The sequence below is a fragment of the Crinia signifera genome, chromosome 9 (assembly GCF_055691185.1).
Source record: "Crinia signifera chromosome 9, ASM5569118v1, whole genome shotgun sequence".
Taxonomy (NCBI): domain Eukaryota; kingdom Metazoa; phylum Chordata; class Amphibia; order Anura; family Myobatrachidae; genus Crinia; species Crinia signifera.
Window position 1 is genome coordinate 71,886,854 of NC_139225.1, and position 144,179 is coordinate 72,031,032.

A 144,179-nucleotide genomic window follows, 5' to 3' on the forward strand; every position below is an offset into this window, starting at 1 on the left:
CATGCTGGGGGTGTGCTCCCTCTCAGGTCAGTGGACCTGCAGCAGGGATCAGTTTGGTTCCTTAAAGGCCCCCATACACTATACGATTTTGGGACGATTTCATCCGATTTCGTCACTTTGGGCCGATAACCGGATGAAATCGCCCCAAAATCGCAGGTGTGTGATCTATGATCCGATGCGCGGTCCCGTGCGCATCGGACCGGATCAGGGAGGTCGGACGGTCAGCACATAAGATCATCCGACCTCCCTGTATGCTATGCATATGCCTGCCCACCTGTCAGGCATATGCATGCAGACACCGGGGGCCGGGGGAGCACGGCGGGCAGACACACTGACCTGGCCGGGCATGCTGTGATAACAAATAGCAGCGCTGCCGCTGCGGGACGGGACGCACAGTTTTTAAAATACCTGTCAAATGACCAGCCGTTCTGTGATTGGCTGAGAGCTCTCTCAGCCAATCACAGAACGGCTGGTCATTTGACAGGTATTTTGAAAATCTAATAGCCGCCACTGTGCGTCCCGTCCCACAGTGGCAGCGCTGCTATTTGTGATCACAACATGCCGGCCAGGTCAGCATCACTCGCCGCACCCGGCACCCGCCGGGAACTCATTTGTGAGCCGCCGCCGCCCGCCCCCACTACTGCCGCTGCCCGCCCCAACTACTGCCGCCGCCCGCCCCCACTACTGCCGCTGCCCGCCCCAACTACTGCCGCTGCCCGCCCCAACTACTGCCGCTGCCCGCCCTGCAGCTCCCCATTTGTTTTACATGTGATAAATCGCAAGCGATTTATCACATGTAAAAACTGGCTCATCAAGTGCCAAATTGTATGTGAGCCTCCCGGGGAGCTGCCGGGCGGCTCACAGGAGAATTGGGTCCGACTTGTCCTAAGGACAAGTCGGCCTAATGTATGGGGGCCTTTAGAGACCTGCAACTGTCCCTTCTCCCCTCATCGCAGGGAAGCTGTTAAGCCCAAACAGCAACCCGAAAATAATAGAGTAAAGTAAACTGAAGAAAAACTCTCCAATATATTGAGACCTCAGTATCCCATATGAATGATAGTGAAAAGAATAAACCACTTTTGTATATATCCACATTATGTGCAACTCAAAATCATGGGTGACATTTAATAGGATGAGAGATTCATAAAGTGATAGATTTTGTAAGAAATCTCCAGGGTTTTTTTAAAGCGGCAATCATTCACACTGCAAAACCAGTTCGCTTTTTAAGTGTAAATGATTGTCGCTTTAAAAAACTGGAGATTTCTCACCAAATCTCTCACTTTCTGAATCGCTCATCCTATTAAATGTCATCCCATGTCTTGTTAATCATTAGTTCCATTTGTGTGTTGGCATCAGCTGACCAAAATGTGTCAGTGAGAAGCTTGTAATGCTGGGTACACACTAGGATGACAGATTGGGATGCACCAATTAATTTGATTGTTAAGTACATACACAACTGAGTGGGCATTTATATGTGTAAGTCCACTTGTGATATCAACCGCTTGTGGCCTCTGAAATACGTGTACAGGAGGTCGGCTAACCGCCTGTATACACAGAACAATGCACTAATATATCTGCAAGGCCGATACAATATGTCCGTGATTGTCCAGAGACATATCACTGGTACACCCCTACTGACATGCATGCCAATGATATATTGGCTGTTCAACTGAATGGCTGATAGATCGGACACTGGGGGTTATTCTGGTTGATTCGCAGCCCACCAAACCCCACCCGGCGAATGAACGCTCATACGCCCCCCCCCTTCGCAGCGCGGGTTCGCCCGCACAGGCTGCGATTGAAAGCTTAGCATAAACATCCATTCGTATGTCGCGGGTAACCTCGCCGACCATCGGAAGTTGTGGAAGGTACACACATATAAAAGTGACTTCCATATGTGTGCACGCTGGGTCGGATGTGTAGTGTTCATTCTAGCACCAGCTATCTTTGAAAACCCATGCAGTTCCTCTTCCCTGCCTGGAGTGTCGCTGTCTGCTGTAGTGCTTCTAGCACAGTGTGGTTTGTATATCAGCACTGATATGCAAACCAGACCTGTGCTAGAAACACCACAGCAGACAGCGACACCCCAGGCAGGGAACAGGAACTGCATGGGTATTTAAAGATAGCGGGTGCTAGAATGAACACCAATGTGGGCGGGCAGCTAACATCTGGTGATGTCAGCTGCCAGCCCCCCGTACCCATGTCACTGCCTCATTAGCATGCGAATGCCCAGCGTTCTCATGGGAACGCCCATGAGCAATGGGGCAGCCTGGCGCCCCCGCCCTTCTCCACCCCCGCACGTTGTCTAGGGTGCGTCTAGGGTGCGTGCACCCGGCGAACCGAAAGTTTGCCATGGGTGCACGCACCCTACGTCTGCACATGCACAGATGCACAACATCGGATGCATGGAGGACCGAAGGAATAAGAGTAACCCCCACTGTGTGCCCAGCTTTACACAGTGTGATGCAGTCATTCATGGCTCTACAGCAGTGGTTTCCAAACTTGATCCTCGAGTACCCCAAAAGTGCACATTTTCTGTCATCCAGCAGGTGCACAGGTGCACTCATTATTCACCAACATTCAAAAAAATCTACAGTTGGAATTAATTATTTATCTTGTGATTCTGTGTGGAGACATGGAAAACGTGAACTTTTAGGGGTACTTGAGAACCAGGGTTGGGAACCACTGTTCTACAGTACTTTTGAAGCAGCATAGACTATTTTTCCAACAAAACCACTGGAAAATTGTTTCTCCACTGCTTAATGCCATTTATCAAAAGGATTAATGGGAGGGATGCATTACACATTGCATTTTAAGTAGGTAACGCCGTCTATAATTGGTGTCACCTAAGCTCTGGAAACTTTGACCCAATGCATACAAGGATTGGACAAACTTTGACAGAATTGTTGTATTCTCTGGATTTTACCCATTTTTAAAACCCGGGTCCACCAACCCGACATTCTGACCCGGGTTTTACCTGGGTCAAAGCCGGGTTGCTGGGCAGTCTGAATGGCCCGTTCAGTGCCATGGAGGCGGTAGCAGCGTCACTTCAGTGCTGCCTCTGCCCCCGCATGATGCACTGCTGCTCCGCCCCAGATGACATCAGCGACCCGGCAATAAGCCAGGTCTCTGACAGCCACCGCTAGCGCAAATACCCATGTCCAAATCCTGGCGGTGACCCAGCATTTGCGATCTGAAAGGGGTATATGGGGCCCATTTCTAAATAGTTGCATCTGCGATATATATATATATATATATCATACTTGCCTACCTGACCCTCTCCATGAGGGAGAAAATGCTCTGTTCTTGGACTTCCCTGGTAATGTATGATTGCCATCACCTGTGGTGAAACACCTTTCTTCTCAATCAACTATCTCCCCACAGGTGATGGCAATCATGCATTACCACGGAAGTCCAGGAACAGAGCATTTTCTCCCTCCTGGAGAGGGTCAGGTAGGCAAGTATGATATATATATATATATATATATATATATATATATATATATATATATATATATATACCCTGCAATCGTAGGCATGCGCACAGTGGGTGCCGGGAGTGCACAGGCACCTCCGCATGATTGCAGCAAGGTCCGACATCACAGAATACCATTTTTTTCCAGGAGCCGGCTGCAGTGACAGACATGTGAGGACCCTGGCTGCCTGTAGGGGGAGCTGAAGTGCACAGAGCAGACATGTGAAATGTGCTGCAGGTGAGCTGGAACAGTATGTTATACACAGTATGAGCAGGCTATGACTTTGTTTTAGAGGGGGAGGGGGATGGTACAAAACGTTGTAATTATATTGGCCTAACAATGATGGCTGCTTTTTTATGTTATGTCATAAAGGTGTGTGTTTATCAGCTTTTTGTAAGTATACGGTGTGTGTGCATAGGGGGGCTGTGTATATGTATACTATGGGCGGTATTCAATGAGGCTGATTCGCCAGGTTTTTATGGCGATTTTGTGCTGTAAGGCGAATTTTTGACTAAAACGGTGAATCACCCTATTCAATGACCAGATGGCGAATACATTTCAAGGTTTTTTTCGCCATGATTCACCGAGTAGCAATCGCTATCTTTTTATGGTGAAGTGGAATGTGAACTTTTAAAATAAAGTACCAAACGAGATTTGGGGTTGTCCCCTGGGCTCTCTTGATGTATACAGATATAGCTCCTCAATCAAGATGGAGAATACCGAAAAAGGAAAGAAAGTACAAATAGTGTGATACTGTGACAATCCTTTTACAATGATAAAGCTATACTGGTCCTACTCCGTACCAGAACAATGGGTCTACTAGGAATGTAGACAACTGCGCAAATTGGGGGAGATCACTACTTACAGCCAACTGCTTCCACTTCACTGGACACTTGGTACTCAAATGACAAGATGGGAAACCATCATGGTGCAGTAAAATTTAATAAAAAAGTAGTAAAACATCCAGAGGGTACCCTCTGGGTGTTTTACTACTTTTTTATTAAATTTTACTGCACCATGATGGTTTTCCATCTTGTCATTTGAGTACCAAGTGTCCAGTGAAGTGGAAGCAGTTGGCTGTAAGTAGTGATCTCCCCCAATTTGCGCAGTTGTCTACATTCCTAGTAGACCCATTGTTCTGGTACGGAGTAGGACCAGTATAGCTTTATCATTGTAAAAGGATTGTCACAGTATCACACTATTTGTACTTTATTTCCTTTTTCGGTATTCTCCATCTTGATTGAGGAGCTATATCTGTATACATCAAGAGCGCCCAGGGGACAACCCCAAATCTCGTTTGGTATTGTATGTTGAATTTGTGGAGTGGTGCTCCACATTGGGTTTGTACCTTAGGCTGCTAATCCGTAGCGCATGATATATTGATACAATATCTATTCTCCCATTTTAAAATAAAGTGTTTTGTTTTTTACAATTGGTGTAAAAAAATCAGGAATTTTATTCTGAGGAGGGGCATGCTATTTTTATTCATGTGCTGTAAGCACATGCATATATATTTAATAAAAAAAAAATATATATATAATATATATATATATATATATATATATATTTTACACAGACCAGCCAGCAGGGGGCCGGAGACGAGCCGCTCATTAGATATTCATATATTCACTTCACCCGATTATTACATATGCATGATCGGGTGTAGTGAATATACCCGGTCCCCTGCTGGCACCCCCGGGGGGGCAGCCTGTGCTGCCTGGCACCCGGGGAGCCCACCTCCCCACCACAAACGTTCTGGGGCAGGCAGGGAGACTTCCATCTCCCTGCCTGCCACCGTCCTCAGGCTCTCTGCGGCGTCCGCCGCAGGAGCTCAAATTCGCCGGTCAGGGGCAGCGAGCCCCTGACTCGTTGAATACTGGAGCCGGCGAGGCCCTGGAACGCGGCGGGCAGTGGTGAATGTGCAGCGAATCCTAAACAGGATTCGCTGCACGTCGTCAGTATTCTCATTGAATACTGCCCTATGTGTGTGGGAGGGGGCTCTGTGTATACTACAGTACATTGTGTGTGTGCATGCTGTGCCTGTATGTTTACTATGTCTGTATATATGTGTGGGCTGTGTATATCTGTATACTGTGTGTATGTATGTATATGTATATATATATATATCTTATATATTTTGTGTGCATACTGTAGGGGGGCTATATATATATATATATATATATATACTATGTGTGGGGGGGCTCTGTATGTGTATACTACATCTGTATGTGTGCAGGCTGTGTGTGTATGTGGGTGTGCAAAGGGGGGCTGTGCATATGTATCAGGGTTGCCGACTTTATAATTCTCCTCCCTGGGAGAAGCCCGGAGAGGAGAGTTCCAGCAGCCGCTCAGGGGGCGGGGCTTAAGTGTGACATCACTAAGCCCCGCCATGATGGCAAACTGCCAAATTGACGGATCTACGTGGAGGGGGCGGGGCTAAAATGACGCAATGGTGTCCTTTTAGCTCCGCCCCCTCCTCTGAGACCCGAGGATTGCATTTTAATGCCGCGATCCGGGGTGCAGGGGGGGGGGTCCCCCCTGGATCCGGGAGGGTTGCCCACCCTTTCGGGGGGCCGGGAGGGGGTCCCGATATTCGGGAGACTCCCGGCCATTCCGGGAGAGTCGGCAACCCTGATATGTATACTATGTGTGGGGGGGCTCTATGTGTGTGTGTGTGCGCGCATGCATAGAGGGCTGTGCATATGTATACTATGTGTGGGGGGGCTCTGTATGTATGTGTGTGCATGCATAGTGGGCTGTGTATATGTATACTATGTGTGCGGGCGGGCATTTGCCCCTGGGTACTTGGGTTACAAGTGTCCCAGGCCCGCTGCAACCTCCTTCCCTTTTGAGCCGCTCGCTGGATGCTGCCTGCCGCAGACAAGTAAAGTAGCTCAGTGTGCAGCGTGCAGCATCCGGCCAGCGGCTCAATAGGGAAGGTGGGCATCTTATAAGAAGAGCACCCAGCGCTACCCGGAAGTGCGGATTCCTGGGAGCGCTGGCGTGCAGTGCGCACCCCCAGCAATGAGCATTTAACCACCCCCTTCCCAGGGAGCATGAAACCCATGGTAAGGAGCATGTGACTCCTGGCAAAGAGCATTTCACACCCCTCCCCCCCCATGGCAAAATCTGTAATGGCCATCACAGTCTGAGACATAACATGTAATGGGCATCATGATGTGTGGCGTAACGTATAATGGGAATTACACGTACAACGTGTAATGGGCATTATGGAATGTGGTATACTATGTAATGGCTGTGTGATGTGTAATATGCATAATGGTGTAAATTTTTGGCACGCGCCTTCGAAGTGCACAGTCCCTATTGTCCCTGTTTTACAAAAAAAAATTTAAGCCTTGAGATAATATGGAATGGGCATTACTGTGTGTGGCATGTGTGATGGGCATTATTGTACGTGGCATTATGTCTAATGGGCATTAGTGTGTACATTATGTGTAATAATAGGGGATGATGGACAAGCCTAGTAGGTAGTGATGGACACGCCCCTCCAATGGTGCACCCCCTAAGAAAACAGGCTGCGCACACCTGTGCCTGCAACACAAGTCTCCCATGTAGAAGTTGGATTTCTATTTATTATCAGAGAAGAAAATTACAGGCTATAGAAAACACAGCTTGATGTACGTATGGACACACAGCTTATTTTTTTTTCTACAAACAAGCAGCGACCACCATGCATAATTAAACAACGGTTGCCTACCTGAACCTCTCCTTCAGGGAGAAAATGCTCTGTTCCTGGAATTCCCTGGTGCCATCACCTGTGGGAAACTAGGTATTTAATAAGAAAGGTTTTTCACCACAGATGATGGCAATCATACATTACCAGGGAAGTCCAGGAGCAGAGCATTCTCTCCCTGAAGAAGAGGGTCAGGTAGGCAACCATGAATTAAACGAATAGAGCAATAGATGTAACAGGCGGATACAGTTGGGCGTCATTGACGCAGCACGTTCACCAGCGGCCTAAAAAACAACCCCCTACAACAATTAAGAGACCTGTGAGGATATACAGCAGCCATTGCACACCCCACCCCCACCAGGCTTCATCGCGTTATTAGCCATCAGCATTGTGTGCCGCCGCGGCGCATCCTCCAGCGAGTGATGAGTTTGCGCACTAGCGTCCCCATTATTCCCCCCAGCCACCTCTCACACAAGCTTGCCGCTCCAACAATACGGCGACCCGGAGGGCCACACCCACCAGCAGCTCAGGTCGGCCAATTAGAACCTGATGTGGGTTTGATCCTTTGATTGATGTACTCTTAAACCAATCAAAGTGATTTAGGTGGGGCCTTGCCCGAGCACATCGACCAATAGGACTATGAGAAAGGCTCTGGCCTTGTTGTAGTTTGGTTGTATTCTGTTTCCGCCGGGCAGCAGGTTCCTTTGGTGCGCGGGAGGTCGTGCAGCTGAATCTGAAAAACGCTTGCTGCGTAGCGGACATCAGGCCAGGTAACAGGGTTACGTCTCGGGCCTAGCTGTGTGTGATCCTGGACAGGATTCGGGGGCACCTCCGCTTGTCAGCGTGTGGCTAGCTCGCTCCTGCGGACCTGTTTCTGTGTCCGGGCCTAGATCTGGCATGCAGTGTATGGGGAGGAGAAGGGGGGGCCATTGTGAGGGAAGATGGATGCGGTAGCTGTGTGAATGGATTGCTTTGATTGTGTGTGAAATACTGAGGTCACTTACATCTGAGGCTCGACGGAAGACTTTTATATCGTGTCTGACGAAGATGCTATTGTTTTTTGTTTTTTTTCTTTAAGCCATTTGCGTCCCATCAATATTTTTTATCTATTATGCATATGTGTGTATGATAGATATTTTTATGTATGTATGCACCCCAAATATAATTACGCTATATGCACTCAAGTAGTTTTAGGTGAAAATTGCTGTTACCTTCCACAGATGGTGTGGAATAAAACAAAGGCACTTTAATTCAGTAAAACTTTATTTTTAATGTGTATGTATGTGAAATTGCTGGCAGATTAGAACCACTTGGCCCATCTAATCTGCCCCTTTCAATTATGCCATACTTACCTCTTTTCCGACTCTGCCCCAAAGGCGGCGTATGCATGGGGCAATTTTGGTCTGTTTTCTAAGCGATCTTTCTAGATCGCTAAAAAATCAAGCATGGATCAGCCTGTGTCTATGCCCCATGGTGATGCATATCTACATCACCAGCTTAGATATAAAGCATGTTACATTGGCTGCATGTGCTTAATAAACACTGGTTTAGCACAGATCAATCATCACTGTGTGTGTATAGGGTGATCTGTGCTTACTAGGTTGCTCAACACAGTGAAAGTTAAATCTTAATGTTTACTGAAACCGTAAAGGTGCCCACGCACTAAAAGGATCTGCAATCGTAAGATGTCTACAAATATTAGCCTTCAAATCTTTTGCCTGTCCCGGACAAAAGATTTCAGACAAGCGCACATCTTTACCAAAGATTTTTCTTAAGATCCCGTGTGCGTTCCTATGGATCTTTTGTTAAATCTTCTGATATTTCGTGCAGCACGTAAGATCAAAAGATCCACGGGAGAGCGCATCAGACCGAAATCGGCCAATTTTCGACTGATTATCGGTAAACATTGGACGATATATCGGAAATCGGCCCAAAAAAATCATTCTAGTGTGTGGGCACCTTAAGTTACAATTGTTGGGGTCCCCCCCCCCCCTATGTTATCAAATAATCATAAAATGCTTCAGAGATTTTCACTGTATTTGTTTTTGTAGCTGAAAATGCAGGGGAACAGGGGCTTTAAATCTGAGCAGCAAAACCATGCTCATAGAAAGCCGCAATATAATCAACATCAACAACATCAATATCAACAGCAGCAGCAGTATCATCAATATCAACAGCAAGAATCAGATTCCCCTACCAATGGACAACAAACCAGTCCCAGTAAGTGCTTTATTGAGAAGTCCAGTCCTACAATATATGTGATTGTCAGCAAAAGACCAAACCTATAATCCTTTTGTATGCTGCAAGCAGCATAAGTGCTTCTCCAAACAGTAGTTGTTGTTGTTAAACAAAGCTATAGAGAATATTCGTGTTGATCTCAATTATTTTATGCTGTTTACTACCTAGATGAAGGAGTGGTAATTGATTTAAAGAATTTCCGGAAGCCAGGTGAGAAGACATTCACTCAACGCAGTCGCCTCTTTGTTGGTAATTTGCCCCCCGATGTCACAGAAGAGGAGCTACGTAAAATGTTTGAGAAATTTGGCAAGGCAGGCGAGATCTTTATACACAAAGACAAAGGCTTTGGTTTCATCAGGCTGGTAAGTTGTTTGTGTGTGTGGGGGGGTGTATTTGCAATTGAACAAGGACATGGGTGGTTTACTGTTAAAAAAAAAAACAATTATATATCTTACTGTTACTGTTTATTATCAAATGTGGCATATACAGGGTTTTCATGTATAATTTACTCTAGATGTGCATGGCCAACTGTATTTGACAGCAGTGCGAGATGCTGGCTGATCTAGAAATTATTATTTTTTTAAGGGGCACTTCTTTGCAAGATGGCACCATGCCTTTTAAATGATTGTCCCTTTAAAAAAACCTCAGTTCCACAGCTGAACACTGCGGCTATTACAATTTTAAAACCGTTGGCATATAATACACATTTGTTCATATTATACTATATTGATCTATCCCACCTTTTTTAGTACAGCAGGAAAGTGCCCCAGAAAACTACTTCAATTTAGTGCCATGGTTTCCACAAGGTTCTAGAAACTGGGATTCTGGTCCATGTTGACAGAAGAGTCTCACAAAGTTGCTGCAGATTTGTTTAGTGTAGATCTGTTGTGAATCTTTTACAACATTCCAAAGCTGCTCTATTGGATTGACATCGGACTATAGCTGTGTACACATGCTTAGATTTTTTTCCCTGTTTTCGATTCGATTTTGCTTATAGAAGCAAAATCGAATCCACATCGAACGGTTATTAGGACACTTTCGATCTGCATTCGATTCGATGCGCGCTCCTGTTTTCTCAAAATAGAATAGAAACATCTACTGTGCAGCCAAGGCAATATCGAATGAGTACATTGTGCCTACATTGTGAAATTGAATCGAGTGAAGTACAGATCTAATGCCAAATCGAATGGGATGATCTAATGCCAGATCTAATAGAAAATCGAACATCAAATCTAAGCGTGTGTACAGGGCTTCAGATAGACTAACACAGATATAGTAATATAACGACCAGCTTGAGACGGTGCTTTGTGATGTCGGAAGCCGCTATTAGAAGATGGGTAGACTGACGATAACAGAATGCTTATAGTCGGCAGCAATTTTTATGTTGACAGTTAAACCAGTATCAATTGGCATGCAAGAACCTGCTATGTGCTAATAATTCACACCCATTGCAGCAACACTAGCCTGAAATGTTGACATTGGGTTGGATGTCAACCATAGATCTATGGCTTATGACCATATCTGACCTTACCATCTGCATGTTGCATCAGAAATTGGGTCTGGTGCAGACCATGCAACATGTTACTGTTGATCATTTTCATCATTGAGCAGTTGTATTAACAGTGGCACCTGATCTGTATTTCAGTGTTTCTCAGCCCTGTTCTTGACCTACACAACCTCTTAGGAAGTCTGCAAAAATAAACCTCCCTTATCAAATAAGTTTAATTGTTGACTAGGCTGCCTCAGAAGAGCACCGGTCCTATGAGTGGGCTTTAAGGACATGGCTGCGAACCACTGCCCTAGTGAAGTTTACCAGGGTCTTCAGTGCATGTTGTGGCTTACCTCCCATTTTGTCTTCCACAGGAAACTCGTACCCTGGCAGAAATAGCGAAGTTAGAGCTTGATAATCTTCCTTTGCGAGGAAAACAGCTGCGTGTTCGTTTTGCCTGCCACAGTGCTGCCCTCTCCGTGCGGAACCTTCCCCAGTTTGTCTCTAATGAGTTGTTGGAAGAGGCCTTCTCTATGTTTGGACAGGTTGAAAGAGCTATAGTAATTGTGGATGACCGTGGAAGACCCACAGGCAAAGGAATTGTTGAATTTGCATCTAAACCAGCAGCTCGGAAAGCTCTAGATCGTTGTGCTGATGGGTCTTATCTTCTTACTGCGTGAGTACTTGCTGCTTCAATATACTGACAGACTTTTCCCGTTGACAAACCAGTTACTTACAAAAGAACATTACTAAATTTTATGTAGTTGCTCCCATAGATATGAAAAGATCTTATATTATCCTCCAACCATTGTCAGCAACGAAACACTTAATTATAAGCCATTCATTTATTGGGATTTGCAGCACACGTTCACTTGCCTGCATACTGGGTAACAATGCTGTGGTTTTTTTTTTTTTTTTAGAGCGATGTATTCGCTAATTGCATGTAATTAAATCTCACAACCATGTTCTATTTTCCTTCCATCAATCATTGTGATTTGAAAAACTTTGGTTTGTGTTCATGTTGTACAGATTTCCCCGTCCTATAACTGTGGAACCTATGGAACAGCTCGATGATGAAGAAGGCTTACCAGAGAAGCTTATTTCCAAGTCTCAGTCCTACCATAAGTATGTAATCGATTCCCTACTCGATATCGAAGTACCATAGTATGCTTTTCCTAGTAATTACTGTAAATGTTCAGGTGCTTTGTAACTTAATGTACAATCTTTGTTTAGGGCAGTTAACTCCTTGTTCCCCGCTATTAACTGTATATATCGATACATTGGCTTTATGTATGAAGCTGAATATTATTAATCATTTCTGTTTGGCCTAATGGAAAAATGCCTTCTCCTTTGCTTTCTGTAGGTGTGGTGTGTGGGTTTTTTTTTTTTACGTTCATTTTCTTCACTCAAACTGCCTTCACATTGCTTAATGTACCTATCTAAGTTGCCAAATTGTTACAGGAAGTTGAAGAGCTTAAATAATTATTGGTGTCTGTGTAGTCAATGAGAATGGACAGTGGGGATTAACTACTTTTTTGAGGTCTTGTGAATGATAACTGATAGTATAATCACTTTTGGTTTAAGGGAGCGGGAGCAGTCTCCTCGCTTTGCTCAGCCTGGAAGCTTTGAGTATGAATATGCCATGCGCTGGAAAGCCCTGATTGATATGGAGAAACAGCAGCAGGAACAAGTTGACCGGAACATTAAAGAAGCCCAAGAGAAGATGGAAATAGAGATGGAGGCAGCAAGACATGAGCATCAAGTTATGCTTATGCGGCAAGGTGAGCATATCCAGAAATCTTATAAACAATATCACACCAGCGAGATCTCAAACTTAGAGCGAGGGCTCTAATGTAGTTTGTCACGGACTCTGCATTTCTGAGAAAGCAAACCAGGCACTGGTATTGACCTGGGACCACCTCGTAAAGGCTTTTGGGCTTTCCTGCAGCATTTATAGGTTGCGGCCCTCAGGGTTAAGTCATTGAGAATGTTGGGGTTTAGATGTAGTATATTGGGTACAGACTGTAAATATGTAGTTATGGGACAACCTGAGGAAGACCACTGCGAGATGGAACATAGCACCATAAGAGTGGTGGTCTATCTATAAGCTTAAAAGTACATATAAGGATGGGTTTAACTTACTTGGCATCCAAACCGGTTATAGAGAGAGAAGTCTTAAACACTCAGCTTTTGTCTCAAAAGTGCAAACCATCTGATCGGCCCTTCAAACATTCTGCAGAAATGTATGTCTACCCATGGCGCATTGCTTTAAATAATGGAACCCAGGGAATTTGATGCACCACAAATTCTGTAGGTGGACAAAACTGTATGAGCAGCTGTAAATCGTGCACAATGAGAGTTCATGTTTTATTTTATCAACTGTTCCTACGTTTAACACAACATTTTTCTGCTTACATTGGAGTGTGTTGTTGGACCCTGCACCCCCGGGGTTATCGATTACGTCCTACTGTTTAAGCGCCCATGTCTTGTATGTCCCCGTTCAATATGAATTCCCTTTTTCTAAAGAGACAACAATTCACTAAGAATTATAATTTTAATCGCATGAAATATTTTGCGATTAATCGCACTGATAGGCACATAAGTGCTGCTTACCTAAAATCTTGTTGCCAGGGGTTCCATGCTTGTTGCCAGGTGGGATTGCATGCTTGTTGCCAGGTGGGATTGCATGCTTGTTGCCAAGGGAGATTGCATGCTTGTTGCCAAGGGAGATTGCATGCTTGTTGCCAAGGGAGATTGCATGCTTGTTGCCAAGGGAGATTGCATGCTTGTTGCCAAGGGAGATTGCATGCTTGTTGCCAAGGGAGATTGCATGCTTGTTGCCAAGGGAGATTGCATGCTTTTTGCTATAGTGGGTCTCATGCTTGTTGCCAGGGTTTTGTGCTCCATGCCAGGGGGGTGGTGGGTTGCTTGCTCCATGCCAGGGGGGTGGTGGGTTGCTTGCTCCATGCCAGGGGGGTGGTGGGTAGCTTGCTCCATGCCAGGGGGGTGGTGGGTTGCTTGCTCCATGCCAGGGGGGTGGTGGGTTGCTTGCTCCATGCCAGGGGGGTGGTGGGTTGCTTGCTCCATGCCAGGGGGGTGGTGGGTTGCTTGCTCCATGCCAGGGGGGTGGTGGGTTGCTTGCTCCATGCCAGGGGGGTGGTGGGTTGCTTGCTCCATGCCAGGGGGGTGGTGGGTTGCTTGCTCCATGCCAGGGGGGTGGTGGGTTGCTTGCTCCATGCCAGGGGGGTGGTGGGTTGCTTGCTCCATGCCAGGGGGGTGGTGGGTTGCTTGCTCCATGCCAGGGGGGTGGTGGGTTGCTTGCTCCATGCCAGGGGGGTGGTGGGTTGCTTGCTCCATGCCAGGGGGGTGGTGGGTTGCTTGCTCCATGCCAGGGGGGTGGTGGGTTGCTTGCTCCATGCCAGGGGGGTGGTGGGTTGCTTGCTCCATGCCAGGGGGGTGGTGGGTTGCTTGCTCCATGCCAGGGGGGTGGTGGGTTGCTTGCTCCATGCCAGGGGGGTGGTGGGTTGCTTGCTTCCTGCCAGGGGGGTGGTGGGTTGCTTGCTTCCTGCCAGGGGGGTGGTGGGTTGCTTGCTTCCTGCCAGGGGGGTGGTGGGTTGCTTGCTTCCTGCCAGGGGGGTGGTGGGTTGCTTGCTTCCTGCCAGGGGGGTGGTGGGTTGCTTGCCCCCTTCCTTCCAGGGGGTTGGTGGGTTATTTGCCCAATGCCAGGAGGGTGGTGGTTTTTTTTGCTTCCTTTCAGGGGAAGGGGGTGTTTCCTTGCTCGTTGCCGAGGGGTTGCAGGGTCCACAGCGCTCCCAGAATCCGCACTTCCGGGTAGCGCTGGTCACTCTGCACATCCCTGACAGACGCTAGAGGTAAAGGAGCACCTCTAGCGTCTGTCTCCTTCACAGCGGCGGCCATATTTGGAGGGGCGCAGGGTCTCCGTCAGCATGTGGACAGAGACTCTGCACCTCTGCGGTGAAGACCGGTCCGTTTTCCCCGTGCCCGGCAGCCCCCGTCTCCCAATCCCTGCCATGGCAGCGCCCCAATCTCTGGTGTGTGGGGGCTACCAGCTGAGTGACTTTTTGGGTTTTTCTGCCTATATTAGATATATTATATTAGAACGTTGCAGAGGTTACTGGAAGATCTATTTCTGCCCAGAGCATAATGTTGCTAGTTTCCTTCATTGCTCCATTGTATCTCTCCAGATGGCTATTGTAGGCCATATGTTGAAATCAATTCCCACAAGACCTTCAAACAGTAACGTGCAAGTCTCTAGTTGTGATCTAAAGGCATATTTACTGATCTGAAGTGTTAGAAGTACAACTGTGTTAGAGTACACCTATAACTAGCTTTTTCCTGTTGTGCATGCTAGAACATTATCCAGGTAAAGTTGATTAACACAACAGTGGACTTCAGGAGAGGTGCGGTGTCTGCCCACTGGGGACCTGTTGTGAGACTTAAGGCAGAGCTTGAAGACTGACTGCGATTGAATGAGAAATCTGAGAACTCGTCTGTAGTTCAGTCACGTAACTTAAAGCCAAGGCGAGCGAATTGTCACCCCCCCCCCCCCTTTTCAGGCTATTGCGATAGTTTAAATCTAAAGTACTAAAATCCTAAATGAAAATCTATGCCCCTAGTCCAGAGTTCAAACCATTAGATAAACCTAGAACAATGTTCTTTATCTTCTCAGATCTAATGAGGCGCCAGGACGAGTTGCGCCGATTGGAGGAGTTACACAACCAAGATGTACAGAAACGCAAACAGCTTGAGCTCAGGTAAGGCAGCTGCTTTGAGATAGGTTAAAACTGTTTTAGTTGAGCAACAATTGTAAAGTTTTCCTTTATGTTCTCTTAGACATGAAGAAGAACGTAGGAGGCGTGAGGATGAGACTCGTCGGCAACAGGAGGAGATGATGAGACGTCAGCAGGAGGGCTATAAAAGCAACTACCCTGATACTGTAAGTTAAAATGTTAATGTTTTTATGATAAAGCATGTTGGTGTAGCATGTTGGTATAGTCTTTAACAAATGAAAATGTACTTTTCTGGTCATGATTGCAAACAAACTGCAAAGATGTTCTTCTGGTAATGCAGTGTCTTGTAAGTTTTGTAACATAATTCTATTTCTCAAAATGAGTGGCTACTTCAGCTTTACCTAATAACATAATTACCTGTTATCAGATAGGTGCCTTACTAAGTGAATTCACTATTCAATATTATTTTTTTAACTATAGAGGGAAGCTGACATGAGAATGGCACAGATGGCATTGCCAGGTAATACTTCATTTTAAAAAAAAAATTTTTTATATAATCTATTAAAAGTATAGAATTTTTAAAAAGCTTTGCGTACCTTTTTATATATTCTGTTTATCTGTCCAGGGTCCATGGGAATGAATAACCGTCCATCACTGGGCAGTGCTAATGTCCCTGCTGGAACAGCTCCTCCGGCTGTTCCTGGCGCTATGATGCCGGAAGCAGCTGCAATTGGAATGGTGAGTTGATTTTTGGTTTTATGCTTTGTGGTTTGATTCTGCTTATTCTGAGGTAGCAGTTGTTGACTACTTTTTTTTTTCTTCCCCTCCTCCCCCCTCCTCCCTCCTTTCGCTTATCTGCAGACCCCACCCACAGCTGATCGATTTGGACAGGCCGCCAACATGGAAGCCCTCAGTGCAGCCAATCAACAAGCTTTCCCACGTGGGGCACCAGGGGCTGATTTTGGCCCTAATAAACGTCGCCGATATTAAATTTTCTTAATTTTTTTTTTTTTATCAGGTCATCAGTCACATGAATTTCCCAAGGCTAGTGTGACTGGATTTGTATTGGTAGTGTTCATGTTATAGGGTCATCTCTGGTGCAGGTGGAGACTGGTCCTAAACTTTTAACCACAGTTTGCTGAGGGATTCAGGGGTGGGAGGGGGGAGTATTCTTTATGTGCAGGAAATCTTGTATAATGTGAACATTTCCTAGAAGGATTTGCTGATCATCTGATTTTCCAGGAGAAAAACGTTAACTTTTGGACTGTATCTAAGCTGCAATGTGTAAAAATGCCACTGTGCCTCCCATTCCTGCCTCCTCAGTCCATTACACGGTTTGTCTTTTCATAAGATTGCAACCTTATGGCTGCCCAGAGCTTGAGTGGCGAAGCTCATTTTTATATAGTTTATTTTATTTCTTCTCCTATACTGGACCATACTTTATGTAGTGTTTTTTTGTATATTTTTTATTTTCCACTTTGTGTGGTTGTTACCTGCTGGGATTAATTTTTGTAGTTCAGCTTTCATCACTTCAGTCCCAAGTCCTCCAGTCATGTGTTCTGTTCATCTTCCTCATGGCATCCCACCAACACCAGTGTTGTCTCCTCCTAGCATTGTTGAGAGGACTTGTTTGGTTATTCAGCAATGTGAGATGTGTAAACAATTCATAAATAAATGGGATTTTAAGTATTTGATTTTTATTTTATTTTGTCCCCCACCAGCACATGTTTGGTTTCCTTTTGCTTCTGCATACTTACTTGATAACCCAGAAGTGTAATCTGTAGGAATGTTTGCTGTATTGCTTTTTATTTTTTTTATTGTCATTTAAGAATATGAATTGGATCTCTAGTTGCTGCATACAATTACTGGGTCTGTAAAGTATTTCCGTTATAGTTGCCCCCAAAACAAAATTTGTGTCCTGATAAAAACTACTTTTTTTATTTATTAAATAAATAACCATTCTAAAAAATGTTTTTAACCGAAGTGCTTTTATCTTGAAGGGCTGCCTGGGGAATAGCACTACATTATAGAGATCTGTCAGACCCTATTTGTAGTAAGACGTCCTTCTCACTATATTAAATTTTGATGGGCTTTACCTCTGGAACGTTTATAAGAAAGTGTAAGGAGCACATCTATTGCAGTCACAAAAACAATGTGTGGGTGGTTTGTTTACATATGTGTACCCCCTTTATTTATAAAGCACTGACTTAATTACCCAGTATATTGCAGGGACCATGACAGTGTGTTGTCTACCCCAATGCATGTAACTCTGTCATTTCAGTGGCATTACTTTGTTTCTTCTGCACAGCTTCCCATTTCTTCTGCACAGCTCCACAAACACACACACACACCCCGACCATATAGTATATAAGCACATTAAAGGTTATTAGATCATTTGAATGAATTGGAAACCAGCTAAATAAGGAAACTATATAGTGGCATGCAAGTTATTAATTGGTAATTATTGCCAATAAAAAATGTACACACAGTGATGGTGTTTCGTGATATTATTCCCTAATTGGGAAAGATGAAAGTAGTCCATCCCATATATTGTATAATTGAACTAGAGCAAAAATTATTGTTTTGGGATATAAGGGGGCATTGTGAACTTGAGTCTCATCGGTAGGTAAACCAAATTGTTTAACGCTTGCGAGACATGGCCACGTTATAAACCACCTAGATGTTGTTCATCGTAGATGAAGGGGACAGGACAGGTCTCTTGAACACACTTAAAGAACAGGTACCGGAGTAGCTGTTGGGGCGCCTGTGTGTTATTAGGCCAGCAGCAGCCAAAAAAAGGGATTGTCAGTCCCTATATAGAAACGGGGTATAGATTGCGCTCAATTGATGACAGAAAAAGGGGGGGGGGTGGGTGGTTATGAGTGATGGAAGTGTCCTCCAGACAGTGCAGTGTGGCTTTCTTCAAGTAAGTGGTGGGGGTGGCGTTCGTCCCAATTTTGTTGTAGCCCAGGTAGGTGTTTTAGAGAGGTGGCTTTCCTTCAGTTGGTAGCACTATACCCAGGTTGGTGTAGAATGGCCAATTGTAGTCTGTGTCCCTGTTTTCTGGTCGGTGGTTCTCAGAGGTGGTTGGTAGGTGATGTCTGGAACAGCAGCGTGAGGGGTGAAAGGGGCTGGATGAAGGAAAGCCACCTCTCTAAAGCACCTACCCAGTGGACCACCTACAGCTTCAGATATTCCAAAATTGGGAGGAAATATCTTGCATTTTAATGTTTTATTATCTTGCATTTTAGTGTTTTATATGTATCAATTCTATGTATTAAATTGTTTACCATTTAATACTTACCTTTTTTCTGTAATCAATTGAGCGCAATCTATACCCCATTTCTTACACTTCCACACTTTCATGGCTTCAGAAGTCTTTCACCTTACAATTGGTATAATGGTAACACTAGGGGAATTGTTATACCCTATATAAGATGTTTATTGTGATTGCACCATGTTGCTATATATTTGAATTCCATCCCCATTGGCTAAAAAAAACCCTTCAAGGTTACTGAAGTCTGAGAGATGGGTATCGTGCAGAGTGTTTGGAGAAACTGCATCAAACATTCAAAGGTGTAGCTTTAGTTAACAGGAACCTATCAATTTATGAATGTATTTACTAGATCAGATTATGAACATATGATGTGCCACACCTCCACTTGTCCTTTAGGTTTGATAAATCACTACATTAATGTTGAGTTCAGTAGTTCATGGAACCTTAAAGCATCAGTTAAGGTTTCTTATTGAAAAATTAAGAAAAAAAATGAAGTTATATGTCCTTCTTAGGTTCTGTTATATGGTGAGGGCCAGGATTCACTTGTTTGCCCACATTTTATGTCTGGAAGGCACAAACACAGAATTTGTCTATTACATTGGACATAAACAATTGGAATTGGTCACTGAACATTAGCCCAAGGTTCCTGAGTGCCATGCGCACAGTTGGGGAACCACAAGTTCTCTTCAGAGTCTCACTGTTGGTTGATCTGGAACAATCCAAAAGGAATTGTGTAGGGATTTGCCTTTGGGGGCATTAGATGTATAACATTGTCCACATTTAGTTTGAAAGCGGCGTATAATCCAGGGGTTTCCAAGTGTGGTCTTTACAGCACCTGAATGGTCCAGGTTTTAAATATATCCATTGTTTAGCACAGATGGTTAACAAATGTGCTGAGGCATTAATCAAGTTAACAGTGTTCAAGCATGGATATACTTAAAACCTGTACAATTGGGGGGGGGGTCTTGAGGACTATGTTTAGGAATATTTGTTATAATTCCAATGTCTTCATTGCATGAAAGGCACAGAGTTTATTTAAAACTTTAGCTTGTTTTAAGGACCAGTAATACACCTCTACATTTTGAGTCCTCTGAAAGCCCACAGCTACCCTCCCTACTATAAACTGAATTTTTGTTTAATGTTGGGTCAGGCTTTCGCTCTGAACACTACAGAGACAGCACTGACTAACTGAAATAGTAAACGATCTGGCCACTTAAATCTAAAGGCCATTTCTCACTTCTTATTGTTCTAGATCTCTTACCTGCCTTCGACATGGTTGATCACTCTCTTCTCATACAAACATTACAGTCCCTAGGTCTTCAGAACACATCTTTCTTGGTTCTCATCCTACCTATCTAATTGCTCTTTCAGTGTCGTCGCTCCCCCCCAAATCTGAATTGACACCAACAGTGTTGCTCAGTGTCTGAATGCTTTTCTGACATTTCATTTTGGATGTCATCTCACCACCTCAAACTCAACATTTCCAAAACAGAATTAATTATATTTGCAGCAACCAAGAGTAGTTACCAACCTGATAGCTCTATCATTATTGAGAACACAACAATCAATCCTACTCCACAAGATTGGGTACTTGTTTCCTAGCATGGCGCCAATTGCATCGTATACCATTACACTAAATAAGGTATACGATGTGATATTGTACAATAAAATATCGCATGGCATACGATGCGATCGTATACGATTTTTGATTGTACAAGCACCCTGATGGGTCCTTACAATGTTAAATGGCCACCCATAGTGAACGCTACCCCCAGGATACACGCCAGCCCGAAGCGTGGCGAGCGCAGCGGTGCGCGTCTTCCGACCTTTTCATTACCCCAACTATCCAGGTTGGCTTGGAGTTGATTTTAGATAGTGTGGCGAGCCGGAAGCGTAGCGAGCCCAGCAAGGGGTTGTGGAATACGAGCCCGAAGCGTTCCATGCGAGGGGATATGCAATACAAGTAATCTGTGGGGCTCACCGCGCTACCTAAAATCAACTCCACGCCGACGTGGATAGTGGGGGTATGAAAAGGTCGGAGAACACGTACCGCCGCCCCTCGTGGGCTCGCTGCACTCGCCACGCTTTGGGTTGGTGTTGCCAATGGGGGTGCATTTAACATTAAAAGCACCCATGTGCTTGTACAATTAAAAATTGCATCGCATTGCATGAGATGCAATTGTATAAGATGTAATACAAAAAAAATCGGGGGTGCCGTGCTAGGAAACAAGTACCCAAGATTGCCTAGGGGTTATCCTTGACACTTTATTCCTCACATTCAATCTGTCTCTAAATCGTGTTACATGCAGCTTAAAAAAACACATCCAGGTTCCGAAACTGAAGGACGCCGCAGCAATAGCCTAAAGCTCTGTGTGCTCTCCGGCCTCCAAGCCGCGCTGACTGCTTTATACCTGCGGTAACCCTCACCCAGAACACCGGGCTCTCCCGCGAGCTGCGACTCGGGGACACCAGATCTGACACCCGGATCCCTCTCTTCTACTCGACTCCCCCCTGGGAATGGACAAATTCCTGGCAGCGCCTGCCGCAGAGGACACCCCACGGCACCGCTCATCCAGCCGTCACGCAAGGGACAAGATGGTGCCCATGGCTACTCCACAATCCCAGATCAAAAAACAGCAGCAGACCTCTGGCGAGGGGAAAAAGGGAGGAGACGCCAGGGAGACACTCCTCACCTCACAAACTGTAAGTGCTGATGTTGATTCTGCAATGGATCCTCTGGCTGTTTATTCACCCACCTCAGATACTGCAGTACCCCCTCTGGGACTCCTCCATCACTATCCCAATACCATCATGAAGGCCCCATTACATACTCTGAGATGGTCAAGGCCATCCAGGATACCATCAGTCCTATTATGGAAGCTCATGCGAATAAAGTCACTCAAGCTGTCCAGGACATTAAATCACAGTACAAACAGCTGTCTAAAAGGGTCTCCAGTACCAAACAAATAGTGGGTGGGGTATTCCAGGATGTCACTACACTTAAAGATCAGTCTGCAGCTATGCAGAAAGCACAGTATCAGATGCAGTCTAAGTTGGACGTAGAAATAATCCTAGGGTGGTGGGCCTCCCTGAGATGCTTAAGGGCCCTGCTCTTTTCACCTTTATCCAGTCCATGCTGCCAGACCTATTGGCTGTTTTTTCGGACGAGTGCACTGGAATGATAGTGGAGCGAGCACTCAGAATCGGCCCCCAGAGGTCATCCACAGATGCCTGACCAGTGATATTTCGATGTCTTAACTATATTCACAAGGAGATGCTATGGTCCGCATTGCGGCAAAAATGTGATCTTTCCTGGAATGACTCGAAACTTAATTTTCCAAGACTATTTTCCACGTAGGTGGCTAGTGCACGGAAGGAGTTTGCTCTCCTTTGTTCCTGCCTGGCAAAAAGTAACCGGAAATTTGCTTTACTCTATCCGCCCCGTCTCCGTATCTTCTCTGGGTCTACCTTCAAGGACTTCTCAACTCTGATGGATGCTGAGGCTTACCTGTCAGAGGAGGCTACCAGGGCTACTTCCCCCTCATTATTCACACAGGACCAGCCTGCTTGAAGAAAAAGTTATCCTTGTGGTCGTGGTTCCGATATACTATTTGCTGCACTCTCCTTTCCACTCTGTGTGCTGATTCCCGAGGACTCCCCTTATGTTGATGTTACCCCTCAGACCACTATGTTCTCTGTTCTTTAGATATTTTACCTGATATGCGGGTTTGCAATGTTTTTCATGCTACAATTATAATATGTGCGACTTTGAGCACTATTGGTTGGCATTATTTGAGTTTACACCTTACTGGTGTCTATGTATATCTGCTTGGTGGCCTTGGACCGCTGGCTCGGATCTTTGGGCGCATGCCTAGTCTTGCCACATCTGTCACCAATCAGAAGTTGATATTTAGAAAAGTTGCCGTGAAAGGCAATATGTCTTTAATATTGTTCTCATAGGTTACCCTTATTTCCCTCATGTTTTATCCGTCATGTGTCGGAACCTGTCGAACGTCTATTCATATGTCTAGATCTCTCTTATATATAGTTTTGATTGGACCTCATCCGCCAGAAAATACAGTGAACTCCAGGACCTGTAAGTCACCATGTCTCTTAGTTGATAAATTATCTCACTAAAATTTGGCACATTCAATGTGGGGGGCTTCCATTCCCCTGCTAAATGTAAAAAAATACTTTTCTATATGTCTAAGTTGGGGATTGATATTGCCTTTGTGCAGGAGGCTCATTTGGTTCCTACAGAAGTACTTAAATTGAATACTTTGGTCTGGGTGGTCTTATCAGCCCCGTATAATTCAAAGGGTTAGAGGTCACTTTGGCGCTTCACTGGGTGTTGCTGCCTCACTATACAGGTGGGTAGAATCCCTAACACCCACAGATTATAACAAACAGAGAAAAAGGGGTGTATAGTGGAATGGCGCTACATCTTTATCTGTGAGGGGAAGAATAAAAGGAATACTTGGCTTTGGGGATTATTAGGATCTGAATGATTCCCAGATGGGGTTCCTCCTCGTTTCTTCCCTTGTGCGATTTATGAATAGGGATGAGGGAAATAAAGCTAGTGTCAAGTTGGCATATTAAATAATACAGTTTTTTTAAGACATGATCATTACAATATTAAATGTAGGTCGGATAATCTGTGGCGCACCTAACTCACATCAGGTTAGGTGTTTTCAGACTTATCAAGGTTTCTTTAAGTGGGTATAAGTGATGGCGTACTGGTACTCCCTGTCTTTCTTGTGTGGCTCCTCCTATAAAGGTATCTTTAACATGGACAGTGAAGTTCAATTTAGATAAAATCTCATCTACCCTGGAGCAAAAAGCAACCAATGAACCTGGTCAATCTGGCGGTGAAAAGAACACAGGTCCTCCAAAAATGGATGTTACAATGTTTATTGTCCCTTCTTTGGCTATGGAAAGTCCCCTCTGGCCAACGGGTTTCGGGAATGCGAGTGAGTTAGGTGCGCCACAGATTACCCGACCTACATTTAAGATTGTAATTATCATGTCTTAAAAAACTGTATTATTTAATATGCCAACCTGACACTAGCAATCTTTCTTTCTCCTCCCAGCAGCAGGGGACACTGCAGTCTACACGTGTGGGATAGTGTGGGTGCATTGGAGGAGTCGGCACTTTAAGAAATTTGAATACAGCTGGCTCCTCCCCCAGCAGACTCCAGTCTTAGAAAAAGTGCCCGGAGGAGTCGGACTCCCGGGCTATGTCTCCTAAGGAGATTAGGCTTTTCAGGCTATCTCCCCCGAACTCCAGGGACGCCGGTGACATGTAAGGGCGCTGCGCGCCAGACAGGGGGCGGCCATTAAGCGCGATGGTCGGTGGCAGAGAGAGCTGAGTCGCGGTGGTGACGTCAGCGCACCCTCCAGTATGCCGGCTGTTTGGGGCGGGCTTGGTTTTCGCGCCTCAGCGTAAGAGAGGAGGGCGGAGCTTGCTTCTCTCTCTTATCTCTGAGCTTTGGAGCTGTGAGGTGGTGTTTGCGGTGCTCTCTCTCTGCAGTTGCTGTACAGAACGGGACCTCTGTTACCTGTGCAGCTCAGCGCTCCCCAGCGGACTACAGGGACACTGTAAGTCTTAAGGGGTACATTACACACACAAGAATCGGGGGTTATTAATTGGCTCCTCTTCCCCTGTAACTTGCCAGACTTCAGGGCTACTTTACTGGGTATTTCCCTGCTGTTGGGCTGTATTGGGGGTGTTCTTGTGTGACTGGTGTTGTGTGTCTGTCAGTATTGTTACATTAACTGGGCAGGATGGCAGGAAAAGCAACTTCATCTAAGGCTGCTTTGAAGGTTTATTCCTGCAAGAGCTGTAGGCAGCAATACACACAACATGTTAGAGGGTGTTCCCTCTGTGAGATTTGCTATAAGGCTTCTCAAATTACTGCTGCTCCTGCAGCACCTGGGCAGGCACCTGCTGTTTCCTCAGAGGTGCTGCAATCACTGCTGTCTAATCTGAATGCTGAAATGGCTGCCTCTAGGAAGGATAGAGAGGTGTTTCAGACTCAGCTCTCTAGATTGACATCTGCAGAGCCTGCTTGGGCTCAATCCTTAATTCAGTCAGTGGACTCTTTAAGTCTATGGCAGGTCCTGCTAAGAGACCTTCGGCTGCTGCTGTAACTAAAAGAAAGGCCCTCTCTGTTTTTGGCTGATGATTCAGACCATGAGGATTATATTCTAGAGGAAGGAGAGGTTCTTCCCCCTGTGGAGGATATCCAACCCTTGGATGTAGGGGAGGATGAATCACAGGGTGTGGAGGGGCTTATTAGAGCTGTTAGGTCCACTCTGAAATTAGAGGAGCCTGAGGTTACTCCCCAGGTGTCCATTTTTGGACGCTCTCAAAGACAAGAGTTGTGTTTTCCGGATTCGGAGGAATTAGACTCTCCTCTCCTCTCTATATGGAAGTGTCCGGATAGGAAATTCCAGGTGTCAGCTCGCCTAAGGACACTATATCCTTTCTCTCCTGAATCCAGGACCAAGTGGGAGACTCCTCCCACTCCGGATATCTCGCTATCCAGGTTATCTAAGCGAGCCACGCTGCCTGTCCCCGGGGTGGCCTCTTTGAAGGAGGCGCAGGATAGGCGTTTAGATTGCTCACTAAAGACCATTTATTCCACGGCAGGGGTCCTTTTGCGTCCTGCTTTGGCCTCTGCTTGGGTGGCCAGGGCTATGGAGCAATGGGCTGCTGATCTTGTGGCTGGTCTGGAGCAAAATATGCCTGTGGCAGATTTGTTGCCTATGGCGGAAGGCATCAGGGATGCTTCAACGTACATAGGTGAGGCAGCGGCAGACATTTCGACTCTAGGAGCCAGAATTTCTGCGTCAGCTGTGGTAGCCAGACGGTCGGTCTGGTTGAGGTCATGGCAGGCTGAGGCTGAAATTAAAAAAGCTGTTGAAGCCTTGCCGTTCACAAGGGATATGCTTTTCGGGCCAGAGCTCGATAAACTTATCTCCCAGGCCACGGGGGGTAAGTCTACATTCTTACCTACAGCCGCTCCTCCGCCTAAGAGGCGGTCCCTCACTCAGTCCTTTCGGTCCTTTCGAGGCTCCTCTGCCTTTAGAGGCAGGCCCAGAGGAGGTTTTACGGCCTTTAGAGGCCGCAGAGGTAGAGGGGCGGGAACAGCAGCGGCCGCTGCTGCTCCAGCACGTCGCCAGGAGCCCAAGGCTTCCGACAAGACCGTGGCATGACGGTCTTCCGGCTCTAGTGGGAGAATCCAGGTTGGGCGCTCGTCTGTTGTTGTTCCCTCAGGTTTGGGAGACTCACTGCAGGGACGAGTGGGTCTTGCAAATTATTGCACAGGGATACAGACCTTAATTTTCAGCGCCACCTCCAGTAAGATTCTTTCCAATGGGCCTTCCAAAGCTGGATCAGACAAAAAAGGCCTTACAGGATTCAGTTCAAAAGCTTTTGGACGCTTCTGTAATAATACCGGTGCCAGAACATCAGAGGGGACTGGGGTTTTACTCCAATGTGTTCGTAGTCCCCAAGCCGGACGGCTCCGTAAGGCCTATCCTAAACCTCAAGGATTTAAATCAATACATCTGTTACAACAGGTTCAAGATGGAGTCCATACGGTCCGTGATTGCATCACTGGAACCGGGAGAATACCTTATGTCACTAGACATAAAGGACGCCTATTTGCACGTCCCTATTTGGGAACGTCACCAGAGGTTTCTAAGGTTCGCAATACAGGCTTCTCATTTCCAGTTCAGGGCTCTGCCCTTCGGCCTGTCGTCCGCTCCCAGGGTCTTTACCAAGATCATGGCCTGCATGGTGGCGGTACTCAGGTTACAGGGGATAACGATCATCCCATACCTGGACGATCTCTTGATAAAGGCTTCTTCTCAGGACAAATTGATAGCAGACGCTCTGGCCACATGTTCTTTTCTGGTCCAAAATGGTTGGATCTTGAACTTCGGCAAGTCTCAACTCAATCCAACACAGAGGCTTCAATTTCTGGGCCTTATTTTGGATACGGAGCAGGAGGCGGTATTTCTTCCAATGGACAAGATCGCTGCGCTGCAGTCAAGGGTACGACAGGTCCTAGCTCCCGGCAGAGTTTCGATCCTGTTGTGCACCAAGATGCTGGGGATGATGGTAGCCTCTTTCGAGGCCATCTCGTACGGCAGATATCATACCAGAACGTTCCAATGGAACCTACTGTCACAGTGGTCAGGGTCGCATCTACAGATACACGGGAAGATTACCCTGTCAAGAGCAGCTCGTCAGTCACTTCAATGGTGGCTTCACACTCCCAATTTGCTCCAGGGCCGGAGTTTCAGTCCATGCAGTTGGACGATACTGACCACCGACGCCAGCCTCAGGGGCTGGGGAGCTTTTGTTCTCAACCAGACTTTTCAGGGCCGGTGGTCGGCTCAGGAGGCAAGCCTTCCGATAAATGTCCTGGAACTAAGAGCAATCAGGTTGGCTTTGGGTCAGGCACACAACTTGCTCAGGGGACGTCCGGTAAGAGTCCAGTCGGACAATGCGACTGCGGTCGCATACATAAATCGACAGGGAGGAACCAAAAGTCGTGCGGCCATGCGCGAGGTGCGTCCTATCTTGGAATGGGCCGAGGCGTTTGTCCCTCGATTCTCTGCGGTGTTTCTGCCGGGCGTGGAGAATTGGCAGGCGGATTATTTGAGCAGACAGGACTTCCACCCGGGAGAGTGGGCCCTTCATCCGGAGGTTTTTCATCAGTTGACGGTCCGGTGGGGCATGCCTCAGATGGATTTGATGGCCTCCAGGTTGAATCGGAAGGTACCTCGGTATTGTGCCAGGTCTCGGTGTTAGGATCTCCCGTGCCACGCTGCCTGGCGAGGCACTACGTGGCACTGGCTGGTAGGAGATCTGACCAGGAATGGAGGGCAGCCTCGCCAACCTAACTCCGTTGCTACCAGATGTAATTGGCGTGTGAGTGCAGGATGCTAAGCTTCACCACTAATAGCCGCGTTCGTGGGAGCCCGTTAGTCAGGCTCCCACCTCGATGCCACCTGGTCTTATGTAAATGACAACTCACACGCCAAGGCCAGTGATTAACAAGGGGGACCTCTAACTGACACCTGCTGGCGAGAATACCTACGGGGCTCCCGTAAGAAACCCTAGGAACCTGGTGTAAAACAGTGTCTGGATGGGACCACCCCACGGGTGTAACAATACACAAAAGATGACTCAATATGCTGAATGTAACAATACACAAAGATGACTCAATAAGCTGGACTGTAACAATACATAAAGATGACTCAATAAGCAGGACTGTAACAATACATAAAGATGACTCAATAAGCAGGACTGTAACCATAAACAAGATAACCGCAAGTAAGATGGTACACTTAGCTGGGGCTGAGCGGCAGCGGGCAGGGTGAGGCAAGGAACCAGCTGACGGAAGGATCACGCTGGAAAGTACACCCAGAAAGACCAACCAAGCTCCAGGGACCGGGAACACTCAGGACGCTGGGTCTGAACTATAACCGGCGTCTGAGTGTCCCGGCATCAGGGTTTAAATAGTAGCGCCTCCATAGGAGGACGAGGCTGCGTTGCGGGCTTCCTCTTCCGCCCGGCCGCCTGGCGTCCCGCGTCGCCTAGGCAACTGGGGCGTGCGCTGAGGAAGTGGCCGGGCGTGAGACTCCCGGCCGTACGTGACGTCAGACGGGGGGCGTGTGTCGTTACCGTGACCACGTCCCCTGACGCGGGGACGCCCCCTGACGCGACGACGCCCTGACTGTGACATCACAGCCGGGAGACACCGCGGAGAACCCCCTGCGTCAGCGCTAGAGCCGGCTGCAGGGGTGGCCGCATTACCAGCCGGACCGGAGCGCAGAGAACCCCTTACGTCAGCGTCAGAGCTGACTGCAGGGGTCATAACAGTACCCCCCCCTTGAGGAGGGGTCACCGAACCCTTACCCCCAGGTTTAAATGGAAATTTCTTAAAGAACTCTGCCCTAAGTCTGGGAGCATGAAGAAGTCTGTCCGGAACCCAGGATCTCTCTTCATCCCCGAATCCCTGCCAATGAACAAGAAATTTGAGCTGACCCCGGACAAACTTGGAATCAAGGATCTGTTCCACCAAAAACTCCTTGTGGCCTCTGATAATCACAGGTCTCTTAGACTGTTTCTGATGAAAGAGAGTGGAAACCGGCTTAAAAAGGGAACAATGGAAAACATTATTGATCCTCAATGATCGAGGTAATTGTAACTGAAAGGCTACTGGGTTAACCTGTCTGGTAATGAGAAAGGGTCCGATGAATCTGGGGCCCAACTTATGACTTTTCTGACGTAATTTGATGAATCGGGTTGAGAGAAAGACTTTCTGGCCCACCCTGAATGGGCAGGGTTTCCTGTGTCTGTCATAAAAAACTTTAGAACGGGCCGAAGAAAGATTCAAGGCCCGACGCACCTTCTTCCAAGAATCCCTAAGGACAGTAACTGCCGAGGGAATAGAGAGAGAGGACTTAACCGGAACATCAAAGGAATTGCATTTGGGATGAAAACCGGTGTTACAGAAAAATGGTGAAGTCTTGGTAGACACGTGATAGGAATTATTATAAGAAAATTCAGCTAACGGCACCAAGTCTGCCCAATCAGTCTGACATTTAGCAATAAAGCAGCGTAAATACTGTTCCAAGGCCTGATTAACCCTCTCGGTTTGTCCATTTGACTGAGGGTGGTATCCGGAGGATAAGCTGAGCTGAATACCCAAGTTGGAACAAAATGCCCTCCAAAAACTGGCGACAAACTGGGGTCCCCTGTCCGAGACGATATCTCTGGGGAGACCATGAAGTCTGAAAATATGAGTAATGAAAAGTTGCGCTAATTCTTGAGCCGAGGGAAGTTTGCGCAAAGGTACAAAATGAGCCATTTTACTAAAGCGATCGACCGTAACCCAAATGGTGGAAAAACGGGAAGACAAAGGAAGGTCGACGATAAAATCCATAGAAATGTGTGACCAGGGTCTGTCTGGAATGGATAATGGTAAAAGCTGGCCCATGGGTGCTGATCTGGGAGACTTCTGTCGAGTGCATACGGGACAAATTGAGACGAAACGGGTGACGTCTTGTTTCATGGAGGGCCACCAGACTGCTGTGGACAAACTTTCGAGGGTCTTGGTGATGCCAGGATGGCCCGCCAACTTAGTGGAATGAAAATCCTTAAGAACTAAATCTCGCAGAGCCTTGGGGACAAAGAGTCGGTTCTGAGGAGTCGACTGGGGAGCAGAGGGCTGGAAAGCAAGAACACGGGTAGCCAAATCTTGGGTTAACCCGGCCAAGATAAAAGCTGACGGGATAATGGTCTCATCCCCCAATTCCGGGTCCTGAGAAGACTGGAAACTCCGGGAAAGCGCATCGGCCTTGACGTTCTTAGGACCGGGTCTGAAGGTGATGTTAAATCGAAAACGGGTAAAGAAAAGAGCCCATCTAGCCTGACGAGGGTTGAGTCGTTTGGCTGACTGGATATATGCTAAATTTTTGTGATCTGTGATAACGGTGATCATGTGTTCTGCTCCTTCCAGCCATTGGCGCCATTCTTCAAAGGCCCATTTTATGGCCAGAAGCTCTCTATTACCTACATCGTAATTCTTTTCAGCGGCGGAAAATTTCCGTGAAAAATAGGCACAGGGATGCAGTTTGTTATCCAGACTATAAGTCTGGGAGAGCACGGCTCCCGCCCCAACATCGGAGGCGTCAACTTCCACTAAGAACGGCTTCCGGGGGTCAGGATGGTGAAGAATCGGAGCGGAACAAAAAGCTTTTTTCAACCGTTCAAAGGAGTCAATGGCCTGTGGAGACCAGTCTTGTGGATTTGCTCCCTTGCGAGTGAGTTCCACAATGGGAGCCACGATATCTGAAAATGAACGAATAAATTTACGATAATAGTTAGAGAAACCTAGGAACCTCTGAACAGCCTTGAGGTTAGAGGGACGAGCCCATGACAGGATGGCTTGAACCTTTTTAGGCTCCATGGCAAAACCTTTGGGAGTAATGATATAGCCCAGGAAAGAAACCTGGGAAACTTCAAACTCACATTTTTCTAACTTGGCGTACAGTTGGTTTTCGCGTAATTTTTGGAGAACCATACAGACATGCTGCCTATGTTCGATCAGAGTCTTGGAAAAAATCAAGATATCGTCTAGATACACCACAGCAAAAACTCCTAAAAACGGCCGGAGTACCTCATTAATGAAATCCTGGAAGACAGCCGGAGCATTGGCCAATCCGAAAGGCATAACAAGATATTCGTAGTGGCCAGTATGCGTGTTGAAAGCCGTCTTCCACTCGTCCCCCTGCCTGATTCTTATGAGGTTGTATGCTCCTCTCAAATCGATCTTAGAAAAAACAACGGCTTCCCGAATCTGGTCGAATAACACAGAAATGAGAGGTAGAGGATAAGAATTCTTAATGGTGATCTGATTCAAGGCCCGATAATCAATACAGGGGCGCAAGGACCCGTCCTTCTTTTCAACAAAGAAGAACCCTGCCCCTACCGGAGACTTGGACGGACGGATGAAGCCTTTCTCTAGGCTTTCTTTAATATAATCTTCCATAGCGCGGGACTCAGGAGCGGAGAGAGCATACAAACGCCCTTTAGGTAACCTGGCATTGGGGACGAGATCTATGGTACAATCAAATGGTCGATGGGGAGGCAGTGTTTCTGCTTCTTTCTTAGAAAAAACATCAAGAAAATTGTGATACGAAGAGGGTAAAGAAGACAAAACAGGAGACACCGCCCGTAGAGGGAGAGAGAGACAGCTGTCAGAACATGCTGACCCCCAACGGGTAATCTCTCCCGTAACCCAATCGACATTAGGATTGTGCTTCCTTAGCCAAGGCAGACCCAAAACAAGAGGTGCAACCGGACAATGAAAAACTAAAAAAGAGATTTCCTCGGAATGTAAAGCTCCTATAGACAACCTGAGGGAAGGAGTACGGGAGGAAATACTGCCATTGGATAGTGGTATGCCATCTAACCCACAAACTGCCAAAGACCCCTCAAGGGGGATGGGTTTGAACCCTAAGGATTCAACCAATGTGGCGTCTATAAAATTGCCAGCTGCGCCACAATCCAAGAAGGCAGACACCTCCAGAAACTGCTTCCCAAAGGAGATGGTGGTCTTGATATAAATGGATTCCATGGGGGAAAAACAGGTAAGGCCTAAGTGAACCCCCCCAAGGTTACCTAGGCCCTGTCTTTTCCCACCTTAAGCGGACAACCCACCACACGGTGACCGGACCCCCCACAATAAAGACACAATCCCTTGAGTCTTCTCCGATTCTTTTCGGAAACGGAAAGGCGGGTAGCCCCTAGCTGCATGGGTTCTTCCCCTGAGTGGTCAAAAGAATCTCCCGAAGGAGATGAGGGAAAGATCCCAGACTCTCTCTCTCGCTGACGCTCCCGAAAGCGTCGATCCACCTTGATGGCTAATTGCATCATCTCATCTACAGATGTGGGAGATGGGTAGTGCACCAGTGCATCTTTGAGGCCATCGGACAAGCCAATCCGAAATTGACTGCGTAGAGCTGGGTCATTCCACCCGGAATCAATGGCCCACCTCCTAAACTGTGTGCAATACCCCTCTGCCGTACCATGCCCTTGACGGAGGGCTCGGAGATTGGCCTCAGCTGAAGCAGACCTATCGGGATCATCATATAACAACCCCATGGCTAAAAAAAAAGAACTGACGGAGGAGAGGGCCTCATCTCCTGCAGGGAGCCCAAATGCCCAGGTCTGAGGATCCCCCTGTAGGAGAGAAATGATTATCCCCACCCGCTGGGTCTCTGACCCGGAGGATAATGGACGCAGTTTGAAATATAGTTTACAGGCCTCTCTGAAGTTATAAAAAAGTGAGCGATCTCCAGAGAAGCGATCAGGGAGATCGAGTCTGGGCTCTGGGTGTCTAGATGCTGACAGGACTCCATGTACCTGTTCCTCCTGAGTTTTGACCCGGAGAGTCAGTTTTTGGAGTTCCAGTGTGAGAGTGTGAATCTGGCCCACCAGAGCATGTCCCGTGGCCTGCTGGGAAGGATCCATAATGGACTATGACCCGCGACTGAGGACAAATAAAAATTATTTGGGCCGGTTATAATGTTAGGATCTCCCGTGCCACGCTGCCTGGCGAGGCACTACGTGGCACTGGCTGGTAGGAGATCTGACCAGGAATGGAGGGCAGCCTCGCCAACCTAACTCCGTTGCTACCAGATGTAATTGGCGTGTGAGTGCAGGATGCTAAGCTTCACCACTAATAGCCGCGTTCGTGGGAGCCCGTTAGTCAGGCTCCCACCTCGATGCCACCTGGTCTTATGTAAATGACAACTCACACGCCAAGGCCAGTGATTAACAAGGGGGACCTCTAACTGACACCTGCTGGCGAGAATACCTACGGGGCTCCCGTAAGAAACCCTAGGAACCTGGTGTAAAACAGTGTCTGGATGGGACCACCCCACGGGTGTAACAATACACAAAAGATGACTCAATATGCTGAATGTAACAATACACAAAGATGACTCAATAAGCTGGACTGTAACAATACATAAAGATGACTCAATAAGCAGGACTGTAACAATACATAAAGATGACTCAATAAGCAGGACTGTAACCATAAACAAGATAACCGCAAGTAAGATGGTACACTTAGCTGGGGCTGAGCGGCAGCGGGCAGGGTGAGGCAAGGAACCAGCTGACGGAAGGATCACGCTGGAAAGTACACCCAGAAAGACCAACCAAGCTCCAGGGACCGGGAACACTCAGGACGCTGGGTCTGAACTATAACCGGCGTCTGAGTGTCCCGGCATCAGGGTTTAAATAGTAGCGCCTCCATAGGAGGACGAGGCTGCGTTGCGGGCTTCCTCTTCCGCCCGGCCGCCTGGCGTCCCGCGTCGCCTAGGCAACTGGGGCGTGCGCTGAGGAAGTGGCCGGGCGTGAGACTCCCGGCCGTACGTGACGTCAGACGGGGGGCGTGTGTCGTTACCGTGACCACGTCCCCTGACGCGGGGACGCCCCCTGACGCGACGACGCCCTGACTGTGACATCACAGCCGGGAGACACCGCGGAGAACCCCCTGCGTCAGCGCTAGAGCCGGCTGCAGGGGTGGCCGCATTACCAGCCGGACCGGAGCGCAGAGAACCCCTTACGTCAGCATCAGAGCTGACTGCAGGGGTCATAACACTCGGGATCCGGAAGCTCTTGCGGGGGATGCATTCTCCATCCCATGGGATTTCCAGCTGATATATGCGTTTCCGCCGTTTCCACTCATAGCAAGACTGCTCAAGCGCATAAAAAGAGGGTCCGCTTCAGTAATTCTGATTGCCCCGGACTGGCCGAGACGGGCCTGGTATTCGGACCTCAAGCTTCTTCAGGCGGATGTGCAGTGGCGCCTCCCACTCAGACAGGATCTTCTACAACAAGGACCATTCATCTACCCCGGCTTAGAGTCTCTACGTTTAACGGCGTGGCTGTTGAAGCTGACTTGTTAAGGAGACGTGGAATACCGCAGTCTGTAGTTCCAACTATGCTGAAAGCTAGGAAGGAGGTGACCGCTTCTCATTATCACAGGATTTGGAAATCCTACATAGCCTGGTGCGAAGCTAGATCAGTGCCAAGGGCAGTGTTTCATCTTTCCCGTTTGTTGGAGTTCTTACAATCGGGTTTAGAGAAGGGTCTCAGACTGGCGTCTTTGAAGGTCCAGGTGTCTGCCCTATCGGTGTTTTTTCACTGAAGACTGGCTCTAATTCCAGAGGTACAGACCTTCTTAAAGGGGGTTGTTCGCATACAGTCTACCTTCGTTCCGCCCTCAGAGCCATGGGATTTGGAGTTGGTTCTGAAATTCCTAAGATCTGATACTTTTGAGCCCTTGGACTCGGTGGATCTAAGGTTCTTGACGTGGAAGACGGTCATGTTGATGGCGCTGGCTTCGGCCCGCAGGGTGTCGGAGCTTGGGGCTCTTTCCTGTCGTTCCCCGTTTCTGGTTTTCCACAAGGACAGGGCGGAACTCAGAACTCGCCAGGGTTTCCTTCCGAAGGTGGTTTCTTCGTTCCACGTGAACCAGCCTATTGTGGTTCCAGCCCTTTCGCGAGATATGAAATCCTTGGACGTGGTGCGCGCTCTGCGTATCTACGTTTCCAGAACGACATCGTGGAGAAAGACGGATAGTCTTTTCGTGTTGTATGGAGCAGGAAAGAAGCGTTGGCCGGCGTCCAAGCAGACGCTGGCTCGGTGGTTGTGCCTCACAATCAAGGAGGCCTATGCTAGGGCTAACCAAGTCCTCCCTTCAGGGATTTCCGCCCATTCAACAAGGGCCGTAAGCACATCGTGGGCTGCGGCCAGAGGTGTTTCGCTCACACAGGTTTGTAGGGCGGCCACTTGGGTGGGTGCTAGCACCTTCGCCAAGTTCTATAAGTTTGACAGCTTTGCCAGTGAGGAGGCATCTTTCGGCAGAGCTGTTTTGCAGGATCTCAGCGCTCTCCCTCCCGGGTTTAGTGCTTTGGTACTATCCCACACGTGTAGACTGCAGTGTCCCCTGCTGCTGGGAGGAGAAATAAGGAATTTGGTACTTACCGGTAATTCCCTTTCTCCGAGGCAGCAGGGGACACTGCACGCCCTCCCAGCGCTTTATTCCTGCCATCTTACAAGTTGTTTTACTTTAACATTGAATGTTTGCCGATTGCAAGTTGTGAATTCTTGTTATGAGTTATTCTTGCTAATCTTTCTCTTCTGCGAAGTGTCTCCTCTGTTCCAGGGATCGAGCCCTGGCCCCTATCCTCTCTCGGTCACAGTTTCTAAGACTGGAGTCTGCTGGGGGATAGCGGGGGGAGGAGCCAGCTGTATTCAAATTTCGGTACTTATGAGTTATCCGGGCGCCCGATTTCTAAATCGGGTCGGATCGGGCGCATCGCATCGCATGCGACCATCGGATGCGATGCGATGCGATGCAATGCGATGACCCGATTTTTCCATAGGAATCAATGTTAAAATGGACAGAGTTTCGCTCGCCACGCTTCGGCCTCGGTGGCTCGCTACGCTCGCCACAGGTTTATATCCAACTCCATGCCCACTTGGATAGTAGGGGTATGAAGAGGACCCCTTTTTCCCATTGAATTCCATGTTAAAATGGACTCTGTCCATTTTAACATTGATTCCTATGGAAAAATCGGGTCATCGCATCCGATGGTCGCATGCGATGCGATGCGATATCGCATCGCATCGCATCTGATTGTATGCCTTAACTTAAGGCATACAATCAAAAAATCGGGCGCCCAGATAACTCATAAGTACCCAAATTTCTTAAAGTGCCGACTCCTCCAATGCACCCACACTATCCCACACGTGTAGACTGCAGTGTCCCCTGCTGCCTCGGAGAAAGGGAATTACCGGTAAGTACCAAATTCCTTATTTCCCTCATACCTATTCATAAATCGCACGAGGGAAGAAACAAGGAGGAACCCCATCTGGGAATCATTCAGATCCAGATCATCAGAACAGAGCTAAGTATTCCTTTTATTCTTCCCCCACACAGATAAAGGTTTAGCGCCATTCCACTATACACCCCTTTTTGTCTGTCCATATAATTCAAAGGCTAGAGGGGTAGTTACACTGATTAGGAAGCATATTCCCATTACGACCCACTCCCTTCAGATGGATTCTGAGGGACGTTTTTTTATAGCAGATATAACCATTCACAAGACCCGCTATATCCTAGCTAATGTGTATGCCCCCAACACTAATCAAAGTCAGTTTTTTTATAACCATCGCCACTAAGCTGCTTACTTATGCCCATCAAAAATTGTATTAGCAGGTGACTTCAACCTCACTGCCTTTGACACCCTAGATAGAAATATCACGACTTCAACTAGGCGTTCTGCCCCAAAATATGGCATTAAATATCTCTTAACCCAACTTCACCTGATACACGTGTGGAGGGCATGCCACCTGACTGAGCGGGAGTACACGTGCCTCTCGGCTGCTCATGGCTCTCTTTCTAGGATTGATTATGTGCTTATGTCCTCATCGCTGTTTCCCAGAATTTTGGATTCTGCGCTAGAGCTAATTACCTTGTCAGATCATGGGGTAGGTTGGGTGATGGCAACATTTGTGGATAGGGGACCTACTTGACAGTGGCGCTTCCCATCCCAGCTTATTGACACTCAACACTTCCGCAAAATGCTGGAAGAGTCCTATATGGAGTATAAGCACAACAACTTCCAGGCAGAGGAGGATTCTCCACTCCTGTTTTGGCAGGGCTCCAAGCCTGTGTTGAGGGGTAATATTATTTCAGAATCAGAATCAACTTTATTGGCCATGTATGCTTGCGCACACTAGGAATTTTTTGTGGATTTTACAGTGCAGCATCAACCAGGGAGGGGGGGGGGGGGGACATTACATACATTAAATTGAGACATTATATGCGGGAAACACATGCCCGCCAAGCTGCACAGCGCCTAGGCAGCCATCAGCGGCGCCACTGGTCGTTGCAGCAGCCGGTAGGTAACAATATAAGCAGGGACAGTACAATATCACACAGGGAACATATACCCGCCGAGCTGCACAGCGCCTAGGCAGCCATCAGCGGCACCACTGGTCGTTGCAGCAGCCGGTAGGTAACAATATAAGCAGGGACAGTACAATATCACACAGGGAACATATACCCGCCGAGCTGCACAGCGCCTAGGCAGCCATCAGCGGCGCCACTGGTCATTGCAGCAGCCAGGTAGGTAACAGTGGGGCAGATGTATTAAGCTTTAACAAGAGATAAATCCAAGGGTGATAAGGAGAGATAAACGTCCAGCCAATCACCTGCTAACTGCCATGTTACAGCCTCTGTTTGAAAAAAGTCAGTAAGGAGCTGATTGGCTGGACATTTATCTCTCTTTATCACCCTTGCATTTATCTCTTGTTAAGGCTTAATACATCTGCCCCAGTATGAGCAGGGACAGTACAGTTATCACATAGGGAACAAATACCCGCCAAGCTGCACAGCGCCTAGGCAGCCATCAGCGGCGCCACTGGTCATTGCAGCAGCCAGGTAGGTAACAGTATGAGCAAAGACATTGCAGTTATAGCAGAGATAGCTTACAGTACAGTTATCACACAGGGGACACAAGGTTATATATGGTTGAGTGCACAGATCCTAGGCAGCCATTTGCGGCGCCATTTGCAGTGGTGGGGGAGGGTGGGGAGAGTCATTGAGGCCTGGGTAGAGACAGTGAGGCCTGTGGCTGGAGTTTGGCTCCCGCATCTGCTGGTGATGGGGGTCAGCGGCTGGGGCCTGATCATTTCCAATGAGTCCGGGGGCCTTTGTTGGGGGCCGCGGCTGAGCAGTAGACCAGGGTGTGCAGTAAGCCAGGGTGTGAGACAGGGGGGCCAAGGCTGGGCCTGCAGTAGGCCAGAGAGTGGGACAGGGAGCCAAGGCTAAGCCTGCAGGGAAGGGTGGCTACTGCTGGTGAAACAACCAGGGCAGGGGCCCACCTAGGTGAGGCAGTGGGCCAAGGGTGGGCCTGCAGGGAAGAGAGTGCTCGGGGTCCTCCTCACCGTCCTGACCTGCACCGGGCCCTCCAGGACACTCCCATCCATGTAGAGGGGGAGCTGGAGATGATCTTCCTCCTCCAGTGGTCCCCCCGGGCCGATGGCGATGCTGGAGGCTGCAGTGTTGGCTTCCACTGGCCGGGTGTCACTGCATCCTCTTTGTGGTTGCAGTGCGGCTAGGCCTCTCTGGCAGCCTCTCCTCCAGCGAGCGCTGCATTCTTCCCCTCCTCAGCGCCTCCCCAGCCGGCGAGCAGGCAGGTCCTGTGTCTGCAGGGCTGCTCCGATATGAGCAGCTGATGCCTGCGCCGCCGTGAGGGAGCTCCGTCACGTCATTCAGCTGCCGCACAGCAGGTCCCACAGCCGGTCCGCTGCTCTCCTCATCCCCGGTATGCGGGGAAATCCTCAGCGCACAGCACTCTGTCCCCCTCCTTCCTCCGTTCTCCCCACGCCACGCACTCATCTCCGGGGCCGAGGATGGGAGCCCCGACCTAGGACGGACGGTGCTCACGATTTCTTATACATCCAAACACAAAAAGGAATCCCAACAATTGTATTTAGATGCCCAAACTAGACTGACCTAGGCCTATCAGTCATTTCAAAATTCCCCCACATTGGCTAATAAAACCAGATACAGAGAGCAGAAAATGCTTTTTGATGCTTTGCTGTCCCAGCTAGAATCTGAACTCATGTTTCTATAACAGGCCAGATTCCATAAATACGGCAACAGATTTAGCCGACTTCTGTCTAATTTTCTACATGGTCAACACCCCCCCCCCCCTACTATACAAGCGCTCCAAAAAGTGGACAGCACGGTGGTCTGGACCACAGATAGCTGACACGCTACATGCCTTCTATGAGAAATTGTATTCTCCACCCCTTGTAGATGATCAGCGGAGGGAGTCATTTTGGAAGTCTCTCCCATCCCACGCTAGATGCGGACTCTTCTCGGTCATTACTGACCCCCATAACTGAAGAGGAAGTACTAGCCACGATAAAGACTCTTAAGCTTGGCAAATCCCCAGGGCCTGATGGCCTCTCCAATGAATTCTATAAACTTCTTGCTCCCAAATTAGCTAAGCCCCTGTGTGCCCTTTATAATTCAATACTGCAAGGCACCCCCCTCCCTTATATTTCAATTCGGCTATTCTTAAAATCATCTACAAGGGTAGAGGGGATGGGTAAAATAAGTATTGGGGGGGGGGGGGGAGAGAAAAGACAGAACCATAAAAGCCTAACATGGTTTGTATTTCTCTCTAATCACGTCATCTCAATATCTGTGCCTAGACTGGAGGTACATATAAAATTGGTGGCTGGGCAAATCGAACTTCTCTGCCAGTTTTGAGTATGGCAGTATCGAGCCTCCTGGGTCAAATACATTACGTATGTTAGAAATACCCTTATCTCTCCATCCAAGGACCTCCGTGTTTTCAAGCCCCGGGATAAATTTGGGGGTTTCCCCATAAAGTAGTAAATGGGGAACAAGTGAACCTTCTGTGTAGTGTCTTATTTATCCGTTTCCAAGACCTGTAAGTGTCTCTGAACAGCACAAACCTCCTGATGTGCTTAGGTATCAATTTGAGTGGGGTATGTAATAGGGCAGCTGGGGAGTACGGTTGAAATATCGGTTCCTCCAGTGAGGGGATAGTATACTCAGATCTGGCTGTAAACCAATCTGTGACGTACCTAAAGTGGGCTGCTTGTGTGAATGATTGTATATCAGGCATGCCAAACCCTCAGATTTGTTATGTTTTAGACGATCAAATGGAATACGTGCTCTCTTACCCACCCAGGCAAACTTGAGAAATAATTATTTTAAGTTTTGCAGGTCTATGTTTCTCAACTGCAAAGGCAGCCTGACCAGCTATCCACTGGGAGCTACCCGCACTGCCTTCAGACATCAGCATCATTTGCCCCGTGCTGATATGGTGTGGATGAAACAGCGGCATTAATTCTACAGGCATTAGTGGGAACCCCAGAGACGGTACACAGCCAGCAGCCAGACACAGAGGGACCCGATTCCTGAATGCACACTACTCCGCTACTCCTTAATATAAAGACACATATACCACTAACTTTCACTCATAAGTACTGTGGCTATTTAAAATGGAGAGGAGGCCTATTCAAGGGGAACGGAAGAGAAAAAATGTTTGGAATCACTGGTCTAGTTAATAAAGTAAAAAAAAAACACCTCAAAAGCCAACAATAAATGAGAAGAGTTTACAACATAGGGACTTTCCGATGCATATTTTTTTTAAAGGTTGAAGAGATCTATATTGCAGTGTAAAAATAAAGCAATCAGTATTTTCCCTGCACAGAAACTGAATAAATCACCTAAATCTAAATATATCTGCACATGTTACATCTGCCCCACCTGCGGTGCGCATATGGTTTTGCCCATCTGAGAAGGAATTTGCCTTTATGAGTGAACCAGAATAAGGGCCATTGTGCAGCCCTTTTGGATGTCCTTGATTTGGAACAGGTAGCTCATTACTGTTCTAGTGTGTTTCACTTTCATCCCATCCAGTATCAAGGTACAAACAACTAGAACAATGTTGTTTTGCCTTAGTAATACCAAGGAGTATTTCTCACCACACTATGCTCTCCCCGAGCAGCAACTTATCTCTCTTATAGGCAGTCTGACAGCCAGACAACCTAGCTGCTGCACTCATTAATCACTGACACATTTTAAAGATACACAAATGGAGCTAATTAGCTTACTTGTGATTCTGTGAGGAGACCTGCAAAACATGCACTGTTGGTAGCTCTCGAGGACTAGGGTTGGCTACCCCAGGACTAGTGTTTCACGGCTCTCTTATACCTCCTTAATTGACATACACACCAAAAAACCATAGAAATGGCATGTTAGGTGTCGGTATTTTGACCATGTCGGTATAATGAATGTCGGTATACTGACCGTGTCGGTATTTTGACCGACGTTCAATAGGTGTCGGTATCTTGGCCACACGTACATCAGTAAATCATACTGAACCCCTCCATTCTGAGAGATGCTGTTCCTCTGGTGATTCCTGCATCTGCTTCCTCATTACTGCTGCTATTTTTTGCTAAGATAACCAAGGTTTGCAGCATATTACATGAGGGAGGGAGTGCAGAGTATGAGGTATAGGACGGGAGCAGTATATGGAGGGTATGCCCCGCATATATGGGCTACTATGGAGGGGTATACGGGGTGCATTGTGTATATAGAGGCAGTATATAATGGTGGTGTATGGCAGGGATGCAGTTTAAATCCCGGCGGTCGGGATGCCGGCGTTCAAAATCCCGACGCCGAAATCCCGACACTTTCTCCCCCCGTGGGTGTCCACGACACCCTCGGAGGGAGAATAAATTAGTGTGCAGAGCACAGCGAGGCACCGGGCCCTCTGCGTGGCGAGCGCAGCGAGCCCACAAGGGGGGAGCGATCCACGTCCCCCCCTTGTCGGGAATTCGGGATTCCGGCGTCGGGATTTTGAACGCTGGGATCCCGACCGCCGGCTTTTCATGCCGAATCCGTATTGCATACCTCCCAACATGACCCTCTCCAGGAGGGACACAATGCTCTGTTCCTGGACTTCCCTATTAATTAACGATTACCATCACCTGTACTGAAGCACCTTTCTTATCACTCATCCTCTTTAAAACAGGTGAGGCAATCATCCAGGAACAGAGAATTGTGTCCCTCCTGGAGAGGGTTGTGTTGGGAGGTATGGTATTGTATATAGGGGTACAGTGTACATCGGGTGTGTCTGTGCCCTAAACATAGCTCCTTCAGGCCCCCTCCACTGGCTGCAGGCGACACCGCAAAGGTGAGGAGCAGCATTAGCCTAAACAGGGAGTATGCGGACTGGTTTGGTCAGAGTGCATGGCTGAATGATTACTTCATTGTGGCTCCAACCCTGCTCTACAGCGCCACAATGTGTTTTCTATGTTGTATGTCATATTAATAATACATACATAATAATAAAGTGATATTTTGGGGCCTGAGTTAATTTGATCACTTTTGTGCATATTCACAATCCGTTCGATTATCAAATGACTGCACATGAGTACGGATTGTAGCTCAAGTTTGCATGTCAAAATAGTAACAGAAATAGGGGAAATATCTAATCGCAAACACCTCACTCCTCACTTTTTTATGGACAGAAAGTTGGTGTCCTGGGGTGGAGTGGGGGAGTCAGTTTCTGGGAGAGTCAGAAAAAACAAGCGCGCCCAGGCATTTTAAGGGAGGGTCTGTGACATCAGCGACAGCCTCTATCAGCCTGTCTGCCTGTGGAAGGGTCGAAGGGTCAGACCTATGCACATTGGACCTTATTCTAGTTCACTCTTTCTGGCAAAATCCTTCTTAGATGGACAAAACCATGTGCACTGCAGGGGGCAGATGTTACTTGTGCAGAGAGAATTAGATTTGGGTGGGGTTTTACTTCAAAGTGAAATCTATATTGCAGTGTAAAAATAAAGCAGTCAGTATTTACCCTGCACAGAAACAAAATAACTCACCCAAATCTAATTCTCTCTGCACATTTTACATATTCCCCTCTGCAGTGCACATGGTTTTGACCATCTAAGAAGGATTTCGTAAGACAGAGTGAACTAGAATAAGGCCCATTATCACAGACTGGGAAATTCATTAGATGGTGAGTGAATTGTGTATGGTTCTGCAACAGGAGAGTGGACAGCCATATAGCAATTGGAATGGGATCTTTGGATAAACAGTAACTAGGTCAACAAGCATTAGGTCAACACCACTTGACATGCATGAAGGTTGACATGGCTGAAGGTCGACATGGGGAAGGTCAACAGCCAAAAGTTCGACATGGGGTTTTTCACCTTTTTCCCCCTAATATCAACACAGTCGGCATGAACACTGAAATGTAGCACCGCGTCCACTCGCATAGCTTGCTGCGCTTGCCATGCTTCGGGCACAGTGCCGTGCTAAGGCTTGGCACACTATTTTATTCTCCCACCATACCCTAGTGGATGGCACACATCGGCTAAAAAAAAAGTGAAAGACCCCATGTCGACTTTCCCCATGTTGACCTAACCCATGTCGAACCTTATGCGTGTCAACCTAGTGGTGTTGACCTAGTTACTGGAGACCTAGATCCCATATCAGCAATTTACTTGCAGATTTACACAGGGTGGGTTTTCTTTCTGTCTGGGGCGGCTAACGACTCTCAGTCATCTGCAAAATTGCAGATGTGCGATCAGGTCTTAATTTGGAACTTAATTTGTATTATACCTCTGTTTGTTGTGGTTTGGTGACCCAAGCGAGAGTGTACCTTCCTTTTGTACTTGTTCACACATACCTCCCGGGTGCCGGATGGGATCCCGACTGTTAAAACACCAACAGACGGGTTCCCGACCATCACTGGCTATTCTCCCTCGTGGGGGTCCACGACCCGCATAGAGGGAGAATAGAATAGGTGTTGAGAGTAGCGAGTCACCGTGCCAGCAGCATGGCAAGGGCGAGGGAGAATAGAATAGAGGGAAAATAGAATAGGTGTTGAGAGTAGCGAGCCACCGTGCCCGAAGCAAGGGGCTTTGTTGCGCTCGCCATGCTGTCTGAGTCCGGCCAGTCGGGCTAATGACTGTCAGGATCCTGACTGTCGGAACCCTATACCACACCCTACCTCCCAACATGACCATACTTGCCTACCTGACCATCTCCATGCGGGAGAAAATTCTCTGCTCCTGGACTACCCTGGTAATGTATGATTGCCAGCACCTGTGGTGGAACACCTTTACCTAGCTCTCCACAGGTGAGGGCAATCATACATTACCAGGGAAGTCCAGAAACAGAGCATTTCTCCTGCATTGAGAGGGTCAGGTAGGGCTATTTCACACGCTCTGGCTCCCGCCGGTCGGCGAAAAGCCGTGCCGCACAACTGTAGTTAATAATGGACACAATTGTGTTCATTCACACGGGACGGCCACGGCCAGGCCGTCTGGTTGCAGCCGGATCCCACCACTGGAAGGAACGGCTGCCGGGCTGTGGCCATCCCCACCATTGTAAACGACTGTGTGCGGCACGGCTTCCTGGCCGTGCAGGATTTCGCCGCCCGGCAGGAGCCGGAGCGTATGAAATAGCCCGTAGACAAGTATGAACATGACCCTCACCAGAAGGGACACAATGCTGTTCCTGCACTTTCCTTTTAATGTATGATTGCCATCACCTGTATGACAGGTGTTTCCACACAGGTGATGGTAGTCATAAATTAGGAGGCAAGTCCAGAAACAGGGCATTGTGTCCCTCCTGGAGAGAATAGTGTTGGGAGGTATGTTCAAATGCTGTGGGTACCTGTTTCCACAGCATGCCATACCTCCCAACATTACCCTCTCCAGGGGGGACACAATGCTCGGCTCCTGGACTTTGCTCTTAATCTATGATTACCCTCATCTGTGTTGAACAGGTTAATTGATCAGAAAGGTGCTTCAACACAGGTGATGGAAATCATACATTAAGAGGGAAGTGCAGGAGCAGCGCATTGTGTCCCTCCTGGCATGGATCATGTTGGGAGGTATGGCATGCGCTGTCATGAATCAGTATGAACGTCTTAAGGAACAGTCCTTAAAAATCGTGATTGTTTTATTTAAACAGTCCTGAAATATACTGGTAGGTTAATTGGCTCCTGTCAAAAATGAACCTCACCCTATAGAGTAATCACTTCCCTGGTGTTACGAGTTACTTCTAGTAAAGGTAACAGAATAAAATCTAAAAATGATTCTGGCCATGAAGGATTAAGTGTCCACTGGTTATAAGGCAGTAAACATACATCTTGTTTGTATATGCCTATTCTATATGACCACACTTAATTTGGGAGCCAAATTTTGCTTTAAAAATCCTCAACAGTACCATGCTGATGGGTGTGGTCCCAGAAATACAATGGCTAGCCACACTGCATTAACAGAGGCACCTTCTCAGACCTGCTGAGAGGGAAATCAGGTAGGTAAAAGTCACTGTGTGTGGATAGGAAAACAGCTAAATAGTTAAGGTGCATTTTACAGACTGTTCTAATGTGAGTTGCACAATTGTATGGTAGGGTTATCCAGTCAGCTAATTCCAATCCGACACCTATGACCTACGGTAAGTTGCATATGTCTGATATATTTTGTATAGTGATGTAATCTATGTTTAGTTCCTAATAGTTGATGTGACAACTGTGTTGAACATATTAGGGAGATTTTTCTTCTGAAAAGTAAAAAAATTATAGAAATTGTAACTTGCCCTTAATGTCATAACCTAATGCATAGTGCTGTCTACTCATTGTAATATCAATGCATGTTGTATCTATTACTAACAAAATGTGTGGTGTTGTACAATATTAGCCACTGCTAGCTGACTGGGGGGGGGGGGGGGGGTATTCAGGTCTGATCGCTGCTGTGCGCAACTGTTGCGGCCTGCGATAAGTTAGCTGTCGCCTCAGCAAATGTAAATCCCACCCCTTGCGAGTCTGCGAATGACTTGCAAAATATCGCTGATCATCGTCCAGCTGCAAATCCATTCGCAACTCACTCACCACAAAAGATTTTCCCAGTCTGTTCAAGTGTGCACAGCTCTGCGACAGAGACCGGTTGATCGAGGCCAGATCTGATGTCACACACCCTACCTGATCACGTCCGGGCATGCCTGCGTTTTGCCCTGACACTCCCCAAAAACATCTTGTTACCACCCACAAAATGGCGATTTCCTGTCAAATTTGCGGCTTGCAAATAAAAAAGTTTCTGCTACCCTGACAGCACATGCGCAGTCGTTCGGCTTATGAATTCGGACAGCAGCAATCAGGTCTGCATAACCCTGTATGTATGTGTGTTATGGGTTTACATGTAACTGATGTTGTAAAGGTTGTAGCTCTAAACGGGTCCAGATTATGATGGTTACAGACGGTGTCGGACTGGGGTATAAAGGGCCCATCAGAGAAATGCACTCATAGGGGCCCACCAAGGGCCGTGGTCATGTTCTTTAAGGGGTGTGACCTCCTGACCAAAGAGGTGAGCCTGCCAATGCCTTACCTGTATCCTAAGGTCCTCTTCAGGCTGCACATTCTCTTGAGCCTTGTTTCGTATTCCCATTGTTTCAATTATGCTGCAGACATAGAGGAGGATGACTACAGGCACCGCTATGATCACTGGCTGCACACACACTGTGACTGCAGCAGTTGGCCGGCCGTGCACTGCTACCTTCTCTGCAGCTGTATACCAGCCAGATTGCCACACACACTGCATGGGCTACGCTGCGCCAGGCTTCAGGACTGAGCATAATATAGCATAATTATTACCAGCCCTACTTGCTTCTCTCCCCACTGCTTGTAATAATTAGGTGGGTGAGGTTATGCAGGGGCTGGCTGGCAAATTTCAGTCTGGGGGGGCAAATGGTACTAAATGGCCCATGGATTTTCTAGCAGCCCATTACGCATATCTCTCTTAAGCCCCGTACACACAGCAGAGATATATTGCTCAGTTTCTCCTTTTCATCAGCGACCAGAGATGGTCGCTGATGAAAAGGAACCTAGGCCGGCGGTGCTGCAGAGGTGATCAGCTGGTTAGAATGGGGCTGAAACCGGGAGCGCGCAACCGGCGATTTATCGCCAGGGCACACTCCCATCACTGGCAATATGGTCACCAGCGACCATATTCCCAGAGATTTCAGCCCCTATCGCCCCCGTGTGTACACAGCTTTTCTGTCCTCTCCATAGCTGTCTCATATAGTGGGGTATTCAATCTGTGCCAATATTTCCTGACAGGGGAAATATCAAATATAATGAGTATTTGCAAATCCTGCACGCTGCAAAAATTTACACTATAATGCCAAATACATATAATGCCACACACCGTAATGGCCATTACACATAATGGGCCTTATTCTAGTTCACTCTTTCTGACAAAATCCTTCTTAGATGGACAAAACCATGTGCACTGCAGGTGGGGCAGATATAACGTGCAGAGAGAATAAGATTTGGGTGGGGTTTTTCTTCAAAGTGAGATCTACATTGCAGTGTTAAAATAAAGCAGCCAGTATTTAACCTGCACAGAAACAAAATAACTCACCCAAATCTAATTCTTTCTGCACAATTTACATCAGCCAACCTGCAGTGCACATGGTTTTGTCCATCTTAAGCTGTGTACACACGGTACACTTATCGTAGGCAATACGCTGAGCGACTGTATTGCCAGTGATTGGAGTGTGCACTGGCGATAAATCGCCGGGTGCGCGCTCTCGTTTTCAGTCCCCTTATGGTCGCTGGTCGGAGGAGCATGCTCCTTCGACCAGAAACTTCCCCTGCCTCTTCTCCCGGCTGTGTGTCATTTTCATCAGCGACCATCTCTGGTCGCAGATGAAAATGGGACACTGAGCAATATGATTGCTGAGCAATATATTGCCAGCTATCATATTGCCCTGTGTGTACGCACCTTAAGAAGGATTTTGTCAGAAAGAGTGAACTAGAATAAGGCCCAATGACACATACACCGTAATGCAGGGGTGGCCAAACGTGTCCTCAAGATCTACCAACGGTGTATGTTTTCCAGGCAACCTGTGGTATTATAGTAGGAATGAATGCAGCAGGTTTGAAAATGTGACCGTTAGTATTGACTACAGCTGTGCACCAGCTAGGTAACCTGGAAAACGTGGACCGTTGGTAGATCTTGAGGACTGGTTTGGTCACCCCTGCCGTAATGCATATTACACATAATGACTTCAATCATAATGCCTAGTACATATTGTGCCACTTACCTACAGATGGAGCCCCTGCCATCCTTGGCCAGGACTCGCCAGACCCTCCCCGCTGCCGAGCGCCAGCAGCAGGGGCTTCACTGAACTGGGACGCGCATGCGTCTCACACGCACGCGCGTCCCAGTCTCTCAGCGGGGACGCTGCGTGTCCCTGCCCGTCTCGTCTTCAGGGAGACGAGCAGGGTTAGGGTGGCGACGGTCGGCGGGGGGGGACCGAAGGAAGGCTCCGTTGTCCAGGTTGTCCGTTGTCCGTCTCGTGCACGCGTACCCCCTGGCGTGGCTGGCGTGATGGCGGGGCTGGCGTTAGCAAAGATGAAGCCAGCCCCATCTGAACATACTCTGTCAGAGGTATATTGCTCGATGCCAGGGGATACATGCTTCTTGCGAGCAGTTTCATTTTCGTTGCCATGGGGACTCTACATGCGCATTGCTAGGGGAAATTACATGCTTGTTGCTATGGATGGTTACATGCTAGTTGCCAGGGGGGATTAATTGTATATGCGTGTCAGGGGCAAGGGGGTTCCCATGCTTGTTACCAAGGGGACTTACATGCTAGAACCCTGTTATTCAAGTAATTTACTATGCAGAATGAGTATAGTGGCAGGGGGTCTCAGATGCCCCGGTTCCCCGCTGGGCCAGTCCGAGTCTGGTTACAGAAGTGCAATTCCAGGCCCCCTTAATAAATAGGCCCATAAGAGCAGCAGTGCTCTTCTCTTTTTTTTCTTTCTCTTTTAAAATAAAGAAATAGGCATTTGTCCAGAACTTTTCTCACAGCATAATATATGACGTGAGCAGGGCTTGATGACAAGATTTGTGTTCTGAATTGGGTAGAGCAATGTTTGATATGTGAGAGGTTTATTGTTGTGCAAATGTACAGATATACTTGCAGTAACAGTGACAGAAGCTTCAGTACATACAGCGGAATGTCCGGTCATGTATATTATTTATTTATTAAGTTACTTATATAGCGCAGCATATAATGCAGCAATATGCAGATTAATACATTGTCTCCCCAAACGTCAATGAAGTAATGTTATGCTCAAACTCCGTGACAATGCAAATGTGCAGGTGTCTTGGAGAAGGCCAGGTTGGCTCCTGGAAAATCGTGTGGCTCCAGGCCACCTGGAAGAGTGGCCAAGTTTCCCAGCCAACACCACCTGCCTGCATCCCAATGTAAGTCCACTTGGTAGGTTATTCTTAGTTAACCATATGCATGTTAGTCACTGAATGGCTGCAACAACTTGATTCAATTTATTTTTTATCTTTTACATGGGTGAGCAGAGCTGGGCATCTTATAGATGCCTGCTCTGCCACTCCAACACCCCTGGCACCAATGGCCACAGCACGACGACTGGGTGAGTGACCTCGACTAGGAACCGCCGTAGCCGGGCACCGGGGAAAGGTGACTCCCTGTGCACAGGGAGCCGAGTGCGGCTTGCAGCTCCAGCACGGCGATCACCAGGGATGCCAGCATCTGGGATGCCTGGCAGGGGTACCTGCCACATGGCTGGCGCTGCGGGTGGCCATTTTCCTTGGGGGATCTGTGGTGTGTACAGAAGTGTCGTTCGTGAGTGAACTAGTTCTTTTGAAAGAGCGAATGAAGGGTAGTTCTTCTTGTAGGCCTATTATTATAGGTTTGGTTTCCTTTTCAAATAATGCATTTGCCTGAGCACAGCAGTGCCACACATAGTAGCTTAGAGGAACTGTGCTGACTGACTCATTAGGGTTGTACGAGTCAGTGAACTGCTGAGCTGGATGATTAGTTCATTATGATCTAGTCCAGTAATTTAATAAGTCACTTTTTTCTGCTTTTAAAATATAGTAATTAGATTGGGGCAAAGGCATACTTGCCTACTTTTGAAAACTAATTTCAGGGAGATTATAGTTAGCAGGAGAATTTTGCACAGCGCCCCATTGAGGGGGCGTGTCAGGCTCCACCCAAAGGGTGTGTCTAGTTCCATATAAGGAGAGATTGTGAAAAGAGATTGTGAACGTGGAACCTACAAGCGTGGGTGTGTACTGCTACATCTGAGAGGAATCTTTTAAAATGACTTATATCCAAATGTAGATGAGCCCAAAGCAGTTAGTAAGAGCTACTGGAAATGGCACTGATGATTCAGTGTAAATATCTGTCTCTAATTCCTTTTTTACCCCAAAAATGTAACAGTGTAATGTGGGCTAGGTGAAATGAGGGAGAGAGGGAGATTGCTGCTATTTCAGGAAATCTCATGCATTAGGGTAGGTAAGTATGGGCAAAGGGACATGTTTTAAAAGCAGAAAAAGTCCCATCTTATGCTGGCCACCAGGGCCGGCGCTACCCGCTCAGCACAGCCTGCAAAGCAGGTAGGCGCCGGCCCTGAGAGGCACGCCCTCCCCTCTGACCTACTGCTTCTGCCAAGTACCGTAGCTGTATGGGTCACCTGGCTCCTTCCTTGTCCTCCAAGAGTCCACCGCATGCAGTGATCGTGGAACGGTGTCACCCTCCTGCCTGCACTATATCCTACTCGGCGGCTCCTCAGTCAGACTCAGGCACACTACATAGTGCAGCCTGCAGAGCGCCGAGCCTTGTACACAGAGAGGGAGTGCCGATCAGCTCCCCCTCTGTATCCAAGGCTCGGCGCTCTGAAGTCTGCGGTGCAGTGTGCCTGAGTCTGACTGAGGAGCCCGGAGCCGCCGTGTGCGATACAGTATGTGCAGACAGGAGGGTGACCATGTGCCGCTGTCACTGCATGTGAATGAGGAAGCACAGCGGGTGCAGCAGTGGGTACTGTATGTATGTATGTATGTACATACTCCAAAATAAACGGTATGTACCCCAACAAAGGGGAAGTGATGACAGGAGTCAGGATATCACTTACCCAGGGCAAGAGGGGAACATGGCTAACATAAGGGAAAGTGGGGATTTCACTTTACTGGGTAATGGGAGCAGCACCAACCAAGCAGTAGAGGGGGAGATCGGTAGGCAAATATATACATACATACATGTTATCATGATGTATGTAATATATGTGCTGGATCGATACCCCAGGGATAGCCAGCGCTAAGAGCATTGGCAGGAGGGAATCACCATAAGCCATTATGCACTGTGAAGCCCGCCACTCTGGACTACACAGCGCTGGTAATCCCTAGGGTATCTATCCAGCACATATATTACATACATACAGGGCCGGAGCTACCATTGGGCAGCTTTAGGCAGCTGCCTATGGTGCCGGCAGCTGGGGGCACCTCTTCCGCCCAACATTTAAATTAAGTATATTGGTGGGGGCTACCTCCTTTTTTTTTTTTTTTTGTCTCAGCATTATTCTTGGAAAAAAAATTGGTGCCGCTGCTGCCACAGGTGGGAAGACACTGGCCCTGATGCTGCCACTCACTGCTTAGCGCCGCCCACTCCTCAACAAGCGACGTAGCGGAGACCAGTGCCTCTGCTGCAGTGGCTCTAAGCAGTCAGCATCAGCAGCTGGGACCATTGTCTTCCCACCATCCAGCGGCAGCAGTGCTAGGCAGTCAGTGGCATCAGAAGAAATCAGCACCTCCCCACCTGCATCAGTGGCGGCACCAATAACCAGAGGGTGACAGCAGCTGGAATCAGCCCCTGCTAACCCGGCCAGTGGTAAGATGGTGTTTCTGGTGGTGCAGCAACAGGGTGGTGGCTGCAGGGCCTGGTTAATCAGTGACACTACATGCAGTGTAATGTGACATGCGCTGTCTCAATCATAAGGTATGGGAGAGAGGGCGCAAATTTATAGTTTGCAGGAGGGCGCCCAACACCCTAGCACCGGCCCTGCTGGCCACACATCAGACCAACTTTCCTCCAACATCCAACTAGTTGCTTGGATGGAATAAAAATATGGTACTGTATGGGAGCAAATGACACATCAGAAATGTGCTCACAAACCCAGGAAAAAGGACAAAAACCTTCAGTCATATTGTTTAAATCAAACTCCAAGTACCGTGTCAAAGCAACAGTTTTTGTCCTTTTCCAGATTTTATGGAACTCCCTTCCCTACGCAGTGCGAGAGGCCCCCACTCTAGAATGCGTCAAAAACACAGTCAAAAACACAAATATTGTTTATGAAAATCTTTTCTGTACTTCATTGTTTCTGTACTGTATTACATTCATTCTATCTGTTATGCGTCTTGAGTCCTATTGGAGAAAGCGCACTATATAAATAAAATTATGTCCTATCCCCAGTATTTTTATTGTTAATGGAAAGATTTTGGAAATATGATTTAGACAACTTGTGAAGGGAGGATTGCTGCATTAAGCCCATAGAACAGAGGAACAAATAATTAAAGATTATGGAAACCATACTGTACTGCATATATATGTATTGTATTGTTCGTGTATGCATGTGATGTATAATGGTCTGTATGTCTACAATCTCTCTGAAGCTAGCTGTGCTCTTGCTGCAGGTTGATATGTCACCTGATCAAGGACATCCCACCCACTCCATGCAGGCTCTGATTAACATGACATCTGGAGCGATGGGTAAGTGGCAATTACTTTGTCATCAACATAGCTGGGAAATTGTCACCCAGAGACTACTTCTTTATTGTATTGCCCCCCTATCTAAAGGGTGCCAATTTTGGTTTTGAATCCTCAATGGCCATCTCTACACTGGGGGGTGCAGACCACACCCTGATGCCACCGCAAGAGGCTTCAGTGACATAATGTGCAGCGCAATGCTTCTGTAACTGAGGAGGAGCATCATCTCTGGGAATGCTGCACTGACAAAAATTCCAGGATTCCACACACCTTTTTGGGTATGCCGGCTGAAGGCATCCGAAGGGCATTGCACACAGAGTGGAAATTAAAGATGTGCGCGGATCCCCATGTTTTGGCTTTGCCCAAAATTATTTGCATGGTTTTTGTTCTTGGATTTCATTAAAAAGGATCAATAACAGTAAAAAAACATGTCATTTGTTAATTCATACATTATTAATATAATTAATGTTCATTTATAGTAATTTACAGTGAATTTTAGCATACTATTAAATAAGTTTTAAAATGGTGGTGTAGGGTAAGAAAGAAGAGTAAATGGTGGCCCGGACTCCAAGGTACGAGAATGACCATTAATGCACAGACTCGCCGGAACCCAGCAAAGCAGATTGTGCCTGCAGGGACATACATCTCGCCGATAGCATATATTGCAATGCGATCCTGGGTGATAGATCCCACCCAGGTGATCCTATGGTAAATAGGCCCTCAAGTCATAGAATGACACAACGTTTGCATTAGTAAATGCACTCCTGACTGGAATGGGTGTTTAACATGACTGCAGTTACGATATAGGAGGACATATCTGTTCTAAGCCTTGGACAGTGTTAATGTGGTGATAAAGTACCAACTAATCAGCTGCCATGATACAGGCGGTGAGCTGGCATGGGGAGAGACCTTTTTGGATTGGAGAGTTTCGGCTCCAATAGTTAAACTATTCAATACCTACTTCTCAATTTCTCCTCTTAACACAGTTTGTGCAGTGCCCCCAGATGGGATGGAAAAGGCAAATTCGTATTTCAGCAAAATGGAAAATCTTAGACCACCATGCTTGCCTCTCTCTGTGCATTTCGCGCTCGGGATTTAATGTAATAGGGTCCGGATTGCTGGAGGTCGGAATTTTGTCCGAAAATGGGCGTGTTTTTAAAGCGCCAATCTAGTTTTGCATTGTAAATGATTGCCTCTTTAAAAATATGGTCCTTATCGGATGAAATCCTGGCCTTTGGCAACTTAGACCCAATAACATTTACCCCCGACTCCCCCCCCCCCTCCCCGTCTCCGGTATTAACTTCAAGTTTATTGCTAAATAAAATGTATTTTAAAGACCGATATTGTTAGTAAGGTTACAGGTTATACTTTACTGTAGCTGCAGGCAATGTAACAGAATACTGGTGCAACCCACAGACCAAGGTAGGGGCGGTTTAAGAGAAGATATAACATACAAAATGGTAGTAGATTTATCCAGCGCTATGTATCAATTCCTCCTGAGAAGTCTTCCGTCTCAGTGTATACTCCACATGTAGGGAATATCAAAGGAAATATCTCATAGTGTAACACTGTTAGTTTATTACATACAAGACATTAAAAACATATATTCTTCACTGTCACAACCAGTGAGTACAATGAAGAGACTTTTCAATGTGAAAAGTCTCTTCATTGTACTCACTGGTTGTGACAGTGAAGAATATATGTTTTTAATGTCTTGTATGTAATAAACTAACAGTGTTACACTATGAGATATTTCCTTTGATATTCCCTACATGTGGAGTATACACTGAGACGGAAGACTTCTCAGGAGGAATTGATACATAGCGCTGGATAAATCTACTACCATTTTGTATGTTATATCTGATTGTGGTGGAGGTTTTAAAGGAGAACCTCTTTTGGGTAGTGTGGACTTAACTAGCTGCTGTAGCGCACTTAATCTATCCTGTATATACACTTTTGCTATTTGGGTTTAAGAGAAGAGTGGACCAGTCTTTCCTGACTCCTCTCTGGCAGTGTATTAGATCCTGGCCTTGTGCTAGAGTTTACTGCATGTGCAAATCACCAGGAAAATGGCTGCAGTGCCATTTTCCCTGTGATTTGCTGAAGAAATGCATCAATGCGTGTTGTTACTGATACTGTCACCAATCTTTATCCTACATACTTAAATGTTAAAATGTCAGCTAAGCCTCCTCACAGTACCCTTACATGTGACAGAAAAAGACCACTATGAGAGAATTATGGGAAAAATATATTCAACCTGCTGCTTCAACACTGGATTGAATTATGTCATCAAACACACAAGATATGAGATTTCTTGGAAAATGGCCCTTTACCTGGCCTGATTTTGGTGGTCGGAGTCTGGACTACTCGGTACTCCTCAATTTGGTCTGTCGGAGTTTAGTGAGTAAACAAAAAGTGACCACTCAGAGAAAAATAATAAAATTACTTTTCTGCTGAGAAATTCCCTCTAATTTTCCAAATCTATGGTAGATTACAAATAATTATTGTATATGATCCTGAACTCCCCTCTTCCCAGCAGAGTGAGTATGAGGAAACCTTGGCATTTCCACCTGTTAGTCCAGTCTCTCTGTGGTTAGCCTGCAGTCTTCAGACCAGACTCATCCTGAATGTAGAGAAAAACCTCTACCTCCTACCATAGGAAAGACAACAAAACCCGATAAGCCTTGTAGTATTGATTCTGGATAAAAAGATCTACAGGATAGGTAGACCATCAATAGGTCGACATGCACAAGTTCGACAGTGACTTTTTGGGGAGTAAATCTCAACACCTGAGAACATGAACACCAAATTAGTGTAGCATGTACCCTCGCCATGCTTCGGGTCTGGTGCCTGGCGCACTTCACTATTCCCAATAGGAGTCCACATGGATTGTAAATCATGAAAAACAATGGTCAACCTTTTTTTGTGTCAACCTCTTGTCAATGTCAACCATGTGCATGTTGACTTTTTGTTGTCAACCTATTGACTGCCTGACTAGACACTGTAGATCTTTCAAACCATAGACCCAGGGCTGTTTCTAGAGAATTTAGCTCCCAGGGCGAATAAATAAAAATGCGCCCCCCCCCCCCCCCCCAAATACATAACATGGTATCGAAGAAATTGCATGTGCAGAAATAGGGGGGTGGCTTAATATAAGGGCGTGGTCTAGCAGGAAAACAATTGCCATACATCACACTTTTGCAACCTGCATGACCAGACATTTGGTTACTGCAGGAATTGTCATTGTCCTCCCACACTTAAGTTGGTGGGCTGAAGGCCACACAGTGACCTAGTGCGCCTCACAGATCAAGGCCAAACAATGACCGGTTACTTAAATCATTATACACTGTTTATCCATGATGACAATTACACATTACGCTGCACACTGTGATGCCCATTACACCCCATACTGTGATGCCTATTACACCCCACACTGTGATGCCTATTACACCCCACACTGTGATGCCCATTACACATTATGCCCCACGTGCCGCTGCCGCACAACTGATTCCGTTTACTAATATGCCCCCACAGTGCCACACATATATGCCCCCACAGTGCCACACACATATATGCCCTCAGGGTGCCAGATATGCCCCCCACAGTGCCACACAGCTATGCCCCCCACAGTGCCACACACAGCTATGCCCCCCACAGTGCCACACACAGCTATGCCCCCCACAGTGCCACACACAGCTATGCCCCCCACAGTGCCACACAGCTATGCCCCCCACAGTGCCACACAGCTATGCCCCCCACAGTGCCACACAGCTATGCCCCCCACAGTGCCACACAGCTATGCCCCCCACAGTGCCACACAGCTATGCCCCCCACAGTGCCACACAGCTATGCCCCCCACAGTGCCACACAGCTATGCCCCCCACAGTACCACACAGCTATGCCCCCCATAGTGCCAAATATGCCCCAGAGTGCCACACATATGACCCAAAAGTGCCAGAAGCAGCACAACTCACTGTCTCTGAGTCTCCCCCCGCTGCCATCGCCTCTGCTGCTGCTGCTTCCTTGGGGTGGGGAGCGTATTGCGCCTCTCCCTTCCCCTTCACTGTGTACCTGAGCCGGTGGCCATTCTCGCGGGCTGCCTCCTGATTGGCTGCAGGCCTGCAAACTCTGATTGGTTGACAGCCCAGTGACACAGTGAGCGAGGGGAAAGGAGAGAAGCGCGATGCGTTCTCCTCCCCTGGGAAATCAGCTGTGCCCACTGCCTGTTTGGACAGGGAGAGGAGAAGGAAGGGAGGCGGTGTTGGGGGGAGCTGCCAGGCGCCCCGGCTGTTTAACAGAGACGGACAAGCCGTGTGGCGCCCTGGACTGCTGCACGGCTTGTCCACCTCTAGAAACGTCCCTGCATAGACCATATTATTACTGAAGTCCTTAGCTAATAACTTCGGATTCTCCTACTAGTAATGGGATACGGTCAATAGGTCTACCACAACTAGGTCAACAAGCATTGGATCCAGGCCCGCCACTAGGATTTGCGGAACCTGGGACTGACCTTAGGTCCGCCCCCCCCTCCCCCTCCCGGGTCGCGTCCGCATTCTCTGTCATACATTGGGTGCCTTGCCTGTCTCCTGGCCTGCTCAGCGTACTCCATCGCTCCCTCCGAACTCCGTGGAAAAACCGCAGCCGCCAGCTCTATTTACATTGTACATAGTAGGTGAGGCTGAATAAAGATTTGCGTCCGTCGAGTTCAACCTAGTAGTGTGTCCCACTCTGCCCTGGGCTGCTAGTGCTGCCTGCTAGAAGAATCGCCGTAAGCAGCAGAAACTCTTAGAACTACTAGCACCGTCATGCCCCACGGTATACTCTGCATTATCACTGAGGCTGAGCTGGGGGACCGCCGGGTGGGGGAGGTGTCCAGCAGTGGGTGGTGGCACCGTGTCGCTGTGGGCAGCTGCCCGGGCCCCTCCAGAAGCCGGGGCCCGGGACAGCTGTACCCACAGTGCCCCCCTGTCGGTGGCCCTGATTGGGTCGACACCACTTGGTCGGCATGGGTTTAGGTCGACAGTTCATAAAGTCGACATGGGCAAGGTAGACATGGGGGTTTTCACTGTTTTTTGAGCCTACATGTGCTGACAGGCGGTATTTCATGCCCTACCATCCACTAGGGTGTGGTGGGAGAATAAAATAGTGTGCCGAGCAAAGCGGTGCACTTCAAACGGTGTCCATGTGGACTGTGTCGACATTCGAGTAAAAAAAAACAGTGAAAAACCCCATGTCGACCTTATGCTTGTGTGGACATAAATGTCATGTCGACCTTGACCCATGTCGACCTAGTGGTGTCGACCCAATGCTTGTCGACCTAGTTGTTGTAGACCTAACAACCCACACCCCTAGTAACAACATATCTTTCCTGCCTGTAGGTATAAATAAACATAGTGGGCTGGATGTAGGGGTTTTATTCATCTAAAATGTATCCATTTCAATACATTAAAAAAATTACAACATATCCTCAGCCAGAAAATAAATAAAATCTGTATAAAAAAATAAAATTAACTCCCCTGCTCTGTGAACTAAAAGCCTGCAAAAAGATGAAAAATAATAAAAAAAATGTTTTCACATATTTCTCATATGGGGACTCCTTCATTAATAAAGAATAGCAATCATATAAAACTTCTAGCTGGCCAGAATGGCTGTTTTTTGCCTATTTTTTTTTTTTTTATGGGGAATTTGGTTCATGGCTTGAGGAGAGTTGGAACTCCAGGACCTCATGAATGCCAACATCCCTAAGTTTATCTCTCGCCATATAGAAGTGCACAGGAAACTTGGCTATGATGATGTGCTACCGCAATTTTCAAGATGTGTGCAGTCAGGGGAACCTTAAGAACGGCATCTAAAAAACCCATCCTGGAAATGGCTACTGCAGTATCTACATGTGCCACAAGATGTCATGACTACATAACTTCTAAATTCCATATTAGACGGCAAATAAAATTAAAGTTGGGCTAAAAATATGGCATCTTTTTAGTATAATTTCTGCCCTGTTCTAAAAATCGTTATGTTGTAGTAATTGTTGAAAAGTTTACATTGTAAAAAAATTAGCGCATGAGCAGATCAGTTTTACTCACAAGATATGATAACTTATCAGGTGTGACATATATTTAACAGCCTTGCAGTTACACAAGGAAGGATTGTGCAGTGGCGTAACTACTCATTTTGCGCGCCCCCCCCCCTTTAGGCCGCCGCCTCTATCATCCTCAAAAAGTGTCTGCTGTATGGGGCAGACATTTTTTTTTGAAGGTCAGTGAAGCCTTAGCCTCTGGCTGCGGGTCCCGGCCAAAGATGCCGCAGACAGCAGCAGCGGCGTAACAATAGCCCCACAGACCCACGGCGTCCACACTTTCTCTGCACCTCCCCACTACCACGGGGTCTGCGGTGCTATAGTTATACCACTGGGATTATGTAATACATACTGTTAGGAAAAAAGATCTACAAATATTGAATGTGATGACTGGCTATCTTTATACAGTATTTATTATTTATTTATTAACCGTTTCTTATATAGCGCAGCATATTCCATTGCGCTTTACAAAGGGGACGGTGTTAAAACAAAACAGGGCATTTACAGACAGTCAAAATGTAGGAGGGCCCTGCTCACAAGCTTACAATCTATAGGGAAATAGTCATTGATACATAAGGATAGATACTGTATTCTTTATTGCATCGATTCCACCAGAATGCAAGGTTCTATGACTGGTTCTGGAATTTGATAAGCTTGCCTGAAGAGATGAGTTTTTAGGGAACGCTTATAGGTTTGGAGACTGGAGGAGAGTCTTATTGTGCTTGGGAGGGCATTCCACAGAGTGGGTGCAGGCCGAAGAAAGTCCTGCAGTCGGGAATGGGAGCGAGTAATGAGTGTGGATGAGAGACGCAGATCTTGGGAGGAGCGTAGAGGTCGTGTTGGATGATATTTTGAGTTAAGAGAAGATATGTATGTTGGTGTAGTTTATGGCTTTGTGTGTAAGTAAAAGAATTTTGTATTGAATACGGTAGAATACAGGTAACCAATGAAGTGACTGACAGAGTAGCTTTGCAGACGATGAACGTCTGGCTAGGAAGATTAGCCTTGCAGCTGCATTCACAATGGACTGTAGTGGTGAGAGTCTGTATTGGGGAAGGCCAGTAAGGAGGCTATTGCAATAATCAATGCGTGAGATGATGAGAGCATGGATTAGAGTTTTTGCAGTGTCTTGTGTAAGGTAAGGGCGAATTTTAAATATATTTTTTAGGTGCATGTGGCATGATTTTGAGACAGATTGAATGTCGGGTACAAAGGAAAGTTCTGAGTCAAGGATAACACCTAGGCAGCGAGCTTAAGAAGTAGGAGTGATTGTCATCTTCTCAACAGTGATAGAGATATCAGGTTGGTAACTACTATTTATTGGCGGAAATAAAATTAATTCTGTTTTTGAGATAGTAAGTTTGAGGTGGCGAGATGACATCCAGGATGAAACAGCAGAAAGACATTCAGAGACACGGCTCAATACAGATGGGGACAGGTCCGGGGAGGAAAGGTAGAGCTGAGTATCATCCGCATACAGATGATACTGAAATCCAAAAGAGCTGATTAGTTTGCCAAGAGATGAGGTATAGATTGAGAAAAGCAGGGGACCTAAAACTGAACCCTGAGGTACTCCAACTGAAAGAGGTAGCGAAGAGGAGGTAGAATCAGAGAAACGAACACTAAAGGAGCGGTTAGATAGGTAGGATGAGAATCAAGAGAGGGCTGTGTCTTTAAGACCTATGGATTGTAGTGTTTGTATGAGAAGTGTGTGGTCAACAGTGTCAAAAGCAGCAGAGAGATCTAGAAGAATTAGTAGTGAGTAGTGGCCTTTAGACTTAGCAGTGACCAGATCATTCACAACTTTAGTGACTCTGCAGTACATAATGACTATTAATAATAAAGTGAATTTATTGCCTTATATAGCACTGTTATTCTATACATGTACACTACTATCACTATAAATCCAGAACTGTACAATATTAGTCCTATTCTAAGATGCAACATGACCCGTGTGCCTACCAGACCTTGATGAGTGCACCCCAGTGCTTGGCTCCAGCGGTGAAATGTATATAAACCGAGCGCAAAGGCCCAGCAAGGACGTGATCTGAGACTGGTCCCCGCCACAGCGGTCAGACCCAGCTGTGGCAGTGTGCGTGACTATGAGGGAGTTTTCATTCCGTGCCAGGTGCATATGCAGACCGAGGACACGGGTGTGAGAGCAGCTCTGTCATCCCACTGAAGGCCGCACCCCCTGAGGCCGCCACTAGGCACAAAATATTTGGCTGCCTTCCACCTATTTTAACATTTTAAACAATGGGGGGCTGGGCTAGGAGAGTAATGGGGCCTAGCCTACATAAGGGGAAATTTTGCTGAGCAATGCTAGATTATTCAGCACACATCACTGTCACAACGATGTGCCAGCGATGTGTGCTGTGCGATCTGTCAGGGCCAGTGTTCTCCGGTGAGAATCCTGGCCCTGATCGGCGATTTTAATTAGATTTATCCAGCATGCTGGATATTAATTACAGGGCGATAGTGACGCATGGGGCCACACATTCGCTATTGCTATGGGCCCTACACACGGAGCGATGTAGGGGCATTTTCTAAGCGATCTAGTTAAATCGCTTAGAAAATGCCCTGAAATTGCCCTGCTGTGTCTTAGCTCAGACGCAGAGCTCTGTAAGGCAGCTCTGCATAAACCTAAATCCCTGGCTCTGTCCCACCTCTGATGCAGGATCATCCCCTGTCTGCGACCATACCCCAGCAATTCATAGCCCCCCCCTCTTCGATTCATGCCTCCTGTATCCCACTAAGGGAGGAGTCCAAAGTTTACAAAATTAATTTTCTAGTATCAACTGTTATTTTATGTATAATTTGATAAATGACCCTATAATCAAACTGGGGTTTTACTGACCCGCATTATGTTTCTCGGCTCCTATAGACACACAGAAAGAATGCAGTTTCTACATTAATTTATTTATATGTTTATTTAGTAACCATTTATTTTAAAGTACAGAACATCCCCTTGCACTTTATAACACGCCTCCCTCTGCTGTGCTAAACCTATTTAATATAACCAACAAAACTGTGAACACATAAGTCCAAACCGTTCTGCCATCCTCTCATTGTGTTCCATTTGTATCCTATAGGTGGTGCGGCGTGTGTGTTCAGTGGACAGCCCTTTGACACGGCCAAGGTTAAGATGCAGACTTTCCCATTTATGTATCGAGGTTTTCTGGACTGCATAGTGCGCACATACCACACAGAGGGATTCCGTGGGTTCTATCATGGTACCGTTCCTGCTTTGGTAGCAAATGTATCAGAAAATGCAGTGCTATTTGCGTGTTATGGTTTTTGTCAGAATCTTGTGTCTCACACCCTGGGGCTGCAAGATCCATCACAACTGAGGTGTGTATTAGTGTGTTACTTTACAAGTGTTTTAAAAAATTGCTTTAGTTTTAATAGCTCTGTCTGTGAATGCTTGTATCCTCTTTCACATGTAGTTACCTTGGACTCAGCTGTGGTCAGTGGGATTGGCAGAAGTAACCGTTGCAAAGTGACAGGTGCCTAACCTGATGCAATGCTTCCTTAGGGTACAATATATGGGTGTGACTGTCAGTAGAGGTCTGATGACAGCAGGGCCATCTTAATGGCATTGTGGGCCTTAGGCCAGCAATGCACTGGTGCCCCTACTTAAGTTAAAAAAAAATCATAACTTCCTGCAGAGTCTCCTGCTCTCAGCTATCTAGCAATTAGCATTCTTACAGCCAGTAACTGTTTGGCTGCAGGCTAGTAGAGAATGTTTCCCAGCAGCTCTGATATTGTGTAATTCACAACCAAAGCAGCCGGGCAGCAATCGCTACGAGCCCCGCAAGAAACTCTGGAGGCACCAGCAAACCCCTGCTTGAAGGCCCCTAGAATTGTGGGGCCCTAGGGCGGTTGCCAAGTTAGCTCATGCGTTAAGATGGCCTGGAATTCTGGATGACAGCTCTTTCCCCTACACATGAGAAGAGATTAGAGCTTAGGGAATGAGGTGCTGTGAGTTCTTGTATTGGGTTCTGGTGTGCACTGTCTACCAGACTGATGTCTGCTATATGTTAGGCACCAAACTGGAGTCTCCACTTTTTTTTTTAAACTAGCCACCAGAATGATTGTCTACTGATTACTAGTCAGCAAATTGGAGATCTTTTATACAGTAGTCACCAAGTTGTAGACCTGCTTTGTAGACTTGTCTGCTATAAGCCTGGACTAGGCCTGCATTATAGACTGGTCTGCTATAAGACTGGAGGCCTGCATTATAGACTTGACTGGACTCAACACCTAAAGAGTCAATATACACTTGGTCGAAATTGGCGAAAGGTTGAAACCAGCAAAGGTTAACATGAAAATGGTTGTCACAGGTTTTTCATGTTGTATGTGTGTGGTTTTTTTTTTATCAGAATTGTTCTTATTTCACTATCCAAATGGGCATAGTCAGATTCGGCGATTTCAGTGAGGCAGTATGGGGGCGGGCGGCCAGTTGATCATATGGAGTGGGGCCATGGTTAGCACGATTGCCTCCACGTGGCCATGCCCCCCGTGCAATGCTGATACTTCAGGCATTGCACAGTAACAGCTTTGTGTGCACAGCACAAAGACGCAAACTAAAAAAAAAAAATGATAATGATGAGAGAGGTGTTAAATATTATCATACCTAAAATGAATTCTGTGGAACAAAATCTGGAGTTCTACTATGACTAGAATTGTCCTGACAACGGGTTAATTTTTTTTTAAACCTAGAAACTTTAATTTAACTTTAAGATAATTTTTATTAATCACGTCATAAATTTATTTACATATCATTCAAAACTACAGAATTCAGGAGCTCCACTTCAGTGGCAGGTGGGGATTTGGCCTGGGACATTACACCTGCACTCTCTAAGGCGAGCTCAGGGAGGACAGAAACCACCCGTGGAGCAAAAGGGCCAAGTTATAGTGTGTTTTGTGTAATTGCTGCCATTTTGGAGGTGGTTTGTCTTGTACCTGCATTCAAGGTAGTTTATGAGTAACTGCGGCATTGAGCAGCTTTGGCATTCAATCTAAAATGAACCCTTTGAGTGCCAACATATCTGTGAGAGATGTGCAATATATCAGCTTAAAATGCCAGCGTCACTCACATTTGTTATATACATTGAAAAATTTTAAAAATATATATATATCCTATGTAAAGTAAATGTTACAGATCATTATGATGAATAAAAATGTTTGCTTGGCAATTGTCACACCTATTTTGACAAATTCACTTGGCACTCAAAGGGTTAAGTATACAGAATAATGGCCTTTAGCATACACTCAGTATGTTCATTTATGGGATCCCTTCCTGTATGATTGACATAAATAATGGATGTATTTTCTATTCTACCACTTCAGTCTTTATCCCCTTATACGTCCCACTAGAGATTACCACAAGGCCACTGCGGGTTCCTTGGCTTCCGTCTTCTCCTCCTTAGTCCTTTGTCCAACTGAACTGGTAAAGTGTCGCATGCAGACACAGCATGAAATGCGGGTGTCTGGTCACAAGAATATGCCACATAAAAGGTCAGTGGGTAGTAATGGAGAGTCACATTTAAGGAAAATCCTAATATTTGAATGCTTTAGAAAATCCAATGCACAGGGAAGCAACAATGTGTTGATATATCTGGTGTATTGTTGCTGCTGCTGTATTAGCTGTTTGTAAAGCGGTTAAGACCATGAGGGCAACGGGGTTTAAGTGTATTGTTTAGCATAAAATGAGTGTTACTTAGCTTTGTTCATGTCACTTCCTAACTTTTAGCACACCCTGGTCCATTGTTTGTGATATCCTAAAAACAGAAGGTGTGTCTGGTCTGTTTCGTGGCCTCAGCAGCACGTGGCTGAGGGAGATTCCAGGATACTTCTTCTTTTTTGGTGGTTATGAGCTCAGCTGCAGTATTCTTAATCAAAGTTCCACACATCAACCAGGTGAGGGTGAAGGTCCCTGTGGGCTAAGTTACTTAGGGGGTGATGATTCTGGTTGACTTGCAATATACAGAGTTCGTCACCATCCCAATGTTTTTGGGACTGCACATGGTCTGTTATGCGCATGTGCAGCCCCCCTTTGTGAATGGCTTCAGTAACTTGCATTGTCGCCGTGCCATACGCAAGCATATGGGGCTCATAGGGATGCCCAGCATTTTATGGGAGTTACCATGAAAACGCTGGGCATTCCCATGGGTGTGCGGGCGGGCCAATGCCTGCCGGGGTGAGCAGCTGACGTCCAGGCGCAACCAAATAAAAGTCAGTTTTCACTGACTTCTATTTGTGAAGGCAGGAGAAATCTTTCAATGGTCGCCGACCCTCAAATGATTTCTCCTGCAGCGGAGGCATGCGGGGGGTTGTGTTTTCGTTACACATCCCCTTCAGGCACTTGGTAAGCTGCGATGTTCACAGCTTACCGAACCAACCTCAATCGAGCCCTTACAACAATGTGACCCTTCTATGCTTTGTGCCGTTTGCAGGTGCATTGGTGGTCACAGTGAGTGGTGGTGTGGGCGGAGCCTGTTTCTGGCTCGCAGTGTATCCGGTGGACTCCGTGAAGTCAAGAATCCAGGTTCTGTCTGGCGCATCCTATCCTGAGGGCTTCTTACTCTCCCTGCTGCACATACTGAGGACAGAAGGTCAGAGTCCACATGCATGTGAGCAGGTGTGAAGAGATAACTATGTGTGGTCCTAGGGAATGATACTAGCATTCAATAGTAAGGTTGTGGATACTGTGAATAAAGCACACTGACTCTACAGCAATGCGTAAGGGAGTCAACTGCATTGCATTATTGCAAACTTTATATAAAACCTTGTGGGATATCTAATAATCAGAATAGGGGTTATTTACGATCCCTAAACATTTCCGCAGACTCCTTGTAGAATATTAGACTGTGACAAATGCATAAACATCCTAGCAATGGATGTGTGACCTTGTGTTTGCATGAAAGTTGACACTTAACTAAACCTGAAGTAACGACTCGGAGACTTAGGTTTGGCAGAAAGTGTTAGCTGTATTTATAAAAGCACTTTAAACTAATTAATTCAATTGTAATTAATTAATGGTGGCCAAGAAAGAATGGCTAATTATTTAATCTCCACCCACAACTATCCTACCTAATCAACAAATATCCTAGCAACAAACGGTATCCGCTCAGCCTTCTACATTGACTGCCCACCTATCCGGGTGGTGTTGCTGTCCCCAACCAGGTGATCCAGCAAAGGCCTATAGTCAACGAAGGTGAGTGCACCGAAAAACAACTATATACAAGCAGTCCTCATTTAACGAAGACCTTAGATTAATTAACCTGCTGTTAATTCCCAGCCAAACAGCCAATGCAAAGAAACACCCACATCCAAATACAGGGTAGGGAGGGCAGGAGGGAAAAAGAGGAAGACTCCTCCTCTTCCTGCAGTTAACTCTGCCATCCCTGCATCCTTATTGGATGCTGAGTCACATGCTTCCCTTAGGTAAACACAGCCTGGGATGTTTAACCCACTACATGCCTATTTCAGTCATTCCTTTATTCTTTTTCTAAAGCACAAATTGTGCAGATTTTTATTTTTTGTTAACAGTCCTACATCCAACCCGCAGGGGGTGGTGGACAGTTGAGTCTAAGAAGTTGGGAGGTATGATAATGCATGTCTAACTTTTATAGGGGTATTCAATGCTGTGGGCGAGTGGTGACAGCGAGCAGAGCTTCCTGCTCGCTGTCACCACTCACCTTGACACTATTCAACGCAGACCTCTCATAAGCCAATTTCCCCTCGCTCCATTTTTTGAGCGAGGGGTAATTGGCGTATGTGGCTCCAGAAGCAGTGAGGCTCGCTTAGCCGCGAGTCTCCTGCATTAGCCGCGGGTCTCGCTGTTTTGGGGAATTCTCGCCTTCCTGTGACATCGAGGATTTCCCCGGAACGTTGAATAGAGCGAGCGGCCGGCGCGGGGGTTAAACAGTGAGGATCGCTGGTTTTCTGCAATCCTCGCTGTTTAACCCCCTCGCTGGCCGCTCGCTGCGGCATTGAATACACCCCTTAGTGTCAACCTATTTATCGACTGTCTGAATAAACGTTGTCTGTCAGCTGTCTGGAACCTGCTGTCTTGACATTATCTCCTTCTTATTATACAGGGATCCTCACTCTGTACAGTGGCCTAATGCCCACAGTGATCAGGGCATTTCCCTCCAATGCTGCTCTCTTCCTGGCCTACGAGATGACAAAAAGGACACTAACAGGATGCTCATACACTCAGAGCTGAGAAGCCAGAGCGGCAGGATTTCAAGTACACTCTGACTCTCTTCATACAGCTTATCAAGCTCATCTTGTCCTTGTATACTATAAATGCAGAGTATAAGCCCTGCCGTGGGATCTCTTAGAATACTGCTGCCTCTGTGTCTTCTCCATCACCATTATTTTCATATCTCCAAGAGCATGGTTCATGTAATAAAATATTATATACAGAATACAGTGTGACTTTCTTCTGTGGTATTGAATGGTGACTTCGGGTTCCATCATCTTCGAAATTGTTAATAATTTATAGCGATTTGGGCCGATTTCACCCAATTCCAACAGATCAGAATGGGAAATCGGACCAAATCACATGTTAGACATCGCATCTGATACGAATAGCGACTCCTTGTGCTGCGGATAGGAGTCAGGGGGTCGACCTGCCTGCACGTCTGACATCCAATGCATGCTATATGTCACATGCAGAAGGACCTGGGCTCAAGGGGATCGGATGGCCATACACTGCTGCGAGAAATCTTACTTCTCACTCTCTGCTTTTCACAACAGCCATGTCTGTCTAACCATTTAAGGGGCCCATTTATCAAGCAATATTTGTGGCTAAATCCCCAAAAACATCAGTTTTCGGGGGTTAACCGCACATTTAAAGTAGCACTGAAATGTATTAAATATCTCCGATCCCTGCAGCGCTGCCGGCCGCATCCCCCATAGGTTTCTATGAGGGATGCGAAGCTGCCCGATGTATCAACATCGGGCAGCCCGGCATCGCACCCCTGGGCTATCGCCATTCTGATATGGCGATAGCCCATTGTAGCCTATGGCTACATATCGCACTGCCGCTCAGGTCAGCGGGGTGGTGGGGGGGTCGGCACGTAACCGCGCATGTGCAGACCCCCGGCTCCAGGCATCGCAGGGACGGGCCCTGTCCCTGCGCCTGGCAGATGATACATTAAGGTGGTATGGTCGCATTTTACAATGTGATCCTGGGCGGTAATATTCCGTTTCTTCTCCCTATTTTTGTTTAAATGGAGATTCTTCTGATATGGGGCAGTATGGATGGTGTAATGGTTAGCATTACTGCCTCACAGCACTGAGGTCATGGGTTCTATTCCCACCATGTGTTATATATACGGGGCAGTACGGATGGTGTAATGGTTAGCATTACTGCCTCACAGCACTGAGGTCATGGGGTCGATTCCCACCATGGCCCTAACTGTGCGGAGTTTGTATATTCTCCCCGTACTTGCGTGGGTTTCCTCCGGGTACTCCGGTTTCCTCCCACATTCCCAAAATATACTGGTAGGTTAATTGGCTCCCAAAAAAAATTAACCCTAGAATGTCTGTGTGCGCATGTACATGTGGTAGGAAATCTAGATTGTAAACTCCAATGGAGCAGGGACTGATGTGAATGTTCAAATATTCTCTGTAAAGCGCTGCGGAATCTGTGTGCGCTATAGAAGAAACTGCTAATAAATAAATAAAATATGTTTCCAGCTTTCACTTTTGTTTCTAGCTTTCAGCATTCTGTCGTCCCCTGCATAACCCCCCCCCCCCCCCCTTCCATTCTCCAGATCTTTCCTGTCCTTTCCTAACAGTCTGGCTTGTGTTATCCTGTCTGTCACCTTCCACAGCTGCTGACATTCTTCTTTCCATCTTTGGAGCTGGGCTGGGGCTCATTGACACTAAAAATAGAGCCACGTGCTAGGTTTCCGCTGGGCAGTGCTCTCTCGGGTCATTCTGTTCCCTGTTCTTACACTGTTACTATCGCCTCTCTCCAGGTACCAGCTTTTGCATATTCTATTGTTCTATTGTCACGTTTGCCTATATGTGTCACCTTTGCCATTTTTTTTCAAAGTTATAAATCTTGCTTTTATACTATTTATTTTATCATGTATACATGATGTCATGTAGATGATAGTGCTAGATACCTTATGTTAGCTTCGCTATTGGTAAAATGTCATTATTTTTTCCCCTCTACGCTTATATTTATGTATCAGCCCTCGCACTGTTTAGGTTTTTTTTTTTTTTTTTATAAAAAAGTTTATTGTGATTTGATGTTGAATTAAATTAAATTTCCATGATTTTATTTTAGTATATTCAGTCTAGAGAGAGCTCTCACTGTCTGCTGACTTTAACATTCTGTATGTTTTGTGGCTGTTCTGGATTCCTACACTACTCATTCTCTGTATCTTCCCTGCTGTTGGTTTCACCAAAATCTTGTTTGTTCTTATGTTATTTGGTCTCCTAAGCTTGCCTGGCTGTGCTGTGCTGGCACCATGAGCTGTCAGGATATGGGTGTGAGTAATGCACAGGATACCTCTGAAAATACTGTTCTGTGTTATAACAAAGGATGCGGGCAGCGATTTCTCCATGGTAACAACTCTGCAGGTAAGTGTCTTATGTAGCTGGATTGCATGTAACTATATGGGTAGGTATCGAGCTGTAAGTAGTAGACTTTTTGGCACCCTGTGCCACCCCCCCCCCCCCACCCCAATTTTTCCACTAGGGACTAAAGGTGCGTACACACGGGGAGGGGATATATTGCTCCGCAATATATTGCTCAGTGTCTCCTTTTTATCAGCGACCAGAGATGGTCGCTGATGAGAAGGAACCTCTGCCGGGGGAGCCGCAGAGGTAATCAGCTTGTTAGAATGGGGCTGAAAAATGGGAGCGCGCACCCAGCGATTTATCGCCGGGGATCACTCCCATCACTGGCAATATGGTCGCCAGCGACCATATTCCCAGCGATTTCAGCCCCTATTGCCCCCGTATGTACACAGCTTTAAGGAATTTGTAAGCAAATCCTCTTAAAACACATTATTGCTTAAATACAGAGATCTTTGTTATTCAGTTATAATAATCTCTATTAAATAATACCTACTGCCATGCCCAGGAGTCAAACCCATAACCTATTGCATTCCAGTTAAACACCCTACTTATTGAGTAAAATCGAAATTTCTAACTATATGTAGCTACTTGTACTGCAGCTGAACAGATCTATGCAGTGTTCACCCACACATCTAATACCTTGCAGCCATACACTACATAGATTGCTGAACATTTTTCACAAAACGCAAGGTGAGCTTCAAATAGTTTGAATTCTGTTGCTTTCTATGCAGGGTAAGATGGCTTCTGAATAGAGTAAGTAAGTTTAATTTATATAGCACACTTTCTCGAACAGGACTCAATAGAGCCTTGCTGTCTAACTTTGACACTCCAGCTGTTGTTGAACTACACATCCAAGCATTCTCTGCTTCAGTGTTGCTATTTGTCCATGCTAAATCTGAAGCGGAGCATGCTGGAATGTGTAGTTCAACAACAGCTGGAGTGTCAAGGTTAGCCATCAAGGGAATAGAGTGTCTAACTGCAACGCCACAGGCCATGGGTTCTCAAGTTCACAAATGTTGTATAAATATTAGCAATGGTAGAGGTGGCTAAAAGACACCGGGACAGTGAGGAGATGGTGGGCTTCAATGAGGAAGCTACAGGTGGAATATAAATAAACATATTTAATGAGCGCTGCCAGAAGTGCCCCTACCTCCTGCCCCACCCTAGTTATGGCCTTGGGTTGGAATATTGCCTTGTTTGTTATATTGCTGGTGACATTCGTTGTGCAGGAGCAACTGACTGATTGAATAAACACAAGTGCAGGATAGGGATGGTGGGCCACTCATGTGTACTTATTAATTGTTTCCATAGATTCTTGTCTCTTTCATCCGGGATACCCAATTTTTCATGATGCTCTAAAGGTTAGTGTGTATGACCTACAGCTATATTGGTCTTGAGGTACCCAAGTACCCTTTCTAAATATTCTTCCCTCTCTTTTTCTCCCCTAAGGGCTGGTCGTGCTGCAGGAAACGCACAACAGACTTCTCTGAGTTTTTAGCTATCCAGGTAGAGGTCCTGTATATCTGCACTGATGTCTTATTACAATTTCTGTTCTAGACAGAGTCTAGACAATCTGTTACGTAACATCATTTTACCATCTAAGGGTTAAATTAAATATAGCGGTATTGGTATCCCAATATTGTAGATGTTCTGAGCACATGGGGTGCACGTTTGGTGGTATTGACATTACAACTATATTTCTATATATTTTGCAGCTTTTGTTATAATGAAATGACCCTCTAAATGCCCAATGTTTTATCCATTACCCATCACTACCTACCTTCCATCCTACACTACACACATTCCCTCATGCTGTTTTTCTCAGCATCCTTTGTTTCTGTCATTAGGGTTGCACTAAGGGTTTTCACAGCAATGAGAAACCATTGGAACCTGAAATCACTGGAACAAATGACAACGGATCCAAGCCATGTGTCGAGATCATTATGCAGGGCCCCAAATCTGCTGAGAAGATGCAGAAAGAGAGGCCGAGGTAACACTGACCTTGCACAACCAAATAAGGCTTAAAAACAATGGTTATAGTTCATATATTATATACATACAACCTAACCAACACATCTCATAAAAAGGTAATCTATTTTTAGTTTAATTCTTTCAGTGAATGATTTACACACACACACACACACACACACACACACACACGTCTGATTCAGGGGTCATACTAGTGAATGTCGACCTAGACCAGATACCGTGTGACCATATTTTTGTATGTAGAATGACCCCGTAGCCACTGTACACTAAGGCGTAGATGTACAGTATGAAGCAGTGATAAGGGAGAAGTGATAAAGTGCCTGGCACTTTATCACTGGCCAATCGGCTCCGGACTGTCCCATTTCAAACCCAGCCTGTAACTTAACAGTCAGGAGCTGATTGGCCAGTAATTCAGTACCAGGCTCCCTCCACCGCTCTGCCTGCCCAGTCTCCTGAGCTCTCGGGGCGGCAGCTTCTGCTGCCTGTGTCCCCGCCAGCCCTCCTTCTCCCCTCTGCTGCTGTGTGCAGCGTCCGGCGCAGGCAGGGAGGCTTCCATCTCCCTGCCTTTGGCTACCCCTCGGCTCCCTGCGGCATTTGCCGAGGGGGTTTAAAATTTGCCGTCAGGAGAGGGAGGGCTGGTGGCAGACCGGGAGGATGGAGAATGCCGGTGAATGTGCAGCGAATCCTTAACAGGATTCGCTGCACATAGGGAAAATTTTCAATGAATACTACCCTAAGTGATGCCTGCAAATGGAAAAATAGTGTTGCATAATATTATAAACTAGTTGCCAGTCTGTCAAAATGACAGAGCAACGTAACAGTGATGTCAGTGTCGGTGGCAGTGTGCACCTGATAGACACAACACTTGAATTGCTCCATTGGGTGGACAAAGATGTGTAATCCCCCCCCCCCCCCCCCCCCTTCCCAGGCTAGACGAATTTGCCCTTCACTAAATAGGATTGGTTGCCACAGACTTCTGTATTTGTGGCTGATTTGCATTCAACTCAGAATCAGGCTATCTATATGCTACCCATACTACAAACAATCACTATATGGTTACAGAGCACCCCTGAATCCATCCATACTGAAATGGAATGTAGATGAAATACATTTGTGAAAATCTCATTGTGCACTTCTGTTTCCAGTACACAGGAGCAGATGCTTCCACTTGTGCTCAAAGTGTCTCAGTCACTTGAACAAGAGTTGCAGAAACTCACGCTGGAGGCAGAAAAGGAGCCTGAACAGATAGGTCAGTACGTGGCTGCTCTCTGGTGGGCATGGAACTGAATGACAGTTTGTGTCCATCATCGAAGTCAGTGGTTCCCAACCTGGGGTACTCTGCAGACCAGTTGGGGGTACTTGGATATAATATTGGTAATGGCGGAAGAAGAAAAAGTCTCCCAATGACAAAAGAAGTCTACCATTGCCATGGAGACAAACCACGTTGTGTCATTTCCAGTTTCATCTGCAGCGTCATCAGCGTCTCCTCGTGCTTTTGCCCAACCAGCAATTTACTGAGAGCTACCAGTGTGAACAGTTGCCCCGCACTGACATGGGTGGAAGAAGCATTAATCCTACAGGCGTTAGCGGGAACTCTGGAGACAATACACAGCCAGCGGCCAGACAAAGACGGACCTGATATTCCTGACCATATACTAGTCCACGGCTACTCCTTAATATTAGGACACGCATACTGCTCACTTACACTCATAAGTACTGTGGAAATTTCAAATTGAGAGGAGGGGTACTTATAAATGAAAAGCCTAATCAAGGGGTACGGGAGAGAAAAAAGGTTGGGAACCACTGATCTAAGTGATGTTTTAACTTTTCAGTTGATGCTGCAGTGGCCACTCTGGGAACGCGGTGTAAACATTCGGGCTGTAAAGAGGTGAGTACATATATTTGCTTAGAGAATTGTATGTACAGTTTTTGTATATTTTCAAAGAAAAAAGAAATGGAAAACAGCCCACTTATACTGCCATTTTCTCCTGCAGAGTTATCAAGGGCCAGAAAGTGAAGGAGGCGCTTGTGTGTATCACCCAGGGGTGCCGGTCTTTCATGAGGGGTAATACATATTCCCTATTGTAATATAAACTTAAAGCGTCACCTTTTTTATTTACTTGTATAAGTAAAGTGCAGTTACCAAATATAGCTAGAGGGATAATATAGCTAGAGGGATCACCTCTTTTACAACTTAATGTACAGCTGGCCACACACACAACACTCCTTTCTCTTGGAGCTAGTGCCAAAAGCAGGATTCATTATCGTTATGGCCACATACAACGAAGGCCAATCCAGATTGGTCTGCTTGGAGGTTAGTCCAATGAATTGGTTTACTTACTGTAGCATCCCTTGGCTGGCATAGAACAGTTTTCTGTTACACGAGACTAATGGCTTATTTTCAAATGTTGCACTTTTATTTATTTAATTTTTTGTAGTTTTTGTTCTTTCTTTTATATAATCCTTTATATCCTGCACACAGTTCCAGATTCCTTTCCCTTGTGACCATACACAATAGATGTGTACATATCTACCATTTACACGCACACTATAGGCTTTTTAGCAGCATTACGCTTTGTCCTCATCCCTCTGTAGCTTATATGTTATGCTTTGAATGTTTTTTTCCTGTGTGTCCATTTGCACTTCTTCAGTAATCACTCACCTATTATACAGTACTATTAAGCTCGCTCAAACGAAATGCTTCGAAAGCTAGTCTGCTACTTTGTGCTTGCCTCTGTGCATGTGTGAGAAAGATGTAGTTTCACTCGCTGTCAACAGATGGCAGTGTTTCGGAGATATACAAATGGACACTAGACCTATATATAGATGATATGTTTTCATTTGTACACTATTATGCTGCAGGAGAATGAATACCCCTTGTGGTGCTTAATAATACAGACATGATCCTACTATGGGGCATATTTATCATAGATGGGATGTAATAAATTTACCCAAATCTGCATTGTGGTGATTAGATACATACAGATGGAGTATGCTCCATCCTTGCAGGGGCTGGCGATTCTATCGGCGGCCCCCGCAAGCTTTCAGAAGGGGGCGCTCGCACGCCCTGGGTCCCTGCCGCCTCACCGCCGGTCGCCAATGCCTAATATATATCCACAAACATGGAAAACACATGCAAATCGCTGTGTGTGTGTGTGGACTACACCGCAATTTAAATGCGCAGCCCCGCCGGATAATGCAGTGCAGTCGCTCAGAAGCTCCTGCTCATCTCCCGCATATGTGGCATGGAGAGGAGCAGGGCCCTCTGAGCGACTGTCACTGAAGACTCTGGACAAGCCCTGCTGACTCCGCCATCAAGATGCCCCGCTGATGACATTGCCAAGAAGACCCGCTGACTCGCTGCGCCCACCCTCTTCACTCGGTGGAAGCTGCATGAGGACGTGACGCTGGACTCCGGACATGGTAAGTATTTTTTCTGTCCCCCCATGCCACCAACGATTAAAAGTTTGCAGGGTGAGGGGGTGGGGGACCACTAGCCACCAATGATTAAATTGTTTTTTATGCCACTAACGTTTATTTGCTTGGAGAAGGGGAGGGAGGGGGAGAGGCAACACTATGCCACCAACGTTTATTTATAAGGCCACTGGCCACCAATGATTTTATTAATTATCAGCCTGATGCCCACTGCCTGGGGTGCCAGGGACAGCCTCGGCTTCAGCCTGGGCCAGTGGCACTCTGGAGGGGGTCCCCTTTATTGGGGGGAATGCCTACTCCCTCAGAGGTAATAACTTAGTCTTATATGTATATAATAAGAGTCCTCCGGCTGTGGTATTACCCTGATGGCTGTTTGAGCCGGTGCTGGTTTCCAAAATAGGTGGGACCCCTACTCTTTTTGTCCCCCGTATTTTGGGAACCAGCAGCAATCCAAGAAAATATTCCCCTAAAGTTGCCTAAACACTTTCTGTGAAAGATTTGAAATCTCTCATGCTAAATCTCCCATTTTTGTTATCATTTTTGCAGAATGAAGTTCTGGTCGTGTTGTTCTATTAGAACAAGTGACTTCAATGAATTTCTTGAACAAAAAGGGTGCAGCGTAGGTAAACATCTGTGGGTGCAGCTGCCTGGGAAGCAGGTAAGATATATATCTATTTATTATTATTATTATACCTTTTTTTGGGGGGGGGGGGGGGGGCGCAAGGGGGAGAAAAACTTAGGCACTCTTTACCTAGCACGGCGCCCATCGCAGGCATTGAATGCACTAAAAAACCGGGTGCGATGCGACCGACGCGATGCCCGCGATTTCCCATAGGGAACAATGTTAAATGTCTCAATTGACCCGATTTTCCTGTTCAATGCCTCAATTGACCCAATTTTTCCATAGGAAACAATGTTAAATGGCCCACAGAGGCCAAATAGGCACCCTGAAGTGTGAAATGGCCCCCACAATTGTTAACGCCACCCCACGATCAACGTGAACCCGAAGCGTGGCGAGCGCAGCGGTACGCGTCATACGACCTTTTCATGCCCCCACTATCCACGTCGGCGTGGAGTTGAGAATAGAATAGTGTGGCGAGCGTAGCGAGCCACCGAACCCGAAGCGTGGCGAGCGGACGCGGATACCTGTGAAGCCCGCGAAGGGACGCGTTTACCTGTGAAGGTATCCGCGTCCCCTCGCGGGGCTCGCCACGCTTCGGGCTCGGTGGCTCGCTGCGCTCGCCACACTATTCTATTCTCAACTCCACGCCGACGTGGATAGTGGGGGTATGAAAAGGTCGTAGGACGCGTACCGACGCCCCTCGCGGGCTCGCTGCGCTCTCCACGCTTCGGGTTCACGTTGATCGTGGGGTGGCGTTAACAATTGTGGGGGCCATCTCACACTTCAGGGTGGCTATTTGGCCTCTGTGGGCCATTTAACATTGTTTCCTATGGAAAATCGGGTCAATTGAGGCATTGAACAGGAAAATCGGGTCAATTGAGACATTTAACATTGTTCCCTATGGGAAATCGCGGGCATCGCGTCGGTCGCATCGCACCCGATTTTTAGTGCATTCAATGCCCGCGATGCCCGCGATTTTTTTACCTGCGATGCCCACGATCAAAATCGTGGGCGCCGTGCTAGGTAAAGAGTACCAAAACTTATAGCTACGCCACTGGCCAGGGGCACCCAACACAGACCCCGCTGGTGCCACTCTCCCAAGCTGCCGCGAGGTCTGCCACATATGAAGCTATGCCGCTGATCTCTCCTTCATACATTTGGGGCAATGCTGCCCAATTTACCAATACCGGGAATGCAAAGCTCCCCCCGGTGATGCTACTGTTAAACGTTTGTTCTATTATTTCTAGGATATCAAAACCTGTGGCCACAGCGCTATGTGTAAATTTGATACAGGGGGACAGTTTTTAAAGCTTGGAGAGAGACAAATTAGAGACTGATGAAGGGGCCCTATTCAGAGATGCACACTTAGGAGTGTCAGCTGCATCTTTGGAGCAGCTACTGTGCAAGAATATGCTGAGGTCGGTAGGAAGACTGCTCCTGCCAACATCTCAAATCCAAAGGCACCGCATCAGATCAACATCCAGACAATTAGTAGCGATGTTTGCAGCATTACTCATCTGAGTAAGCCCAAGCTACTCTTAATGGCCACCACCTGCCCATAAATCCGACACTAGCCTTGCTACTCCGAGAAAACAGGGCCAACTTGTTTTATTCTGAAAATGCAGACCGCTCTGACTTTTTTTCCCTTGTCAAATGGCCGTAGCAAGTCAATCTTTTACTGTAGCTCGGGGCACTGAGTGTGATATTGCAGGACTTGGGGACTAATTCAGACTAAGATTGCAGAGCACATTTTTTCTCAAATGGACAAATACAGCCGAATTCTCACACAGGTAGTGTCCTCATCTGAGATTCGTGACAGCCCACCATTACACTACATTGTCACCATTCATTCTGTTCTATCTCTGCAGTACAGAAACTTTACTATCCAGTGATGCTGTCATGCTCTGGTGCTGCCTATGTCAGGCCACTTCTCCAAAAATGTTCAGGGCCACTGCTCGTTCCTAATCTGCCCCTGAGTACAACCTATATTGGGCAGAAAGTAAAAGGAGAGCATTCTGGGTTGTACATATAGGATATGTGTGCAGTGGCGTAGCTAGAAAATTTTCTTCCCCTGTCAAAAAAAAATTCCGGCGCCCCCCAGGAAGGGGCGAGGCGATGGACTAAGGACACCGCTGGCTGAGCAGACAGGCAACCCAGGCAGCAGTGAGATGGACCCGCTCATTACATATGCACGGGGCGTGGACCTGCTCAATCAATATGCACTGCACTGGGTCGCCGCTCATTAGATATGTACAGGGCGGGACCAGCTCAGCGCTCACTGCTGCCTGGGTGACCTCTCAGTTCAGCCAGCAGCGCCCACCACAAACCAAGCTGGCACCGCTCCCCCAAGCCACTGCAGGGTCTGCCACATATGTAGCTACGCCACATATGTAGATACTCCACATAATGTGTGATATTTGTACCATTCTTAAATCCAAGGCAATGGTTTAAGCTCCTCTAATAAATGTCATGTGGCTGATTTATAAATGGCGTCCATTAAATCTAAATGACATGCTTTGGCCTATTGATATAATTGGTATGTGCTTTAAATCAGTTTTCTTAGTCTCCCTCTATCTCTCCCTTTCTAAGGAAGTCTCCTGCCGTTATGACTGGCACCAGACAGGCAGTCTCGTTGTAATTACGGTTTATGCCAAAACAGCTGTACCAAATCTCACCAAGGTTGAAGCCAATCGTACCCAGGTATGCTGTTCGTAATGGAGGAAGCCCAGGTCATAGAAACATGACCTAGGTCATGACAACAGGTCATGACATAGGTAATTAACATAGATGTGCATGAAAATTCTCAGTCAAGTTATTGATTGGCTTGGGACTGTGGCAGGAGATATATGAGCTGTGGATTAAGAACTGATCAGTACGTCAAACTGGGCAGTGCCAGATTAAGCCTTCGGGGGCCCGGGGCACTTTAGACAGGGGGGCCCCCTTGCACTTGTCATTACTGGCCGCAAACTGCATGGGGGAATATTACACTGTCAAAACACAGAGTAAAGGCAGTATAAACTTGGTCAATGGGTAACTACAGGGGATATATATATATATATATACACATACATACATACATACATACATACATACATACCACATGAAAAGCCTGTGTTTGTCCCTCTGAACCTTACTCTGTAGGAGACCTCACAGTCCCAGTGCTGCCTCTGATTAAAAACCCTCCCATGACTAGGCTGCTGCTGCTGTTATCCATGGGTCTGAGAAGCATGTAATGAGCTCCACCAATCAGAGCTCAGCACAAACGTCTCAGCCTCTGCCCTCTGGTGCAAAGTGTCATGGGACTTAGTCAACTCCCAGTAATGCACTGTGCACTTGGCTCCCAATGCTCAGCACCATTAATCATTGTCACATTGGCAAATAGGTGAATCTGCAGCACTACCCCACTCCCATGCAAAAAAACTTTAGCTAAAAAAAAAAAAAAAATTTTTTTTTTTTTTAAATACATGCCAGCTAGAGGGGGGCCCAGGGGCACTGACCCCTTGTGCCCACATTATAATCGGGCCCTGAAACTGGGTACTGAATAGTTTCAGCTGCTGCATGGACACTAGTTGGCAGGTTTAACTTGGAACGAAGTGAAAATACTGTGCAAGTAATGGGCATCTCTCTTCACAGCTGGATATTCACATTTCCTTCCAAGCAAAAAAGGAATTCAGAAAGCATCTGGAGTTGTGGGGTGTAAGTATGGAATCCATAATCTAAAAATCATTTGGTGTGATCCTTTTATTGATCAATGCTAATAATTTACCATATAATTTATTTTGTTATCTCCCAAATGTACATTCTTTTTCCTCTGTTCTGTGCTTTTCACTGGGACACCTGTAATATGTCATATTGTGTGTGTCTGCTCTCTTGTATACTGACACATTTCCTCATGGTTCTGCAGGTTATTGACACAAAAAATAGCTTTGTAAACCTGCTACCTACAAAAGTGGAGATTACACTTAAGAAATCAGACCCTGTAACATGGGGCCGGCTGGAGCTGGTGGAAGCCCCCCAACACATAACATCTGAAGCAGAACCACAGCAATCAGATGGAGCCCCTTCTGAGGGTGTTAATGCTGATTCGGATGATGACCTGAGTTGGTCAGAAGATGATGAAGAATTTTGTGACTAAGAACCGTTTTTTAGAATGACAACATGCAACAACGATGCTGTTTATTTTACATAAGCCCCCTGTACATTTCTACCACTAGCCTCCGTTGTATGTCATATATCATTACCCAGTATTACATTTTAAATGTCGGTAATGTTTCCACTTACATATTTTTATTTCCAGAATGTTTATAATAAGATTTTGGATCTGTTTTCCTTAAAAAAAAAAAAAAAAAAAAAAAAAAAAAAAGCTTCTCCCTCCGTATAATTTTTCTTTTCTCTTTATCTCAACAAAACTGATACACTTTTTCCACTCGCCTAGTTTTTAGTTTTTCCTTTTTATAAATAATTATTTTGTAGTTATTTTGTGGGAATCGGAGCATTGGTTGTACATTTCTACAACGTTACCACTTGGGTCTGACTCCTCGAGCGGTATTCAATTGTTTTTCATCAGCATTTCAGCTGGCTATCTCTGGGGGTGGTGAGCTGAAATGCGTAAATGTGTGGCTAAACCCGACCATAATGAGCACTACAGTATATGCTCCAAAAAGATAAATCCATTGAATATTGCCCTATGATCTTCCGTCTCTTTATACGGCAGATTGAGCGTGATATAACAATTGAATACCAACATCATGTTAGTCAGTATTCTTAGAATTCTAAAGCTGGCCATACATCAGAAAGACCGGTCTTACAATTATGATTGTGTCCAATTTCCCTTCAACTCCCCGGCAGTCCTTTTTTGGACACACAATGGACTAACAATCTGCTGCATGATGGTATGTTTGAAGCTTCATTTAAATAAGGGGCTGGCCTACTAGGATCAAAAGGATTGGAGTACCAAAAATCCAGTTTTTTTTTTTATTTATTTAATTTACAGGTTGCCAGCAGCTTCCAATCTGCTGTGTTATGCCGATGTAACACCCCATAACTGTGGAATAATATGTGCCGTGTATTCCAGTTAACCAGGGGTTAATATACCTCAGCACCAGGCACAGCTCAGCCCTAAAGAGTTAAACACAGACAGGCTGGAGTGTGACAGGAAGAGAGAGGTCAGAGGTGATCTGAGCCAGCAGCATGAGAGAGGAGGAAAGGCAGAGCACATGAAGAGGAGACTTCTCCTGCAGCTGAGTGACACTGTGCTTAAGGAGTAAGCAGTGTAGCCTGTGAGCGTGTGGAGAACTCCTGTATAGAGAGATAGAGGAGGACAACAGCGTGGCATCTGTGACCCCTGACCTGCCAGACGCTTCAGCAGCAGCAGAGAGCTCCAGCAATAAATGACAGCCTGTGAGGCCTGTGAGAGAAGGAGCCAGTCGTGCAGAGTGTACACAGTCCAAGAGAATACAGCAGCTCAAGGCCCAGCAGTGAGAGCCCAGCACACAGCAGAGTCTGGACACCAGAGAAGACAGGAGGCAGAGACGGGTATGGGTAAAATCCGGAATCGGATAAGACACCGGAATGCCGGACTGGACATCAAACTCTGCATTCCGGAGCTTGTAGTATCCGGTCCGGGGGTGTCCTGTCCGGGGGTGCTCCATCTGATGAGGCTGCTCTCGCACCTGTCACCTGGGAGAGGAGAGGGGGGAGAATACAGCCTCACCGCATGGTCCGGGGTTGTAATAAAAACTGGAACGGTCCAGACCACACGGGGAGGCTGTAATCTCCCCTTCCCCATGTCCCTGGTGTGAGCAATCACAGGCATCCCCCCGGACAAGACACCCCCCGCATGGGACACCCCTCGGACCAGACACTATAAGCTCCGGAATGCAGAGTTTGATGTCTGGTCCGGCGTTCCGGTGTCTTATCCGGGTCCGGTTTTTACTTAGTCCCGGCAGAGACTGGTCAGAACCAGCACCAGCAGCAGCTACAGGTACACTACTGCACACTGCCCCCACCTAGCACACCCAGTTAGGTTGCCTGCCCGACACCTAGTACAGCCAGCGGCCCTGTGTAGCTGAGTGTGGCAACGCTGAGGCGCCCGCACTAGCAGTCCCCGGAGGGTACACAGCGATGGGCGAAGATTCACTGACCCCAGCCGGAGTCAAGACCTCCCCAGTCTTTCCCAAGACCTCCCCTTCACCGTCTTTACCCATTCCTCATAGAAGAATCCCAGAATTGCCACTGTAGTGGGTTTAGTGAAAACCCATAAGAGAAGCTAGGACAATGACAATCCCTCAGGATTTGTGATAGTTCACTTTTTCTTCACCTTTAAAGTATAGTTAATGGAACACTAGTGCCACCCGGTGGCTTAAGGACCAAACTGCGACCTCATATAGAATTAATAGGAAAAGCCAGCAACTACATTAAGTCCTATGCATAGGCCTCCATCGGGACTGACCGGTCTTATTAACAGAGAGTGTACCCGGGTACTTAGAGTGAGTTGAGTATTGATTTTATGGTAATTCGCTAAAACTATTTGTTAGTATAACAGTTGGTTGTAATGTTCACTCATACTCGGTATTATCACTGTATCCAGGTGTAAATTAGTGGACCAGCTCGCCGGTCCAGCAGCATATTGGAAGTAGTTTCTCAAACTGCAGTGATAGGCCGAGTACGGAGTGACTCAGAGTTACCGGTAGCTCCATTGTCCTTTTATGGTATATCACATTTGTATGCATAGTGTGAGTTGTATTGCATTGATTGTATTCTGATATTGTGGAATTGTTGTGACGTCATTACGTAAAGAAGGCAGCCGTTCCCAATGGCCGTGTTACAATAAAAGGTCAAAGTAATTCTATTGTCGACTGTTCTGTGCCACCATCCTGTATCACGAGAAGACTCCTGACTGGAATCCGTGAGACCGAGGAAACACGACCCCCACCGCATCCCACCAGGTAACCCTATCCAGGTGTTTACACCATTATTAAATAGCCCGAATGCAGCAATCCTCTGAAAACTGTTTTCAGAGTAGTGACAGAATTGTACATAAGAATGTCCACCGCTCTCTTCACCTGCCCGCACATCTGCTGCTTGAAAACTTCTGTGACTTCCAGCATCTTTACTGCCACGGTCCTCCGGAAGCTGCACCTCTCTTTTCTGCTAGTCAGGGAGGGAGTGTCACATGTCTGGTTGTATGAGCCATCTAATGACAGATTGCATGTGCTTAAAAGCACATGCAATCTGCTCCCAATCCCAACTGATCTGACGTGCAGCCCGTCAGATAAGAGGACCAATCCTCCCGTGGCCGGAATTGTATGATTGTGTGCACACGTGACACACCTCCCATGATCAAGCTCCAGTGACCGGGCATCTCAGGCAAGGACGCCAGTACGCATCCACAAGAACTCGGCATCTATCAGATTTTACACAAAATACGTGACCAATGCTTATTTCCCACCACCATTTCTACCTTGATACTGGTAAAAATCTGGGATGTATGAGGATCACACTTTGACAAGCTGTCCCTCCTTGCCTGCAAATATAAGGCAATACCAGCCTCTTCATACCATTATATTTTCAAAGCGCTTATATATTTTAATCTTAAAGGACCAGATATATCATTATTTTAGAGCATATCCATAAAAATACAATTTTTAAATACTGCAGATCTAGCACATATTGGTCTCTGATTTAAGGGTGCCCCCACCCAGAGTTCTTTTTTTCTCTTCCTCTCTTGGAAATCTATAGATGTTATGAAACCACACTTCCCATCATGCCTTACCAAAGTTTTTCTATTAGGGAATGCTAAAACTATGGCAAGGCATGCTGGGATGTGTAGTTTCACAACAGCTGGAGGGCCACAGTTTGGACATGCAGGGCTGCCACTAGAAATTTGGGGGCCCGGGAATGATTTCTAGCCCGGGCCCCCCCTTTTTTTGCACTTGCGCAGTAGCCTGACCTTCTCGGGACAGCCATGCCGGGCACCGTGGAGTTGCCCATGGCAGATGAGCTGTCCGTGTGCTCAGGGGCGAATTTAGGGGTCAGGCCGCCCCTAGGCACAACATTTTTGTGGCCCCCCCATCTATTTTAATGTAATCATATATGTATATACATGTAGCCCACCTTAATATTTTTTTAAGCACTATGGACTGCTCACTGTACGGAGGACCCGGAGGGAGGGAGCAGGGCCAGTGCAAGGCACCAGAGCGCCCCAGGCAAGTCGGGGTGGGGGCGCCCCGGTATCTGCCGCCCGGGTACCTGTCCTGCGGCGCTGTAAAGCTGGCGGCGGCGGCAGCGGAGGGTCCCTGCAGTCAATAAGAAATAACGAGCGCTATCCGCCGGGCTATGCGGAAGCGCTTCTGTTTGGAAACACTGGCCGCATGGCGCACGCTGATTGGCTGAATCTCAAAATCTCCAAAACAGAAGCGCTTCCGCATAGCCCGGCGGATAGTGCTCGTTATTTCTTATTGACTGCAGGGACCCCCCGCTGCGGCCACCAGCTTTTACGCCACCGGACAGGTACCCGGGTGGCAAGGGGGGCGAAATACCGCCCTCCAGTGGCCGGCGCCCTAGGCAAATGCCTAGATTTGCCTAGTGGTGGTGCCGGCCCTGGGAGGGAGGCACTTATTAGTACAGTGATTAGCACAGTGTATCCGGCAAACACACTGTGACTGACTGAGCGCAGGGAGGATCTGCGCGCCGCTCAGCTCAGCTGCTGGATACACAGCAGCCAATAGACTGTGTGTGTGTAGAGTAGCCAATGGGCGGGAGCCGGCAGCAGTGAGCCTGAGCTATTTCCGGACGCGCAGGGGGACCCACGGACCCAGCCACTATGCGGTGATGTAATGTGCATGGCAGAGTAGGTGGGCAGTGGCAGGTAACGAGCGGCGCTGCCACCGACATATGATAATTTATGTCTGCGGCGGCGGCGCTCGTCACTCGCCGCTACCCACCCGCTCTGCCATGCTGCTATTTAACAGAATTTCATCCTGCCTGCCGCCCTTAATTGGTGCCGCCCTGAGGCCGGTGCCTCACGGGCCTAGGCACAAATCCAGCCCTGCGTGTGCTCCCATCCCCCCCCTCCCTTCACTTACCACCCTCATCAGCAGGTCCTGAAGCACATGCTTCTTCATTGCAGGACGCCGGTGGCCAATTAAAATGCAGCACCGGCTGGTTCGCCAATCAGAGCTCATGTACCTGCAGCGGGATGCGGTCATTCGTCAGACTGCATTTAGGTCTACAGTCATTAGGTCGACCCCACTAGGTCGACTGGCAGGAAGGTCGACCTGACTTAAGGTCGACATGGGCCAAGGTCGACATGACTTAAGGTCGAATTTGCATAAAGGTCGACATGAGGAAGGTCGACTGGTCATAAGGTCGACATGGGTTTTTCACTGTTTTTTGAGCCGACATGTGCCGACAGGCGGTATTTCATGCCCTACCATCCACTAGGGTGTGGTGGGAGAATAAAATAGTGTGCCGAGCGCAGCGAGGCACCGTGCCCGAAGCATGGCGAGCGAAGCGAGCGATGCGAGGGTCCGATTCTCATTGCCAACTGTCTCCATGTCGACTGTGTCGACATTAGGATCAAAAAACAGTGAAAAACCCATGTCGACCTTATGACCAGTCGACCTTCCTCATGTCGAACTTTATGCAAATTCGACCTTAAGTCATGTCGACCTTGGCCCATGTCGACCTTAAGTCAGGTCGACCTTCCTGCCAGTCGACCTCGTGGGGTCGACCTAATGACTGTAGACCTAAATGCAGTCTGACGAATGATCCCATTCCCCTGCAGCTGCCTTACAGGAACCTGTAAGTGTAGAGGCGGAGGAAGTACAAGAGTTAGAACATTGAGGGCGAAATTTACTAAGATGTGTATTCTACTTCACATGTGATGTTGCTATGGGAAACCAATCAGATCCTGTCTACTATCTTCTAGAGCAGGGATGGGCAATAAGCGGTCCTCCAGCTATTGATGAACTACACATCCCAGCATGTCTTGCCTTAGTTTTGCTATTTGGCCATGCTTAGACTGATGCAAGGCATGCTGGGATGTGTAGTTCATCAACAGCTGGAGGGCCGCTTATTGCCCACCCCTGTTCTAGAGGGTGCTAAATAAATAATTGGTTGCCCATAGCAACAACACATGTGAAGTAGTATACACATCTTAGTAAATTTCCCGAGTGTCATCTCTGTTTGTCTCTGTGTGTCTCTGTTTGTTGGTTTCTATCTCCCTTCCTTCTGTGCAGACCATGAGCCTTGCATTCCGGCGCAAAGTTGAGTTTTCACCTAGGTGCCTAATTGTCAATAGGTGTCAATTTGGCCTCTGAGGCCAAGAGTGCAGAGGATGACCTTCATGTATGCCAGAAGCATGTAGGTACGTAACATTGTGGGATGGATGGCGCATTGGTTAGTGCTCACCTCCTCTACTTCCTCCTAGCTCCTTGTTTCCACGTTGAAGTGAATACCAGGACCTTTGCTTAGTCACAGCCTGAAGGTGATAGGGTGCAGTGCCAGGTAAGCGGTCTGGCTACACCTGGACAGCAGCAGGTACCATGCCATTCCCCTCACATTTGTGCTTTAAATTCTGTAAAAAAACCAAAAACCTTATTCATCTAGCAAGCATTACAGATAATAGATCCCATACCTGTATTATTATGGGATCTATTATTTTAGAAACCTGTGTAACATTTGTGTACTGAACCGATATACAACAAGATGTGTACAACAACCATAGCCATTTGCCCTGCACACTGCAGCCATAACACGGGATCATCCTTCCATCTGTTTCTTCTTATAACTTATGACACTCTTTTAGTCTTACTTTACAATGACAATGTAACATTTGAGTAATCTTGCATTAGCCTAGTACCTCGTCGGTAGAATTTCTGTAGTCCAGCCTGCAATCACTTTAAGTAGTTTGATATGTGACTAGCAAACAGGTGAGGCATTCTGTTCTCATGTCTATGTGGAATTCTCACACACAGTGCTGAATACACAAAGTAATGACTTAAACTTAGAGTGAGCAGTTAAGGGGCCATTTAGACCTCTGGGCTGCCTAGCATACAGTACCATGAGTGCCCCAAAGAGAGAGTTCCTCTGTAAAGTACTGGTGGTGGGCGACCTCGGTGTTGGCAAGACCTCTATTATACAGCGATATGTACATAACATCTACTCTCACTGCTACAGAGCTACCATTGGGGTGGATTTTGCTCTTAAGATTTTGAACTGGGAGAAGGACACTCTAGTGAGGCTTCAGCTGTGGGACATTGCAGGTGAGTGGACTGAACAATAGATCCTGTGATGTCGATACTGTGTTCAAATAATCATGACTGCCAGAATAGCCCTTATATAGGTCCAAACAATAAATGTACAGTTCGATATACTGGAATAAAGAACAAAAATAATGATGTAGTCCTTCCATAATGGACATAAACAGGTTTCCTATTTTTCTTAGAATTTTATGTATTTAGCCCAGAGGCAGGACATGTGTTGTGTTCAGTAGGAATGACTGAGATGAAAGGAAATGTTCATTTGGGTTATAGCAGAAACCTAGCTTGGTGGCACATTGCTGTCACTAAGAAATCAGTGTTAATATATCTGAGAGAGGAATATAATCTTTGTTTTAACAATCACCAGGGCATAGGTAGGTAGAAGAGGCAACTGCAAAATAAAGAAAATCCCAAGACATATTGAAATATTATATGAATGTACTGTATTTGCTACTCCTTACTTATATACAAAGTGCAACCAGCCTTGAAAATAATAAGGGAAGGACACAGTTACTGTTTTTTTGTTTTTGCAGCTTTCCAATGATCAGAAAACGGCATATGCGCAGGATCCATATTGCACATTTGTACAGTGGCTGCTCAAGGCAAGGGCTGACCAGGCTGCTGCCTGGAACACTGTTGTCTTGAAAACTGAACCTCAACTGCTCTGTCTGGCCCCAAACCTGTCTGAGGGGCTGTGCTGGTCACTGTTAGAATGTCATGGCCACCCTCTCCACAACTCCCAGGTTAACAGCTGTGGGCAGGATCCTCCTGGCTCAGCTCACCAGTCACCATGCAGAATAGAGCGGGGACTCTTAGCAGAGGAGGTGAAAGAGGTGACACATTAAGCATACCTCCCAACATGACCTAGTTCCAGGAGGGACACAATGCTCTGTATCTGGGCTTCCCTCTAAATATAAAATTGGCATCACCTGTGTTTAACTATTTAATTATATATTCTGTTGGTACTCTTTACTTATCACGGCGCCCATCTCGGGCATTGAATGCACTAAAAAATCAGGTGCGATGCGACAGACGAGATGCCCGAGATTTCCCATAGGGAACAATGTTAAATGTCTCAATTGACCCGATTTTCCTGTTCAATGCCTCAATTGACCCAATTTTTCCATAGGAAACAATGTTAAATGGGCCACAGAGGCCAAATAGGCACCCTGAAGTGAATAATGGCCACCCGAATTGTTAACGCCACCCCACGATCAACGTCAACCCGAAGCGTGGCGAGCGGACGCGGATACCTTCACAGGTATCCGCGTCCCCTCGCGGGCTTCACAGCTGTCCGCGTACCCTCGCGGGGCTCGCTGCGCTCGCCACGCTTCGGGCTCGGTGGCTCGCTGCGCTCGCCACACTTTCTATTCTCAACTCCACGCCGACGTGGATAGTGGGGGTATGAAAAGGTCGTAGGACGCGTACCGCCGCCCCTCGCGGGCTCGCAGCGCTCGCCACGCATCGGGTTGACGTTGATCGTGGCGTTAACAATTCGGGTGGCCATTATACACTTCAGGGTGCCTATTTGGCCTCTGTGGCCCATTTAACATTGTTTCCTATGGAAAAATCGGGTCAATTGAGGCATTGAACAGGAAAATTGGGTCAATTGAGACATTTAACATTGTTCCCTATGGGAAATCTCGGGCATCTCGTCGGTTGATCGCACCCGATTTTTTAGTGCATTCAATGCCCGAGATTTTTTACTAACGATGCCCACGATCAAAATCGTGGGCGCCCTTCTAAGTAAAGAGTACCATTCTGTTTAATAGGAAGTTCAACACTGTTGATTGTAATCATAAATTAAGAGCGAAATTCAGTTATAGGTAATGCACATGGGAGCGCGCACCCGGCGATTTATCGCCAGCAGCACTCCAAATCACTGGCAATATGGTTGCTCAGCGACCATATTCCCAGCGGTCACCCAATATCGCCCCCGTGTGTACACACCTTAAGAGAGCATTCTGCCCCTCCTAAAATGGGTCCTGTTGGGAGGTATGCATTAGCCCAGGTTATGGGAACAGTGTGTAAGTTTGTATGTGTGTATGGCTCAGGTGCGGCCTGGGACATGAAGGGCCCCCCAAGGAATGCAACAATAGAGGCCCATGCTTAAAGGTGGTCGCAGCCACCACGAAAGCTTGGACAACTATTCGATAAACTTTGTATAACTTGAATACTACCTCAAACTTTTCATGTGTTAACCTTTTGTCAATGTCAACATTGTGCATTTCGATCTTTTGATGTTGACCTAATGTATATCAACCTAGACATTGGTGTAAGGCTATGGGGCAGTATGTGTGTCATGCTAGGTACACACCAGGACGACTAGGGCCCGATCAGCACAATCTAGATCCAATTCCGATCAATCGGATGTAGATTGTGTGCTGATTGGGCCCTTTTCTGACCTGGTGTGGAGCGATTCCGATCCGATGCGCGGTCCCGCGGGTCGGTCGGTCGTTATTGAGATCCTACCTGCTGCAGGTAGGATCTCAATGACGACCATAGAACCGGGTGCGGGTCGCCATCGGATCGGACCCGCTCACGGTGCACATCGTGAGCGGGTCGTGCCCTCCCGCGTCATCGTGAGCGGGTCGGACGAGACACTGACGACCCGCTCACGATGTGCATCGTGAGCGGGTCGTCCTGGTGTGTACCCCGCATAAGACTGTGGGGGCAGCATGTCTGTCTGTGTGTGCAGTGTGTGTATGGCTATAGGGATAATGTGTGGCTTTGTGTGCAGTGTGAGGCTGTGGGGGCAGACCTTGGGGCGGCTATGTGTGAAGTGTGGATGTGGCTATGGGCCCAGTGTGTGTGTTGCATACTTGCCTACCTGACCCTCTCCATGTGGGAGAAAATACTCTGCTCCTGGGCTCATACCCTCCAACATGACCCATTGCAATCGGTACACAATGCTCTGCTCCTGGACTTCCCTGGTAATGTAGGATTGCCAGCACCTGTGTGGAACTAGGTAATTGATGAGAAGGTTGTTTCAACACAGGTGATGACAATCATACATTACCAGGGACGTCCAGGAACAGAGCATTGTGTACCGAATGCAATGGGTCATGTTGGAGGGTATGTGGACTTCCCTGGTAATGTAGGATTGCCATCACCTGTGGGGAGCTGGGTAATTGATAAGAAAGGTGTTCCACCACAGGTGCAGGTAATCATACATTACCAGGGAAGTCCAGGAGCAGAGCATTTTCTCCCACATGGAGAGGGTCAGGTAGGCAAGTATGGTGTGTAGCTATGGTGGCAGATTATGTGACAGTATATATGTGACAGTATAGGTATGGGGGGCTATGGAGGCAGGCTATGGGATTGTGTGTGTGTGTCTGTGAGTGTGTGTCTATGGACAAGAGAATAAAATCAGAGACCAAACCTATATTGCGCTTTCTCCTGTGGAATCCTCAGGACCAGTCATTCACCTCAAATGCCTCTGATTGTAGATATCATATCATACACGCAAAAAGAAAATAGGAAGTTAGTGAGGTACCGTTTAATAATAGCATTAGAACACACAGGCATAGGCCATATAGGGGGAAATTTGCTAAGATAGGAGTTCTATTTCATGGGATGTTGCTATGGGCAACCAATCAGATACTATCTATTATCTTTTAGAACAGGTATGTCCAAACTGTGGCCCTCCAGCTGTTTAGAATTCCATAATAGAAAAACTGTGGCAAGGCATGATGGGACTTGTAGTTTCACTACAGCTAGAGGGCCATAATTCGGACATGCTTGTTTTAGAATGTGCTAAATAAATAAGACGTAGATTCTGACTGGTTGTCCATAGCAACATCCCATGTGAATTAGAACTCCCATCTCAGTAAATTTCCCACCTATACTGTTGTGAGTAGGTCACTTGCAGGTAACCAAAATTCACTTCTATAAGAGTTAATGCTGTGTACACACTGATACAATCTGCATAAGATCCAGATAAGATTTTGACTATATAGTCAAAATCTTATCTGGATCTCATGCAGATTGTATGGGTTTTATCCCAAGCGAACCAGATGCGTTCAAGATGCGCGCTCCCATATCTTAACCAGAAAGTCTTGGCTGCCCTGTCTATATAGTGCAGATCTGCACTATATAGTCTAAATTGAATGCAGATAGTGTAAATTGTATGCAGATAGTCTAAATTGTAATCGCATCTGGATCTTATGCAGATTGTACTAGTGTGTACACAGCATAAGTATTGTACTTGCATGCAGGTGCCCAACATGTAATGCTGTGTACACACTAGTACAATCTGCATAAGATCCAGATGCGATTACAATTTAGACTATCTGCATACAATTTACACTATCTGCATTCAATTTAGACTATATAGTGCAGATCTGCACTATATAGACAGGGCAGCCAAGACTTTCTGGTTAAGATATGGGAGCGCGCATCTTGAACGCATCTGGATCGCTTGGGATAAAACCCATACAATCTGCATGAGATCCAGATAAGATTTTGACTATATAGTCAAAATCTTATCTGGATCTTATGCAGATTGTATCAGTGTGTACACAGCATGGCAGATAATTACCGGACAAATAGGAACTGTGGCCAAACAGTTCTCGCAGGCTTATGTGTTAGTAGGTGAGTGTGTGTGTGTCTATAAGGCAGTGTCATACCTCCCATTTCTGCTGGAGGAGGAAGAGGGACGGCTGTGAGTGCCAAGCATTCGCCCCAATTTTTTTTTTTGCCAGTGTGGGGGCATGGGCAGCACTGTGTTAGCTGTTGGCCAGGCCCCCAGCCCCTCTGCCTTTTTGAAAAGATGCTGTGTGCATGCACACAATGTCTAATCCCAGTTGGGAGGTATGCAGTGCAATGTGGAGGGCAGTGAGGGGATTATTGAAAGGAGGGGTGTCTGAGAAAAAAGAGAAAAAGTGGAGCGCTAAAGATTGGATCAATATGGTACAATTATATACGTGGTTTTATTTACTTAATAATAAGTGGATTTAAAGCCACTTTAAAGCCACTTTGTAGGTATAAAATGTTTCACACAATAATACGTATAAACATAGTTGAGCAAAATACAAACAAAATTTTAAGGATAAAAAATAATAAGTAAAAGGAATATTAAATGGTACATATAATAAAATGCAAATTAGGGTAATACTTATGGCATGGATTCCCTTGATAGTGTCCTTTTATGGGGGTACTTGTGTATGCTGGATGTTAGCATCCTGAGGCTAGATAGTGGTGGGGTCCATATACCTTGCCAGATGGAGGAGCGCTGGAGGAAGATGGTAACCCACCATCTCTTGGGTTACCATCTTCCTCCAGCGCTCCTCCATCCGGCAAGGTATATGGACCCCACCACTATCTAGCCTCTTTTTTCTCTATATCGCTTTTAGGGGTGTGACACCGCCTAGTAGGAGCGGCCTGATACAACACCCTATTAGGCGCTTGTACACTTTTAGCCGTAAGGCTACTAGTTTTTCAGGAAGGGTGTCTGTTAGGTGATTATTGAAGGGGGGAGTGGTGTGAGAGTTGGGCATTTGGACCTTGTTGGATGTTGTCCTATTATTGCTGGTTGTGAAGTAGCGGGTGCCGGACGGGGTCCCGACAGTCATTTACCCAACGTCAGGATCCTGACTGTTAAAACACCGACAGCCAGGTTCCCGACAGCCACCGGCTATTCTACCTCGTGGGGGTCTATGACCCCCACAGAGAGAGAATAGAATAGGGGGAGAGCGTAGCGAGCCACTGTGCCCGCAGCGTGGTCAGTGCAGCGAGCCCACAAGGGGCTTTGTTGCGCTCGCCATGCTGTCTGAGTCCGGCCAGTCGGGATCCCGACGTCGGGCTAATGACTGTCTGGCTCCAGACTGTCTGAACCATATACCACACCCGAAGTAGCTGCCATAACCGTTCAAGCTTCAGAGTCCAAAAAATGTACATTCGGTAGAGTGTGTGTGTATACCTCCCAACATGTGCAGGAATGACAGAGGGATGCTGCACGCACTTCCACAACTTTTTGGCAATTTGCGCATGGGTACAATCTAGTGCTCCGACTCTTCTGCGCTAGGTGGCGGGAGGGCGCTGCTCCCAGCAGAGACAAAGGGGCCTGGCCAGAGGAGGCTGCACATGGGTCTCCTCCTCTCTTAAAGAGAGGATGGGGCCAGTTTGGATTCTGCACACCGGACAGGTCTTCTCTTAAACCACCCCTGGAAAAGCCTATATACCTGTATGTCTTGATTATCATCTTTATCTGGTCATTCCTCAGGTCAAGAGCGATTTGGACACATGACTCGCCTATATTACCGTGAGGCAGCAGGTGCTTTTGTGGTGTGTGACTTAGGACGAGCTGCTACACTGCAGTCTGTTCAGCGTTGGAAGGAGGATCTGGACTCTAAGGTCTCACTGAGTAATGGAAATCCAATTCCAGTGATCCTGATAGGGAACAAGTGTGACCTGATCCCCCATGGAACAAATAACCAAAGCGTAGAGAACCTGGGCCGGGAGCTGGGTTTTACAGACTGTCATATGACTTCTGCTAAGGTAAAACCCCATAACCATTATAACTGTATGTACATTTACTGCTTTAGAGACTGAGAGGCAGCTGGATGTAATATCCATACATGCATGCAGGGGGAAGACGGAGCAAAACCAAATAACTACCTTGCACTGGGGGAAGAAAATCCTAGTTTAAGCCCTTCCTATTGGGTGAAGGACCATTGAGACGTAGAGACTGGGTGCTGAAGGGCATGTGACCAAATCCAGGAGGTGTGACTATAATCATAGTTGCCCACTCCCTGAAACAGCAGCAATCTCCCTCATTAGTCTAGCAATCTCCCTCATTTCACCTAGCCCATATTACGTAGCTGTTAAATTTTTGGAGAAAAAAAGGAATGAGAAAGATACATTTACATTGCATCATCAGCTCCATTCACTAGCATTTGTGATGAAACGCAATGATCCCTATGGCTACATGCATGTCTTGTGGCAATTTATATGGAACCACGTGTAAAACACAATAGATTAACAATCCCTTATGCGTATCAATTACTTTTCTTTAGCAAGTATAGTATCTCTTACTAACTGCTTTGGGACTCATCTACAATTGGATATAAGATATTATATATCACTTTAAAATATCTCTCTCAGATGTAGCAGTACACATCCATGCTTCTAGGTGCCAGGTTCACATTCTCTTTTCACAATCACTCCATAGTCGTAATTAGACACGCCCTTTGGGTGGAGCATGACATGCACCTGAATGGGGCGCTGTGCAAAATTCTACTACCAACTATATTCTCACAGAAACTAGTTTTTAAAAGTAGGCAAGTAGGCACAACCCGTATAAAAAAAATAGAAAGAAAAATATGTGTGGCACACCGTGTGAAAAGTATGGACTTTTCCATCATCAGGTACCCTGAATGGGTGTGCTGAAAGCAGCTACAGTCATGGTTATGCACATGAATTGTGTCTCAAACACTGCAGACAAGTGTGTAGCGACCATAGTGCAGGGAGTGAACTTCATTGGTTCCTAGACCTGAAAGGAGCCCAGCCTACCTGTCAAAGATATGCATGTTATACATTTTCACCACTGGGTAGTTATGCCCTTTCACCTGCTCATTTTAATGTGGTAGAAATTTTACATAATATGAACTGGGGACACTGTAATGTGGCACAATATTAAGTGGAGGCACTATAATGTGGAATAATATGAACTGGGGCCACTATGTTGCACAATGTGCAGCCCTATATCATAAGTGAAGTAAGGCACTAGTAATGTTCATAAAATATAGTAGGGCACTACTATGTGGTATTACAATTAACCTTTTAAGAGCCAAGTGAATTTGTCAAGTGAATTTGTCAAAATAGGTGTAAAAATAGCCAAGCAAACATTTTTATTCATCATAATTACCTGTGTTTATCTTGTATAGGAAATATAATCTTTTTTTACTCAACATTTTTTATTTGAATTTATATAATAAATGTGAGCGATGCTGGCCTTTTTTAGAGGATATTTTGAACATCTCTCACATAGATGTTGGCACTCAAAGGGTTAAGGCACTGTCATGGAGCTTAAAATGAACAACTGCTGCAGAGAGGCATCTCACTAGAACACAGGTTCTCAAACTCGGTCCTCGAGACCACACACAGTACATGTTTTGCAGGTCTCCACACATAATCGCAAGTGAAATAATTAGCTCCAGCTGTGGATCTTTTAAATTGTTTCAATGAGTAATAAATGCACCTGTGCACCTGCCGGGTGACCTGGAAAATGTGAACTGTGTGGGGTCCTGAGAGCGAGTTTGAGAACCCCTGCTCTAGAAGTATTGGGACAGGGGCTCCTTAAAATTGTTGCTAGGGTCTGACAAAGTTCTGGCTACGCGCCTCACTACAGCGGTTTATCACATACAGTATGAGAGAATTGTGTGATACAATGCTAGATTTTCAAAATGGTCTTAATGTCAAAATGTCAATTGTTGCAATTGAGAATGTTGTCAGCATGTCAATATAATGTTTTCATTGCTTGTAACCCAAACTGTAACCTGCAGCCCAGGGGTGTAGCTACCATAGGTGCAAGGGGTGCAGCTGCTATAGGGCCCAGAGCTGAGGGCGGACATCTTTACTGTCTAAGCTAAGTAATATGTTTTACATACAGTTATCACCATCAGTTGGTAGATGGGGGGCCCTTACAGACATTTGCTATGGGGCCTACTGATATCTAGTTGCGCCCCTGCTGCAGCCTATTCCTAACAATAGCAGTATCCTTACCCTAACATGGACTGTCAACACTTACAATCAGTGTCGGCTCAGAGGTGGAGATGCAGTGCAGTCCAAAATTCAAATAGGGGCTCAACTCCAACTGTCACTCCAAACATTGCTAAGTATTGTGACCTGGACTCACTAGCAGTTGGTGTGGATTCCCTATTTATTTGATTTGTGGACTGTGCTACAGCCGCACCTCTGGAGCTGTCACTGCTTACATTATTTCCATGAGGACTTTGTGAATATGGACCTAATGATTGCATACCAGAGCATACCTCCCTATTTCTATTGACCTGCAACCAGGATTTGTTGCGCCGGAAGCTTGGCTGCATCCAAAAAAGGGGTGGGGCTTAGGATGGAGGGAGCATGGCCAAACACAATGACCCCCTGGTTTCATCATTATGGGGGTGTGCCCAGCACTCCCCTGGCTCCCCTCCGTACACTGGGATGGGTGGAACAGGGGGACAGTTTCCAATTAGTTAGAATTAGTTGTGGGGTATGCCAGAGGGAACAAGAGACTAACTTAGGATCTGATGTCGGAAATGCTGCCTGTTGTGCTGTACTCTAAGTGTTTCCTCTTCTTTATCCTGCAGGAGAATGTGAACATTGATGAAGCAATGTCCTGTTTAATTAAACAGATGATTGCAAACAAGGAGGATACTGACTCTGCAAAGGATTTCAACATTGTTAAACCATCCTTGCACCCTCTAAACTTACGTTACACCAAAGGCTGTTCGCAGTGTTGCCGCCTCTGAGTATTGTCACTTTGGGGGGAATTCAATTGTTGTGCGCCCGTCCCAGCACCATGCACGCCTGCCACCAGTAATCAACTGTTTCTGGTGATGGGAGCTCACACATCTTTTTTGCGTCCAAATGCTACTTAACTTTACATGCCTAAACCCACTTTTAATTGGCGTCATATGCTTAATAAAAGTCACCATTTGAATATCGCCCAGTGATTTCCCGTCACTCTAAACAGGAGATCAGGCATGAAATACCATTTGAATCCCCCCTTTGTGTCACTGTGTGACTGCAGCTATTACAATGGAATATGTGGATTTATGTATTCGTATATAATTGTACAGTATGAATGTGCTCATTGTGATTTGTATGTGAATTTATTGACATCCATTTACTGTATTCATCTGTTTATTGGTCAGTAGTGTTTGCTTATCTCTTCATTTAACTGGCAATAAGTGTGTAATATGTTTTATTATATGGTACTAGCACTGAAAGACGGCATTTTTTATTAGTTATTTTTTTTAATTAGAAGTATTATTTATATTGTTCTAAAATCTTTCAAAAGGGAAATTGCTGTACTTATGTAATATCTGGGCTCCCGTTTTTCTTATGAGACCGCGTCCCCTCGCGGGGCTCGCTGCGCTCGCCATACTATATAAAATCAACTCCATGCGTAGTTGGATAGAAGGGGTATGATGGGGTGCATTTAACATGGGAGCCCAGATAATACATAAGTACCGAAATTGCTAGTACCAGGGGTTAAAGTGAGGGGGAACGGGGTGGAACTGAGTTCCATCACCTCTAATGGTGAGGTGGAACATTTTAACCTCCACATTGGCCCTGCACAGTAATTCTCACAGAAAAGCATTCTAGTTTGCAGGGGGATGACAAAAACCCTACCACTGGCCCTGTCTCTGCCTAATGGGGGGAGCGGAGGGGCTGTAATTAGGTGGCATAGAGAAAGGCTTTCCCCCACTTCTGCATCCCCACTTTATGCCCTGGCTAGTAATATAGTAATATTTAAAAGTCAATTTAGCAATAAATTTAAATAAATGGCAGCTCTTTAGTTAAAAACCGAACCAACCAATACAGAAAAAAAAAAAATATTAATAAATGGCAGCTCTTTAGTTAAAAACCGAACCAACCAATACAGAAAAAAAAAAAATATTAAATATTATAAAAGAACAAATGCATTCTTGTTTTTTCCATAGTTCCGCAAACCCCCCCCCCATTGTTTACTTTAACTAAAACAGATAAATAGACACAGGGTCGGATTAAGAGCCAATGACCATGGGGCTGAACAGTTCAAGGGCCTATTATGAGAAGCAGATGAGCTGTGCTCAGTACTATCTGGGTGTGGCCAGTGCCAAGTGGGCATGTAACCCTTTACACTGTTAGTTCCAATGTCTCCCGAATACCACTTTCAGACAGACTAGCCCCCTAAATCCCGGCTTTTACTTTGCATTTGTGTGTCGGGTTGTTTTGCAGGTCCAAGCTTCACTCCAATTTTGCACAGAAAAGCAAATTACTGTGTTAATCATTTCTTCCCAGTAATTTGCTGACTGATACCCATTTCAGACATATGACCCGTCCATTACCTGGCATTTAGAGTGCTGGGTCCTTTTGCCAGGAGCAGCCTGACCCCCTTTCACGCTGAACAGCAAATACAAAATTTCAAGCTGGTAAGTTTCTGAATAACACGGCGGGTATTTCTTCTGCGTGAAAGGGTCATAAATTCTGAGTCCCAGAGTCGGGGACCTGGGATTTATGACCCTGGGTTGACTTTAACACAGAAAAAGGACCCGCGTTTAAAAAAACTGGAGATTTCTTACCAAATCTCTCACTTTCTGATTGTGTAAGAAATGAAGTAATTGCATTAGTGGTCCCTTTTTGTATTATGGCACTGCAATGCTGCCATGCAGGTAGGGTCTGCTGACTAGACATGTGTGGCGGACATTCTGCAGTAAATTGCTGGGGTCGTGTAATATAATGTAATAATAATGATCATACTCCATTAGGGTTTAACCATGCAAAGCAGGAGATCCTGACTATACTAATGGGCATGTTGTGATAAGTTCTGTTTGAACACTCAAATTGCTCACTTTTGGCTCATTTCAGCTTGCCACCCCTGAGGGGTGCTAGTTGAAATACTGACAGCAGCTGCCGATCAAGCTCCATCGGAGCAAAAATTGAATAGCCAACAGATGATCATATGATATATTATGCTGGTTATAAAAAACACAGAAGAAATGGTATTGCATTTATAATCATGAAACCCCCAGTAAGAACCCCATCCAATTCCAGCACCATAGGTAGCTGCCTAATGGTAGAGATGGCCCTGATCTTGGGATTGACCTGGTACGCAGCAGTGTTCCATATCATGCATCACACCCAGGACCAGGGCCGCCAATAGGGGGTGCTGTGGGTAAAGCTGTCCCGGGTCCCAGCCTCTGGAAGGGACCAGGTAGATCAACCCCCTGACTGCCTCCCTCTGCAGTGCGTTGAACAAAGCAGGTCCTGGAGTGCAGGCTTATTCAACCCAGGACGCCGGCGAACAATTAAAATGCTGCTCCGGCTTTTGAGCCAATAAGAGCTCGCGTACCAGCAGCCAATCAGAGCAGCTGCCGGTACGTGAGCTCTGCTTGGCTCGCCAGCCAGTGTTGTATTTAAATTGGCTCCCGGCATCCTGAGTGGAAGAAGCCTGCACCCTGGGACCTTCGGGCTGCAGTTCAGCGGAAGAGGAGATGGGGGAGCAGGAGCCAGGTTATGGTGAGTCAAGTGAGGGGGGCCTGGGCTGGAAATGAGTCCCGGGCCCCAAAATTTCTGATGGCAGCCCTGCCTGGGACTTTGGTGAAATAGTGGTGCTGTGATTACTGCTATAGATAGTGACCCTTATTCTGGTTCACCTAAAAAGGCAAAGTCCTTCTCAAATGGACAAACCATGTGCACTGCAGGTGGGGCAGATGTTGCTTGTGCAGAGCATATGGTCATGGCCATTAGAGGGACACAAGCATTAGGTCGACATGAAAAAGGTTGACATGAATTTTTCGTGTATTTTTTTGAAAAAGGTGTTTTTTTTCATACTTTACTATCCAAGTGGGCATAGAGTGAGTATATAATAGTGTGCCCGAAGCATGGCGAGTGCAGCAAACCATGCGAGGGGACGAGCTACACTTATTTGGTGTCCTTGTCGACTTAAGTCAACATAGAACCAAATATCATAAACTCATGTCCGCTTTTCCCATGCCGAACTAATGCTTGTGTTGACTAATTGACCATGTCGACCTATTTCATGTGTCGACCTATACTGGTCAACCAATGTGACTGTCGATCTAAGTTCTGTTGACCCTATGACCCATGCCCTATTAGAGCAGATTGGCATCTACATGTGACTGGTTATGCTGGGTGACGCAATGTTCTGTTTTAAAAGGGAAGTTTTAATTATCTAAACTTCTTCACCAGTGAGAGAAATGTGAAGCTAAGGTGTGAATTCTACATTGGTTTGTTACATTGGTATTTCTGGGTCTAGAATAAATCATCCTTCTGTACACTCTTGTCCCCTAGCAGACCGGTCACAGGCAATTTAGTTCAGGTTACACTCCTCTTAGTTCTATCACATACTCTAATTGTCTCCCTGTACATATAATAATATCTGCATAGTAAATGTATACAGTATTTTCCCATAACATGGATGGGAATTATAAGTCACTAGCCCATGGCATATCATGTATCTATAGGTGTGGCCTAACGTGAAAGCTCTCTCTCTCTCTCTCTCATAACGAATGATTGATTTAACAAAAGCTTTACAAAGAAAGTTCTTTTTAACTAGAGATGAGTGGCTGGCGATGTTCTGGGGCTCCTGGCAACCCATCCCTTGAGTCCTGTTGGAGAAAGTGCGCTATATAAATAAAACTTACTTACTTACTAATCCCACATATGATGGCAATGTCCCCTCACACTACCCTTCTGGTCTGAGATTTTCAAACTGTCTAGGACTGTACTGGGAGACCCGATTCCTACAGAGAGACCACTGTTCTGGTTGTTCAATAAATCCATTATGTCAAGATTGTTATCTCTCAAGATACAAATAATCCTTGCTATGCCACTTAAATAAGTCGGTCATATCGGTGAGATGGAGTTCCTCCTCTCCTCCAACGATTAAGGATATGAAAGATATCCTGTCCTCAGTGGACAATAGACACACCCAGTTCAGGGATACTTAGACCCACTGCTTAGTCTTCCAGGACCTATAAAGATGTCATGGTGTCCCAATTCTTTTAAATCCTCCTTCTTCCCTCTGTTATTTATTTGTTTCTTTTCTTTCTGTGGCCTACATGCATGTGGTATACTCGCTCTACTCCCACTTAGAGGGATCTGGAATGTTCCCTCTTCTGCACCCTTTCCCCTCCTTTTTCTTTTCTCTCCTTTATACTTTCATTTTACTAATTATTTTTAAATTATACTGGTACAATTTGGTATGCAGATATTTGCATCTGCATTATAACACATGACAGTGAAACCAAATAATGTTTTATATACTAATATTTAAAACCAATAAATGTAATTTGCAGTAAAAATTTACACCCTCTAATGTGGAGACTGGAGAGTCCATTTCTATTATACCCCTAAAAGATGTAGGGATTACAAATAGATGAATAGTTAACACCCTTAATAGGGTATTTGCATCGTCCACTTCTGTCCGTATGGTCGGCCCAATGCTGATATAAGTAACTGAAAGTCCAACGGAATGGTTTGGCAATGATGTTAGCAGATGGAATTGCAGCTGTGCCTTTTTCCAAATCAGATATAGTGGTGTAGGGTGGTAGTTTGCAGTGAGACCTGTATTAGGAGACGATTATTTGTAAATCCCAGGGGTTGGTTCAGACAGCGACTTATTGTGCAGTTTGGAGGGCATCAAAGCAGCTCACTGATGCATTTCGCTACACTAGGTAGCTTTATCAAAGGCGGGTCCTTTGATAAAGCTACCTAGTGTAGCGAAACGCGTCATTGCGCTGCTTTGAAACCCTCCAAACAGCATGATAAAAATATTCAACTCTGTAGGACTGAGGTGTGACATCTGCCTAGGACCAATTTTTAGCCATTTGAACTTTCTTTTTCTTACCTAGGTAATGGGTTCCCAAACTTTTTTAATCATGGCACCCCTAGGCTAAAGGTTTCTCAATGAGAAAGTAAAAAATGAAGTTAAATAAATTGTGTTTATACCTCATTGTTAGGGTCAGTTATGTGGTAATGGACAGGATTCACTTCTGTCCGTGTGAGAGGGGTGGTGCAGTGTGGTGCCTGCTGCCGTGCAGGTGTCGCCGGACCACTTACTGGGCGCCGCATCGTCTCACCTTCAGGCCGTGCCAAATCACGGTCCTGGAAACTCTGGCACCCAGACACGATGGACCTTCCTACCAATGGATTTCTCTCCCAGTGTTCCTCGACGTACTGTCAGGAACAAAAGGGTGGTTAACACAGCTCCACCATTTAACTCACAGAGAGTTGAAGGTGGAGGGGGTTTCGGATGGCCGCGACCTTCACTGGCTGGGTGAATGGTCATCATTGACCGGAGCCTCAGCCACCCAGTTTAACCTATAGGCACTTGCGCACCCAGGTGTTTAGATAGGGGACTCATACGTCCGTGTACAGTCCCTAAGCCGGTACTCAGGGGAAGGGGAGACAGACAAACTTAAAGACTACTCACTCCCAGGCTCTTGTCATCGTGACAGGCTTTCTACCGCACAACCTCCCTATCCTAAAACTTTCTTAACACGAGACTAACTGCCCTACGCTCACTTAACAACATTACATGAAGCCTCAGGTATCTAGTCCCTCAAACAATTGACTAATATTCAAAACAGTAACATGTCAAAAACACACAAATAGGAACAGAGAATACAATGGAAGTTTACTTACCAACCACCCCTAACCTAGAACCGGCACTATTCACGAACAGCCGTTCGCGATGATGTGAAGGGAACAGCCGCCCCCCCCCCTTTCTTTACTAGGTCCGGGCCCTAGGAAGAGCCGCCGCGGAGCCCACTGTTTCCAGGGACAGGACCTCTCAGAAGAGGATGAATATCACCCCTTCCCTTCAAGAGGCCTAAAATGACTAACAGGCCTTTAGCGATTGTGCAGGCCTAGAGCCTGACCAATCAATTACACAGGTGACTCTGGCCTAGTGCCAGAGTCACTTACCACCCTCCTAGCTGCTCCCAGGCCTAATGCCTTTCAATGGCCACAGGCCTAGTGCCTGAATCCATAGCCCCCAGGCCTGGAGCTTGTCCTAGTGGGCCTCGGGCCTTATGCCCGGTTATTGTGCCATGGGCCTAGTGCCCGGCTAATTGGGGGGGCCTTGGGCCAGGAGGGCCCAGCTGCTTCACCTATGGGCCAGGAGGGCCTAGGGCCTAACCAGAAATAATGGGATAGAAGGGCCCAACAACAACATGACCCCAGGCCGCGAGGGCCTGACTAATATGATCACAGGCCGGAAGGGCCTGACTATGCCCATGGGCCTAGTGCCTGACACCCGGTGGTCTAGGGTAGGGGGTAGGTGGCCAGGAGCTGCCTACCTGATGTTGGGAGAGGCCGCGGGGGGAGCTTCCTCAGCTCTATTGCTTTCCACCCCCACTGGCCTCTCCTTGTCCGGCCGCCATCTTCCTTCTTCTGCTGCTGGCCTGTCCTGGCCAGCGGCGGCGCCGCTTCTTCTCCTCTTGCAGAAGGCACCGGAGATCTTCTTTCTTGATCCTGGCGTCTTCTGGCCTCTTCAGCGGCCGCCGGAGCTGTTCTCCTCACCGCTGCCTTCTGCTTCCTCCAGCGGCGTCTGTCTTCAGCCGTGGTGCTCCTGCACTCCTCCTGAGTGGGCTCCTCTGCCGGGGGCAATGAGCGCTGATTGGCTCGCTGCGGCCGTCTCCTATTGCCCGCCGATTCGGGAGCCGTGATTGGCTCCCGAACGGCGGGAGATTTTAACTGCCGCGAGTGGCGCTTTGGATTGGCGGCCTTAGCGGCGCCAAATCCAAAGCCCCGCTCTGTCCACCGCCGCTTCATTGCTCCCCGCTTTACTGGCGGTGCCTGGATCAGACAGCTGATCCCCGCGCTGGGGAGAGCCGCGTCCTGTGGAGGACACAGCTCTCTCCCCCTCGCCACGCTGCCGCTCCGGTGCTGGGAGCAGGGGAGCTTTCCCAGCACCGGGGCACATCATTACATCTGTCCACAATTTTGACTATTACATTGGACATAACTTGAATTGGTCCTGGACCACAACCCAGGGCTCCCCTGCAAGTCCCCAAGGCACCCCAGGGTGCCATGGCACACCGTTTGGGAACCACAGACCTAGGTGTCTAAAATTTTACAGGCCAGATGTGCAACCTCCACACAGGTTTACTCACCCCGTGTTCTGCATTTTTGAATTTCTGCATCTAAAAATCTACAGACTAGATGTGAGACCAGAACCCATTCTCTCGCCCTGTGTATGTACAGTTACTTCCTGAGTAGATAACATTATATATAGAGCATAGCTGCCTACCATCCTGCATTCTGCAGGAGACTCCCTGAAATAGCAGCAATCTCCCCCTCTCCCTCATTAGTCTAGCAATCTCCCTCTTTTTACCTAGCCACATTACACTGTTGCATTGTTGGGGAAAAAGGAACGAGAAATAGATACATTTACATTGAATTATCAGCACCATTTCCTAGCACTGTACCAAGTATAGTAACTCTTACTAACTGCTTTGGGGCTCATCAACATTTGGATATAAGTCATTTTACAAGATTCCTCTCAGATGTAGCAGTACACACCCACGTTTCTAGGTGCCACGTTCACAATCTGTTTTCACAATCTCTCCATATATGGAACTAGACACGCCCTTTGGGTGGAGCATGACACACCCCCTCAATTGGGCACTATGCAAAATTCTACTACCAAGTATAATCTCCCTGAAACTAGTTTTCAAAAGTAGGCAAGTATGATATAGAGTAGTCAGTTAGCCACAAGGTTTAGAGTGGTCACAGGGAAAGGGGGAATGGGGGAAAATTATTTTGCACAGGTCAGTACTCACTGTATCCAGGAATGACCCCAATTTTTATTATAATGTGTTTATACGTAATTATAGTACTGGGGGTGCTGCCAAAGACAATAATATAGAACAACAAAGAACTGGAAAGAGAAAGGATTGTCTCTTTGTTGGCGCACTAAGAAAATAAAGAGAAAAATATTTGTTTAAGATATACCTTTTATTTGTTATTCATTAAAAAGGAAATTTGTTTGCATGAAATATTTCCAATTTTTTTAAATAAAATAAGTATTAAATTGCAGCCGAATAAGTATTTTTTAATAAAACGGCTGCAATTTAATACTTATTTTAAAAAAATTGGAAATATTTCACGAAAACAAATTTCCTTTTTAATGAATAACAAATAAAAGGTATATCTTAAACAAATATTTTTCTCTTTATTTTCTTAGTGCGCCACCAAAGAGACAATCCTTTCTCTTTCCAGTTCTTTGAGCCACAAGGTTTACCCTGTAGCTAATTCACGGTAAAAATCCCTGCGGTGCTGGGGAAAGGCTATTCAATAAATAGCTTTTTCCTCTCACCAATAAATCAGGACTCATGCATGTAAAGTAAACCCACTGATTTTATGTAAACTGCGGAATCAATGTTTTTCCCCCCCAAGCTTAATCTGATTTTGTGGAATTTTATGCAGAATTAAAGTCTATAGCATTCTGTGTGAAATTTACGGACTGGTTTGTACATAATCCATCAAAACTGTAATCCAAATTTGTCATAAAATAAAAAACAGAATAGAATACCTTTTGGCACCGATAATTAGCCACAATTGAATACCCCCTATGAGTTAATTTGTAAAATAAAAAGATACTATAACTTTTCCAATATATCCACTATTGTAATCCCATTTCCAAACCATGTAGTATTTATGGCTAGTATAATACTTTATCACCACTAGATGTCTCTGTCCTTCAAGTAAAAAGTAGTGCCTAAGCTTAGTTGCGTGATTATATGACTGCTTTCATGTATATAAATATTTGTAAAAATGATCTGACTCTCCAAGGGGTAGATGTATGAAGCAGTGATTAGGGAGGAGAAGCATTAAAGTGCCTGGAACTTTATCACCGGACAATCAGCTTCTAACTCTCCCTTTTAAACCCAGCCTGTAACTTAACAGTCAGGAGCTGATTGGCCGGTGATAAAGTACCAGACACTTTTTCACTTCTCCTCCCTTTATCACTGCTTCATACATTTACCCCTCAAATCTGTTATGCATGTGATTTTCCCTAGGATATAAAAGTAGTGTAAAGTGGGCTAACACTGTATGGCAAAGTTATATCCTAAATTAGCAGTCAGCCTTTGACATTAGCAAATACCTAGGGCCTGCTCAGCTAGAGAGGGACAGATATGTCCTCCAAGCAATCAAACCCCTCCTGTGCCGTATAAATTCAGGGGTGCCACCATGTGTTCCTTATCAGTCCAAGGGTGCCACCATGTGTGCCGTATCAGTCCAGGGGAGCTGTCCTTATTTTTGTTAAAAGAGAACGTTTTTTTTTTTTTTTTTTTACAAAACCAGGCCAGATCCAAAAGAAGGAGATCCAGATCAAAAATCAAAACTGAAAAACATCCGGGTGCACACCCATAATTTAAAAAAAAGTTTTTTTGTGGCCACGTATATATGACTTGTAAAACGGAAAACACAGAACTGTAGTTTGGCCCCATAGCATTTAGTAAGATTTACTGTTGAAGGAAAGACACAGATATGTTTTAGGGCTTCTAAAACATATCTGTGTCTTTCCTTCAACAGTTAATCTTACTAAATGCTATGGGGCCAAACTACAGTTCTGTAAGTTATTTTATGATACACCTCTCAGATGTAGCAGTCCAAGTCTGCGCTTTTAGTTGCCACCTGCTCAATGTAATTGAGGTTAATAATACTGTAGGAACAAAAAAAGTATACAATGTTACTTCACTTAAAAATAAAACTGTTCTATGACACTTTTTTATGAGGTCTTTAAGTCTTTGTGACTTTGGTGCCCCATATTCTATTTTTCCAACACCTATGTATGACCTGTTTTTGAGTTTTTTCTTAACTTTAAGGTGGTTTCTTTGCATCAGAAGAGTCTCCATAGGCAAACAATGTCTTCAGATGGTATTCAGTGTCAGAGCTGGCCTTAGGCATAGGCCAACTAGGCAGTTGCCTAGGGCATTTGGAATGCCTAGGGGCATCAGCAGCTTCTGCTGATTAAAATGATATGCAGCATGCCTATTTTGTGTGTGTGAGTGAGGCTGTTAGCGGCTGTGCAAGTCCTGTCTGTGGGTGGGTTGGTTGTGCAATAGTGTTCAGCATATGTGTAAGGGGCATTATGTGTGTCATGTATAAATGCATTAATAATGTGTGACATATGTGTAAGGGGCATAATGTGTGTCATGTGTATAAGGGCATTAATAATGTGTGACATATATGTAAGGGGCATTATGTGTGTCATTATGTGTATGAAGGGCATTAATAAAGGTTGGCATAATGTGTAAGGGGCATTATGGTTATACGGACATTAATAAGGTTTGTCATGTGTAAGGGGCATTACTGTGTGGTATTATCAGGGGTGCCGAGAAAAAGGGGTAGGGGGTACAAATTACCCAGGCCAAAGTCTGATGGAAGGGCCCAGTGGGGGCCCCGGGCCCCGTCCCCTTAAGTGACAGCAGCAGCTGCAGCTCTTCTCCTCTGCCCAGCACACCCTGCTTTATGCTGGGTTGCAGTGTGGCCATGGAGGTGCTTAAAATACAATATTTTCTCAGGATTTTTTTCTAATGGTATAATGTGAATAATATGAGGAGTAATGTACATAAGGTAAAGTGGTACTACTGTGTGATGTAATGTGAATAAGGGACACCATCGCATGATATAATGTGAATAAAGTTGCACTACTGTGTGGCATAATTTGAATTGGGGGTACTATTGTATGGCCATGCCCCTTCCCAGCAAGAAGACACCCCTGTTTGGGCTCCGCACCGAATGGGTGCGCTGTTTCTATTTAAAATATTGCGGGTAGGAGCACCAAAATGATGACTGCTATGATGAGGGTTGATGATGCTGGGAAAGGGGAGCAGGGTCAGAGACAGAACTAGTTTCGGTGCTAGGGGGCAACAGTCAAAATCTTGCCTAGGGCGTAATTTAGGCTAGGGCCGGCTCTGTTCAGTGTGCATATAGACGATCATGTGTCATGGAAGCCACCTCTGTGCATAGGAATAAAATATAATTCAACCAGATAAAGTTTTGGGTCAGGGTCAAATGTAAATTTCCCTGATCAAACATCCTGGAGGCACCACTCTAACAACATTCCCCTGACTCTTTCCAGGACCGTCCCTCTCTGCTTCTCCCCAGCGCCTTACCTCCCTACTTCTCTCCAGTGTCATCCTTACCTCTCTGCTTCTCCCCAGTGCCATCCCACCCTGCTTCTTCCCAGTGCCATACCTCCCTGCTTCTTCCCAGCACCATACTTCCCTCCATGCATCTCCATCCCTCCCTGCTTCTTCCCAGCACCATCCTTCCCTCCATGCATCTCCATCATTCCCTGCATCTTTCAACACCAGTGGAAGGCTGTGCCACAGGGCAGGGTGCCATGTGCCACCTGGGCTAGAACATTAACGCAGCACTAGGGCCGCTTGTGCACGTGCATGACAGCTGGAAAGGATCTTCTTCCTGCCTCCCCAGCTATCAGCGTCAGGATGCGGCCGTTGCTCACTGCTGTGTGTGGCAGCATAGGAGGGCTTCCTGAGGAGCTGTGCTTCGCAGGACACTGGGGCAGATGTATTAAGCCCGGGGAAGAGATAAAGTGGAATAAAATGGAAGGGGATAACACACCAGCCAATCAGCTATGTTGAAAAATTACAGTTAGGAGTTGATTGGTGCATTATCCCCTTACACTTTATCTCCACTTTATCTGTTCACCAGGCTTAATACATCTGCCTCTCAGTGATAGGGCGGAGCTTAGTGTTCCGTGAGCTGGGGAGAGGGTGACAGAATGGTCACTGGCTGGCTGCCTTTTGTATTAACATATGGGATTGGTATCGTAAAGGGCAGAAGAATATTATTATAATGGTCATAGGGAAAATTCTCTCTAAGGCTTTTAAGGGCGCATTTATCAATACACTGTGATGCCGGTGCGATGACCTCGCCGGACATCGCATTGCGGTGTTTAGTTCTACCAGCTGGATGTATTATTACCAGGGCGCAGGGACAGGGCTCCGAAAGGAGCCTGTCCCTGCGAAGCCCTGACCTGGAAGTAGGGGGTTCTGCGCATGCGCGGTAATGCGCTGACCCCCACAACCCCTCTGACCGCACTGCCCCGCTCGGCAGTGCGATCCCGCAGCCATAGGCTACAATAGGATATCGCCATCCCAGAATAGGAAACCTGTGGGGGTGCGGCCAGCGGCGGTGCAGGGGGGATCCCCCTTTGATACATTTAGGTGATACTTAATATTTGCGGCTTAACTCCGAAAACAGGTGTTTTCGGGGATTTAGCCGCAAATATGTTTCGATAAATGGGCCCCTAGGTCAGTGGATGAGAAGGCTGCTTTTTCACTATATACTGTGGTATATCTTTTTCATGGTGACTATTTCCTCTACAATAAGAAGGGAATTTCTCTTTGACCATTACTATATAGTCCAGTTATTTTTGCCCCACGGATAATAATTTGGTTCAGATCTACAAAGGTGATTGCTGTTTTCAAAATTAAGAAAGGGTCCAATCAGTACAGCCCACCTGGCTCAAATTGATTTTATGTATTTGTACCATGGTTGCCTACCTGACTCTCTCCTTCAGGGAGAACATGCTCTGTACCTGGACTTCCCTGGTAATGTAGGATTGCCATCACCTGTGGGGAGCTAGGTAATTGATAAGAAAGGTGTTTCACCACAGGTGATGGCAATCGTACATCACCAGGGAAGTCTAGGAACAGAGCATTTTCTCCCTGAAGGAGAGGGTCAGATGGGCAACCCTGATTTGTACTAGAAAGAATATTCTTTAATGTCCTGATCTCATTGTAAGATCTGTTTTGCTATACCCCTGATTAAGTAGTTTTTACCCGTTGGGTTTTGTTCATAATGAAAGACTCTTCTTGTGAACGGATTCTACTTGTCATTTGGAATATACACAACCATCGTATACATCAGGTGTCCTCAAACTTTTTAAACAGGGGGCCAGTTCACTGTCCGTCAGACCGTTGGAGGGCCGGATAGGGTTACCACCTAGTCCCTTTAATTCCGGACACATGTTAATTACACAGGTTCTGTGGCAGTTTAAAATCAGGTGAAGTGGAGTCTTGAAGTCAGCAAGCCACAGAACCTGTATAATTAATATGTGTCCGGAATTAAAGGGACTAGGTGGTAACCCTAGGGCCGGACTATAGTAAAAACTAAAACTGTGAACAAATTCCTATGCACACTGCATATATCTTATTTTGAAGTGAAGAAACAAAACGGAAACAAATACAATATTTAAAAAGAAGTAAAGTTAAATCAACAAACTTACGGAAAAGTTACAGAAAAGCTGTATGTCCTGTTCATGGAGATGAAGCTCTTTAAATCTAAATTGGAACTCATTTTGCAATTTTTCCAGTGAATCCACACATGTTTTGTTTAGGAATGCAATCAATGGTTTTTGAGGGAGGGAGGTAGGGAGGGAGAGCCAGTCAAGCGCAGCCCAATTAGTGCTCACCAGCGTAGACCAAGTAGTGACCATGGGACTCTTCAGGGGTAATAACCTCCTCCAAGCTGCCTCTGCGCTGTGATGCCTCTACTTCCCACACTCTCTCTCCCGCTCTTCGCGCTCCCGCTTCCGACCTTCACTGCCCACAAGTCACCGCTCAGACGGCCCTCCCAAATGCCCTGGCTTCCTCAGAATCCTGGGAGATGAGAGTTATAGGCTGGCTGCGCTGTTCGGTTCCTCTCACCGCCTGAAGCTACATTGCAGCCGGACAACAATTCTCATGATCCAGCACTTCAGCCGGCCAGCCGATCGGCGGCGGCGGCCGCCCGCTCTCCCTCTTCCACCAATGACCGTCCTTCTCATGTAAAAAAAAAAATGACAGACAGGCAGTGGCGGCATAAACACCCGGCGGGCCATATAAATGTCCTCAGCGGGCTGCATGTGGCCCACAGGCCGTAGTTTGAGGACCCCATGTATACATGAAGAGTATTTTTAACAGCATTTTAACAAATTGTTGAATCCATTGGGTGATACTGTATAGCGCACTTCGATAATATATATTAGGGTTGCCTACCTGACCCTCTCCTTCAGGGAGAAAATGCTCTGTTCCTAGACTTCCCTGGTAATGTATGATTGCCAGCACCTGTGGTTAAACACCTTTCTTATCAATTACCTAGCTCCCCACAGGTGATGGCACTCATACATTACCAGGGAAGTCCAGGAACAGAGCATTTTCTCCCTCATGGGGAGGGTCAGGTAGGCGACTCTGACCTGAGGAAAGGTGCAGCCAGTACACAGTCATATATTGATCAGAATGTAGTTAGCACTGTCCTTTTAGGAGACTCCTATCAAGTACTTGGAGAAATAGTTGACACTGAGACTGAGCCCCTTCAGGATAAAAGAAACCTTTATGAGAGGGAAACCATCATTTATCCAGTGAGTTCTGGTACGCCTGAAGTGACCCAGCCTCTTAATTAAATATTCACCACTTAGAGCACTCTATCTTGTTTGTAGAGACAAGAGACACATTGATGTAAAATTATAACTTTTATTTTCATTTTTTTTTGTATTTTTTCACATACAATATACCTTGATGTGACGAACCTTACTCATTCGAGAATAACATCACAAAAGAAAAGGAAAAAAGCCCGAACCGAAGAATATCTAAGTATCAACTCCTTTGCGCCATTGATTACTTATCCCTATTGTTTGTGTTTTATATATTGGACCATCCCTATAAGGGGAACAGTTTTTGGACGGATTAGCGGGGATAATACCCAAGAACCCCTAAATCCTAAGCTATCCATTCATTTATATGCGGACTAAAAAGCTCTCTGTACTGATTGAAATATTGAGATAAAGTCTTAAAGCTACAACGCACCTCTGAACTTTAAAGGACTTAGTGCATAACATCTTGTCGGAGATATCCTATTTAAGAAAACTGTGGAAATTGTAGCTATGCTTCTTGCGAACCCCTGATGAAGTCCCATGTAGGGACGAACCGCGTTGGGATCGTCTATTTGCTGTTGTGAATTATACCACTGAACTTTTTATGGTCTGAAACAATCACCACTGTTGTGTGGAACAAGAGACATTTTAATAAATTTGTATGAACTTTGGACTTTACTTTTATTGTTTTGAAATCTGTTAAAAGGCTATACAGACCCAATTACTAAAGGTCTTAATAAGGGGCGCCAACTTACAACTGCTATCCATATATATATATGAAGAAAGAACAGGAGGGGCGCTCCATAGTGCATAAAAGATGATTTTTATTTACAGGTAAAAGTAAGTACCAAGTATGAGCAACAAAGTACCAATTAAATCGACACTGTGGGCTGGGTACGGGTACTTTGTTGCTCATACTTGGTACTTAATTTTACCATACTTTCCTACCTGACCCTCTCCATGAGGGAGAAAATGCTCTGTTCCTGTGCTTCCCTGGTAATGTATGATTGCCAGCACCTGTGGTGAAACGCCTTTACCCAGCTTTCCACAGGTTATGGCAATCATACATTACCAGGGAAGTCCAGAAACAGAGCCTTTTTTCCCGCATGGAGAGGGTCAGGTAGGCAAGTAGGAATTTTACCTGCAAATAAAAATCATCTTTTATGCACTATGGAGCGCCCCTCCTGTTCTTTCTTCCAATAGATGCTCTTTTCCTCTCGTGAGTCCCGGGAGTTCTGGAGGAGGCTGCAGTCCATACATTGGACTTAGTGCTACAAGCTACAGTGTGGACCCTGTCTAGCCCTTTCAGCTGGTGTGGAAACTTTTAATCAGCGCCGCACGTCCATCACCTGCCTTTGTCTTTATATATATATATATATATTTTAAGCAAAGCTATATGTATATGGCATAGTCACATAGGCCCTTATTCTGATCGGTGCGGATATATCCGCGTGCGTTCGGCCCGCCGATGTTTTGTGACTGCGCATGTGCAGAGGCGTCTCTGCGCATGTGCGAGCGGGGCGTACGGCCAAATCCCACATGATATGTGAACACTCCGAACAGGGGGTGGAGAGGGGCGTGAAGGGCTATTTGGGCTCATTACCATATGCATACGCCCCGCGTTTCATGGGAGTTCCCATGAAAACGCTAAGCGTACGTATGGTAATGCGGCCGTGACGCACGTGTAGGGGGCGGACATATGACATCGCCGGATGTCAGCTGCCCGCCCAGATCCCTGCTTTTGCACGGAAAATTGTCTGTGTGGTCTGAGGTTGCGGGTGCTGGTGGAGCACACGGTCCTGCATTCGATGGTCTGCGACCATCGAATGATGGGGGAGGTTCCCTTAGATGGAGGAGGCGTATTCCGTGAAAAATACATGTGCGGTCCGTTCGGACAGCTTCTTACCGCATACGGACGGAGTTGGCGATCCGTATGGAAGGCGGGGTTTCGCACGCACGGTCCTGGCCGCATAATCGGCTCCGGCCGCACCGATCAGAATAAGGGCCCAAGTCACAGGATTTGTAATTGTAGCCAGTAAATCATTTTAACAATGTGTTTATTTTGTATTGTTAAAACATGCTCCAATGTAATCAAAAGCTTGAAACTTCTTTAAAATGCATTGTACAAGATGACAAATGGAGGAATTTACAATCTACAATAGAATGCTTTCATGGTGTTGGAGGAAATGGATGCAAGTGTTCAGGTGTGTACAGACCCTAAGGCTAAATCCACAGTAACATTTTATAGCTTACTCATCTATCAAACCTGAGATCAATTGTATAGAGATGAAGTGCCAACCAAAGAATTTGGAGTAAGCTACCCTGGTGTTTTTATAAAACATAAAACATACAACTATTGTTCTCCATTTAAACTGTTAAATACACATAAAAATATATAAAGGAAATATTAGAGTACTGCATTTAACAGGGCTATAGATGTGAACAAAGTGTAATGAAGTTGTCTTTTTTACAAGTAATACCGTGTTCTCACTGCCAGTGAGAAATACACGGCTTTTCCCTGGCATTAAAATTCCGGGGACTGCAGGGACGGACCCCCGTTCTCACTGCAAGGCAAATTCCCGTGTGAACGGGTCAACCCGTGTCTGCATACCCGGATCTCAAACACAGGTAAAAAGAAGGGTTTTACCCGTGTATGAGATCCGGGTACTCGACCCGTTCACACTGCAGAAAAACCTGTATTATTATTATTATTATTATTATAACTTGGCATAACATTGAATAAATAACAAAAATAGAGTACAAATAAAGAGTGCCACAGTTCAATAATAAGTAGTGAGGACTCAATCAACATACTATAAGAGGCTTGAGGCCAATGAGTATGACGACGAAGATGGTCACTGATTGTTTGAGTATAGGAGAGCTGTGAGTGAAATATGAAGAGAAGAGGGCTTTGACAACAGGAGGGAAGAGGGCCCTGCTCGGAGGAGCTGTTAAAAGGCAAATTCCCGGGTCGACACGCTAGACCCGGGAATTTGCCTGCATTGAGAAAGGGGTATTAGTGGCATAATTACATATTTATTGAATATCACAGCTGAAGAATGAAACACATTCTCTTAACTGTCTAGAAGTGCTTTTCTTCTGGGCCCAAATATCACAAAGACATTTTTGTGAATCAAAACAATAACATTATATTTCTGACTCAATTTCTTAATCATAGTTTAGCAGTGAAGATTGTTTATACAAGATTATATCTCCAGGGTGACTGTCTTATGAATTAATTTGACATGGGTCTGATTCAAATTAAAAGAACAAGAATTTCCTGAAAGGGATTCTTTACCAACTCTGGTTAGGGAAATGGTTTCAGTGGCAAACGCAGGATTTTCAGAAGGGGGTTTCCAAAGGGGCGGAGCAAAGCACAAAGATGGACACTTAGGTGACCCAGGGCCTTATTCTGGTTGGAGCGGCCGGGCCGTACGCGTACGTCCCGGGGTTTTTCATGATCTGCGCATGTGCAGATACGCTAATGCGCCGGCGCGAACACTCCACAACGCTTACGGCCGGGCTCTCAACGTGCGAAAAAACCTGTACGCGAGCGTACGGGTAATGGGGCGGCATAGGGGCGTGTTGATGGGAGCGGCCGAAATAATGAGGGAAAATGGGCGTAAATATGGGCGTACACGGGGGTGTGCACAAAAAATGAGCGGTGCTACTACCGCACGATCGACTAAGGCACCGTTCATTTCGGACACCAAACAGGCGGCCGCCAACCGCCAGCTCAAACCACCCCTACAGATACCGCATGCCAGCGTGCGCCTGAGTTGGCTAATTTACGCTGATTACTACTCAAACACATACACCTGAATGTAATAAGCAATGCTGCAGTCTATTAAGTCCAAAGCATGATTTCACTACCTGCAAGCCACACACACAGCACGCAAACACATTGGAAGCTTATGTTTTTATACTTCTCCACATTTAAAGGTTTGTTTAATTTAAGGTAAGAATCTTTTTATACGCTAAGGTAGGTATTTGCTAAACAGACACATCCACTACGTGCTTTCATAGACTTTACGCAGTAGCACACTCAATCTACACAAGTCGACATGTGTCAACGTGTTCACTCTAATACTAACATAGGTTTTGTATTTAGGATACGATAACATAAACCACATCTAACACCTACAAAGGATGTTTCAGCAATGTTTGAAGCCCATGACCACTATTTTCCACACAATCTTTGTATAGTACCCAAAATAATGACCTGTACCACTATCTCATCTGCTATGATTTGGATTTGACTACACTCTGGATGTAAGCTGCCACCATTCACATTATTGCACTCTCATTTCTCTAACAAAGGATTCCTACATCTGCTTATGACACTGTCAAATCATATATATTTAAAAAGTTAGGCATGTTTGTTCACAAGCTAATTTATCATGTTTGGCCCATTCACACATCTTTTGTTAGGGAGGACACATATGCATTCCTACACAAATTTACCTTTTCACCCTTGTTTGTCTGCCTCACCCACTCCATGAGGAAAGCATTGTTCTGGACCTGCTTTTACCTACTACTGTAGGAGCTACCTCACCTGCACACAAACTGCTTTCTCACCTATTAAGTTGCTCTGCACATGTGCTGACACAAACTAATTAGCAGGGAAAAGTTGGATAGGAACATGGGAATGGCCATGGAGAGGGTTACACATGGGAAACTTCGACCACACTTCAACAAATGTTCAAAAATACCCTGGTCAGTAAGTACACATAAATCTAGTATTTGTTTCACACAAGAAATTACACATACCACAATTTAGATTTAATTTGTAAAATAAATTTATTTGCTGTTCAGCATCACAGCTTGACACTTTAATGTGAGAAATCAAATAACCAAATAAAATAGACACACAAATAATAAAACAGCCAGAACAAGAGGTTGCATATCTCCAAACATGTGTTACCCTGCAAATGCAATGGTGAAAGAAATGGGGACACCAGAATACGTACTGCAACAACCAGGGTGAATACTAAGCAAGATACACACCACCAAAAAAAAAAAGCCTGCATTTGTAGAGGTCAAAATACGAACTTTCATGCCCATGGCACGCAAATGGATCGATGGCCAACTCAGGAAGCGGATGTCCAGTGCAATTTAAACCTTTGGCCTCCAACCACAGAGGAAGTGAACCAGGTCTCATTTGGGCCCTTTTTTGCCCCTTTTAGATGGGGCCTTGGGGACAGGGGCCTTTGGCTCAGCTGCCTTGCGGCGTCTTCCACTAGTCGACACAGGAGGGTCAGCCGAGGTGGAAGGTTGGGGAGCAGCTTGGGGTGGGGCAGCAGATGGGGGATTGTCCCTTAGGGACCTGGCGGTGGACAGCTGCTCCGCAAGAAGTTCATTCTGGCGGCTGAGGTGTTGGCCAATGCTTAGCATGCCAGCCGCCAGAGTTTCATTAATGCGGTTCAAGGCCTCAACCTGCACCTGGTTTGTGGCCTTCCACTCCGTCAGAAAATCCGCCACCTGCTGCTGACGGATCGCAGCATCCACCCCTTGCTGCTCGATCCTGTCCAGCGTCACCAACAGGCTCTCAGTCCATGTTTCCTGTGGCTGGGGCTGGGGGTGACGTGTTGGTGGAGGCTGGACCACTTGCTCCACCTGTGGCTCTGCAGAGGAAGATGCTGCCGGTACATACTGTGTTTCTGCTTCTTCTAGGATAAGAATTGAAAACAATGTCACCATCACATACGCAATCAAAAATATCTTTCTAAATACAATGCATTACTGTGACTTACCATCAAAAGCAGCAGCAAAGACCTCCGCCGGGAGCTCACTGTCCATATTGGAGATCCCCCTGACCTCGGCCACATCGATCACGTCACAGGAGTCCAGCTCCAGGGGGGTATACTCCAAATGGTCAGGCATAGGACCTCTCCCGGTGGACATGCTGTGGTTGTACCGGTCAGTCATCTTCTTCTTCAGTGCACTTTTGAAGTCAGTCCACCTACAAGTTTAAAAATACAAATATCACCATGAGATATGTGCACCACTGTGCTACGTGTAGGGTTACCACCTAGTCCCTTTAATTCCGGACACATGTTACTTACACAGGTTCTGTGGCAGTTTAAAATTAGGTGAAGTGGAGTCTTGAAGTCAGCCAGCCACAGAACCTGTGTAATTAATATGTGTCCGGAATTAAAGGGACTAGGTGGTACCCCTAGCTACGTGACATTTGCTAGTGTGGGTGATCTTATGTTTTTTTGCCATATGTGTCCCACACACACATTCATGTCTCAATTAGGAGGCATTTCAGTGTCTCATCTCATTCATTAGGCCACTAAATGCACATACATACATCACTATGCAGAAATGACATCATCCATGGCCAAATTAGGCACCTCCACCTGGTGTGAAACTACACATTTCACCATAGCTTGACAATGTGGTTATTATGGAGTAATTTAACTATGGAATGGCATACTGGGATGTGTAGTTTTTCACCAGCTACATGTGCACAGTTTGCTCATTCTTGTTTCAGTAGCATCATATGGAACATGTTACAACAACTCTTTCAAAAACACACTTTCTCTTGTCCCATCACATACTTCACATGAGCAGAACTGTGCCCATAACCTCACATCACACCAATGGTGCATGTTTCATATATCAATGTGGGTTATTAGACATGGTTGTGTTCACATGTGACATTGAAGTGTAGCACTATCTACAAACACACCTTTCTATTAGTCTCCAAACATACATGTAACATATGTACACACATATGACATTATCAGGGGGACAAAGACCAGGGCAATTTTTCAGCAGTCTCCAGCAGGAACTGAGGCCCTTATTCTAGTTCACTCTTTCTGCCCAAATATTTCTTAGATGGACAAAACCATGTGCACTGCAGGTGAGGCAGGTGTAAAACCCCACCCAAATCTGATTATCTCTGCACAAGTAACACCTGCCTCACCTGCAGTGCACATGGTTTGGTCCATCTAAGAAATATTTGGCCAGAAAGAGTGAACTAGAATAAGGGCCTCAGTTCCTGCTGGAGACTGCTGAAAAATTGCCCTGACAAACACACTAACCTTTTCTTCACCGCGTCCCAAGTTCTGACCACTGGTGACACCTGGTTCACTTCCTCTGTGATCTTCTCCCAAAGGTTTCTCCTTGCACTGGCACCCGGCTTCCTGGTTGCCAACTCAATCCATTCGCGTGCCCTGGGCACTAGAATTCGCATTTCGGCCTCTACAAATGCAGGGTTTCTCTTTCTGGTGGTGGTATCCTGCTCAGTCCTCACCCTCGATGTTGCAGCACGTTTTCTGGTGGCCCCAGTTCTCTCACCATGCACCTGCTGGGTCACACCTGTTTGGAGAGATGCAACCTCTTGTTCTGGCTGGTTGCTTGGCCCTTGTGGAGCTGGTGGAGGTTCACCAGGGCCTGTTACTGAGGGGCCCGCTTGATCTTGCAGGCTACTCCTCTCTTGGGCCCTCCTTCTCCGCTCCTGTTCCCTCTTCTGTAATGCTTCAAGCAGGGATTCTGCTTGTGCTCTCTGCAGAGCGTCCTCTGCTGCTGAATCGTCAGAGTCAGACATGTTTGCAGCAATTGTGGCCTGCATCTGACTGAATATTTATATGTTTATTTCCCGCCATGAACAAGGGGGCGTATATTTTTCCCCGCAAGGTAGATGCAAATTTACGCCGATATTTCCCGCCGATAATTGCCGCTTAAATTACGCAGGTCTCAATGCACCTGATCAATCACCCGTATATGTATATACACAGGTTGTGGAGCATTGTGGGCTACATCGGGAAATGTGTGCACCTGTCATTCCAATGATGAGTGTTGTCAGCTGGTATCTGTTGGAGTTCGTGTATGCTTTGTGAGTCACATTTCAAAACATCACGTTATAATGCTTTCCTTACATATGTAATGTGTATGAAATTGTCATACAGCAACATGTTGCATTGTGGCCCTTTAGGCAGTGTAGTTATAAGTAGAGGGTTGCGTGTATTATTTTCCGCCTACTGTATATACAGTACTCCTCCCCATGCATATCGGTGTATCGTGCCCCCTTTAAGCAGCGTAGTTATAAGTAGAGGGTTGCGTTTATTATTTTCCGCACACTGTAAATACAGTACTTCTCTCTTCATTGAATGCATGCTGTTGGTTGTGGTGTGTGTATATCGGAACGGTCCGCGTAAGTTTCTATTCGCATCCAGTTTGTTAATGTAAGAGGGATTAATAAAGTTAATACCAAACAAACAATGTTTTCGACCAATCAGCAAGCACCAAAAGTGATATATGTACCTGCAATTAATAACTGCGCCATTGCCAATATGACTTGTACAAGAGCTAGGCCCTTTTCGACATCAGAGCTTTTGGCCCTGGTGGAAGTGATGGATCGTCACCTGGGGCCCAGGGGCCCATATGTTTCTAATGCGGACAAGCGGCGGGCGTATAATGCTGCCCGCCGCCTGATATTTTCCACAACCGGCGTCCGCAGAAGCCTGGGGCAGGTTGAGCGGCGCTGGTCCGACCTGCGCCGGCGGCAGCCGGTTTTACTCAGCAGCCTTCGCCGCCATATTGCCCGATGTAAGTTTTGATTACTAGTATGTCAGCGTTTTTTAGCAATGTTTTGTGTACTTTTTATAAATATGTTCCTGAGTATGGGGGTGTATATGGGTGTATAGGGGGTGTATATGGGTGTATATGGGGGGTATATGGGGGGTATATGGGGGGTATATGGGTGTATATGGGGGGTATATGGGGGGTATATGGGTGTATATGGGGGGTATATGGGGGGTATATGGGTGTATATGGGGGGTATATGGGGGGTATAGGGGGTGTATAGGGGGGGGTTTAAGTAGTTGATCAGTTTTTGGGTGTAGGATATCAAATAGTTTGCATGATAAATGTCTGAAATTTCACAGCAATGATAATTTTGAAGGTTATGAGCATGACTAATGTGAATTTTTCTTTCCCCCTTTTTTATGAAACCCAATCTTCGATTTCTATGCCATCAACATGAACATTTCAGCACGGGCAAGGGCACGCATTCAAGCCCGGGAGCAGGCAGCCCGGGACCAGGCAGCCGAGGAGGAGGAGGAAGAAGAGGAGGAGGAGGAGGAGGAGGAGGAAGAGGAGGAGGAGGAAGAAGAGGAGGAGGAACAAGAGGAGACCCAGGGTGCAGTTTGGACCCACACCATTTCCCCATCCCCTTCCCCCTCCACAACCCCCACCCCCTCCACAACCCCCTCCCCAACCCACACCCCCTCCCCAACACTGGAGACAATGGGTGCAGTTTGGACCCACACCATTTCCCCATCCCCTTCCCCCTCCACAACCCCCACCCCCTCCACAACCCCCCCCCCTCCACAACCCCCACCCCCTCCACAACCCCCACCCCCTCCACAACCCCCCCCCTCCCCACCCCATTTCCAACCCCCCTACACCTCTCCACCACCCACCCCCAAACCTCTCCACTCCCCAGTCACACCCACTACCTCGGTCCAAACACCAGGACCATCCTCCTTGCTCCTGCCCCCCCCAACCACTCCACAGCCAACCAGCGGCGCCCAGGATGGCTCAAGTAGCCGTAAGTAAATAATGTGTCTAATGTTGACCTACACATTTCTACACATAAACAATCACAACAACCACATATGTGTATCCAACATCAACATTAGTTGCAACATATCACTGCAGGCCGACCATGAGGTGTGGCCTGTCCTTCTCCAGGAACAAGGGTCCCCTTGGTGGTTTTTTGGAGTGTGGCCATGCCTCACCCCTTGAATAATTGACATAACAGTACATCCAATGAGATATCCGACATTAGTGGTGTGGTAGTTATGTGGCTCCAGGTGTTGGGTAACTCCAGTTCCCAGCATGATGTGCAACACAGGGCCAGATTATAATGGAGGCGCAAGGGGTCAGTGCCCCTGGGACCCCCTCTAGCTAGGGGCCCCCTGTGGTTGTCATTTTTTTTTTTAAAAAGAAAATGTTTAAGTTATGTTTTTTTTTTTTTTAGCTAAATGTTTTGTGCATGGGTGGGGTAGTGCTGCAGCTTCACCTATCTGCCAATGTGACAATGATTTATGGTGCTGAGCATCGGGAGGCAAGGCACACTGATTGCACAAGTGTGCAGTGCATTTCTGGGAGTTGACTAAGTCCCATGACACTTTGCACCAGAGGACAGAGGCTGAGAAGTTTGTGCTGAGCTCTGATTGGTGGAGCTCATTACATACTTCTCAGGTCCATGGAGAACAGCAGCAGCAGCTTAGTCATAGGAGGGTTTTTAATCAGAGGCAGCACTAGGACTGTGAGGTCTCCTCCAGAGTAAGGGGCAGAGGGACAAACACAGGCTTTTCATGTGGTGTGTGTATATATATATATATATGGTGTCTATTATTATTCCGAGTGCCGCCAACCCCCTGTCTATATATATATATATATCCCCTGCAGGTAACCATTGACCAAGTTTATTCTGCCTTTACTCTATGTTTTGACAGTATAATATTCGCCCATGCAGTGTGCGGCCAGTAATGACAAGTGCAAGGGGGCCCCCCGCTCTAAAGTACCCCGGGCCCCCCAAAGGCTTAATCTGCCACTGGTGCAACTTAAATGTAGAGATTGTTTTGGTAATAGTGTGTGAGGCCATGCGGATGCATGCTTTACAAACATAGCTGTAGGCCTATAATTTGTACAGCAATGTCCTAAATTTAAAATAGTAAGGAGTGCTTAAGCCACAACAATGTCATAACCCTTAAATAGCACAGGCTAATTGTGAGGTTAGAGGAGAGTCCCCCAAAACCAAAGTACCAATTGGGATACAGCATACATTCATTGATGAAGGAGTAATTGAATTAATGTTATTTACTATGTACAGTATGTGCGTGTTAACATATTATTTTTTAGTACTGTGTTTACAGCAGACCCATCTTCAATGTAGTTTCTAAATGTATGTGGCCTTCACACATAACTCTGAACTTTTTATTATGTACAAATACAACAAACATTTGTGTATATAAATTTTTTGTTTTATCCCTTCATTACAGACACTCAACAGCAGCAGGAGGAGGTGGCAGCCCTCATGCGGGAAATAATGGTCACCCTGGTCTACCTGCAGCTACTTTTTGGCCTTCTGGAGGCCCGCCTTTAATTTTTTATTTATCCCCCCCCCTTTTTATTTTTGTATCCAATAAAAGTTTGATGACAGTTCGAAATTGCCTGTGTTTTTAATAATAAATATGTTAGAGGGCGTGTAAGGGTAGGTACATACAGATGTGTACTGTAAGTTATACTTGTAATTTGAGGTGAGGGGTAATGATTGATGTGTGAATGTGTGTGTTTTGGAGTAAAATAACACATAGTGAAAATGCATGAATGTTTAATGTTGTTCGATTAAAACATCACACATAACATCAGGGTAGGTATACATGTTACACATTTTGGAAAAAGTAATTACGTACATAATTTAATACATATACAGAAACACCAACATAACTTGATTTAAAAGTAACAGCAATATGGGGACACATAGATAGTGATTAAAATGCCACATTAGAACATAACAAATATACATGTAATGTGGGTTCAAATGTAGTTTTATTAGGTCTTTATTAAGGTAGACAATTGAGTTAATAGAAAACAATAAGTGAATAACAAATCGATTAATTAATCAATTGTCAGATTAGTAGTTGAGAGGCAAGATTTGCAGGTCCATATATGTGAAGGGTATGCCAGCGTGCACGGACGTACGCTCACTCTCACGAGCGGTGACATAAGCTGAGTTTTCCATTGAAAACAATAGGGACCCGTCCGTGCAAACTGGCGTACGCTCAGATCTCCGCAAGAAGTCGGTGGGGAGACGGAGGAGAGACGGCCGTAGACGGCGCCGTACGCTCAGTCGTACGCCAGTTGTCGGAGTGTAAGGGCTGGGCCGGCCGCGTACGTTGCCGTACGCTCATTTGTACACCACTCCCCTTCTACGGTATTTCTGCCCGTACGTAAGCGGCTGATTTGTGGGTGGACTTAACCCTAACGGCCGCGTACGGCTAGCGTGCGGTAATGGCGAACGTACGCACGTTTGGCCGCTCCGATCAGAATAACCTCCCCAGTATATGCCGGGTCAGTTAAAGTATTATAGATAGACCAAATGTATATAAATAATTATAATAAAAAAAATATATAAACATATACATACATAGATATATATATATATATATATATATATATATATATACATACAGGGGCATCAACAGCAGTGTAGGCCCCTGGGAATAGCAATGTATTGGGGCCAGTGGTGCAAGTAAGATTTTTTTCTTGGTGGTACTGATAGCCTCCACCAAAAATGGGCGTGGCCATGTGTCATGAGGGGGCGTGGTCACACAAAGCCAGAGGAGTGACTAAATGACAATAGTAGCATGGCATCAGGAGACAAGGAATGAGAAACAGGGAATGACTGGGGGTGGGTTAGCTCTTGCTTGGGGGAGAGCAGGACAGCTTGTGCTTACAAATGTGGAGCCTGCTCTTCATGCTGTCAGCACCGCTGATGCCTGTCAGTGTGACAGGCTAAATCAGCAGTAGCCGATAGCTGCATCCATCACCAATCATAACGCTGGGTGGGCGGGCTGCGGATGCATTATATTTAGACTTAAAATAAAAATAGAATTGACAGTGGGTCAGGGGGTAAGTGGTACTGCGTACCTGCAACATATTTCTTACAGGTACTCCGTACCACGCCGTACCCCCTTACTTGCAGCACTGATTGGGGCCCCTACCGATCCTCCAGTGGTAGGGGTGGGGGAAGTTTTGATGTCCCGCGGGTGGTAGGGGGTATTATATCAGCCGCTCAGCATGTAGGGCCTGGATCAGTAATTTTCACTAATTACCCCTTTATTGCACATATGGTGGGAGAAGGGGGCATTGGGCTGAATGAAGGGGCCCTGATACATAACTTCCAGGGTGGTAGAGGATGTTTAATAAGCAGAGGAGGGGTGTATAGTGGAGTGGGCTTATTATTCATAATTTTCTGGTGGGAGGACAGCTTGCTTGACTGCAGATATCTCCAGTTCCCGAAAATAGATTTCTTAGATTTTAATGGAATTAAAAACTAGAGAATTCCACCTACCAAATGGTATTATGGACTAGGGGATCAGACTTCAGAAGTCAGAGCAATCTGCCAATGAGTGTATAAAACTACATACTGTACCAGGTGTGTGGAGCTGGAGCAGTAACCATCTGCTAGAAGGCTTATATCTCTGGTTCTGGGAACAGTAGAGACAAGCTACTAGTGTCCTTCAAAGGGGGAGAATCCCAGCTTTTGGAGTATACCCTCAGAAAAACTCTAAGTGAGACAGAACCTGAAATATCTGACTGGGAAGAGCAATTAATAGGCTTGGATGGGGACCACTGCTTTGAAGTCAGATATCTCCGGTTCCCAAGGGCCGATTTTTAAAATTCTTGTACCCATGGAAAGAGGAGACCCTCAGCTTTCAGCCTAGGTCCCTTAGACTCCTGGGGGGGTTTCTGGGTACCCAGAAACCCCCCCTGCGTGCGCTACTGGGTTTCATTGTCTACAGCTTTATAAAAAGAGCTTGAGTTATTTTATTTTTGTGTGTCTGCTTTCATGGGAGTTATACGTATGTTTAGATTGAAAGCAGATGGTTGCCCACTGGCTAAATACTTATGCTATTAGTTTTAGGCATTCACAAGTGTACCCTTTTCACATAGCAAATGCCAGGTCGCACCCGGAATGTGGGAGTGACCCAGCATTTGCAAGGTGAATCTCCCACAATGACCCGGTAATAAGCCAGGTCACTGGTCACTGACATCATCAGGAGGGTGGGGCGGGGCAGAGTGGTGCCGTATCACCAGGGGGGGCAGAGGAGGTGATGATGCTGCCTCCTCCCTATTGTCTGAACGGGACCGGGATTATCCATTCATCATGCCCAGCAATTCTCATATCTGAGTGCTTGCAGATGGTTAAAGGGAGTAATAATATGTTCAGTACAAAATAAGTGTTTGCCTTAAATGTATACTATGTGTTTAGGTAAAAGCTAATACACAAATCCCATAATAATCAGGGAAGGTCCAATTGCACAGCATTTTGGCTAAAGCTGGCCATACATCAGGACGAGCTGATATGACCTTGTTTCATCTAAGGGCTGATCTCACGACCCGCATTGTACGATCATGTTCACACAATTTGTCGCACGGGCAGTCGAGATTGGACAGTTGGGTCAAATCTCATTCATTTTTAAGCGTGGCCTTAAAAAAACCCACTAGGTGATTTTGAGCTCAAAGTAGCGCACTTTTCCCTTCTTGAGTTACTTTGAGCTCAAACTCGCATAGTATGTGTGGGCCAACAATGATGCCACCGGCTGTCGATTGGTATTACAGGGTGAGTGAACCACTTTCCACAGTCTTCTACTCTGGATAGTGGTTCACCCCCCCATGAAAATCGTTGGGCCAGGTGAAAACCGCTCAGTGTGTATGAACTGAACGGTTTATTGGCCAGTGATTTTCATAACCTCATTCATGGGCAGAACTCCCCAGTGTGTACGCACCTTTAAAACTAAAGAGACTTTAAAGATGGCAGTTTATTGGACAGGCCTGAAGGAGCTACAAGGTGTAACACTGCTAAATTTGCTGACATATTACAAGAAACAAGAAACCATTTCTAAAAGATGGGGTAAATTTACTAAGTTGGAAGTTCTATTGAAGATGGAATGTTGCTCGTAGCAAGCAATCAGATTCTAGTTCTTATTTAGCACCTTCTAGAAGGTAATAGATATAATCTGATTGGTTGTTATGGGCAACATCCCATCTTTAACAGAACTCCTATCTTAGTAAATTTACCCAATGTCTTTATGAAAGTCTGAGGGAGGCACATTGTTAGATAGGGTCAGCTAAAGATGAGCTCTTGAACCATGATGTCCATGAAATAGTTTGACAAGCAAGTAAAACAGGAATCACTGACTCTCAATTGCCTCAATGCAAATATGAATCCACAGTGTTAGCAGACAGTGTAATTAAACACAGTACATTCAGAACCATCCAGCGGTATGGACAGTACGGTTTGCTTAGTGGTTAGTCTAGCTGCATTCAGTTAGATCAGGCATGTCCAAACTATGGCCCTCCAGCTGTTGTGAAACTACAAATCCCATCATGCCTTGCCACAGTTTTGCTATTAGGGAATGCTAAAACTATGACAAGGCATGCTGGGATGTCTACTTTCACAACAGCTGGAGGGCCATAGTTTGGACATGCCTGAGTTAGATCTGATGTTCTCCACATATTTGCATGGGTTTCCTCCAGCTGTTTAGGGTGTATATTGTTGGCAGAGTATATAGTGGTGCTTGAGGTGTTGTCATGACACATGTTTTAGGATGCTTAACCAGGGATGTGGTTTATTTGAGTGAACACAGAGTTAACAGTAGTACTGAAATTGTTTACTTGTAGGTATGCAGTATATAGTAGTAGTAGTAGTAGTACGTTTATTTATAAGGCGCCACAAAGTGTCCGCAGCGCCGTACATAGCAAACAAAAAAAAACAAATTACAAGGTAACGTACAGGGTGTGTAGAAAGATACAGTATAAATAGGGGTATAGCTGGTAGAACTAAAATCAGCATCAGTTCAGAAGTAGGTGTCAAAATAGTCAAGGAGACCGAAGATGAAGTAGAGGAAGGGAAGAACAGGACAGGAGCACAGGTGAGGTAATGAGGTAGGGTGAGTACGTGAGGAAGGAGGGCCCTGCTCATAAGAGTTAACATACTAAAAATAGGTGGGTGGACGAACGAAATACAATAGGATAAGTAGGAACGGAGGGGAACGGAGGCAGGATAGGAGGATCAAAAGAGGTTAGGAGGAGGGATAGGCTAGTCGAAAAAAGTGGGTTTTGAGGGAGCGCTTGAAGGAGGTAAGGGAATCAGATAGCCTGATGGGTGGCGGGAGGTTGTTCCAGTGCAGGGGGGCAGCGCGAGAGAAATCTTGGACACGGGAGTGGGAGGAGGTGATTAGGTGAGAGGTCAGTCGGCGGTCAGCGATGGAGCGAAGAGGACGGGAGGGAGTGTGGATAGAGATCAGTGAAGAGAGGTAGGGAGCTGTGGAGGAGGAGAGAGCCTTGTAGGTGGTGGTGAGGAGTTTAAAGAGAACTCGGAAAGGAATGGGGAGCCAGTGAAGAGATAAACAGAGGGGGGAGGCGGAGGTAGAGCGGCGGGAGAGGAAGATGAGCCTAGCAGCAGCGTTAAGAATGGATTGGAGAGGTGCGAGGCGGGTGAGAGGTAGCCCAGAGAGAAGGATGTTGCAGTAGTCAAGGCGGGAGATGACAAGAGAGTGAATGAGAATTTTGGTCGCGTCAGTGGAGAGGAATGGTCTGATGCGTGAGATGTTGCGTAGGTGAAAGCGGCAAGACTGTGAGAGAGCACGAATGTGGGGGGTGAAAGAGAGGGAGGAGTCAATGATGACACCGAGGCAGCGCTGTAGCGCTGTAGTATATACTGTAGCATTCAGGTACAGATGTACTCACTCTTTTCTTCAATGAAGTAGACATGCGTCATTCTTGTAGCGTCATCAATGAGAGTCATAAAGTATCTGTAACCACTGATTGATTCCACTTCCATCGGACCACACATGTCTGTGTGCACTAGAGCTAGCGGTGTCTGCTCTACTGACTGACTTGGGAAATGGGTTGCGGCTTTGCTTTCTTTTTCCCTTGCACATGGGTCTTTCAGAGTTGCTCACGGTGATTCCTGTTACCATTCCATCCATCAGGTTTTGGACATTGTCATAATGCAGATGACCTAAGCATTTGTGCCCCAGCTCCACTGACTTGCTGTCGACAGAGGCCATCATTGCTGAACACTCCTCTGTGTCCAGGACATACAGTTGGTTGCATTGGGTTGCAGAAGCAATTACAGTCCCTCTTTTATTATGCACCATACACCTTCCCTTTTCAAATTGGACTCTGTAACCTATTTTTCTCCAATACGCTGATGGCGATGAGGTTACTTCCCAAATTTGGCATGAACAATACATCTTGGATGTCTGTAACAACTGTTTCTCCTCCCATTCTTAAACGTACTGTGAATGACCCAGCTTGTAATGCATTAAGGACCTTGTCTCCGCTCTCTAGCTGTAGTGGGTGCATACGGTGTCAAAGAATTGAACCAATGTTGATTGCAGCTAAAATGTTTAGTGGCTCCCGAGTCCACATACCAGCAATCCTTCCTGTAGTCAGGGCTGCCACTAGGAATTTTGGGGCCCGGGACTGATTTCCAGTCCAGGCCCCTCCGGGCCCTCCCCCCACCCTATCTCCCCCCTTCCTTCACTTACAGCCTGACTACTGCACAGGCTTCTTCAATGCAGGACGCCGGCAGCCAATTAAAATGCAGCATAGCTGGTAAGTCAATCAGAGCTTGTGTACCAGCAGCCGCTCTGATTGGCTAATAGTACACAAGCTCTGATTGGCTCAAAGCTGGTGCAGCAGTTTAATTGGCCTGCCGGTATCCTGCATTGAAGAACCAGGCAGAACAGCAGAGTCAGTTGGGAAGAGGGGGGGGGGGGGGGGTTGTGGTGGGCAAAATTAGCTGCCCAGGTCCTTCCAGAGGCCAGGGCCCTAGATCACTGTACCCACTGCACCCCCTGTTGGCGGCCCTGCCTGTAGTTGTCTGTTACGTTCAGTGCTGACTCATCTTGCTGCTTTTGCGTACCACTGGTATTTTTCAGTCTGCAATCTGAAACTTTGTGTCCTATCTTGTGACATACAAAACACTTGAATTTGTGCTTCTTAGGTTTCACTCCCTTTGTGACCAAGGCAGAACCCTCAGCTATGGTCTTGATGGGAATACGCTCCTTGAACTGCAATAGCTTGGCTCTTACAATTTCAGTCATTAGCTGGGTGTCAATTGACTCTAAGGTAACTACTAAGAAGTCAAATTCTGCCGTCAGATTCTGCAGCATCACCATCACTACTTCTTCCTTATCCACCTGTGCTCCCACAGATGCCAACTGCTGAGCTATTGACAAGATCTTGTTGATGTGGTCATTCATATCCTTGCAGGCACTCAACTTCATTCCATATAGCATTCGCCTCAAACTTAGGGGCCGATCCTATTAACCTCGAAGGGTGCAAGTTCCCGTTCGGGTGCCGTTTTAACACTGAAAACGGCACCCGAATTAACCCTAACTCGCACCCTCTGCTGGGCCAAATTAGCTGAAAATTGCTTGAACCTCTATGGAGCGAATTCAGCCCGCCGTAAAGTGCGTCCGGTGGCATGACAGTTCGCAAACACCAGGCGCATCCGCACCCTTCGGGTGTAATAGGATCGACCCCTTATTCTTCTCATCTGACCTTTATCTGTGTATAATAGAGGAAACAGAATGTGGGGATGCACTATTATCAGCAGCTGGCAAGGGGTTGTCACTTTCTAAGAGAATAAAACACAATATGCCAGCGCTGGCTGAATCAATGTTACCCAGATGTAGTATAATAAATAATATTTATTACTGTAACTCTACTTAAGATAAATGTACAAATTAATATAATAACTGAAGAAAATATACAACAAAATACATAAAAATAAAGGATGGAGGTCGTGTCACTTGTGTGACATCAAGCTGTATAACATTGCAGGTTTTAAAAGTCAAATGTCACAGAATTTATCCATAAAATGGGAAAGGTTTCATATTACCAATTGTAAATTGCTCCACTGATGATTGCTGGATATCGGGAATATTGGCAAATACCCTGCAGTAGTAGATAAGCAGCTGGGATGATGATGAATGGAATGCTCTATAGTTTTGAGAGCTAATGATGTCCTGATGGTGACCACTGGTTCTCTGGTGTGTCTCTTTAGGGATCTGGCTAGGTATCCCAGCAGCGGATGAAACTTCTTCTAGACTCAGGTGGTGCTCTATGTCTTTCAGGAGATGGAATGAAACATCAGTTGATAAATGGATCCCAAATGTATATGCTCAACGCGTTTCCCCGGATCAGTAAACTTCCGGCTTTCTCAGGAGCGAATCAGTAGAGTTAATAAATATTATTTATTATACTACCGTCTGAGTAACAGTCATTAAGCCAGCGCTGGCATATTGTGTTTTGTTTTCTTTATCTGTGTATGCACTTTACAGGGCAGTCCACATGTCCCTGGTGGACTCTTTCCCACTAATTAAGGAATAGACATGCTGCTACACATCTAAACCTATCGTTCCTATAGCTCTGTCTTCCTCGTCTAAGTCCTGACAAGTCCTGACAAGGGGGCGGCGTGGATCGCCCTCCTTTGCAGGCTCACTGCGCTTGCCACGCAGCGGGCCCGGTGCCTCGCTATGCTCGGCACACAAATTTATTCTCCCTCTTTGGGTGTTGTGGACACCCACAGGGGGACAAAGTGCCGGGATTTCGGCGGTTGGGATTTCAACTGCATCCCGTTTCATGACCTTCCATAGATTCTCCCTCCTAAGCTGCATCTCCATGGCAAACTTCCATATGGTATAGTTCTCCGAACCTTTCATCTTAGCAAAGCTCACACTGGGGCAGATGTATTAAGCTTTAACAAGAGATAAATCCAAGGGTTATAAAGAGAGATAAACGTCCAGCCAATCACCTGCTAACTGCCATGTTACAGCCTGTGTTTGAAAAAAAGTCAGTAAGGAGCTGATTGGCTGGATTTTTATCTCTCTTGATCACCCTTGCATTTATCTCTTGTTAAGGCTTAATACATCTGCCCCACTGTGCCCTGTGTTATACATCTTGTTAACTCTTCTATAAAAAATGTCACTTCAGAGTTATCTGTGTATTCTTTTATATTCAGTGCTATCACTCGGCTTTTAGGGGGTTAATCTTCCAAGCACACGGGGTCTGGGCCCATAACCTGTTGGCAGAGTATATAGCGGTGCTTGTGGTGTTAGAGAACACACGTTTTTGGAAGCTTAACCAGGAATGTGGTTTATGTGAGTTACAGTAGAACTGAAATGGTTAACTTGCAGGTATATGCAGTATATAGCATTCAGGTACAGATGTAGCAGGTAATTACAGGCAGGTATACACAGGTGTATGGTGCAGGTACTTCTCATATCCTGTAGCTGGTGATGACAGTATGGATTGAGGTCTCTATGCAGCAAGATTTAAGTCTGCACAGCATGCAGGCTAATAGCTGTCAGTCTGTGAGGTAAATCAGTGGGGGTCCAGCGCTGCAGCGCTATGCAGGGAACTGACGGCAGTGATTGACAGCTCTCCCCTCTCTCCCTCCAGCAAGTATCACTGCCAGGGATGAAGATGTACTGTAGGGATCTCCTTTCCCTCACTGCCAGGGTGCACACCACACAGCTGGACGGGGTGCACCGGGGGACACCTCAGCCAGGATGCTGCTGCTGCTTGTAAATGGAGATAGATGCAGAGCGCATCTCTCCAACATATATGAGATTGTGTATATTAAATTTAAAGCAATGTAGTATATTAAAGTAATGGTATAATAATACTTGGGTGCTGTTTATAGCTCCACATATTTAAGAGACAAGTATTTTATAAAGTTTTTATGCAGTGGACCAAAAAAACATAACCTTAAAGTACACATCAAAAATTAAAATCTATCATCCCAGCCCAGTGCCCCCCATCCAACCAACCATCCACCAGCCCCAGCGCCTCCGTGTAACCAACCATCCCTCTTCCCAGATCAGTGCCTCCTCATCTAACCAACCATCAACCCATCCCCAGCCCAGTACCCCATCTAACCATACCCCATCCCCTGCCCAGTGCCCCCATCTAACCAACTACCCCATCCCCAGCCCAGTGCCCCCCATCTAACCAAGCACCCCCCATTTCCAGCCCAGGGCCCCCCATCTCACCAACCATCCCAAGTCCACTGTCCACCTTCTAACCAACAATCCCACCAGTCTCTAGGCCAGTACCACTATCTAACAAATTATCCCCCACCTCCAGCCTAGTGTCCCCCATCTCACCAATCATCCCTGTCCCCAGTCCAGTGCCCCCATCTAGCCAATTGTCCACAGCCCAGTGGTCACCATCCAAACAACTATAGCCCTGTCTCCAGCCCAATGCCGACATCTAACCAACATCCCCCCATCCCCAGCCTAGTGCCTTCCATCTAAACATCCATCCCCCATCCTCAGACCAGTGCCCCATCTCACCATCTCTGACCGCCACACAGTGCCCTCATCTTGTCCCCCGCCCAGTGCCCCTCCATCTAACCAACCATCCCCAACCCAGTGCCATCTATCCAAACAACCATCCTCCATTCCCCAACCAGTGCCCCCCATCTAATTAACCATCCCCCATTAACCTGCCCCCTTCCCTCCCTAAAAGGCTAGCTGTCCACACCCCACCACATTACCCCAAGCCAGTACAGTCACCCCTCCCCTGCATAACCTTAATCCCCCACCATAACCTTAATCCTAATCCTCATGTATCCTTACCCAGTATCCAGTGTTGGGAATCTGGATTAATGATTCAGTCTGCTTTGGTTTTCTGCTCAGTTTGTGTTCAGCATTTGACTCACAGGTGGCCTCCAGTGGCAGGTCTGTGCCACATCCACTCAATATTCTGTGAGCAATTATTCACAAGGCTTTGAGGTAATTAGCTCGTTAAGCACAAGCCTGGGAGCTCCCTGGATCTCCACCAGGTGTAATTAATCACTTGAGCCCTTTATAGGGCAGGCTCTCCTGTAATACTCTGCCAGTTATAGCTTCCTGTTACCAGTGTTTAGTTCCTGCTTCCTGTGCCTGGAACTCTCTGTCAGCTCTCAGCTACGCTATCTGGTCCCTGGTTCCGGTCTCCTGTTTGGATCTCAGGATATATCCTCTGCAGCTCAGCTCCCAGTTCCTTCATCTCATTCTGGGTCCTATTATGTCTGCGGCTCTGCTTCCGTACCTGGCCCTGATCCACTGCTACCTCCTTTTCATGGGTCACGTAAGTGCTCCAGTGGAGCCTGGTATTATCTCGCTTTTTACTCGGCGGCTTGCCGATTTCTTTCGTTTAAGTTGGGGGTTCTAGACTTCGCCCCGCCGTGGGCTTAGCCTGCCTATTTCTCTGGTCATTTCTCTGTTACCCTCTGCCCGTCATTCCAGTTCCTTGTTAGGCAGGGCTCCCCGTTCTGTATTGGGTTGCTTTGGGGATTCGCTGTGCTGTGTTATACCCATTGTTTGGAGATTCCCCAAGGCTGTCTCTTGTGCCTCAGACTGGGTCGCACTCCCGTCATTGGCACGTTAGTCAGATTATCCTCTTGAGTAACCCCCTGACGATCGCTCACCCTTTGTCCGTCCCTAAGACCTAGCTGCATCGGGGTTGGAGCGAGCCTAACTCGCTCCTTTGAATGCGGCGGCCACATGTGAAGTCTAGTGTTCGCAGGGGTTTGTCATCTGCCCGGGGGACTCAATAGAGTCAGTGTAGGTTTCGCTGTGGCCATCCTAACCAGCGGTCCCGGCTACGGGCTCACGCCTGATCTCCAGTTCCAGCCTCCGGTAGTTACATCCAGCGCCCAGGCGGCAACCGTAACATCCAGCTAGTTTGGTCCTGCCTTCTACTCAGTCATAACTATCCCCATCCACTATTCTGATTTTATACTCCCTTTCAAAATGTTGCTATGGGGCCCAGACAGCTTAGTTATGCCTGTGTCAGCAGCCCCTGTACTATACTCTGGGACAGTACTCAGGCAGACTCTCTGGGGGGGAATATTCTAAGATATGTGTACTAAGATGTGTATTCTACTTTACGTGTGATGTAGCAACATCACATGTGTGTACTAAGATGTGTATTCTACTTTACATGTGATGTAGCACACTTCTTAGTAAATTTCCCCCTCTGTCTCTAGCTCAGAATGCTATGATCAGATAAGTTACACAGACAGGACCCACATCAATTCAGCTATGTATGGTTGGAAGGGGTATCCTGCTATTTGTGTGTGTATGCCTTTATTGCACACTGTCCTGCATGCATTCTGGTTGTTTGGTTCTTCCTTCTGGTTCTGCACAAGAGGGAGAGCTGGTGATAGAATTTAAAGAGGGATTGTGTCAATCGCACAGGTTAATCAAGGGAATATATATTTGTACCATGGACCCTCTTCATTTATATTAGCCGCAAAGCTTGCTGCACAAGTGAGGGTGTGCTACCAAAGACACTGATAGGATATGCAAAATATGGACAGAAAAGAGTTTCTGTTTATGGGGGATACGGTCATATTGTATTCAGCATTTAGGTCTACACCACTTGGTCGACCTGCATTTAGGTCGACATGGTAATTAGGTCGACTTTTATAAGGTCGACATGGGGAAGGTCGACAGGCAAAAGGTCAACATGGGGTCATTTGACTGTTTTATGAGTCGACATGTGCCGACAGGCGGTATTTCATGCCCTAACATCCACTAGGGCATGGTGGGAGAATAAAATAGTGTGACGAGCGTAGCAAGGCACCGTGCCCGAAACATGGCGAGCACAGCGAGCCATGCGAGGGGACGCGGTGCTATGTTGACTTTGTCGACGCTTGAAAAATGAGAAAAAAAAACCATGTTGACTTTTTCACTGTCGACCTAATGACCATGTCGACCTAACCCATGTCGACCTTCAGTCAGGTCGACCTAAATACAAGTCGACCTAATGCTTGTAGACCTAAATGCAGTCTGCCGAATGATCCCATTCCGTTTATGGACAGAAAAGAGTGTCTGTTTATGGTGCACCTAAGAAACAATGTTACTCATAAAACATAACATTTATTGAATTATATTAAAATTTGTTGCGAAATAAAACCAAACATACACACACATAACAATACATAATTAAAAGTGGGGGTCTCCCCTCACTCAGTTTGACCCTGCTCCTCAGTATCCCTTTCATTTATGTTTTGGTGCAGTGTAATTTTATTATTTACTGGTCTTCCCTATAGTTGAGGAAGGAGCCCGGCGGCAGATGACTCCATTGCCTCCCAGAGTTCTGCCTCTGTGAGGAAGCGTTGGCGAAGCGTACGCTGACCGGTCGTACACTCAGTGTGCTTAAACCCCAATCTCCCCTCCCCACAATTTTGATCTGTACTGCAGCGTAACAGGGTCTCCGGACCACACGGCAACCTCGCAAGAGAGACGCAGTGTCTGACGTCAAACTCAGCATCTTCTCTGCTGCCATTCAAGCCGGGTGAATGAGGCAGGTGCACTTGTGCACACCTCACATCTCATTCCACAACGGTGAGCTGATTCAGCACCCTTGACGTCAATACCGTTAAGCGAACAAGGCAAGTGCTTATCCGCACACCTCATATATACGTTTCACTAGCGGCTGACAGGAAGGATGGGCAGCGGCTTCAGCAGTGAGCGGACACGCTGAGAAGGGATCGATACCAACATTCAGCGCAGACCGCAACTATCTGCTTGAGCCCGTGGTTCCTCCCAGACCCCCCTGGCTACAGGCACCTACTGTTCCCAATAAAGAACTTTGCATTAGAGCTTAAATAATAACCTTTATTGAACAGAGGCGCTCCTCAACTATAGGGAAGACCAGTAAATAATAAAATTACACTGCACCAAAACATAAGAAAGGGATACTGTGGAGCAGGGTCACACTGAGTGAGGGGATACCCTTCACTTTTAATTATTTGTGTGTATGTTTGGTTTTATTTCGCAACATATTTTAAATATAATTCAATAAATGTTATGTTTTATGAGTAACATTGTTTCTTAGGTGCACCATAAACAGACACTCTTTTCTGTCCATTTTTTTTGAGAGCTGGTGATGTCAGTGTGCTCTGGCTGGAGGCCCCCTTGACAGTGGAGGGCCAGGGGTACATTCTCCCCTGCACCCACCTACCTTAATCCAGCTCTGTTTATGGGGTGCATTTTCTTGGGATGACTGAATTCCACAAATTCCCTTGGAGGTTGATTTAAACCTGATGCATTCTTCATCTAATTACATTTCTATTCTGAAGGCAAATGAACGTTCCAGGGTGACAGTTATGGTTGTGTTTTTCTTTTTACCAATATATCTTTAATTCTGCTGCTTATCTGCAGGGTATATGTTGTGAGTGTCATGTACGAGAACAATGTCAGTATTTATAGGGTGGCTTGTAGTGTTTTATTTTGCAATGAATTATTTCATTTATATTATAAGTGGCTACATTTGAAAACAATTTAGTTCCGTTATCATTCTGTCTGTAACTGTAGTTCTTTGATGTATGTCCTGGGTATGTTTAATAGAAACTTGGGTTTTTTCAATTCAGCCAAAAAAGATAAGTATGTTTCTTGGCTATAGTTGTTCCTGAAATGTAAAAGAAAATTGTGAGTGAACAATTCTCTCTTGTATGTGTCCACATTTTATCTGATCTGGAATCACTTGCTGCTGTAAGAGACAGTAGAAGCTGCATAACAAGACAGCCTAGTTTCTGTTTTAATGTTAAATATGAAATATTGGGCCTTATTCTAGTTCACTCTTTCTGATAAAATCCTTCTTAGATGGACAAAACCATGTGCACTGCAGGGGGGCAGATGTAACATGTGCAGAGAGAATTAGATTTGGGTGAGTTATTTTGTTTCTGTGCAGGGTAAATACTGTCTACTTAATTTTTTCACTGCAATATATATTGTACAGTAGATCTCACTTTGAAATAAAACCGCTCTCTCTCTGCACAAGTAACATCTGCCCCACCTGCAGTGCACATGGTTTTGTCCATCTAAGAAGATTTTGTCAGAAAGAGTGAACTAGAATAAAGGTGCCCATACACGTACTGATTACCCGTTACTTTTTGTGCTAAAACAGCATCGTTGTGCATGCGATGCAATGCTATTTTAGCACAAAAAGTACCGGGTAATTGGTACGTGTATGGGCACCTTCAGGCCCATTGTACAGTTGTGTTGATGAGGTTTTGTTTGTTTTTCCTTTTTTTTTGGGAATTACAGCAAATACCTACTTGAAATGGAAGGAACTAAGGGGTACATTTATCATGAATAGCATATTCAGTACCATCTGAGTGCAATATTAGCAGGAAAGCGATATTCATTTGTACCGGACAGGAGCTCAGTGTGGAAGCAGGGCCATTTTTAAAACAGCAGTTGTCGGCCACCAACGTTTTTTTTTAAAACTCATGTCGACCTTTTAATGTTTCTAACCTTTTCCCGTCGACATTTTGACCCTGTCAACATTTTCCATGTGGAATTTTCCCATGCTGACCCTTTGAAACTGTTGACCTTTTGACCCTGTTGACCTATTGCATGTCGAACTTTAGGGGTCAACCTATTTACTGTCTACCTAGGCACTGTCTATCTAATAATCCACACCCAAGAATTGACATAGCGTATAACGGTCACTTAGATCCCATACTGCTGTTTGGTCTAAACATAAGGTACATCAGGAATTTTGCATCCAGTTGTATATAGTTCCACAGAGACTTTGGGATCTATTTGTCTCTTAATCCAAAAAACAAGCCATATTCCTTTCCAGAATTATTATTTTTTTCACAATCTTTTATTATATCACAGCAAAAAAAAAAGTATAACAAAAATGCAGTTTAAAAAAAATATGTACAGTATTAAAAGGTCACAAATGGTCGACATGTAAAGGGAGTCCTTTTACATGCGATAAATTGTTAAGTTCCCTTTCAGATGTTAGGCCTCCCGGGGAGCTGCCGGGGGTGCTCGAGGGAAATTGAGTCCGACTTGCCCTTGAGATAAGTCGGACTAGTGTATGGAGGCCTTTAGAGTAGGATTTGAAGTGAAATGGGGTCTCATATATACAATAGATAAGGGGTTCCCTCCAAATCCTAGCCCACTTAGGCACTGATAGATTCCCCCTCTCATTATGCTCCTACCACAAACCATACTTGCTGACTTTTGGTTTCTCCTCTCCTTTCAGCAGTGCTTCTGGGGGCAGGGCCAGTGCCTGACCTCATCAAGCACCAGGCTAAAATAATGCGATTTTCATCTTTTTAGCCCCGCCCCCCCTGCGTACATCCGTGAATGCCGATATTTAAACGGCAGGGTAAGAGGATGCCGGGGGAAATGCGGGGGTCCAGGGGAAGTCGGAAAGCTTGCCCACCCTTCTGGGGGGCCGGGAGGGGGGCCAGATTTTCGGGAGCCTCCAGACCTTTCAAGAATGCCACAAACATATACATATGCACAGTATTTACAGTCAGTAAATCAGTTTCTCATAACAGGACTGCTGCCTTTTTCCCCATGGTAGTGAGACCCTGAGCCATGCGCTGACACAATGTTACTCAGCTTCTTATATTTGCAGTCACTAAGGGCCTTATTCTAGTTCACGCTTCCTTCAAATTCCTTCTCAGATGGACAAAACCATGTGCACTGCAGGGGGGCAGATGTAACAGGTGCAGATAGAATTAGATTTGGGTAAGTTATTTAGTTTCTGTGCAGGCTAAATACTGTCTGCTTTATTTCTACACTGCAATATAGATCTCACTTTAAAGAAAACCCCCGCCCAAATCTAACCCTCTCTGCGCATGGTATATCTGTCCCACCTGCAGTGCACATGGTTTTGCCCATCTAAGAAGAAATTTGTCAGAAACAGTGAACTAGAATAAGGCCCTAAGTAGCTTGCTCTCAGGCTGAAGGCCTAAAACCCCAAAATGGGCTTTATGGGTGGACCCTTCCTTTCTTTTTCACACTCATACCCATCAGGGCCGCCTTAACAACAGTGTGGGCCCCTGGGTAAAGCAATGCACTGGGGCTCTTACCCATTCTCCCCTCCTAGGGGTGGTTGGTGCTATCAGCAGCAACTTTGATGTCCCATGGGTGCTCTATCTTCCACTCAAAATGTAGGACCTGGAGCAGTAACTTCTGCTAATTACTCCTTTACTGCACAGGTGTTGGGAGGGAGAACACTAATGTGTGGAAGAGGGCACTGAGCTGAATGAAGGGTCCCTTGTAAATGACTTCCAGGGAGGTAGGGGGTGTTTTAAGTGGGCTTAATATTCATAATTTTCCGGTGGAAGGGCAGCTTGTTTGACTGCAGATATCGCCATTATCTGGAAACAGATTTCTTAGCCTTCAATAGTATAAAAACATAGAGTCCCAACTTTCAGGAGGTGCTGGGGACTTGGGGATCAGAGATCAGGAGCCAGAGCAATCCATTGACAAAAATATAAAACTGTACACCAGACGTTTGGAGCTAAAGCAGGGACTGGCTGCTGGAAGGCTGATATCTCTGGTTCTGGTCATGATGGAGACAAGCCGCTAGTGTTGACAGAAAGGGGAGAGTCCCAGCTTTTGGAATATACTCTTAGAAAAACCCTAAGTCAGAGATAACCTGAGAAATATGACTGGGAATTGCAATTAACAGGTTGGATGTGGACTGCTGCTTTGAAGTTGGATATCTCCAGTTCCCCATGGCCGATTTTCAAAATTATGGTATCCCTGGAAAAAGGGGATCCTCAGCTATCAGCCTAGGGCCCTTATACACCTGGGGCCCCTGGGCAAGTGCCCATTCAGCCCATACGAAAAGACGGCCCTGATACCCACAGGCCCCATTATCTGATCTTTAATAAAAGTTCAGTCTGTACTCAAGTCTGTTTAGCAGAAACAGTAATTCCTGGTGTTGTAAATGACATAGGTCTAAAAGCAGGTATAAACATATCCTTTACTAGTGCTTTTATCACAATTGCTAGGCCATCCTTGCCCTAAATATTGGGACTGATTCAGTAAGGCTCGCTAAGAAGCGGCTGTTCACTACTTAGCGAGCCCTTTAAATACCACCCACAACCAGACCGATCACCTCCTTCCGGCAGCACCCCTGCCATCAAATACCCTTATTACCAGGCAAGGGGATGTGTACCAGAACACATCCCCTCGCATGCAGCCACAGTGGAGAGAAAATCATTAGATGGATGCCGACCATCGAATGAATTCACTTCCCTTCACAAATATGTCAGTCTTATCTGACTTATTTCTGTCAGTGTCCGCTGAAGAGGGGGGTGGCGCTGACGTGAAGTCACATCAGCAGCCCGCTCCTGGCAAGCATCTGCCTGTGCGTGTTCCCAGGGGAATGCCCAGCGTTTTAATGGTGACCCCCATAAACACTGGGCATTCCCTTGCTCCAGCACTGTTTGCACCCCCGGCCCTCCATCCCCACAATGAACAGCGCAGTGAGTGTGTAACTCGCCAAAGCTGTTCGTGCCGGGGTTTGCACATGCGCAGAAATGCAAATCCAGACAGTCGAGGCTGGCTGGGGGCCAATTTCGATCACAGAGTGATCCTGAATCGGCTCTATTGTCTGGTTGCTAATCAGCATCGGAAGCCCATCCACTGGATCTCACAATCCTTTATAGCTTCATACAGACCAAATCAATCATGGACTCCCATCCACTACGCAGACATATCTGAAGCTGTAAATCTCTTTGGATATCCCTTGAACTCTCCCAGGAATCTGATCTGAACCGGTGCTTAAAGGGTGTACACACGCTTCGATTTGAATGTTTTTTTTTTAAGATGCATTCGATTCGATGCGCGCTCCCGTTTTCTCTATATCGAAAAGAAAAATAGACTGTGCAGGCAAGGAAATATCAAATTCAATCCAGTAAATCGAATGTGTACACTGTCGATATCGAATGCTAAAGTGCAGATCGAATGTGAAATTGAATGGAAAGCAAAGGCCACATCGAAAGGAGGTGGAATTGGGGAAATCGAAAGCAAATCGAATCGAAAGTAAAATCGATGCATGTGTACACATTTTAAGCCCTGTACACACACACATCGATTTGCTTTTGATTCAATGTTAGATTCGATTTTCTATTAGATCTGGCATTAGATCTTTCTATTCGATTTGGCATTAGATCTGTACTTTTGAAAAATATCGAATTCAATATACATTCATGGTACATTGTACGCATTAGATTTACTAGATCAAATTTGATATTTCCTTGGCTGCACAGTAGATTTTTCTGTTCAATTTAGTGAAAACGGGAGCGCATCGAATCGAATGTAGATCGAAAGTGACACAAAAACCATTCGATTTCGTTTAGGATTCGATTAGAAATGCATGTGTACAGGGCTTAACATTTTCACTCTATTCACTTCAGATACATCTGATCAATTCTATGTAAAACCCCTGACAGCTTCGGATCAGATGACCAAAAGCCATACACCTACAGATTTATCATCAGATCTGGCTGGTTGGAACAAAAACCTGGTAATATCTGAGTGACAGTTTGTCAGTTTTCCAGCATTTCCAAGCAAATGGTCAACTGTCATTTGCTCTCGTCCATAACCATGTTTTTGTTCTAACCAGCCAGATCTGAAGATAAATATGCATGTGTATGGCCACACTTTTTGGTCAGATGGATCTGAGACTCATCCACACATCTGATCTGAGGGAGCGCAGATTTGGCCTTTTTTCTTCAGATCAGCCTGTCAGATCCATCTGAATCTGACAGAAGCAGGCCAAATTTGACTAGTGGATGGGGCCTTAAGACCTTTGCTTTAGTAAGTAGCAGGATTTGTAACCCTATCTGCTCCTTGCCTTAACGAGCAAGTCTTTAGACCCAGTCTAAAGGACAAGTTGGACCTGATTGTCCCAGCAGCTCCCTGGGAGTGGTCATAAGCGATTAGGCACTTCATGTGCCAAATTTGGCATGGGATAAATCACATGCGACTTATCACATGCAACTCTCGGGGAGCTATAGGCGGAGGGAGCAGGGGGGAGCGGACCAGGGAGTGGAGGATGGCAGCAGGCGGAGGATCCCGCGACCAGAGAGCCAGGTGGAGGGAGCAGCGGAAGGAACCAGGGAGCCAGGCAGGGGAAGCTGCTGCTCCCTCCGCTCTCTGGTCGCTGGCATCCCCTGCCAGCTGCAGTCCCCCCGCCCGGCTCCGGGCTGCACATAATCTTAATCTTATGTGCAGCCCGTCAGACCTCCCGACTCCGATCCAATGTGCACAGGACAACGCATCAGATTGGACGGGTGGTCTACTTTTGCGATTTGGTCCGATTTCACAGCCCGATTCAATATATATTTTTCATGGATTATTGGCTAAGGCTCCTGGGCAGCATACAGAGGGTATTTAACTTACCTCCAGCCCTGCACTGTAGTCACTGTTGTTTGTTAACTAAATACCCAGATGGCAAATGAATCTCATCCTCTGTTCAGTTTGGTGTTTTCCAAGATGCTCTGTAGTCCACTCCTTACACTTGGTCAGAGCTACAAGTGGAGGGGGTCTGTGACTGGGGAGGTAGTGGGTGGGCTTGGGCGGGCTAGAAGGTGTGTTGCAGGCTGGCTGGGGCATGATGTAGGCAGAGCTGGATGCAGCCTGGGAATTCCAGACACTACTCATCTGGTATGAGTAAATCTCTGGACTCCAGAGAGATTTTGCCATTTTTGAAGTTTTGGAAAAATCCTAGATGGGTGGCAGTGGCGTAAATAGATATTTGTAGGTCCCATAGCAAAGGTTTGTAAGGTCCCCTTTGTAAAACCCAATGGTGAGAATTTATATAGCCCATTTTACTTAGACAGGGAAGATGGGTCCCTTTCAGCTCTGGGCCCCATAGCAGATTCACTGCCTGCACCTATTGTAGTTACACAATTGATGGGTGGTAACCTGCCAGCGACAGGTGCACACAGCATTGATGGGCTGTTTTTGAGGGTGAGGAAGAGTGCAGAGGACAGCCTGGAAGGGCCGGGCCTGCCCCTTTACGCATGTGGCCACACCTCTTCTTGTACTATTTAATTGTAACTTCTTAGTAAAATAATATTTGTTTGGTATAAATAGGTGTGTTTTGTAACTGTTTATTTATAAAGTTATATAAAGAGCACACATTACACAATGCTTTACAGAGAATATCTAGTTATTCACGTCAGTCCTTGCCTAGTAGAGCTTAATTGTGTATTTCCAATTTATATGGGGGGGGGGGGGTAATATATATGACATACACAAGTTCTTTGTTGTTCATGTTATTTTGTTTTAATGCTTCTGATTTTAGGATAGAGCTGGATATAGCCTACATAGTAATGTTAATCAACTGAAAAATACATTTGGGAAAAGCAGCAGCTAGAACTGTCTCCAAATGAAGCCGGTGACTGACTGATGCATGAGATGGGAAGGGAATACAAGCAGGAAATTGCAGTGATAACAAAAGAGAATTGGTCGCCACCCATCATATTTTCCTCTCACCCAAATTTAAGGTCACTCTGTTCTTAAAGCCATGTCCCCGCCTGATTTTAATGGATATATATCATAACATGCATACAGCAGAGCTGCAAAAACATACATTGGAGGCAAATAGATAACCAGATAGACAACGTGTCCTTTCTATAACAACAATCTGCTTGTTTTATTGAGTAAGAGTTTGAACAGCTTGAACTTGCCTCCTCAATCACACTAGAACTTGACAGCCCTGTTGTGACAAACCTGTCTCCGAAACGTCCTGCTTGTCAGCTATTGTGTCAATGTAAAATTAAGGAGACGTATGTTCCTGCAAGACTTGTTCACTGTGACCACTTTGCTACTTGCAATGGGAAGCTGTGGTGACCCTGTGGTGCAGCTTCCGTTCCCTCAGTTAATATCTTTTACATAAATTAACATTGTTGGTGGCAGGAGGAGGGAGCGGATGGCGCCTTTCAGCAAAGTTAAAGGTTATCCGTGACCAAGCCACCTGTTCACCTGTTTTGCTGCATTTTATAAGGCTATAATTTGTGAGACTGTGCTTTCCCATGACAAACTTCAAAGCCTTCATAATGTGAAACTTGTTTGGCTTTGGCCAGAAACAACTACTCACCTTGTAGACTATGTGTAGATATCTATTCAGACAAGCAATAAAATGTTGCCAACCCCCTACATACATACATACATACGATGCACACATACTGTTGTTCAGGACACCTGACCACCATCACTCAGCTAAAGAACTATAAAGGAATTTTAAATAAGTTAAAATAACTGTTGGAGGTCCTGGTGATAGTAGAGTACAGGGGTTCTCAACTCCAGTTCTCAAGTGCCCCCAATAGGTCATGTTTTGTTATTGTCTTTAATCAAGCACAAGTGCGGTAATCTATGTTGCTGGGTCAATAGTTATCACACCTGTTTCCACAGACAGAAACACTCAAAATGACCTAAGTTATAAAACTGGACTGCAAAGGTTGCACCCAGGCTGCTATGGTAGAAGTAACCCAGCTGTTATCCTTACCTCTAACAAAAAGATACACCAAAGTTAGAAGAACTCCAACCTCAGCACCTATATTCAAGATTTAAATACAGAATGAAAGTAGCTTTTTAAAACAGTTATTTTAATCAAGTTGGAAATATTCCTATATGTTGGCTTAAGGTCCATACACACTGGGCAACTATGCCCAGCGTATATGGACAGCATTGATTGCTATTATCGCTGGGGGGAAAGCCGCTCAGTGCATACACACTGAGCGTCTTTCCCCCTGCCTGGCACCATCAGCGGGGGGAGGACGGCTTTGCAAAGCGC

The 144,179-nt window shown here is 46.2% G+C and overlaps 4 protein-coding genes across 11 annotated transcripts; all 4 read left to right on the plus strand.

Moving 5' to 3' along the window:
• Positions 1-7,784: 7,784 nt before the first annotated feature.
• Positions 7,785-17,337, plus strand: NONO (non-POU domain containing octamer binding). The gene is made up of 11 exons (XM_083159212.1): positions 7,785-7,940; positions 9,222-9,390; positions 9,577-9,770; positions 11,272-11,573; positions 11,927-12,022; positions 12,482-12,678; positions 15,588-15,672; positions 15,752-15,854; positions 16,129-16,168; positions 16,274-16,386; positions 16,510-17,337. Exons 2-11 carry the CDS (start codon positions 9,228-9,230, stop codon positions 16,636-16,638), a joined length of 1,422 nt encoding a protein of 473 aa, XP_083015338.1. The 5' UTR covers positions 7,785-7,940; positions 9,222-9,227; the 3' UTR covers positions 16,639-17,337.
• A 25,740-nt stretch (positions 17,338-43,077) lies between these two features.
• LOC146036609 (mitochondrial ornithine transporter 1-like) lies at positions 43,078-67,194 on the plus strand. Of its 8 annotated transcripts, none has more exons than XM_083160550.1 (7): positions 43,078-43,099; positions 52,608-52,683; positions 61,849-62,107; positions 64,109-64,276; positions 64,512-64,678; positions 65,215-65,391; positions 66,862-67,194. In XM_083160550.1, the coding sequence occupies exons 1-7, from the start codon at positions 43,097-43,099 to the stop codon at positions 66,987-66,989; spliced, it is 978 nt and encodes a 325-aa protein (XP_083016676.1). In that variant the 5' UTR covers positions 43,078-43,096; the 3' UTR covers positions 66,990-67,194. The 8 variants fall into 8 exon arrangements, with proteins under 8 accessions (XP_083016676.1, XP_083016680.1, XP_083016681.1 ...); XM_083160554.1 differs by having other exon boundaries at positions 65,215-65,373; XM_083160555.1 differs by having other exon boundaries at positions 64,136-64,276.
• A 2,026-nt stretch (positions 67,195-69,220) lies between these two features.
• ITGB1BP2 (integrin subunit beta 1 binding protein 2) lies at positions 69,221-79,695 on the plus strand. Its single transcript, XM_083160558.1, has 11 exons — positions 69,221-69,364; positions 70,676-70,725; positions 70,814-70,870; positions 71,212-71,354; positions 72,499-72,602; positions 73,186-73,241; positions 73,348-73,418; positions 75,335-75,446; positions 78,000-78,110; positions 79,044-79,106; positions 79,315-79,695. Exons 1-11 carry the CDS (start codon positions 69,253-69,255, stop codon positions 79,543-79,545), a joined length of 1,110 nt encoding a protein of 369 aa, XP_083016684.1. The 5' UTR covers positions 69,221-69,252; the 3' UTR covers positions 79,546-79,695.
• Positions 79,696-86,475: 6,780 nt separating this feature from the next.
• Positions 86,476-96,333, plus strand: LOC146036613 (ras-related protein Rab-38-like). The gene is made up of 3 exons (XM_083160559.1): positions 86,476-86,677; positions 92,898-93,172; positions 95,986-96,333. The coding sequence occupies exons 1-3, from the start codon at positions 86,476-86,478 to the stop codon at positions 96,145-96,147; spliced, it is 639 nt and encodes a 212-aa protein (XP_083016685.1). The 3' UTR covers positions 96,148-96,333.
• The last annotated feature ends 47,846 nt before the right edge of the window (positions 96,334-144,179 follow it).

Bases quoted from the DNA above. Each gene is read 5' to 3' on its own strand.
- NONO (XM_083159212.1), top strand. From the start codon at position 9,228: ATGCAGGGGAACAGGGGCTTTAAATCTGAGCAGCAAAACCATGCTCAT. The intron at 15,673-15,751 runs GTAAGGCAGCTG...ATGTTCTCTTAG, and splicing joins CGCAAACAGCTTGAGCTCAG to ACATGAAGAAGAACGTAGGA. The intron at 15,855-16,128 runs GTAAGTTAAAAT...TTTTAACTATAG, and splicing joins AAAGCAACTACCCTGATACT to AGGGAAGCTGACATGAGAAT.
- LOC146036609 (XM_083160550.1), top strand. The intron at 64,277-64,511 runs GTCAGTGGGTAG...CCTAACTTTTAG, and splicing joins AAGAATATGCCACATAAAAG to CACACCCTGGTCCATTGTTT. The intron at 64,679-65,214 runs GTGAGGGTGAAG...TGCCGTTTGCAG, and splicing joins AAGTTCCACACATCAACCAG to GTGCATTGGTGGTCACAGTG.
- ITGB1BP2 (XM_083160558.1), top strand. From the start codon at position 69,253: ATGAGCTGTCAGGATATGGGTGTGAGTAATGCACAGGATACCTCTGAA. The intron at 70,871-71,211 runs GTAGAGGTCCTG...TTCTGTCATTAG, and splicing joins CTGAGTTTTTAGCTATCCAG to GGTTGCACTAAGGGTTTTCA. The intron at 79,107-79,314 runs GTAAGTATGGAA...ATGGTTCTGCAG, and splicing joins AGCATCTGGAGTTGTGGGGT to GTTATTGACACAAAAAATAG.
- LOC146036613 (XM_083160559.1), top strand. From the start codon at position 86,476: ATGAGTGCCCCAAAGAGAGAGTTCCTCTGTAAAGTACTGGTGGTGGGC. The intron at 86,678-92,897 runs GTGAGTGGACTG...GTCATTCCTCAG, and splicing joins TCAGCTGTGGGACATTGCAG to GTCAAGAGCGATTTGGACAC. The intron at 93,173-95,985 runs GTAAAACCCCAT...TTTATCCTGCAG, and splicing joins GTCATATGACTTCTGCTAAG to GAGAATGTGAACATTGATGA.